This window comes from Ranitomeya imitator, chromosome 1 (genome assembly GCF_032444005.1).
Source record: "Ranitomeya imitator isolate aRanImi1 chromosome 1, aRanImi1.pri, whole genome shotgun sequence".
Taxonomy (NCBI): domain Eukaryota; kingdom Metazoa; phylum Chordata; class Amphibia; order Anura; family Dendrobatidae; genus Ranitomeya; species Ranitomeya imitator.
Window position 1 is genome coordinate 1,160,438,482 of NC_091282.1, and position 144,179 is coordinate 1,160,582,660.

Consider the following 144,179-nt stretch of genomic DNA (forward strand, 5'->3'; position numbering starts at 1 on the left):
AAGATTTTTTATTTTTACGGCTCTGCGTTATAAACTGTAGTGAAACACTTGGGGGTTCAAAGTTCTCACAACACATCTAGATGAGTTCCTTAGGGGGTCTAGTTTCCAAAATGGTGTCACTTGTGGGGGGTTTCTACTGTTTAGGTACATTAGGGGCTCTGCAAACGCAATGTGACACCTGCAGACCATTCCATCTAAGTCTGCATTCAAATGGCACTCCTTCCCTTCCGAGCCCTCCCATGCGCCCAAACAGTGGTTTCCCCCCACATATGGGGTATAAGCGCACTCAGGACAAGTTGGACAACAAATTTTGGGGTCCAATTTCTCCTGTTACCCTCGGGAAAATACAAAACTGGGGGCTAAAAAATAATTTTTGTGGGAAAAAATTTTTGTTTTATTTTTACGGCTCTCCATTATAAACTTCTGTGAAGCCCTTGGTGGGTCAAAGCGCTCACCACACATCTAGATAAGTTCCTTAGGGGGTCTACTTTCCAAAATGGTGTCACTTGTGGGGGGTTTCTATTGTTTAGGTACATTAGGGGCTCTGCAAACGCAATGTGACACCTGCAGACCATTCCATCTAAGTCTGCATTCAAATGGCACTCCTTCCCTTCCGAGCACTCCCATGCGCCCAAACAGTGGTTTCCCCCCACATATGGGGTATCAGCGCACTCAGGACAAATTGGACAACAAATTTTGGGGTCCAATTTCTCCTGTTACCCTCGGGAAAATACAAAACTGGGAACTAAAAAATAATTTTTGTGGGAAAACATTTTTGTTTTATTTTTACGGCTCTCCATTATAAACTTCTGTGAAGCCCTTGGTGGGTCAAAGCGCTCACCACACATCTAGATAAGTTCCTTAGGGGGTCTACTTTCCAAAATGGTGTCACTTGTGAGGGGTTTCTACTATTTAGGTACATTAGGGGCTCTGCAAACGCAACATGGCGTCTCATCTCAATTCCTGTCAATTTTGCATTGAAAAGTCAAACGGCACTCCTTCCTTTCCGAGCTCTCCCATCCGTCCAAACAGTGGTTTACCCCCACATATGGGGTATCAGCGTACTCAGGACAAGTTGTACAACAACTTTTGGGGTCCAATTTCTTCTCTTACCCTTGGAAAAATAAAAAATTGGGGGCGAAAAGATAATTTTTGTGAAAAAATATGATTTTTTATTTTTATGGTTCTACATTATAAACTTCTGTGAAGCACTTGGTGGGTCAAAGAGTTCACCACACCTCTAGATAAGTTCCTTTGGGGGTCTACTTTCCAAAATGGTGTCACATGTGGGGGGTTTCAATGTTTAGGCACATCAGGGGCTCTCCAAACGAAACATGGCGTCCCATCTCAATTCCAGTCAATTTTGCATTGAAAAGTCAAATGGCGCTCCTTTGCTTCCGAGCTGTGCCATGCGCCCAAACAGTGGTTTACCCCCACATGTTGGGTATTGACGTACTCAGGACAAATTGTACAACAATGTTTGGGGTCCATTTTCTCCTGTTACCCTTGGTAAAATAAAACAAATTGGAGCTGAATTAAATTTTTTGTGAAAAAAAGTTAAATGTTCATTTTTATTTAAACATTCAAAAAATTCTTGTGAAGCACCAGAAGGGTTAATAAACTTCTTGAATGTGGTTTTGAGCACCTTGAGGGGTGTAGTTTTTAGAATGGTGTCACACTTGGGTATTTTCTATCACATAGACCCCTCAAAATAACTTCAAATGAGATGTGGTCCCTAAAAAAAAATGGTGTTGTAGAAATGAGAAATTGCTTGTCAAATTTTCACCCTTATAACTCCCTAACAAAAAAAAATTTTGGTTCCAAAATTGTGCTGATATAAAGTACACATGTGGGTAATGTTACTTATTAAGTATTTTGTGTGACATATCTCTGTGATTTAATTGCATAAAAATTCAAAGTTGGAAAATTGCGAAATTTTCATAATTTTTGCCAAATTTCCATTTTTTTCACAAATAAACGCAGGTACTATCAAAGAATTTTTACGATTGTCATGAAGTACAATATGTCACGAGAAAACAATGTCAGAATCACTGGGATCCGTTGAAGCATTCCAGAGTTATAACCTCATAAAGGGACAGTGGTCAGAATTGTAAAAATTGGCCCGGTCATTAACGTGCAAACCACCCTTGGGGGTAAAGGGGTTAATAATGGTATCAATCTCAATAGTTGATAAGAATTGTCCTAAAATATTAGTTTTTGATGAATATGGCAGAACAACCAATTAATTGCGCTCTACCGAAATGTTTAGTAAAGGGACATAGAACACTTTGTACCCAACCAAATGATACTTACTGTGTGTAAGTAATCAGTCTCTCAACTTAATCAATAATACGGGCTATAAAATGTAATGTAGTGTTTGTAAACTTTTTTCTATTAATTCACACTGGGAAAAATGTGCAGGAACAATACAGGCTGATCTGATCATTAGTCATGCTGTAGATACACCAGGTGTCCTTTGTTTCTTACAACTTTCTCAACTTTTTCTCAACTCTGCAGACTGCTCTTAACTCTTTACAACTACCTAAATCAAACTCTCAGACACAGTCACTTTATTACAGCCTTGTTGTCTATTGAAAGCATCCTCATCAATGCTTAATGAGGTATCAGTCCTCTGTTTTCATTTGTCTATTTCTACTTTGGCCTCTCACTTGGCTTCTAAATTCTCTGTGTCACAGACAGTTTTTATCCTGCAACTCTGACTGTAAAGTTGCACATTTAACATTCACCAGCATGCCAACCAGTCAATGGAGGAGCATGCCAACAAATAAAATCCTCCGTCTGTCATTGCTTCTTTTAATTCCTATACCACCTGTGATGCAGTGACCAATGCTGCAGCTAGGGGGCGCTGTGTGAGCTCTTCAGGATACACATGGAGGCGTAACAGGGTTTGTGAAACAGGGTCCAGCATGATTGTAAATGGCCGGTATGTGTCTCACAGGGAGTCTGCGCTGTAAGCCAGTATTGTTGTTCTTGAACTTATAGTTCCATAAGAGTTGTGTTTGTGTAGTTTTAAAGAGAGGCTTACAGGGTTAGTCGGAGAGCTGGGTGGACTGACTAACCACACACACCTTCCACTTATGGGAGTGGTCACAAGTATATAATGTGACCATAGTGTGGTCACACCGAGGTCTTGGAAGGTCTATGTCTTTGCTAGATGTTGAGTTCCCGCCGCTGCACAGGGGTAATCTTGAACCATGTCTGCTGCGGTCTCCCATTCTCCTCCAGCTGAAGTGGAACCTGCTCAGCAGAGACGTCAATCCCAGCATCTGGCTCAAGCTGCTGCTCTGGCTGCTGCAGCTCTGGCTCAGATACTGTGCAGTTACTGCTGCCTTTCCAGGCTCAGCCTTTGTAGACAGCACTGATCAGTGGCAAGCAAACGTTCCAGGGACTATGTCCTACTCTTCCCCTACTGAGCATGCCCATGGGTCGACCTCTCATTGGAGGTCGGGGGTAACATGCTCAGGTCCTGTAGGGCTCCTATTAGATCACTAGGAAGGTACTGGAGAGCTACAGCTATAAAAGGTTTGGATGGCCACAAGGCCATGCGCTAGTATAAATCAGTTATTGTGTGTGTGGATGTATGCCTGTTCTGGTGAACGTTCCGAATCATACACATCTCTAGTGTTGATGAATGCTCGCGATTGTTGGTGCTGTCTAGCGCCAGTTAGTGCCATCCAGCACCAGGCACAATCCATAGCGTCTATCAGCAGCGTTAGCCAGTGAGGCACCATGTGCAACCAGTGCGCTTACCTGTCCCTAGTTAGGGCAGTTAGTGGTGTCAGGCAGAGAGGTGCTGCGCACACCCAGTGCGCTAATTCTATTTTAAGTTTAGTTTACTCCTGACACCACTGTAGCGGTGTCGAGCGAAAGAGGTCTCGAGGGACTCTGACCCTGAGTCTTGGGGCAGAGTTCTATGGCTCCTTGCTGTGTGGTATCACAGCCCTGTGATGCAACAGGGTTCGCTTCCTTCATACGGGTGAAGCTAATGTGAGTCTTCTCTTAATACCACCATATAGTCCACCATTACCTAGCAGCAGGTGTTTTCTCTGCACAGTGGACCCTGGACTGCGAACGCATCTTATATTGCCTCTTATTTATATTTGGTGTGTTTCTCCAGTCATAACATTATAATAGCACCAGGGTCTGACTAGTAATGGCGGATGAACAGCGACTACAGCGATACACCCAGCAGCAGGAGGGCAGGTTGATAGCTCTCGAGCGCACAACCTCAGCTGTAGATGTTACCCCAGTTGTAGTTCAGGCTGCTAGCATGGCTGCAGCTAGTTTGTCCACTGCCACCCTCCGACATTATCCCATCTTCCATTGCTGGACATGTTTGCTGGTGACAGTAAGCTGTGTAGGGAATAGGTGAGCCAGTGTGCTATACATCTTGAGCTCCTGGCTGCACATTTTCCCATGGAGCAGGCTAAGGTGGGATTTATTATATCTCTCCTGTCGGACAGGGCATTGGAATGAGCTAGGCCACTGTGGGAGCGCGACGATCATGTGGTGCAGAGTGCTCCGCTGTTCTTGAGCACTCTGAAGCAGGTCTTTTTGGGACCTTGTGTCATCCATGATATGGCGCTCCAACTGCTGGCATTGACACAGGGTTCGTCCATGGTCAGCCATTTTGCTGTCCACTTCCGGACATTGGCATCTGAGCTGGAGTGGCCAGATAAAGTCTTCATCCCTGTATTCTGGAGGGGACTAGCTGACCATGTTAAGGACACCTTGGCCACTAGGGAGATTACTGCCACACTGGAGGAGCTAATAGCAATATCTACCCGCATTAACCTTCATTTTAACGAGCGAAGGTTGGAGCGAGCCCAGTGTAGGCAGGCTCCCACCTTCACCAAAGCAGGCATCTGAGCCACATGAGACCATGGAGGTGACACGAGCGGGGTCTATGTCCCGGACCGCTCGTGCACTCAAGATCTGTCCTCACTGCCAGCAGTCGGGACATTTTGCCAGAAAATGTCCCCAGCGGTTGGGAAAACGTCAGCGTCTAGTGGTTGTAGGAGGAGGTACACTAGGCACGGGTACATTTTCCTCCAAATTGTCCTTCAAGGGGACAATTACGATAGGCCAATTCACTCTTATGGTACAGCTTTGTGTGGATTCTGGGGCGGAGGGCAACTTCATGTTTTCTGCCTTTCCTCAACGGCATGCAATACCCCTGGTAATTCTCGCCAAGCCAGTGACCGTATGAGTGGTGAATGGGTCGTCACTGCCCTCACAGATAACACACCAGACCATCCCATTTACTCTTTCTATGTCGCCATCCCATCAGGAGATTATCTCTTTACTTGTTATTCCCGAGGGAATTGATGAGGTCCTGTTTAGGGATACCTTGGCTGTGATACCATTCCCCTCATATTGAGTGGTCCACAGGGAGAATTTTGGGATGGAATGAATCTTATGAGGGTAGATGTCAGCGGGAGTGCGTTCAGGTTGCTACTACTCAGGTACCCGCAGATCTTTCCTCTCTCCCCAAGCACTATTGGCCCTATGCGAAGGTTCTCCCAGAGGGCTGCGGAGACTTCCGCCTCACCGCCCCATGATTGTCCTATTGACCTCTTGCCTGGTGCTGAGCCTCCCCAGGGTCGAGTCTATCCATTATCTCTCACGGAGACGGAGGCAATGTCTCAGTACATCCAGGAGAATCTGGCAAGAGGATTCATTAGGAAGTCAGTGTCACCAGCAGGGGCTGGGTTCTTCTTCGTGCAGAAGAAGAATGGAGAATTGCTTCCCTGCATAGACTGCAGGGGTCTTAACACCATAACCATTAAGAATAAGTACCCTCTGCCACTTATATCTGAGGTTGCGGGGCGAGGGTATTTTCTAAGCTTGATCTGTGGGGTTCTTACAACCTGATTCACATCTGTGAGGGGGACGAATAAAAGACAGCATTTAACACCAGGGAAGGGACCTATGTATACCTGGTGGTGCCCTTCAGGCTTTGTAATGCTCCTGACATTTTCCAAGACTTTGTGTAGTCTATCTGAATGATATTCTCATCTACTCTCCAGATATAGACTCCCACCAGAGAGATGTTTGCAAAGTCTTCGACCTCTTACGGGCAAAATCCCTCTATGCCAAGTTCCAGGGCTATATCATCTCCGCCCGGGGGTTGGCCATGGATTCTGCCATGCTACAGGCTGTGATGGACTGGCAGGAACCCCATTCTCTCAAAGCTGTGCAGCGCTTTATGAGTTTCATCAGCTATTATCGCCAGTTCATTCCCCACTTCTCAACCTTGTAGCTCCCCTGGTTGCCCTCACCAAGAAGGGAGCCAATCCCAAATTGTGGTCGGAGGAGGTCTCCAAGGCCTTCCTCTCTATCAAGTCACACTTCGCTAGCGCTCCCATTTTACATCGCCCCGATGTTGATAAACCATTGATCATGGAGGTGGATGCCTCTTCTGTCGGTGCTGGAGCAGTCCTCTTCAGAAGGATGCTCAAGGTCGGAAGCATCCTTGCTTCTTCTTCTTCAAGACCTTCTCACCGGCAGAGAGGAATTATTCCATCGGGGAAAGGGAGTTGCTAGCCATGAAGTTCGTCTTTTCGCAGTGGAGACACCTCCTGGAGGGGGCTCGCTATCCCTTCGAAGTATTCACCGACCACAAAAATTTGGTATATTTACAAACCGCCCAGCGGCTAAACTCTCGCCAGGCCAAATGGTCCCTGTTCTTCTCCCAGCTGCACTTTACCATCCATTTTCTCTCAGGGGAGAAGAACACTCATGCTGATGCTCTCTCCCACTCCTTAGTGTCATCAGAGCAGGAGGAGGAGCCTCAGCTTATTGTCCCTTTTGAGAGCCTAAGAACTGTAGCCCCGGTTTCGCTAGAGTCTGTGCCTCTTGGCAAGACTTTTGTTCCACCTAATTTGCGACCGGAGGTTCTCTCTTGGGCCCATTTCTCCAGGGTGGGTGGACATTTTGGGACTAAGAGGACATCTGAGCTCCTGGCGAGGACATACTGGTGGCCGCATATGGCCCGTGACGTCGGAGACTATATTCTGGCGTGTGTCTCCTGCCCCAAGAATAAGTCTCCTCGACAATGGCCTGGTGGGTTATTTTAACCCCTGCCGGTGGTGGACAGGCCCTGGGAAATGGTCATGATGGACTCCGTGGTGGGCTTACCCAAGTCCCGTAGCTGCAGCATTATTTGGGTAGTTGCCGACCATTTTTTCAAAATGGTGCACTTGGTGCCTCTTCCACGGCTTCCTTCTGCATGGGCCTTGGCGGCATTGTTTATTAAACTCGTTTTCCACCTACACGGTATGCCAGACAAAATTGTCAGTGACCGGGGTCCCCAGTTTGCGTCTCGATTCTGGAGAGAGCTTTGTCGTTTACTCAGCATTGAGCTGAATCTCTCTTCACTATACCATCCTGTGACAAACGGTTTGGTAGAGAGGGCCAAACAGACCCTGGTCACATGCCTTTGACATTTTGTTTCAGCCAGGCAGGATGACTGGGCATCCTTGCAACCATGGGAGGAGTTCACGCTGAACAATGCCATAGCCGATTTCACTAGGCAGAGCCCATTCCTCCTTAACTACGCCCAGCATCCACAGATTCAGGTGCCCATTGCCCGTGTCTTCCGCCAACTCCAGGGTGGCAGACTGTGCTGTGGAGCACGTGACATTTGGGACCGCACACAGGAGGCCATCCTGGCCTCCAAGGAGAGAATGAGGGTTTCCGCAGATGCACATCGGCGCCTCACTCCGACCTTTGCTCCTGGCGACTTAGTGTGGCTCTCTGCCCGTAATATCAGGCTGCGAGTTGAGTCCACTAAGTTTGCGCCTCGCTACTTAGGCCCCTTCAAGGTTCTGGAACAGGTTAACCCTGTGGTCTATTGTCTGGCCCTTGCTCCATGCCTGGGTATCACCGACACCTTTCATGTCTCCCTCCTAAAGCCCGTTCCCATGTCCCGGTTTTCTGGGTCATCTGCCGGGACATTGGGTTCGTCCATGGACGATTACGAGGTGAACGCTATCAATGGGTGTAAGGTGGTACGTGGCAAAAAAAATCTATTTGGTGGGTTGGAAGAGTCATGGCCCAGAGGACAGGTCCTGGGAGCCGGTTGAGCACATTCGGGCTCCGCAGCTCATTGCTGCCTTCGAGCGTAGTGAGGCCCAAAGAGGGGGTAATGTTAGGTGTTGCGTTCCCAACGCTGCACAGGGGGAATCTCGAACCATGTCTGCTGCAGTCTCCCATTCTCCTCCAGCTGCAGTGGAGCCTGCTTAGCAGACACATCGATGCCAGTGTCTGGTTCAAGCTGATTCTGCACGCTTTGTTACCGCTTCCTTTGCAGGCTCAGCCCGTGTAGTCAGCACTGATCAGTGGCGAGTAGACGTTCCAGAGACTATGTCCTGCTTTTCCCCTACTAAGCATGCCCACAGATCGACCTCTCATTGGAGGTCAGGGGTAACATGCTCAGGTCCTGCAGCGGCTCCTATTAGATAACTAGGAAGGTCCTGGAGAGCTACAGCTATAAAAGGTCTGCATGTCCGCACGACCATGTGCTAGTATAAATCAGTTATTGTGTGTGTGTGGATGTATGCCTGTTCTGGTGAAAGCTCCGAATCATACCCATCCCTAATGGTGATGAATGCTCGTGAATGTTGGAGCTGCCTAGCGCCTGTTAGTGCCATCCAGCACCAGACACACACAATCTATAGCGTCTATCAGCAGCATCTGCCAGAGCAGCGCTGTGCGCTCTTAGTGTGCTGAAAATATATTAAAAGTTTGGTTTACTCCTGACACCACTGTAGCGATGTTGAGTGCAAGAGGTCTCGAGGGACTCTGACCCTGAGTCTTGGAGCAGAGTTCTGTGACTCCTTGCTTGCACTCTCTATGTGGTATCGTGGTCCTGTGATGCAACAGGGTTCGCTTCCTTCTTACCGGGTGAATCTAACCCATGTTTGTCTTCTCTTAATACCACCATACAGGTCCTTCTCAAAAAATTAGCATATAGTGTTAAATTTCATTATTTACCATAATGTAATGATTACAATTAAACTTTCATATATTATAGATTCATTATCCACCAACTGAAATTTGTCAGGTCTTTTATTGTTTTAATACTGATGATTTTGGCATACAACTCCTGATAACCCAAAAAACCTGTCTCAATAAATTAGCATATTTCACCCATCCAATCAAATAAAAGTGTTTTTTAATAACAAACAAAAAAACCATCAAATAATAATGTTCAGTTATGCACTCAATACTTGGTCGGGAATCCTTTGGCAGAAATGACTGCTTCAATGCGGCGTGGCATGGAGGCAATCAGCCTGTGACACTGCTGAGATGTTATGGAGGCCCAGGATGCTTCAATAGCGGCCTTAAGCTCATCCAGAGTGTTGGGTCTTGCGTCTCTCAACTTTCTCTTCACAATATCCCACAGATTCTCTATGGGGTTCAGGTCAGGAGAGTTGGCAGGCCAATTGAGCACAGTAATACCATGGTCAGTAAACCATTTACCAGTGGTTTTGGCACTGTGAGCAGGTGCCAGGTCGTGCTGAAAAATGAAATCTTCATCTCCATAAAGCATTTCAGCTGATGGAAGCATGAAGTGCTCCAAAATCTCCTGATAGCTAGCTGCATTGACCCTGCCCTTGATGAAACACAGTGGACCAACACCAGCAGCTGACATGGCACCCCACACCATCACTGACTGTGGGTACTTGACACTGGACTTCAGGCATTTTGGCATTTCCTTCTCCCCAGTCTTCCTCCAGACTCTGGCACCTTGATTTCCGAATGACATGCAAAATTTGCTTTCATCAGAAAAAAGTACTTGGGACCACTTAGCAACAGTCCAGTGTTGCTTCTCTGTAGCCCAGGTCAGGCGCCTCTGCCGCTGTTTATGGTTCAAAAGTGGCTTTACCTGGGGAATGCGGCACCTGTAGCCCATTTCCTGCACACCAGACTCAGTCCACTGCTTCCTCAGGTTCCCCAAGGTCTGGAATCGGTCCTTCTCCACAATCTTCCTCAGGGTCCGGTCTCCTCTTCTCGTTGTACAGCGTTTTCTGCCACATTGTTTCCTTCCAACAGACTTACCATTGAGGTGCCTTGATACAGCACTCTGGGAACAGCCTATTTGTTGAGAAATTTCTTTCTGGGTCTTACCCTCTTGCTTGAGGGTGTCAATGATGGCCTTCTTGACATCTGTCAGGTCGCTAGTCTTACCCATGATGGGGGTTTTGAGTAATGAACCAGGCAGGGAGTTTATAAAAGCCTCAGGTATCTTTTGCATGTGTTTAGAGTTAATTAGTTGATTCAGAAGATTAGGGTAATAGGTCGTTTAGAGAACCTTTTCTTGATATGCTAATTTATTGAGACAGGTTTTTTGGGTTATCAGGAGTTGTATGCCAAAATCATCAGTATTAAAACAATAAAAGACCTGACAAATTTCAGTTGGTGGATAATGAATCTATAATATATGAAAGTTTAATTGTAATCATTACATTATGGTAAATAATGAAATTTAACACTATATGCTAATTTTTTGAGAAGGACCTGTATAGTCTGCCATTGCCGAGCAGCAAGTGTCTTTTCTGCCCGGTGGACCCCGGACTGCGAACGTATCTTATGTCACCTCATATTTTTATTTGGTGCATTCTGCCAGTCCTATCAGTGTTGAAAGGTCCCAGGTGGGGACATACTTCCTGAAAACCACATGTTGAGGCCTTGGACATGGAGGCCTATGTGTTGGAAGATCCTGGGCGTAGGACTTCCTGAATAGTGCATGGAGAGGCCACATATGTGCAGAGTCTGTGATGGCACTGCATTGGGGGAGCACCCATCCATCTCAGGATCTGGACTGTCAGGTGGCCTGGTGAGCAAGGCATTGTCCGGGACTGTGATCCCAGTTCGGCAGCTTCCCTGGGAGAGAGAGTACTGACAGGAGTCAGCATGTGGAGCAGGAGCTCCTGGAAGGTAACCCAGAGTATGGGGAACTGTGTGTACTGTAAGACTCATGCTGGTGTGGTAGTTGGAGGCAGATATATCTCGCGCAGGTGTTTGTCCTATGTGAATTAGGCCACTCAGTATCTTCAGGGTGCTAATGGGTTAATGATTGCAGGAATAAAAGATGACCAGCTGGGTGTTTCCAGTGTCTGCCTGGGGCACACAGATTGCCTGCCTGTGTGAGACAAACGTGAGTGAAGAGCTCTGCTCAAGAATTGTGTGATGTTAGCTGGGTGGGAGAAGCCCCCCCAGTTGTTGAGATAGCAACGTAATTGTTTAGTTAGTGCCGGACAGGCTAGGATTTATTTTTATGTTTTGTTTTTTGTGTTGCTTTCACGTTAATAAATCTGACCTGAGGTCAGCCTTCTCAGAAACCTACTGTACGCCTCAGATTCAATGCACAAACCACGTGTCCTTTGACCCCAGCAAAGGCGATCCCAGAGTGTTTTGTCACATTGTGGTGGAGAACGCGGGCATAACGTGGCACAGGCGACAGCATGGAAGACGTGGTGAAAGCCTTAGTACAGTCCACTGCCGTACAGCAGCAGGCCACTGCCGCACAGCACGAAGCTAATCGCTTGATGGTCGCACAGCTGAAGGAGTTACTGGACATGACGGTTGCAGACCGCCAACTTCTCCAACAGGTGGCGCAGCGCCTGGTGAGCATGCCTGATGCTGACCCGGAAGCAGAGTCCAGAAGGATCCATGTGAGTCGACACTGGCAAAAGCTGACTGCAGAAGATGACGTCGAGGCATACCTGACAACGTTTGAGCGGACGGCATTGAGAGAGAAGTGGCCGAAGGCACGATGGGCCGATTTGATTGCCCCGTTTCTCTCCGGCGAGGCCCGAAAAGCTTACCATGATTTGGACCCGGAGGTCGCTCAGGACTTTGAGAAGCTGAAAGCTGAGATCCTGGCCCGGCTGGGTGTGACGACGGCTGTCCGTGCACAGAGGGTACATCAGTGGACATACCAGCAAGATAAACCGGCGCGGTCTCAGATGTTCGACCTGATCTACTTGACAAAGAAATGGCTGCAACCCGAGGTACTGACAATACCCGAAATAATCCAGCGGGTTGTCCTGGACAAGTACCTGAGAGTACTACCCCCAGCGCTGAAAAGGTGGGTAAGCCAAGGAAATCCCACGACAGCGGATCAACTTGTGGAGTTGGTCAAGCGTTATTCCGTGGCAGAAGGACTTCCCGACGACACCGCCAACCCCCGGTCTGTGCCTCCTCCTCGTGGAACCGGTAAGACTGTTCCAGGGACCACGGGTGAAGGAAAATCGCTTAAAACTGTGGGGGAGGAGTCCGGGACTGCTCGCACTCCGAGACCAAGAGTATTGGACGGTGGTCTCAGTAGGGGACCTGTTAGGTGTTTCCGCTGCCATGAGAAGGGTCATGTTTCTGCGAACTGTCCTGTTACCGCTGAACCCATGCAGTGCGACGTTATAGACTCTAGAAAACGCATGTCTTTAGTTACACAGCTAGTGAGTGTGAATGCGGGTCAAAATGATACAGTGAAACACCTGTGTGAATTATCTGTTGATGGGAAAAATGTTGTGGCATTACTAGACTCTGGAAGTGTGGTGACTCTGGTGAAAGCTAGTCTGGTGGCACTTCCGTCTGGTCCGTCTGACAAGTTTTCTGTGACCTGTGTGCATGGTGACACCCGCTCGTACTTAACAGCGGTCATATGGATTTCTACTCCCTATGGGTCAGTGCAGCACAAAGTGGGACTCGTCCCCGCATTGTTACAGGATGTAATCCTGGGCAGGGATTTTCCCTATTTCTGGCAGTTGTGGGAGAATCAGTTGCTCCTTCACGGTAGCTGTACCCGTGAATCTTCTCCCATGCCATCTGGAGGTCCCGAGTCTCTAGAGGAGACCCCACAGGAAGATGTTGCTGGGGAGGTTGGTGAATCTCACCTTCAGTACCCCTTCTCCGTCATGGCGGGGGAAACAGAGGAAACTGAGGAACCTCAGCGAGAGGCGGAGGCAGACAGCCATCCGGCACCCTGCCTGCCAGATTTGGGAGTCCAGGTGGATGACTTCCACAGCGAGCAAATGAAAGATCCTACCCTAACACCGGCTAGGAAAAATGTAAAAATGATAGATGGGGTACCCGTAGAACCTGACACTAGGCTAGCGTACCCGTATATGGTTCTTGAAAATTATTTGCTCTACCAGGTAGAAAAAAAAGGGGAAGACACAGTGCAACGGTTAGTGGTACCCAAACCTTATCGGCGGAAGGTACTGGATTTGGCCCACGGAAATATAATGGGGGGACATCTGGGGGTACAGAAAACCACAGAAAGGATATTGCATTGTTTTGTGTGGCCTGGAATACATTGTGATGTGCGTAACTATTGTGAGTCCTGTCCAGAGTGCCAAATCGCGGCCCCTAAATCTCAGTTCCGTAGCCCTTTGGTACCCCTTCCTATCATCGGGGTCCCTTTTGAGAGAATTGGGATGGATTTGGTTGGGCCCCTTCCCCGATCCGCACGTGGGCACCAACATATCCTCGTCATCATGGACTATGCCACTCGGTACCCGGAAGCCGTCCCTTTGCGTAACACAGCTACCAAGACGATCGCCAAGGAATTGGTACAAGTGTTTAGTCGGGTGGGAATTCCAAAACAGATACTCACCGACCAGGGGACTCCCTTTATGTCGAGGGTAATGAAGGAGCTCTGCAGGCTCTTACAAATAGACCCGTTGCGTACGTCTGTCTATCACCCTCAAACAGATGGCCTGGTTGAGCGCTTCAACAAAACCTTAAAACAGATGCTCCGGAAGGCGATAGACAAAGATGGGAAGAACTGGGATTACTTGTTACCCTATTTGCTGTTTGTCACTAGGGAAGTTCCCCAGTCTTCCACAGGGTTTTCGCCTTTCGAACTGTTGTACGCCCGTCGTCCCCGGGGACTGCTGGACGTCGCAAAAGAAACCTGGGAAGGTCAAGTCACTCCCTTTAAAACGGTGATCGACCATGTAACACAAATGCAGGATCGTATTGCCGCTGTCATGCCCATTGTTAGGGACCATATGTTACAGGCCCAGGGAGCCCAGAGGCAAAGTTATGATAGAGGCGCTAAGGTCCGTACATTTGCACCCGGCGATAGGGTGTTGGTCCTAATCCCTACGGTGGATAGTAAATTCCTGGCGAAATGGCAGGGCCCATTTGAGGTCCGAGAAAGAGTTGGTGAAGTGAACTATAAAGTGTACCAGCCGGGTAAGAGAAAACCGGAACAGATTTATCATGTGAATCTGATAAAATCCTGGAAAGACCGCTCTGCCCTAACGGCGGATCTGCCCCGTCCGGTTTGTTCACCTACTGTACCAGAGGTGCAGGTTGCTGAGACTCTCTCAGAACGACAAAAATCTGAGGTTAAGCAATTTTTGTTACAGAACCGACAGTTTTTCTCCGAAAAACCTGGCCGGACTAAGTTGGTGAAACATGAGATTGTCACAGAGCCTGGCGTCACTGTTCATGTGAAGCCCTACCGGATTCCAGAAGCCCGCCGTGAAGCCGTCTCCCGGGAAGTGATGGCAATGTTGGACTTAGGAGTCATTGAGGAGTCACACAGCACCTGGTCCAGTCCAATTGTGTTGATACCTAAACCGGATGGCTCCATCCGGTTTTGTAATAACTTTAGGAAACTGAATGCAGTTTCTAAATTTGATGTGTACCCTATGCCCCGGGTCTATGAGTTGATCGACCGGCTTGGTAAAGCCCGATACATTACGACCCTGGATTTAACAAAGGGGTACTGGCAGATTCCTCTGGCCGAGGCGGCCAGAGAGAAGACGGCATTTGCTACAGCGGAAGGTCTGTTCCAGTATGTCTATATGCCGTTTGGACTTCACGGAGCTCCCGCAACGTTCCAGAGATTGATGGATCGAGTCTTGAGGCCTCACAGACAGTACGCTTCTGCCTACCTGGATGACATCGTAATTTACAGCATGGACTGGGAAACTCATCTCCAGAAGGTACAAGCGGTGATTGATGACCTGCGAGATGCAGGTTTAACGGCAAACCCCAAGAAATGCCACATCGGGCTTGAAGAAGCCCGATACTTGGGCTACGTGATTGGCCGAGGAGTGGTTAAACCCCAGATCGACAAAATACAGGCAATTCAGGGCTGGCCACAACCAGTGAACAAGAAACAAGTGCAGGATTTCCTGGGGATTGCCGGCTATTATCGCCGGTTCATACCCAATTTTGCAGCCATGGCTACTCCCTTGACGGATCTTACCAAGGGGAAGGGCTCCGTCATGGTAAAATGGACCTCAGCTGCTGAAGAGGCGTTCCACAGCCTGAAACGGGCTTTGTGCTCTCAGCCCGTACTAGTGACTCCTGATTTCAGCAGCGAGTTTGTGGTACAAACTGATGCCTCTGATACTGGTGTCGGAGCTGTACTTTGCCAGGTGAGGGACGAAGTCGAACACCCGGTCCTCTATCTCAGTCGGAAACTGAATGTACATGAGCAGAGGTATGCGGTGGTTGAAAAAGAGTGCCTAGCCATTAAATGTGCTCTCGACTCCCTCAAGTATTACCTGGCTGGTAGGAAGTTTAGGCTGGTCACAGACCATGCGCCTCTCAAGTGGATGCACCTCCACAAGGACCGTAATAGTCGGGTAACCCGGTGGTTCCTTGCCCTGCAGGCTTACTCTTTTACGGTGGAGCACCGACCTGGGGTGCAGATGGGGAACGCCGATACCCTATCCCGAGTGCACTGTTTCAAAAGTGTTCTTGCTCGACCGGAGTGGTCTGAGCAAGGGGGGGGATATGTAAGACTCATGCTGGTGTGGTAGTTGGAGGCAGATATATCTCGCCCAGGTGTTTGTCCTATGTGAATTAGGCCACTCAGTATCTTCAGGGTGCTAATGGGTTAATGATTGCAGGAATAAAAGATGACCAGCTGGGTGTTTCCAGTGTCTGCCTGGGGCACACAGATTGCCTGCCTGTGTGAGACAAACGTCAGTGAAGAGCTCTGCTCGAGAATTGTGTGATGTTAGCTGGGTGGGAGAAGCCCCCCCAGTTGTTGAGATAGCAACGTAATTGTTTAGTTAGTGCCGGACAGGCTAGGATTTATTTTTATGTTTTGTTTTTTGTGTTGCTTTCACGTTAATAAATCTGACCTGAGGTCAGCCTGCTCAGAAACCTGCTGTACGCCTCAGATTCAATGCACAAACCACGTGTCCTTTGACCCCAGCAAAGGCGATCCCAGAGTGTTTTGTCACAGTACTGACAGGGGGTCAGTTAATGAACTATGCAGTCACCCATGGTAACTGGACAGAAAGAGGTCTATCATGTTTAGAGACTGCAACCTAATGCTGTGTGCTGATGCCATCTGTGTTCCATGGACATTAATGAACTGTTCAGCGTGCGGTCACCCATGGTAACTGGACAAAGAGGTCCGGCGTGTTAAGGGACTGCGAGTTAAAGCCATTTACTATGGAGTGCTGTAGAGCAGGGGTGTCAAACTGCATTCCTTGAGGGCCTCAAACCATGCGTGTTTTCAGGATTTCCTTAGCATTGCACAAGGTGCTGGAATCATTCTGTGCAGGTGATTAAATTATCACCTGTGCAACAAAAGGAAATCCAGAAAATATGACCTGTTTGCATCCCTCGAGGAATGCAGTTTGACACCTCTGCTGTAGAGTATGTGTTAAGCTTGTGATATATAACATGGCCTGAAGAGTTTTATGACCCAAATAGACTGTGTTATGTGAAAAACCGTGCCTGTTTACGTTTATCCTGTTGCCAAGTGAGTAATCCCCAACCCGTTAGTGATCGTGGCATCACACACCTTAGACATATCCATTCATCCCTGTGAATTGGTACTTATTGACCTGGAATGCATGAGGACATCCGGGCAATTCTGCACTCACAGATGCTGTGCGTGCACAATTGCACAATTTCTGTCAGGTGTCAGCTCTCTGAATCAGCTAGCTGACACCCGACACTCATTGCCAAGAGTGGTCTCGCACCGCTTCCGGCACTTTAACCATCTAAATGCTGCAATCAAACTCTTTCACAGCATTTTAGAAGCAGGTAGAGAGAGGAAAGCTCCTCTGCGCTTGAATCGAAGAATCCACATCTCATCACTGGATCCCAATTGTTGCAGGGTGACCTAATAGTTTCATGATAACATCTAGGTCACCAGACCTAGCAAAGTTGCTTGATTATACTCAGAGCTACAACGTACTGGTCACTACAAAGGCAGTTTTCAATTTTAACTTGGTAACATTCATTGCTGCTTGTTTCTGGAAAACACCCATGGAGTCAAAATCGGTACACCTGTAGATAAATTCCCAAAGGGGTATAATTTCAAAAATTGGGTCACTTGAGGGAGGATTCTGCCCTTCTACCACTTATGGGCTCTGAATATGAAGTCTGCAAAGTATTCTAGAAAAATCTGTCATCGAGGAGGCAAATAGCGCTTCGTAGGGTATTCGTATAGGGTATTGCCACATTCAGTAGAAAATGTGGGACAAATTATAGTGCTATTTTTACCCACTTTTTGTGTGAAAATGTAAAATCTAGGCCTAAAACAAAATTTTGGTAGTAACAAAAATAAAATATAATCTGTTCACTGCCCAATGGTAAAAGATTCTTTGGCACACCTGTGGTGTCAATATGATCACTACACCCCTAGATGAATTTGATGAGCAGTTTAGTTTGTAAAATGGGGTCACTTATGGGTGGTTCTGTTGTTCTGGCAACTCAGGAGCTCTCCAAGTGGACCATCCTGGCATCCGCAAACCATAACAGGAAAATCTGCACAATCGTGTGCTACTTCCTTTCTGAGCTTTGCATTTTGCCTGAAAAATATTTCGCGTTTACATGTAGGGTATTCGTGCACTCAGAAAAAAAATGGTGCTCAGTTGTAATTTATTCTTTCTTTACTGCTCAATGGTTTAAAACTCTGTGAGGCACATGTGGTGTCAATATCGTCAATGCATCCCTAGATGAACTCTTTGGGGGGTGCAGTTATAAAATGAATTCACATATGTGGGGGTTCTATTGTTCTGGCACCTCAGGGGTTCTGATAATGTGACATGACCCCCTTCTGAGCTCTGCACTGTGCCTCAAAAGTAGTATTCTACTGCATATGGGCTATTGGCATACTTAGGAGAAATTGCACAACAAATTGTATGGAGCAATTTCTCCTGTTACCCTTGTGAAAATAAAAAAATTGAAGCCAAAATAACTTTTTTGTGGCGAAAAATGTGATTTTATTATTTTTACTGCTCAACGTTATAAACTTCTGGGAAGCACTTGGGAATTCAAGGTGTTCACCACAAATCTAAATACATTCCTTCAGGGGTCTAGTTTTTCAAAATGGTGTCATTTGTGGAGGGGTTTTCCAGTGCTTAGGCACATCAGGGGCTCTGCAAATGCAACATAGCATCCATTAATTGTTCCAGCAAATTTTGCATTAAAAAAGTCAAATGGCGCTCATTCCCTTCTGAGCTCTGCCATGTGCCCAAACAGTTGTTTTGGTCCATGTTTTTCTGTTACCCTTGTGAAAATAAAAAAAATTTGGATCTAAAAAAATTTTTTTGTGAAAAAGTTAAATGTTCATTTTTCTTTCCACATGCCAAAAATTTCTGTGAAGCACCTGAAGGTTTTATACTTTTCATGAATGTGGTTTTGAGAACCTTGAGGGGTGTAGTTTTTTGGATTGAGTCACTTTTGGGTATTTTCTATCATAAAAACCCTCAAAGCCATTTCAAATGTAAGTATCACTGCTTGAGGACCCTATAGACTCAAAATAACTTTACAGTTGATTAAACATAGTAACTGACTGATGTGGAATAACGTATCTGTCTATCATACCTCCTGATGATCCCTGGTGGTGGAACGCGTTGAGGTAAAGCAAAATCCACCTGAATAAGACTGTCAATAAGACTGCCAGACTGTCAATATGCAGTGCTTAGGCTGTATAATCAATATAACAGGCTGTATATCTAATATTTTTTGTGAATTTTGTGAGCAATATCTCTAATGGCTTTGTTCTCTATTAGAGGAGGCTTTTTTGACTTAGGTTGAGCAGTGTTTTATCTATATAAGAAACGCTGGTATAAATTGTTAGCAGAGTGTGGCGGCTTGAGTTTAGCCACAGTATCTAATACGGGATTTTCCATTGTCGATACATTGCACGTGACCTATCTCGCTTATGTTAGAGAGCCCTGTGCAATAGGACTAGTCAAGGCATTTTATTAGGGTGTGTGTCCATGGTCTGGATTGCCGGGAAAACCCGCTCTGCCCAAAGCGCCGCCCTCTTCTGTACGCACAGTGATTCCGGATGTGTTAATTGAACACATCCGTAATCGCCGCACCCTATACATAGAACCCTGTAATTTACCTTGCAGCGACGGAGCATCGCCACAAGGTAAACAGACATGCTGCATTCTAAAAAGACGCTCTGCATGTCCGTAAACGCAGGGCTTGTTTGCACGCATAGTGGAGATGGGATTTCATAAAATCCCTTCCACTATGCTGTAACATCTGGACGCTGCGGGATGAACGCAAAGGGCAAAGTGGAATTTTTCCTCTATCCCTATGCATTTTGCACTCTTAGGGTATGTGCACACGCTGCTGATTTTGCTGCGGATCTGCAGCGGTTTCCCATGACTTTACAGTATAATGTAAACCTATGGGAAACGAAATCCGCAGTGCACATGCTGCGGAAAAAAAAATGCTCAGAAATGCAGCGGTTTATATTCCGCAGCATGTCAATTCTTTGTGCGGATTCCGCTGCGGTTTTACACCTGCTCCAATAGAAAACTGCAGGTGTAAAGCCGCAGCTCAATCCACAGTAAAAACCGCGATAAATCCGCAGGAATAACCGCAGCGGTTTTGCACTGCGGTTTTTCCAAATCCGCTGCGGAAAAATCCGCAGTCCTCCAGAATACGTGTGCACATACGCTTATAGAATATATTGGTACATCCTCTTCCCTCTGCTGTAGCTATATTGAAGGTGGTTTAATTGTGCATCATCAATACCTCCTCAATAGGACTTGTCACTGGATATTCTCACTTAGTATCCTAGGTATCACAGTGACTATTTTTATATTAGTGTCCACTGTAATACCCCGTCTTTATAAACATCTGGGTATAGTGGATAGACTGCACACAAGCACGGTGGATTTGATAATACATTTTTAACAAGTAATTATTTAAAGTTTTTTCATTGTGTTATTCCACCTCAGTCAGTGATTTCACTTTAAATGTGAGGTGGTCCCTAAAAAAAATGGTTTTGAAAATTTTGTTGGAAAAATGAGAAATCAACTTTTAACCCTTATAACTTCTTAACAAAGTAAAATTTTGTTTCCAGAATGTTGCTGATGTAAATTAGACATGTGGGAAATGTTATTTATTAACTATATTGTGTGACATATCGCTGTGATTTAAGGGCATAAGAATTCAAAGTTTGTAAATCACAAAATTTCCCAATCTTTCTCCAAATTTCCATTTTCTTTCACAAATTAATCCAAGTCATATCGAAGAAATTTTACCACTATCATGAAGTACAATATGTCACAAAAAAAATCTCAGAATCACCAGGATCCGTTGAAGCGTTCCAGAGTTATAACCTAATAAAGGGACAGTGGTCGGAATTGTAAAAATTGGCCCGGTCAGTAACGTGCAAACCACCTTGGGGGGGGGGAAAGGGGGCTAAAAAGTCTATCACCAGGTTTTTACCGGCCTATCTGCCAGAAGTATAATGTAGGGACATAGACTATGAAAGCAGTAATGCATCACTTGCTGTGCTGTTTGCTGTCATTTAAAAATGATCCATGTTTACTCTACTAAAGATCAACCAGTGCTCTGAATAGTGATCTCTTTATAACCGTGCTTCATCTCTAATTGTATACTTTCTGCCTATGCACATTGTACACAGAAAGTTACAAATTAGTGGTGGGCGCAAGCTTAGGCTACTTTCACACTAGCATCGGTACGGGGCCGTCGCGCTGCGTCGGCCCGACGTACCGACGCATACTGTGCAAGCGCTGCACAACAGGGGCAGCGGATGCATTTTTCCAGCGCATCCACTGCCCCATTGTGAGTTGCTGGGAGGTGGGAGCGGAGTTCCGGCGCGCATGCGCGGTCAGAAATGTCGTACACAACGCAGCAAAAAACGTTACATGTAACGTTTTTTGCTGCCGACGGTCCGCCACAACACGATGCAACCATCGCACGACGGTTGCGACGTGTGGCAAAGCGTCGCAATGCATCGCTAATGTTAGTCAATGGAGAAAAAACACATCCTGCAAGCAATTTTACAGGATGTGTTTTTTCTCCTAAACGACGCATTGCGACGTGCAGTGCACGATGCTAGTGTGAAAGTAGCCCTATACAGAGCATATGGATAATCTTGACTACCCGTCAGAATGTTTACTAGTCCTCAAGTGATAATCTCCTGGTGATAAAACAGTTATTTTATCAAAGCTACAGGATGCAGCCTAGTAAGTGACACATCACTGTGTCTACTTTACGCTAATTTCAGATTATTTAGAAAAAAAATTGGTGAAAGATTCCCTTTAATTATGCCCCCAAAATATTTATCTATATTTTTTAGACATGTCCTACTCTATGCTTTAGCAGTAATACAAAAATCTATATTTTTTATAGTAAGGTACTATACTATGATTACATGTACCACTGAGATATATGGAGAAGAATATGCTTGGGATAAATGTTGTTATGGCAGGCTAAGCTGGGCTAAGCTAGCACTTAAAACAAAAATGTTAACATCTAGGATAAAAATTGTGGGGAAGTATGGTCATGGTCAAGTCCTCACTCCCAAATAGAAGGGAGATGATGGATACATGTTTTATCGCCTGCAAAATTTCTGGCTAATTTACTACCAGCTGGAATGTTTAATGATTATGAAGAAATGTGCACATAAGAATTCATGTGTCAGACTCACTCACCACAAAAGAAAAAAAATCTAGAAAATGAATAGTCACTTAGGGACGGCACTTAGTTTCACTGACTGAGCGGGCATACCTGTGGGATGCGTGGTCCCTCGCATGCAGTTATACCGAATTCCCAAATGAAGAGTTTTAAACACATTGCTCTACAGGAATCTAAAATATTATGTTTTTGGGTCAAATAAATTCCTTTGTCTATGTGGCTGCTCTGTCGCTCATGTCTCCAGTGGCTATGTTGCTAAGTTGCGTATATGGCAGACACAAGACTGCTGTATCTATATTTGTAAAAAAAAAAGAAAAAAAAATGTATGAGAAGACTCATACAAGTTTTAGAATCCTGGAAGGTGAAAAAGTTAATGATGGAAAATGTTATTGCGGTTTTCAGACAGAATAACCGAGTCAGAAAGCTCTAGCAGAATACCAATGGATCTAAGTATACCAAGTAATGAGATGGATTCATGTTCCCAGGGAAGGAATCGTTATGAGGGATTATTTTCAAGAAATGATATAATAGTTATATGTAAAAATGTGTAAACAGTGAAAGTCAAATATCAGTAGTTCATGGGGTCCGTATATAATACGCATCTTTGATTTGAATACAAATGAGTTGTCTTCATATTTTTCACAAAATGCTCCGGTTAGATTGTTAATTTCATAGAAGACAACCACAAGGCTCTAAGAACTTCTGTACAATAAGAGAGATGAATAAAAGCTTATTAAATCATGTTGCATAACTAGTGAATGACTACTTATGAAGGTCACTTAAAATTTACAATCTGACGCTAATAGAAAAACTCCACTTTCGAAAAAGCAAATTTGAAGCCTAGAACTACTGTAGAAAGTTAGAGATCATGCCCATGAGTATATTAAGAGTGTACAACTTCTCTGAGATATAGGGCTCTCATTTGACTTTCTTATACTTTGTGGACATATCTTATAACTATATTTTTCCAACTAAAAGTAATTGAGTCATTAAGTGGTAATTAAATGTTATTTTACTCTTTCACATTACACAGCCCCTATTGGACAAACCATTAGCAGATTTGGTTCATCAGTGATTATCTGTTGGCTGTCTTAAACCTAATGCCCTCCCTTTATCTATTATTATTCTTTTTTTTTAGAACACCATTGACTTCATGGTGCTCTGTATGAGAAGGGGTTTCAAACAGGATATAAATGCAAGCTAGTAATGACAGATTGGTACAGAAAGTAGTTGTTACGGGCTGAAAAACTGAATCTGTCAAAAACCGTACTCCTTGTGTTTCCCCCTCCACTAATCTACTGAAAGTCAATCTTGCTATTTCCGTGTGTGGTTCTACTATTACTCTGAAGCAACAAGCCAGCTGTCTTGGGGTTATATTTGAGACAAATCTTTCACTCACTCCCTATATGTGATCACTCGCTCATGTCACCTACACCTGAAAATCATCTCTAGAATTCAATCTTTTCTTACCTTTGACCCTGCAAAAACTCTTACTGACGCTGTTACTCAAACTCTCCTGGTTATTATGACGCTCTACTAATTGGTCTCCTTCTTTCTAAACTCTTCTCTCTCCAATCCTTTCTTAATGCATCAGCCAGGAACGAATTCATGTCCAACCGCTACACCGATGCCTCCACCCTGCGCCAGTCATTGCACTGGTTGCTCATGTGCTAAAGAGTTCAATATAAACTCATCACTTTCACGCACAAAGCGCTCCATGGTCCTGCACCACACTATATCTCTTCCTTAATCTCAGTACCTCCATTCTCATGCCCTCTGTTCCTCTAATTACCTAAGACTAACATAATGAATAATCTGAACCTCCCACTCTTGACTCTAATACATCTCTTAGGCTGTGCAAGTTCTCTGGAATGCACTACCCCGGACAATTAGATTAATTCCCAGCATCCACAGTTTCAAGTGTACCGTAAAATTGCATTTCTTTAAACTAGCCTATCATCTCACCTCACTATCATAACTATTCTCTTTTTTTTCCCTTCCTAAATTTTCCTCAGAATCTTAAGGTACCGTCACACTAGCCGATATCGCTAGCGATCCGTGACATTGCAGCATCCTCGCTAGCGATATCGTCCGGTGTGACAGGCAGCAGCGATCAGGCCCCTGCTGTGCTGTCGCTGGTCGGGGAAGAAAGTCCAGAACTTTATTTGGTCGCTGGACTCCCCGCAGACATCGCTGAATCGGCGTGTGTGACACCGATTCAGCGATGTCTTCAATGGTAACCAGGGTAAACATCGGGTAACTAAGCGCAGGGCCGCGCTTAGTAACCCGATGTTTACCCTGGTTACCATCCTAAAAGTAAAAAAAAAACAAACACTACATACTTACCTACAGCCGTCTGTTCTCCAGCGCTGTGCTTCTCTGTACTGGCTGTGAGCGTCGGTCAGCCGGAAAGCAGAGCGGTGACGTCACCGCTCTGCTTTCCGGCCGCTGTGCTCACAGCCAGTACAGGAGGAGTGCAGAGCACAGCGCTGGAGAACAGACGGCTGTAGGTAAGTATGCAGTGTTTGTTTTTTTTTACTTTTAGGATGGTAACCAGGGTAAACATTGGGTTTCTAAGCGCGGCCCAGCGCTTAGTTACCCGATGTTTACCCTGGTTACCAGCATCGTTGGTCACTGGAGAGCGGTCTGTGTGACAGCTCTCCAGCGACCAAACAGCGACGCTGCAGCGATCCGGATCGTTGTCGGTATCGCTGCAGCGTCGCTAAGTGTGACGGTACCTTTAGTCCACCTTATCATCTGTTTATATACCCTCCATGAGCGTAACAACACTCTGTTTCTGTGCTTGTATAGATATTTACTTGTTTGTTTGTTCATGTCCCTTCTGAATTATAAAGTGCTGTGGAATATGTTGGTGATATAAAAATATATAAAAAATTATAATTATTATTTTCAAATTTTAATTGAAACAATTTTAAAAAATATTCTATTTTTTTTTATATTTTTCCCTCTCAGAAAGTTGACCTTATGTAACCAGTACTAGGAAGGAGAAGCCATTTATATTGTTCTCATTCTTATTGACAGACTTTATAGCAGAAATCACTCTGCTGTCTGATAAGGAATCTAATGAACATGAAGGGGTGTCATAACAAATATGCAACAACAATACATAGATACACTAAAATGTATATTACTTATGTGAAAATACCCTGAAACATACTTAAAATGTTAAATATCTTGAATATACACAGTAATTTAACTTGTAAGGTGGATTTAAAACAATACTTCTCATTTGAATTTTCTTTATGCTGCCGCAGTTTTAACTATGTGTGAGATTGGGGAGCAGGATCTTCTCATCTCTGTGTGCACTGTTTATGGGAGACATTATAGCAGAATGTCTCCACCTACTTTGAAGATCAGCCATAACTGTTAGATAAGGGTTCTTTTATTTTATAGGTATAGTTTGTGCATTAGTGTTGAGTGATACCTTCCGATATCCAGAAGTATCGGTATCGGATTGGATCGGCCGATATCCCAAAAATATCGGATATCGCCGATACCAATACCCGATACCAATGCAAGTCAATGGGACACAAATATCGGAATGTAAATAAGTCCTTTCTGTCCTTCTACATCCTGTTCCGGAGGGGGGAAGAGTGTGGGCGGTGCTTGGGCGGACAATGTTCGTGTCTGTGTGTGCAGGCGGAATCTGTGCGGGCCTGCCGGGGATCTGTACGGGGCTCTTGGGTGTCTGTGCGCGCCTGCCGGGGGTCTGTGCGTGCCTGCCAGGGGTCTGGGCGTGCCTGCTGGGGGTCTGTGTGGGCCTGCCAGGGCTCTGTGCAGCATGCCGGGGCTCTGTGCAGCATGCCGGGGCTCTGTGCGTGTGTGCCGGGGCTCAGTGCGGTGTGCCGGGGCTCTGTGCGGCATGCGGGGCTCTGTGCGTGTGTGCCGGGGCTCTGAGCGGTGTGCGGGGTTCTGAGTGGCGTGCGGGGCTCTGTGCGGCGTGATGGGGCTCTGTGTGGCGTGTGGGGCTCTGTGCGGCGTGCCGGGTCTCTGTGCGGTGGGTCGGGGCTCTGTGCGGCATGCGGGGCTCTGTTCGGCTAATGTGTTGAATGAACAAAAAAAAACATACATACTAAATACATACTACATACATACTACATACATACTGCATACAATGCATTCATACATTAGATACAGTGCATACATACAGACATACAGTACATTAAACATAGCGTTCATACTCACCATTACTTTTCACTTGGATCCCCGAAGCCAGTGTCATCTGTAAAAAAAATATGAAAATAACAAACAACCAGAGCCGGGGCTCTGTGTGGCGTGCCGGGGCTCTGTGCGGCGTGCGGGGCTCTGTGCGGCGTGCCGGGGCTCTGTGCAGTGTGCCGGAGCTCTGTGCGGCGTGCGGGGCTCTGTGCGGCATGCGGGGCTCTGTGCGGGCTGCCGGGGCTCTGCGCCTGTGTGCAGGCATTGTCCAATGGGACTACAAGTCCCATCGGACGATGCCAACTATAGTGACAGTGATTGACACATTAGCCAATGATGGGACAGTAGTAGTCCCATCATCCGGCTAATGTGTTGAATGAAAAAAAAAAAAACATGCATACTACATACATCTATATATATAATTGTCTAAGGGTTTTTCCGTCTGTCTGTCTTTCTGTCTGTCTGTCTGTCTTTCTGTCTGTCTGTCTGACCTGGAAATCCCGCGTCTCTGATTGGTCGAGGCCACCAGGCCTCGACCAATCAGCAACGGGCACAGCGACGATGATGTCATAAAGGACGTAGGCATCCCGCGTCGACCAATCAGCAACGGCACAGCGACGATGCTGATTGGTCGAGCCCACCAGGCCTCGACCAATCAGCAACGGGCACAGCGATGATGATGTCATAAAGGACGTAGACATCTCACGTTTCTGATTCAGCGACGGGCACAGTATCAATGTAGATGTCATAATGGTTGCCATGGCGACGATGATGTCATAAAGGTTGCGTCGACCAATCAGCGATGGGCACAGTCTGCCGCGAATTCTGGAATCATTATTGTCCATATACTACGGGGACATGCATATTCTAGAATACCCGATGCTTTAGAATCGGGCCACAATCTAGTACTACATAAATGCCTACATACACATGCTACATACATGCTACATACATCTGTAAAAAAATATGAAAATAACAAACAACCAATATACTCCCTGTCCGCAGAAATCCAAGAGTGTCCCATGACGATCTCCCGTGGAGAACGGCAGCATGATGCGACCGCTTTCTAGGGGCTCCAGGAACATAATGACGGGAGGAAGGTACCCTTTTGCACTGTATTCCTCCGCCGCTGTAAAAAAAAATAGTCCCTAGTCTCACTTTTGGCATTGCTGTATGAGAAATTTTCCTACGCAGCAATTTCCATAAAGTGAGACTTTGTCCTAAGGTAACCTCTCAGTGATGCACTGTAGGAGCCCATGTCTCCTGTCAGTGTGTCACTGAAGGTCCTATAGAGCAGTGACATCACCCGATGTCACTGTTCTATAGGGGAGATTGTCGTGGGACACTCGTTATTAATTGGACTACGGCGTACAGGTAGTATACGGTTTATTATTTTACATTTTTTCCAGGCGCTGAAGTATGGTAAGTATGGTTAAATGAAGAATATTAAAATACTTTTTTCCTAATGTGTGTGTGTTTTATTAACCATTTATTACTATTGGCTTAATAATGGATAGGCGTCTTATTGACGCCTCTCCGTTATTAACCCGGCTTAATGTCACCTTACTATAGCAAGGTGATATTAACCCCTTATTACTCCATATCCCACAGCTACACGGGAGTGGGAAGAGAGGGGCTAAGTGCCGGAATTGGTGAATCTTACAGATGCGCCATTTCTGGGGTGGCTGCGGACTGGTATTTGTAGCCAGGGGGGCCAATATCCATGGCCCCTCTCTAGGCTATGAATATCAGCCCGCAGCTGTCTGCATAGCCTTTCTTGCTATAAAATATAAGGGGACCCCACGTCATTTTTTGGGGGTCCCCCTATTTTAATAGCGAGTAAAGGCTATGCAGACAGCTTCGGGCTGATATTCATAGCAGGCTACAGATATTTGTCCCCGGTTGTCGGCTTTCCCCCTCTGGCGCAGAAAATTGCGCGGGAACCCATGCCGTTTTTTTCCATTGTTTTTTTTTTTTTAATTCAGCTCTCATTAAGGCCTCCTTCACACTTGCGTCGGTACGGGTCCGTCGCTATGCGTCGGGCCAACATACCGACGCACGTTGTGAAATTTGTGCAGGACATGGACAGCGGATGCAGTTTTTCAGCCCATTCTGAAGTCCGGGGAGGAGGGGGCCGAGTTTCGGCCAAGCATGCGTGGTAGAAAATGGCAGACGCGATGGACAAAAAAACCTTCACTTGAACGTTTCTTCGTGCCGAATATCCGCCAAAACACGACGGATCCGTTGCACGACGGACACGACGTGTGGCCATCCATCGCTAATACAAGTCTATTGGTAAAAAACACATCCTGCTAGCACATTTGCAGGATCGTTTTGTCCCAAAACGACGGATTGCTAAAAACGCAAGTGTGAAAGTAGCCTTAGAAACATCGGCCTTTCTATTATACAGTCATGGCCAAAAGTATTGACACCCCTGCAATTCTGTCAGATAATACTCATTTTCTTTCTGAAAATGAATGCAAGCGCAAATTATCTGGTATTATTATCTTCATTTAATTTGTCTTAAATGAAAAAACACAAAGAGAATTGTCCTAAAGCCAAATTGGATATAATTCCACACCAAACATAAAAATGGGGTGGACAAAAGTATTGGCACCATTCAAAAAATCATGTGATGCTTCTCTAATTTGTGTAATTAACAGCACCTGTAACTTACCTGTGGCACCTAACAGGTGTTGGCAATAACTAAATCATACTGGCAGCCAGTTGACATGGAGTAAAGTTGACTCAACCTCTGTCCTGTGTCCTTGTGTGTACCACATTGAGCATGGAGAAAAGAAAGAAGACCAAAGAACTATCTGAGGACTTGAGAAACCAAATTGTGAGGAAGTATGAGCAATCTCAAGGCTACATGTCCATCTCCAAAGACCTGAATGTTCCTGTGTCTACCATGCACAGAGTAATCAAGAAGTTTAAAGCCCATGGCATGGTGGCTAACTTCCCTAGATGTGGACGGAAAAGAAAAATTGACAAGAGATTTCAACGCAAGATTGTGCGGATGTTGGATAAAGAACCTCGACTAACATCCAAACAAGTTCAAGCTGCCCTGCAGTCCGAGGTACAACAGTGTCAACCCGTACTATCCGTCGGCATCTGAATGAAAAGGGACTGTGTGGTAGGAGACCCAGGAAGACCCCACTTCTTACCCCGAGACATAAAAAAGCCAGGCTGGATTTTGCCAAAACTTACCTGAAAAAGCCTAAAACATTTTGGAAGAATGTTCTCTGGTCAGATGAGACAAAAGTAGAGCTTTTTGGGCAAAGGCATCAACATAGAGTTTACAGGAGAGAAAAAAGAGGCGTTCAAAGAAAAGAACACGGTCCCTACAGTCAAACATGGTGGAGGTTCCCTGATGTTTTTGGGTTGCTTTGCTGCCTCTGGCACTGGACTGCTTGACCGTGTGCATGGCATTATGAAGTCTGAAGACTACCAACAAATTTTTCAGCATAATGTAGGGCCCAGTGTGAGAAAGCTGGGTTTCCCTCAGAGGTCATGAGTCTTCCAGCAGGACAATGACCCAAAACACACTTCAAAAAGCACTAGAAAATGGTTTGAGAGAAAGCACTGGAGACTTCTAAGGTGGCCAGCAATGAGACCAGACCTGAATCCCATAAAACACCTGTGGAGAGATCTAAAAATGGCAGTTTGGAGAAGGCACCCTTCAAATATCAGGGACCTGGAGCAGTTTGCCAAAGAATAAAGGTCTAAAATTCCAGCAGAGCATTGTATGAAACTCATTGATGGTTACCGGAATTGGTTGGTCGCAGTTATTTTGGCTAAAGGTTGTGCAACCAAGTATTAGGCTGAGGGTGCCAATACTTTTGTCTGGCCCATTTTGGGAGTTTTGTGTGAAATGATCAATGTTTTGCTTTTTGCTTCATTCTCTTTTGTATTTTTTCATTTAAGACAAATTAAATGAAGATAATAATACCAAATAATTTGTGTTTGCAATCATTTTCAGGAAGAAAATGAGTATTATCTGACAGAATTGCAGGGGTGTCAATACTTTTGGCCATGAATGTATATCTATCTATAGATGTATTTATAGTTAGATATATCTATAGATACATAGATGTATCTAGCCATATATCTGGCTGCTTTCACATATCAGGTTTTTGCCATCAGGCACAATCCGGCGAGTTTTGAAAAAACGGATCCGGAAGAAAAAAACGGATTTGGCGGAAAAAACAGATCCGGGGAAAAAAAACAGAGCCGGTGGAAAAAAACGGAACCGGCGGAAAAAAACTGATCCAGAAGAAAAAAATGATCCAGCGGAAAAAAATGGATCCGGAAGAAAAAAACGGATCTGGCGGAAAAAACGGATCTGGAAGAAAAAAACAGATCCGGCAGAAAAAAACGGATCAGGCGGAAAAGAACTGATCCGGAAGAAAAAACTGAACCGGCGGAAAAAAAGGATCCGGCGGAAAAAGACGGATCCAGAAGAAAAAACGAATCCGGCGGAAAAAAATGGTTTCGGCGGAAAAAAACAGATCCGGAAGAAAAAACTGATCCGGCGGAAAAAAAACTGATCAAGAAGAAAAAAATGATCCGGCGAAAAAAACGGACCCGGCAGAAAAAAACAGATCCGGAAGAAAAAACGGATCCGGCGGAAAATAACGGATCCTGTGGAAAAACCGGATCAGTGGAAAAAATGGATCCGGCTGAAAAAAAAAACGGATCTGGCGGAAAAAGTGGATCAGGCAGAAAAAAATGGATCCGTCGGAAAAAAACAGATACCTTTTTTTTAAATCTCGCCGGATTGTGCCTGACGGCAAAAACCTGATGTGTGAAAGTAGCCAGATATATGGATAGATAGATCTATGTATCTATAGATATATCTATCTATAAATATATCTATAGATATATCCATAGATGTATCATAGAAAGGCCGATGTTTCTAAGGCTACTTTCACACTTGCGTTTTTAGCAATCCATCGCAATCTGTCATTTTGGGTGTTTTTTACCCATAGACTTGTATTAGCGACGGATGGCAACACGTCGCGTCCGTCGTGCAACGGATCCGTCATGTTTTGGCGAACCGTTGGCACGAAAAAATATTCAAGTGAAGGTTTTTTTGTCCGTCGCGTCCGCCATTTTCTACTGCGCATGCGCGACCAAAACTCCACCCCCTCCTCCCCGAACTTCAGAATGGGCAGCAGATGCGTTGAAAAACTGCATCCGCTGCCCACGTCGTGCACAAATTTCACAACGTGCGTTGGTACGTTGGCCCGATGCATAGCGACGGACACGTACCGACGCAAGTGTGAAAGAGGCCTTAATGAGCGTTGAATTTTAAAAAAATGAAAAAAAACAGCGTGGGCTCCCGCGCAATTTTCTGTGCCAGAGGGGGAAAGCTGACGGCCAGGGGCCAATATTTGTGGTCTGCTATGAATATCAGCCCGCATGTGTCTGCGTAGCCTTTACAGGCTATTAAAATAGGGGGACCCCCCAAAAAATGACGTGGGGTCCCACTATATTTTATAGCCAGAAAGGCTACGCAGACAGCTGCGGGCTGATATTCATAGCCTAGAGAGGGCCCCCCCGGCTATAAATACCAGTTCGCAGCCGCCCCATGGCGGTAATAAGGGATTAATGTCACCTTGCTATTGTAAGGTGACATTAAGCCGGGTTAATAACGGAGAGGCGTCAATAAGACACCTATCCATTATTAATCCAATAGTAATAAAGGGTTAATCAAACACACACACATTAGGAAAAAAGTATTTTAATATTCTTCATTTAACCATACTTACCATACTTCGGCACCTGCAAAAAACGAAAAATAATAAACCGTACACTACCTGGCCGCTGTAGTCCAATTAATAACGAGTGTCCCACGACGATCTTCCCTATAGAACAGTGGCATTGGGTGATGTCACTGCTCTATAGGAGCTACAGTGACACACTGACAGGAGACAATGGCTCCAGCAGTGCATCACTGAGGTTACCTTAGGACAAAGTCTCACTTTATGGCAATTGCTGCGTGGGAAAATTTCTCATAGAGCAATGCCAAAACTGAGACTAGGGACTATTTTTTTACAGCGGCGGAGGAATACAGTGCAGAAGCATACCTTCCTCCCGTCATTGTTTTCCTGAAGCCCCTAGAAAGCGGTCGCATCAGCTGATGCTGCCGTTCTCTACGGGAGATCATCGTGGGACACTTGTGGATTTCTGCGGACAGGGAGTATATTGGTTGTTTGTTATTTTCATATTTTTTTACAGATGACACTGGCTTCGGGGACCAAAGCGACAAGTAGTGAGTATGTACTCTATGTTTAATGTACTGTATGTCTGTATGTATGTATTGTATATAATGTATGAATGTACTGTATGTAGTACAGTATATATGTAGTATGTATGTAGCATGTATGCAGCATGTATATAGCATGTATGTAGCATGTGTGCAGTATGTATGTATTATGTATGTAGCATGTATGCAGTATGTATGTAGTATGTATGTAGTATGTATGTAGCATCTATGTAGTATGTATGTATGTAGCATGTATGTAGCACGTATTTAGCATGTAACATGTATGTTGCATGTATGTAGTAAGTATGTAGAATGTATGTAGTATGTATGTAGTATGTATATAGTATGTTGTATGTATGTAGCATGTATGTAGCATGTATGTAGTATGAATGTAGTATGTATGTTTTTTTTATTTTCATTCAACACATTAGCTGGATAATGGGACTACTACTGTCCCATCATTGGCTAATGTGTCAATCACTGTCACTGTTGTTGGCATCATCCGATGGGACTTCTAGTCCCATCGGATGATGCCTGCACACAGGCACAGAGCCCTGGCAGCCCGCACAGAACCTGGCACACCACAACGAGCCCCGGACCCATGCCCAGAACCCCGCACGCTGCACCGCACAGAGCCCCGGCATACACGCACAGAGCCCTGCATGACGCACAGAGCCCCGCACGCCGCACAGAGCCCCGGCACACCGCACAAAGCCCCGACACGCTGCACAGAGCCCTGGCACGCCGCACAGAGCCCTGGCACACACGCACAGAGCCATGCACGCCGCACAGAGCCCCAGAACACACGCACAGGGCCCCTGCACACACGCACAGAGCCCCGGCGCACACACACAGAGCCCCGCACACAGCACAGAACCCCAACACGCCGCACAGAGTACTGACACACACGCACAGAGCCATGCATGCCGCACAGAGCCCCGGCACGCCGCACAGAGCCCCGGCACACACGCACAGAGCCCCGCACGCCGCACAGAGCCCCGGCACACCACACATAGCCCTGGCACACACGCACAGAGCCCTGGCACTCCGCACAGAACCCCGGCACACACACACAGAGCCCCGGCACGCCGCACAGAGCCCTGGCACACACGCACAGAGCCCCGGCAGGCCCGCACAGAGCCCCGGCAGGCCCGCACAGAGCCCCGGCACACAAGCACAGAGCCCCGGCACACACGCACAGAGCCCCGGCAGGCACGCACAGACCCCCCACGGTAAACGCACAGACCCCGCCCGCACACACACGTGCAGTTACCGCCCACGCACTGCCCACACTCCATTTTAGTGCATCATTGCACTATAGGAACTTCAGATTCTGGTATCCGATATGGCAATAGTATCGGAACTCGGTATCGGAATTTCGATACAGCGAATATCAGCCGATACCCGGTATTTGCAGTATCGGAATGCTCAACACTAGTGTGTGTATATATATCTATATATATAATTGTCTAAGGGTTTTTCCGTCTGTCTGTCTGTCTGTCTGTCTATCTGTCTTTCTGTCTGTCTGTCTGTCCTGGAAATCCCGCGTCTCTGATTAGTCGAGGCCGCCAGGCCTCGACCAATCAGAGACGGGCACAGTATCGACGTAGAAATCCCGCGCCTCTGATTGGTCGAGGCCGCCAGGCCTCGACCAATCAGCGACGGGCACAACAACGATGATGTCATAAAGGACGTAGATTTCCCGCGTCTCTGATTGGTCGAGGCCGCCTGGCGGCCTCGACCAATCAGCAACGGGCACAGCGACGATGATGTCATAATGGTTGCCATGGCGATAATAATGTCATAAAGGTTGCCTCGACCAATCAGCGACGGGCACAGCGACGATGATGTCATAATGGTTGCCATGGCGACGATGATGTCATAAAGGTTGCCTCGACCAATCAGCAACGGGCACAGCGACGATGATGTCATAATGGTTGCCATGGCGATAATAATGTCATAAAGGTTGCCTCGACCAATCAGCGACGGGCACAGCGACGATGTCATAATGGTTGCCATGGCGACGATGATGTCATAAAGGTTGCCTCGACCAATCAGCAACGGGCACAGCGACGATGATGTCATAATGGTTGCCATGGCGATAATAATGTCATAAAGGTTGCCTCGACCAATCAGCGACGGGCACAGCGACGATGATGTCATAATGGTTGCCATGGCGACGATGATGTCATAAAGGTTGCCGCGACCAATCAGCAACGGGCACAGCGACGATGATGTCATAATGGTTGCCATGGCGACGATGATGTCATAAAGGTTGCCTCAACCAATCAGCGACGGGCACAGTCTGCCACGAATTCTGGAATCCTCATTGTCCATATACTACAGGGACATGCATATTCTAGAATACCCGATGCGTTACAATCGGGCCACAATCTAGTATATATATATATATGTACTGTATATATATACACAAGCGCCCCAGAGATCCAGAGATAGAGGAACTGGATATGAGGGGAGAGCTGCAAGCAGACACATATAGGTGCTTCTCACAGAATTAAAATATCAAAAAGGTAATTTATTTCAGTTCTTCAATAATACAAAAAGTCAAACTCATATATTATATAGTCAATACAAACAGAGTGATCCATTTCAACTATTTATTTCTGTTAGGCTATGTGCACACGTTCAGGATTTCTCGCTTTTTTTCACATTTTTTCGCTATAAAAACGCTAAAAAAATGCTTACAATAAGCATCCTATGTATTAGAATGCAATCCACAATTTCTGTGCACATGTTGCATTTTTTTCCGCAAAAAAAGGGCATCACGGAAAAAAACGCAGCATGTTCATTAATTTTGATAAAAATCTCCGTATTTGCCTCTATATAATATAGTGGTGAAAAGCTCTGGAAAAATTTGCAGAAAAAAACGCGAGCGGATTTAATGCAGAAAATGTCTGAATTTGCTCAGGAAAATTCTGCAAAGAATCCTGTTGTGTGCACATAGCCTTAATGTTGATGATTATGGCTTCCAGCCAATGAAAACCCAAAAGTCATTTTCTCAGTAAATTAGAATACTTTATAACATAAGCTTGAAAAAAATGATTTTAAAATCTGGAATGTTGGCTTACTGAAATGTATGTTCAGTAAATGCACTCAATACTTGGTCGGGGCTCCTTTTGCATCAACAACTGCATCAATGTGTCGCGCATGGAGGTGATCAGCCTGTGGCACTGCTGAGGTGTTATGAAAGCCTAGGTTGCTTTGATAGCAGCCTTCAGCTCGTCTGCATTGTTAGGTCTGATGTCTCTCATCTTCCTACTGACAATACCTCATAGATTTTATCTATGGGATTAAGGTCAGGCGAATTTGCTGGCCAATCAAGCACAGTGATACTGTTGTTTTTCAACCAGGTATTGATACTTTTGGCAGTGTGGACAGGGGCCAAGTCCTGCTGGAGAATGAAATTTCCAACTCCAAAAAGCTTGTCTGCAGAGGGAAGCATGAAGTGCTCTAACATTTCCTGGTATACGGCTGCGCTGACTTTGGTCTTGATAAAAGACAGTGGTCCTACACCAGCAGATGACATGGCTTCCCAAACCATCACTGATTGTGGAAACTTCACACTAGACCTAGAGCAGCTTAGATTGTGGCCTCTCCACTCTTCCTCCAGACTCTGAAAATTTACTTTCACCTGAAAACAACACCTTGGACAACTGAACGACAGTCCAGTTCTATTTCTCCTTGGCCCAGGTAAGACGCTTCTGGCGTTGTCTATTGGTCATGAGTGGCTTGACAAAAGGAATACGACACTTATAGCCCATGTCCTGGATACGTCTGTGTGTGGTGGGTCTCCCCAAATTTTTTAATGGCCTTTTCTTAACAATCCTTTCAAGGCTGCAGTTATTCCAGTTGCTTTTGCACTTTTTTCTACCACACTTTTTCCTTCAACTCAACTTTCCATTAATATGCTTTGATACAGCACTCTGTGAACAGCCAGCTTCTTTAGCAATTACTTGTTGTGGCTTACCCTCCCTGAGGAGTGTGTCAATGACTGTCTTCTGGACATCTGTCAAGCCAGCAGTCTTCCCCATGATTGTGAAGCCTACTGCAGCAGACTAAGGAACCTTTTTAAATGCTTAAGGAGCCTTTGCAGGTGTTTTTTGTTAATTATTCTAATTTACTGAGAAAATGACTTTTGAGTTTTAATTTGCTGTAAGCCATAACCATCAATATTAACAGAAATGAACATTTAAAATACATCACTCTGTTTGCAATGACTCTGTATAATATATGAGTTTCACTTTTTGTATTGAAGAACTGAAATAAATCAACTTTTTGATGATATTCTAGTTTTTTGAGAAGCATCTGTAGATCTGTTTGGAATTCTGTGAATATGGACAAAAAATAAAATATAAAATTATCTGTTACACTAATTCCTTCTATGTAGTGCAACCAGGTTTAGGTGCAACCTGAGAACAAAAATGTGTAACCATAAAAACCAAATAATAAAATAGCTAATAAATAACTCTCAAAACATTTACCGGTATGCATAAAACTGATGTCCATCCAGAATGTAGTTAAACTGTCTAGTAGATGTCTGCTTTGTGCATGATAACAGAATTCAAATTATAACCATTTAGAAAGTGATCTTAGATGTCTTCATTGGTGGTGCAGTGTTACAAAGTTTAGAAACAGCCGTACTGTGCCTATAGGTTGGCATTGTAAGTGGGTAGAACGTGGAAGTTGGTTGCTGGGAATAGAGTGGTGTCCTTAGAGACAATGAAGCACATCAACAAGGACGACAAATAGGAACTGAGCATTCCCCGGAATGCATTGGTTATCCTTTTTGACTCCTTCAGGACACCGTACTCTGTGACATCACACGCCTTTCCAGTGCCACTGTCCGTCTTGGATACAGGTATCCAGGAATGCGACCAGCCGGAGCACCACTGGCGCTACACACGTGGCTTTTTCCTTCAATCTGCCGCTTTCTCTCCAGCCCACTGATGCGCTTCATTGTCTCTAAGGACGCAGCTCTATTCCCAGCAACCATCTTCGACATTCAACTCACTTGAATATTGGCCATCCCTGGCCTAAAAATAACAGCCCGCAGCCAACCTAGAAAAGGCGCATTACAGCCATTCATTCTAAAGTACCCAGCAAAGGGCACATTTATAAGATTATCTCAGCACAGGAACATTTTTTTTTATCACATCCAATTGGGGAAATTATTATTATTCCAGGATCTATTGATTAAAATGAACTTTATTTGTGTAAAACCCCTTTATAAGTATGTTTTCATGTGTCCCTCCTTTAAACAATGATAACATTTACTGCTTGAGGTAATAACTGGAGACGAACAAATAGGTTTGAGGCAGATTAAATTATTTTTGAAATTTTCCAAGAATTTGGATTGTCTTAGAAACACATTATTTGTGTTATTTCGCTGCATGTGAAGTCAGAAAAATGAGGAAAAACTGGTTGCCGTTTTACTAATTTTTAGAGGGCTGAGAAAGGTGAAAAAAAAATAATAAATGGCAGGAACCTCACGGATAAACTGTTTTGCCGCTGCAGCACCCGTTCTGATCATTTGCACGGTTCCCAGCACCCTTCACTTCTATACTGGACAAGAAATTATCATCCTCCTTCATCACTCTGCATTGTGGCCTTTGACATCATGATGAATGTTGTGACATCAGCATGGTGGCTCAGTGGTTAGCATTGTTGGTTTGCAGTGCTGAAGACCTGGGTTCAAATCCCACCAATGACAGCAACTACAAGGAGTTTGTATGTTCTCCCTGTGTTTCCTCTGGGTGCTCGTGCTTCCTCCCACATTCCAAATACATACAAATAGGGAATTTAGATTGTCTGCTCCAATGGGGACAGCAATGATGTCTATAAAGTGCTATGGAATATGATGGTGCTGTCTAAGAAAAAGCATAATAATGGGCATTGCCTGAAGCACTCACAAGAGGCCCCAGGACGCAGTGAAGATTTAGAAGACAATGTTTTCAAAGGTCTCCTTGGCTCTGGAATTCTTGGCACAGAGTAAAGATACCGTCACATTAAGCAACTTACCAATGAGAATGACAACGATTCGTGACGTTGCAGCGTCCTGGATAGCGATCTCGTTGTGTTTGACACGCAGCAGCGATCAGGATCCCGCTGTGACATCGCTGGTCATCGCTGAAAGTCCGGAACTTTATTTGGTCGTCAGGTCAGCGTGATTCGTCATGTTTGACAGCAAAAGCAACGATGCCAGCAATGTTTTTCCATAGAGCGAACAACCAGCGAGAACGAAAAGTACGTCACTGGATCGCTCCTGCATCGTTCTGCTGTTACAGTGTTTGACGTCTCCTAGCGACCTAAACAGCGACGCTGCAGCGATCGGCATCGTTGTCTATATCACTGCAGCGTCGCTTAATGTGACGGTACCTTAAGGTTGGAGAAAAGGCTGTCGTGTGCAGCGGAGAAGTAAACAAGAAAGTGGCATGGTGAGTATTCTTTTCCCTTCCCCCATGACGGCACACCTGAGAGAGGGGATCCGCCCAACCAGGACAGGAAACCCTACTGAAATAAAAGGGCGGTACCGCTCGGTCGCTTCAGTTGGGTTTCCTGTCCTGACAGGGACCCTCTTACTGAACACGGCGGTTCCACTTACCGAGGCCCCGTCCCGGCGTGGAAGAATCAGGCAGCGCCTGTGCGTCGGGCTCGGGAGTCTGGAAGCGCCGTCCACAGGTCCTCCGGGTCTCTGCGTCTGACTGGGCATTGTTGCAGCACGGTCGGAGGTTCCAGCTCCTTCCGTGGCTGCCGCGCCGCCCTCCTCCCTCTGCCGGCGTCCAGGTGCGGCGGCCGCTTCCGGGTCGCCCGTCTGACGTCACGCGCAGGGCACGATGGGAATGGGCGTGCCCGTGTGACGTCGGGGCGGGCGCCGGATCCAAGATGGCGGCGCCCATGAAGAAACGCCGGCCGGTGGAATAAGACTCCGGCGACGCGGCAGAGGAGGGGAGGGATCACTATTGGGCACCGGAGGAGGCGGGGAGTGCAGTGGTCCCCCATAAAAGGGTGTCTGACCACAGAAGACGCGCTCATGTCCACAAGCTTCAACATGGAAGTGGGACATCAGGAGCAGCAGCAGCAGCAGCCGCCGCCATTACAGCAGCAGCAGCATCAAGAGCTCTCATCAGATGCCTTGCCGAGCCACCAGCACAGGAGCAGCCGCTCAAGTGGTAGGAGTGGCGGCCGTCCCATCCGGCAAGACTCTTCAGCGTCCAGGAAGGACACTACACGAGCATCTGTCCAGCCTCCAAAATCGGTACCCTTAACGGTCGGCGGTGGTGAGTGATCTACGTGAATGTCACCCTTATGGTAACAGGGTCCATTTTTTCTGTTTGATCACTAGGGGTCGAGGAAATCTAGCGGCAAAACAAAGAACCGTGAATGTGCCCTTTGTAAAGCCCCGCTTGCATTTCAGTGGCAGAAGGATCTCTGCGCTGACTGTATTAATAGAACCATTCAGGAAGAGACCCCTAATTTTGCCACAAGCCTTAAAGCCATAATTCAGGCAGAGATAAAAGACTCCTTAAAATTGGCCCTCAAAAAAGCTGGGAGGAAAAGCCGTAAAGTGTCTACGGATTCGGAGGCCTCTCAGAAACTAGGGAGTCAAAAATCATCCCGGTCTCCCTCTACCTCTTCCGCCTCTGTCCAGTCCTCAGATTCCTCCTCAGATAGTGATACAGGGGGGCGTCCATGTTTCCCCACTGAGGATGCAGAAAAATTAGTTAAAGCGGTCAGAACTGCTATGGGCCTTAAAGAGGAAAAAACGCCTAGATCACTTGAGGATGTCATGTTTGGCGGTTTAGATGAAAAAAGGAAGCGTACATTTCCGGTCAATGCGAAAATCAAAGCATTGATCGAAAAAGAATGGAAAAAACCTGAAAAAATGGGTACACTACCTTCTTCATCAAAAAGGAGATATCCTTTTGAAGAAAAAGACTCGGAATCTTGGGAGAAAATCCCTAAGATTGACGGTGCGGTAGCCAAATCCTTGAAGAGATCTTCCCTTCCGTTAGAAGATTCAGGGGTCCTAAAAGATCCACTAGACAAAAAAGCAGACGAATTCTTGAAACACATCTGGGAAGCTGCGGCAGGAGGCCTGAAACCAGCTATAGCTGGAACCTGTACAGCTCGAGCCCTTATGGTCTGGTTACAACAAATTGAAGACCAGCTAAGAAATAAAGTTCCTAGGAATGACGTCCTTGCAAACATATCCTTAGTTCAAGGGGCAGCAGCCTTCATGGCAGATTCCTCCATAGACTCTGCAAAGTTAACGGCTAGAGCAGCGGGCCTCTCCAACGCGGCCAGAAGAGCCTTATGGCTCAAAGGGTGTACGGGAGACCTGCCATCAAAACATAAGCTTTGCTCCATCCCATGCGACAGTCAACTCCTCTTTGGGAAAATGTTAGAAGAAATATTGGAACAGGCAGGAGACAAAAATAAAGCCTTTCCAACCTTCCCTAAGGATCCTAAAAAGCCCTTTTTTCGGAGGAGATATAATAGAGGCAGACCTCCAGGAGATAGGAGAAATTGGGATTTCAAAGATAAAAGGAGATCGAGCTATATGTTCAAAGGGCCCTCTACCTCTGCAAAAAAATCCCCCCAATGACATTACATCACAGGTTGGAGGAAGAATCTCCCTCTTCCATCCAGCCTGGATAAACATCTCCCCGAGCACCTGGGTTCTAAATATTATAAAAAAAATAAAATTTATCCATCCACCCAGGAACAATTTTGTAATAACTCCTCGGAGGAAAGTCCAGCAGGAACAATTGGCTCTAGAAACAGAAGTCCTTGGGCTGATTCAAAAGAACGTTCTGCAAGAAGTCCCGATTCAGGAAATAGGAAGGGGGTTTTACTCCCCCTTCTTTCTGATACAGAAACCCGATGGTTCATTGAGAACCATAATCAACCTAAGAAAACTCAACCATTCAATAGACAATCACTCCTTCAAGATGGAGTCCATCAATACAACCACAAAGCTTCTGTTTCCTCACTGCTTCATGGCAGTAATAGACTTGAAGGAGGCATATTACCATATTCCAATACATCGCGGATACTGGAGATACTTGAGAGTGGCACTCTACGTAAAAAACCAAGTGAAACATTACCAATATACAGCCCTCCCATTCGGCCTATCTACAGCTCCCAGGGTCTTCACCAAGGTGATGGCAGAGGTAATGTCATATCTCCGTTCCCGGAATGTCGTGATTGTCCCATATTTGGACAATTTTCTTGTGATAGGGAAGACAGAGGCCGATTGCTCCAATCAGATAACGGTAGTGACATCAACTCTAATAGAGCTGGGTTGGATGATAAATGTTTCCAAATCAAAATTATTTCCAGTAAAGGTACAGTCCTTCCTAGGATTAATTCTAGATTCAGAACGTCAGCTCTGCCTCCTCCCGGAAAACAAAGTGGCCAAAATAATCAACTTGACCACTGCAGCAATACACCAACCCGAGATGACCCTAAGAAAAGCGATGTCCCTACTAGGCTCGTTCACATCTTGCATTCCGGCCGTAGGGTGGGCACAATTCCACCTGAGACAACTACAGTGGGAAGTTTTGTCAGCCCAAAGACTGTTAAAAGGGCGTTTGGAAGGAAATCTATGTCTTCCTCGGGATGTAAGAGATTCCTTAGTCTGGTGGACCATAGAGGAACATCTCACTATGGGAGTCCAGTGGCAGAATCCGGTCGACGACATCATTACGACCGACGCAAGCGGTTCAGGTTGGGGAGCTCACTTAAGATCCCATTCAGTTCAAGGAACTTGGTCCTCCCAAGAAAAGAGCTATGGCTCGAACGTAAAAGAACTATGGGCAGTAGAAAAGTCCTTGAAACTTTTTCTTCCCCTGCTCCAGGGCCGCCATGCTCGAATTATGACAGACAATCGAGCAGTAGTGGCCTACATCAATCACCAAGGGGGACGAGGTCTTGGAACCTCATGGAAGTGTCAAACTTGCTATTTCATTGGGCAGAACAACACCTATCTTCCCTAACACAAAAACACTGAACTTTAGGAAGGCAAAGTTTGACCAGCTTAGAGATGCCCTTAATCTGGTAGACTGGGACAATATCCTCAGAAATAAGAATACAGATAATAAATGGGAAATGTTTAAGAACATCCTAAATAGACAGTGTAAGCGGTTTATACCTTGTGGGAATAAAAGGACTAGAAATAGGAAAAACCCAATGTGGCTAAACAATGAAGTAAGACAGGCAATTAACAGTAAAAAGAAAGCATTTGCACTACTAAAGCAGGATGGCACCATTGAAGCTCTAAAAAACTATAGGGAGAAAAATACTTTATCTAAAAAACTAATTAAAGCTGCCAAAAAGGAAACAGAGAAGCACATTGCTAAGGAGAGTAAAACTAATCCCAAACTGTTCTTCAACTATATCAATAGTAAAAGAATAATAACTGAAAATGTAGGCCCCTTAAAAAATAGTGAGGAAAGAATGGTTGTAGATGACGAGGAAAAAGCTAACATATTAAACACCTTCTTCTCCACGGTATTCACGATGGAAAATGAAATGCTAGGTGAAATCCCAAGAAACAATGAAAACCCTATATTAAGGGTCACCAATCTAACCCAAGAATAGGTGCGAAACCGGCTAAATAAGATTAAAATAGATAAATCTCCGGGTCCGGATGGCATACACCCACGAGTACTAAGAGAACTAAGTAGTGTAATAGATAAACCATTATTTCTTATTTTTAGGGACTCTATAGCGACAGGGTCTGTTCCGCAGGACTGGCGCATAGCAAATGTGGTGCCAATATTCAAAAAGGGCTCTAAAAGTGAACCTGGAAATTATAGGCCAGTAAGTCTAACCTCTATTGTTGGTAAAATATTTGAAGGGTTTCTGAGGGATGTTATTCTGGATTATCTCAATGAGAATAACTGTTTAACTCCATATCAGCATGGGTTTATGAGAAATCGCTCCTGTCAAACCAATCTAATCAGTTTTTATGAAGAGGTAAGATATAGGCTGGACCACGGTGAGTTATTGGACGTGGTATATCTCGATTTTTCCAAAGCGTTTGATACCGTGCCGCACAAGAGGTTGGTACACAAAATGAGAATGCTTGGTCTGGGGGAAAATGTGTGTAAATGGGTTAGTAACTGGCTTAGTGATAGAAAGCAGAGGGTGGTTATAAATGGTAAAGTCTCTAACTGGGTCGCTGTGACCAGTGGGGTACCGCAGGGGTCAGTATTGGGACCTGTTCTCTTCAACATATTCATTAATGATCTGGTAGAAGGTTTACACAGTAAAATATCGATATTTGCAGATGATACAAAACTATGTAAAGCAGTTAATACAAGAGAAGATAGTATTCTGCTACAGATGGATCTGGATAAGTTGGAAACTTGGGCTGAAAGGTGGCAGATGAGGTTTAACAATGATAAATGTAAGGTTATACACATGGGAAGAAGGAATCAATATCACCATTACACACTGAATGGGAAACCACTGGGTAAATCTGACAGGGAGAAGGACTTGGGGATCCTAGTTAATGATAAACTTACCTGGAGCAGCCAGTGCCAGGCAGCAGCTGCCAAGGCAAACAGGATCATGGGGTGCATTAAAAGAGGTCTGGATACACATGATGAGAGCATTATACTGCCTCTGTACAAATCCCTAGTTAGACCGCACATGGAGTACTGTGTCCAGTTTTGGGCACCGGTGCTCAGGAAGGATATAATGGAACTAGAGAGAGTACAAAGGAGGGCAACAAAATTAATAAAGGGGATGGGAGAACTACAATACCCAGATAGATTAGCGAAATTAGGATTATTTAGTCTAGAAAAAAGACGACTGAGGGGCGATCTAATAACCATGTATAAGTATATAAGGGAACAATACAAATATCTCGCTGAGGATCTGTTTATACCAAGGAAGGTGACGGGCACAAAGGGGCATTCTTTGCGTCTGGAGGAGAGAAGGTTTTTCCACCAACATAGAAGAGGATTCTTTACTGTTAGGGCAGTGAGAATCTGGAATTGCTTGCCTGAGGAGGTGGTGATGGCGAACTCAGTCGAGGGGTTCAAGAGAGGCCTGGATGTCTTCCTGGAGCAGAACAATATTGTATCATACAATTATTAGGTTCTGTAGAAGGACGTAGATCTGGGGATTTATTATGATGGAATATAGGCTGAACTGGATGGACAAATGTCTTTTTTCGGCCTTACTAACTATGTTACTATGTTACTATGTTACTATGTAACAGCACTACACATAAGGGGTGTAAAGAACTCACGAGCAGATTTTCTGAGTCGCAGAATTCTGAGACAAGGGGAGTGGTCCCTGAATCCTGGAATATTTCAACAAATAGTACGGGCCTGGGGTACACCAGAGATAGACTTATTTGCCACCTCACACAACAAAAAAGTGAAAAAGTTCTGCTCACTGAACCCAAAGGAACATCCTTACGCGGTAGATGCCCTACTAATACCGTGGAAATTCTCTCTGGCTTACGCGTTTCCCCCAATAGTGATGATTCCAGCAGTAGTCCGGAAAATCAGAGAGGACCGAGCGAAAATAATACTCATCGCTCCATTCTGGCCAAGAAGACCATGGTTCTCTCTTCTAAGGCATATGTCGTTAACAGACCCATGGATCCTGCCAGATGTGCCGGACCTATTAACCCAGGGACCAGTAACCCACTCTCAGGTGAAGGGCTTCCATCTGGCAGCCTGGAATTTGAGAGGGCGTTACTGAGTCGCCAAGGATTCTGCCCAGGGTTAATCTCCACTCTGTTAAAAAGCAGGAAGCCTATAACATCCAGAATCTACGGTAGGACCTGGAAGAAATTTTTAGACTTCTTGGGTGAACCGTTAGGGGATGTAGATCCAGTGGGTCCCATCCTAGAATTTCTACAAGCGGGTCTGCAACTAGGATTAGCAACTAGCACCCTTAAGGTTCAAGTTTCAGCCTTAGGGGCGCTGTATAATTGCAACCTAGCATCTAATAGGTGGGTTTCACGGTTTATAAAATCCTGTGACAGATCTAGACCGGTTATTATCCCCAAAATTCCTCCTTGGGATCTAAATCTGGTCTTAGAAGCCTTAACCAAAGATCCTTTTGAGCCTTTGCAGGACATATCACCTAAATTACTCACCCTGAAAACAGTCCTACTTGTAGCCCTAACATCGGCCCGTAGGGTAGGTGATTTACAAGCTCTATCAATATGCCCTCCTTACACTCAGATTCTTGATGACAGGATAATCCTAAGACCAGATCCAGCGTATCTCCCCAAAGTAGTCCAAAAATTTCATAGGAGTCAGGAGATTACGTTACCATCATTTTGTAATAATCCTAAAAATCTGGGGGAACAAAATTTCCATATGTTAGATGTGAGGAGATCCATGTTACAATACATGACCATGACTAGTCAGTGGAGGAAAGATCAAACCCTATTTGTAGCCTTTCAGGGTAGTAAAAAAGGGTGTGGGGTAGCTAAAAGTACCATTGCTAGATGGATCAGGGAGGCCATTAGTCTGTCCTATTCTGCAAGTGGCGCTCTGGTTCCTGACGGCATCAAGGCTCACTCCACCAGAGCTATGGCTACCTCCTGGGCAGAGAAGGCTTAGATATCAATTGACCAAATTTGCAAGGCCGCTACCTGGTCCTCACCCTTGACTTTTTTCAAACACTACCGGCTAGACCTTTCCTCCTCTGCTGACCTAACCTTTGGTAGAAGGGTACTCCAAGCGGTGGTCCCTCCCTAAGGGTTTTTCTTTCTACAAAAGTCTCTCAGGTGTGCCGTCATGGGGGAAGGGAAAACACCAAGGTTGCTTACTGGTAGCCGGTTTTTCCGGAACCCATGACGGCACCCATATATTCCCCCCCTTTATCACCCTTTCGGTGTGCACTATTGTTTTGGGTGCTTTTAGTTAATATGATGTGGTGTTGGATTGCCATGTGTACTAACCAGGGGGGCCTCTCATGCTCTGAAAACCAACTGAAGCGACCGAGAGGTACCGCCCTTTTATTTCAGTAGGGTTTCCTGTCCTGGCTGGGCGGATCCCCTCTCTCAGGTGTGCCGTCATGGATTCCGTAAAAACCGGCTACCAGTAAGTAATCTTGGTGTTTCTTTGTCATGCTTTTTATATGTTTTTTATTGTGCTTTGGAGAGGCACATTCAATTTGCATCTAATAAATACAATGTAAATACATTTTCTGGTCAAATTTTTGCAAAATGCTAAATCTGAATGTCTGCAGATTTTTACAAATTTCCTCATAACTGGTGGTAATTATTAAATAAAGCTCTTGAGTATATTTCTGAAAAGATTTAAGCCTATGAGAGGTTAAACTTCCCATTGATATAACAGATCCTGAAATATTTCCGAGAGTTCAGCCACAGAAGCAAAGAGAATTGTCTCCATTATTCTAAGATAACAGTGATTTTGAATTTGAATAATTATGTTGGTCTAAATTACATACAAATTAATAGTTTTGTATAATTGGTGCCAGGAGGCAGTAATCAGAGTTCTTACATTCAGTGCTGCATTTACTAGCCATGTGCCAAGCTTTGGTTGCTTTCTTTTCAGAGCTTGCCAAACCTAATTAGTTTTTGCCTTTCCAAGTTTCGACAAATTCTCTCACTCTCACTTCATAGTTTGCAATGCAGACAGATGCAATACATTATACTTTTGCATAATTCAGTTTGAAGAACTCTTGAGCGCATCAATTTTGCTAATGCATACAAAACAAAATAAAAAGTAATTTTGAGGAGGCAGGGGTTTCTAATTGGAAAACAAGAAGAACAGTGAAAATCTAGAAACGCCAAAACAATTTAGAGGTTTGTCCTTACTGTAGTTTAGTTTTGCCTAATTTCACCCATCAGGAGCCTGTTTTGATATTAACATGAAATTGATGTGCAATTATCAAGATGTTACTTGTGAGCTACATTTTTAATAATTGCTTTTTTATCGTTAAGCATAGATAATTGAAATTCAGCAGACTAGTTGATGGTACGAGCTGTAAAATATCTATAGAGATTGAGCTTGAGCTGCACCATAAATTCACACAATCCCTCCATTTGTATGGAAATTCAAATGGAAATGAAATGTCCAAGGTCCCAGGCCTAAGGCAGCACTTATAAAAGATTCCAATTATAAGCATGGATATAAGGCCTTTGTTGGATGAGGACTTAAAGATTTCACAATGCAATCTGCATATATAATTAAATAGATCTTTAGTCTGATTAGGCTACTGTACATACAGTACTTTAGAAATCCATGTCAGATTAACTGAATAATCTTGTCATTATAATGAGCAATTTATCAGTACAGCTAAAGAGTAAGAGAGTCCTTGTGTCCAAGGGTATTCAGAATCTGTCCATATAGCCGCAGTTTGTGCTTAGCAGGGTGAGATCTCAGTAGCAGCAGGGAGGAGGGATACTGAGGAGATGTCAATTACTTTAAGTGGGCAGCGATTTAGTGTAATAGGAAAACAGAAAGAATTATGCAGCTATCGTCTCCTAGTTTCATAAGCTTTCAACTTTAAAGGGAACCTGTCACCTGAATTTGGCGTGACCGGTTTTCGGTCACATGGGCGGGGTTTTCAGGTGTTTGATTCACCCTTTCGTTACCCGCTGGCTGCATGCTGGCCGCAATATTGGATTGAAGTTCATTCTCTGTCCTCTGTAGTACACGCCTGCGCAAGGCAATCTTGCCTTGCGCATGCGCTTTATGCTTTGCCCAACTGCAGGCAAAGCTGAAAAGTATTAGTGCACATGCGCTGGCGCACTATGACCCAGAACACAGCGAAATACTTTCGGGACATACTGCGCCAGGCAATGCGCACTAATGCATTTCAGCTTTGCCCACAGTTGGGCAAAGCATACTGCGCACGTGCAAGGCAAGATTGCCTTGCGCAGGCATGTACTACGGAGGACAGAGAATGAACTTCAATCCAATATTGCGGCCAGCATGCAGCCAGCGGGTAACGAAAGGGTAAATCAAACACCCAAAAACCCCGCCCATATGACCGAAAACCGGTCCCGCCAAATTCAGGTGACAGGTTCCCTTTAAGAGCTCTACTTAGTGCATTTGTTTGCATTTGTGATGTGAAATCTGGTGACAGATACACTATACAGTTTGTGCAACCTCACATTTAAAGGTGTGAGGTTTAGCAAAATGTGTGTAACCATAGGAAAGGATTGAAGCTCATTTATTTGCATGACTCAATACAATCAGCCAAAAATTACGCGTAGCAGGCTTTGATCACAGTTTATGCAAAAAAGGCACCAACAATCTAGTAAATGCAAGTTAATGGAGATTTCTTCGAAAAAGGATGCTATCGATCTCAGACTGGTTCACTGCTGGTTCAATGCAATATCCATTAATGAAGCTTGAAACTCAATTAAAGCAAAAATTCTAATCTCTATTTAATTGGGAGATATATTGATAATGCCTGCTTTAATAGGAATCTGTCCAGAAATGCTATTTTCCTGCAGTTATGGAGGTAATCTACAGGGAAATAGTGTTTAAATGGAATCTGCAACCAGGTTTGACCAATTTGAGATATGGCCGCAACCTTTCAGGTCTAATATACAATGTTCTATAATGCTGCATATATGCTTTCAACCTGACCTGCAACACAAGAAAAAGACCTATGTTAGGCTGGTTTCACACTTGCGTTTCAAAACGCATGCGTTTTTAAAAAAAAAAGGCATGGTGAAAAAACGCATGTAAACGCGTGCAAACGCTGCGTTTTTTTGATGCATGCGTTTTTGCATGTGGTGAAAAAAACGCGGCGTTTTGACGCATTTACATGCGTTTTTTCATGCGTTTGAGTTTTTTAAACGCATGCAGATACATTTGTGAGAGCTGCCAATCATCAAAATAAAGTAAAAAACCCACTATAAACAGAAAGAGCTAGGGTTAGGGTTAGGGTTAGGGTTAGGAGTAGGGTTAGGGGTAGGGTTAGGGTTAGGGTTAGGGTTAGGGTTAGGGGTAGGATCCCTTTATCAATTTTATGGTTTGGGGTGGTTTACCAGTGTGTTTTTATGTTTTTTTTTTTTAAAAACGCATGTGTTTTTAACGCATGCAAACGCATGCACAAAAAAACGCGTGCGTTCCCATTGACTCCAATGTGTTTTTTGACCCAAAAAAAAGCATGAAAATGCATGCGTTTTTTGTGTCCAAAAAATGCCTCTCAAAAATACTACAACTTGCATTTTTGAAAATGAACGCATGCAGTAAAAAAACACATGCGATTGAAAACGCGACCAAACGCGTACACAAAAAAAGCATGCGTTTTCAATGTTAAATATAGGGAAAAAAACGCATGCTTTTTTTGTGGAAAAAAACGCATGCTTTTTTTGTGCAAAAAATGCTGCAGACAAAAACGCAAGTGTGAAACCACCCTTATACTCACCTGCAGGGGCGGTCTGGTCTGAGGGGTGGCCCCGTACTTGGTCCGGCACCTCCCTTCTTATTGCAATGCCATCCTTCTTCTTGCTTTGTGTGGTTGACACATACCTCCGTCATGCACAATCTACCCAACATCACAGTCCTGACTAGGGCAGAGCAAAGATCCAACAGGCGCCGGGAAAGGTCAAAGAAGGCTCCAGCGCATGCACACTGCAGTAATTTACTCTGCCTTAGTAAGGGCAGAGAAGTGTGCATGCACAGGAGTGCGATGCTGCAAAAACTGTGGATGATGTAGGGATACGTCATCCACATGAAGCAAGAAGGAGGATGGCATGCCAAAAAGAAGGGAGGCATCGGATAAAGACCAGCGACACCCCTTGGACCGGACCGCCCCGCAGGTGAGTATAATAAAAGGTCTTTTTCTTCTCTTGCAGGTCGTGGTGTAGGCATATATTTAGCATTACAGAATGCTGTATATCAGGCCTAAAAAGTAGTGTTCTTATCTCATATCAGTCAAACCTGGTGACAGGTTCGTTTTAAACCCTGTCTTACCCAGCTGTTTGCCACTCTGTCATCTGCATGACATCACAGCAAAAATTCTCGCGGTGGTCGCGGTGATCTCATTGAGGTCACTGCAGTTCATCATCCCAGCTAACAGTAAAGTGCAGGTGGGAATGCACCTTCAGTGACTGGCAGTTACCTCGATGACGTCACCGTTTGTCACTGAAGGTGCACTCACAGCAACTCATTGTGCCTTGGTTCTCAGACTGGATGGTTACATCACTGCACTGTTCAGGTTGTTAACCACTTATCGCAGATATGACTAGAGCGTGGAAGAGTATTGCTAATCTTCACTTAGGACAGGTGAAATTTTGCTTGTTCTTCCAGACCTTATCTTGAGCTACACTGTTCCTGTTAACTGCCATTTTTAATTACATTTCAAATTGAGGAAAGAGTAACTTGAAAATGGTTTGCAATCATCTTATAGCCTTCTCCTGCATTGTGGGCCTCCACCATTTTTATTTTCAGAGTGCTAGGCAGCTGCTTATAAGATCCCATGGCTGTATGTTTTTTTGGCGCAAGGTTAGAGGAGGTTGGGTTTTCATAAAGCTGGTAAATATGAATCACCTAACCTTTCCTAACGATGATAGTGAACAAGCCATGACCCTAACAGTCTTAGGCTAGGTTCCCATTGCGTTAATGGGAACGCGCTAACGGACAGCGTTGCACGGCGAAATTAACGCCGTGCAACGCGTCCATTAGCGCGCCCATTCACGGCAATGGGAACGCGCAGCACTAGCGCATGCCATGTTCGGCACGCGCTAGCGACGCGCCGGTGTTTTGTGGCGCGCCGCGGACGCTGCTTGCAGTGTCCGAGGCGCGCCCGCGGTCCGTTCCCCACTCTCGCAGATCGGGGATCTGCGAGAGCGGGGACGTTACCGCGACCCCGGAACGCGGCCCCGGTAAAAACATTGCATTAGCGCAATCTGCTAGCGCTAGCGCTAAACGGATTGCACTAACGGAATGTGACCCTAGCCTAATAAAGGTCAAAGTTATCTGAGCACACAAATTTCCAAGGGTGCCCAAACTTTTGCATTGTCCCATCATCTTTTTTGTAATTTTTAACATGTAAAAAAATGACTTTTTTTGTTTAAAATACAAAGTGAGTGTGTCATCTTTAATTTTAGCCCTTTTGGAGATATTTTCATTTTTAACTTGATTCTTTGTAACAGTGACTTTGAATTGGGCTGCCCAAACCTTTACATGCCACTGCATCGTGAGTGATGACTCTAACCACTCCCACCACCTCGATGACTGAAAGCTAGTGACTGCAGAGAAAATTATGCCACTAGGATAGGTTTGAAAATGTAGATTAACTGAAATACCAATAGGGCTGTGTCAGTCCTCCATTTTTAAGGCCTTTTTATATCTGAAAAAAATAAACATATATAAATATAATTACACATATATTCACATATATATTCATGTACATATATGTACGTATTTATATATATATATACAGTACAGACCAAAAGTTTGGACACACCTTCTCATTTAAAGATTTTTCTGTATTTTCATGACTATGAAAATTGTAAATTCACACTGAAGGCATCAAAACTATGAATTAACACATGTGGAATTATATACTTAACAAAAAATGTGAAGCAACTGAAAATATGTCTTATATTCTAGGTTCTTCAAAATATCCACCTTTTGCTTTGATGACTGCTTTGCACACTCTTGGCATTCTCTTGATGAGCTTCAAGAGGTAGTCATGGGAAAATGTGTGCTACAGGAAAGGATACAGCCTTGCCTAGTTCAGTGTATGCAGGCACTGTGTGTAGTCGTACAGGGGATATGACAATTGATCTGGTGCTTGCAGAGCGATATTTTGACATTTTATGACAAGTCGATAACAAATTGCGCTCACGCTGTGACAATAAAGAAGCTACAGGAACAACAATAAATAATCATTTGTCAGTAAACAGGTTAAAGATTGACAGCATCATTTAAAAATATCACATTATATACGTGGATGTATGAAGTCAACAACACTTTATACAGTAACTGTGAAGGCAAATGGGACTGGTTATATTTTGAAATTCATTATATGAAGACCTACTTTGTGATTTATGAAAGAAGATAGTTTTTTCTTCTTATATTTGTGCCAAAGTTAATATTAATTTAAAAAAAATATACCAGTATCCCGATTGTAGTCTACATGCTAAAATAAGCAAAAACATATGCATTAAATTCTACACAAATTTAACTTGTTGTAAAGGGGATTTTTGGCATTGCACAACAAATTACAAATTCTGTAAAATTCAATTAATTATGATTTTCAAGAACCGTTTTACTGTCGGCAAGTACATAGTAATTTGAAATAAATCTTAGAGAAATATCAATAATTGGAAATGTTAATTAGAAAAATAAGTTATTGAGAATTTCTCTTAAAGCGGTTGTCTGGTGAAAACAAGTTATCATGTATCTATAAAAGGTGTGACAGAGACTATCATGTTCTTGCCCCTGAAGACAACAATCGTGTAGTGTGCACTGTGTTTTGCGTTTTTACTGCATATTATGGTGACATGTGAAATGTAAAATGTATAGAATGTAATGTAACTAATGTAAAGTGTGATAATTACTGATTCTGCTGTGTGGATGCAGCGAAGGCAGCGCCTAAGGAACTCTGGTACACTCAGCTCAAGGATACTGAAATTATAGGACATAGTTTAGTGCTTAGGGGATAGACAGATAGATAGATAGATACTCTAGGTACAGTAGGGTAAGATATAGTTAAAATCTTGGGAATAATCCAGTTTTGGAGGCGCTAGGTCAAGTAGAAAAGGGAACTTCTTCCTGGTTTAGGCAGTTAGTAAGAATTAGGCTGGTGTCCCACGTGCAACTGCAATGCGAGAAACTCGCGCGAGTCTCTTGCCTCAATACCAGGCACTGCCGCCAGCGGTTCGGACCGGAGCATTCAGCTGCATTGAAATACATGCAGATGCACTCTCCAGTCCCGATTGCTGGCGGCAGTGCTGGGTATTGAGGCGAGAGACTCGAATTGTAGTTGCAAGTAGGACACCGGCCTTAGTGAACGTGTTCGTGAGAGACAAGGTAGAGTTCCTACTGGCAGTTTGTCCAGAGTCTTGTGAAGTGCATATTGTTCTTGAGGTATGAGGTTGTACGGAATTTCTGGTGGGTATTCGTGCAACGTCAGGGACCTACGACCCCAAATAGGCACTGAGGAGCTTGCCTTAATCCCTTCTATACAAAGGATGGGGAACCACATGAGGGAAACAAAGCATATCTCGGTAATACTGCTGTGTTGGACGAGGAGTCCCTAACGCTAACAGGACCTGTTAAAGTAGGAATAGTCTGAGCTGAACATAACCAAATACTTGAAATGTGCTGTGTTGATGGAACAAGAAGCACAGTGTGCTGTGTCAGCCCTAAATCACTAAAAATGGAGACGCTACAGGTCTCTGAAAATGGCGCCATTGTTTTTCCACCAAAGTTTTTTTTTTTTTCACCACTTAAATAAAAAAGAACCTAGACATGTTTGGTGTCTATGAACTCGTAATGACCTGGAGAATCATAATAGCAGGTTAGTTTTAGCATTTAGTGAACATGGTAAAAAAGCAAAAAGAAAACAACTGTGGAAATGCACTTTTTTTGCAATTTGTTCGCACTTTGAAATTTTTCCCATTTTCCAGTACATTATATGTTAAAACCAATGATGTCATTCAAAAGTACAACTTGTCCTGCAAAAAACAAGCCCTCACATGGCCATTTTGACCAAACATTATTAAAAGTTATCACTCTGGGAAATAGGGGAGCAAAAAACGAAAAATGCAAAAATGGAAACTGGCCCGGGGATTAAGGGTTTAAGTATATTTATATTAGAAGTCTTATAGGAGCTTCAGCAATTCTAGATGTGCACATCATCTATAAACTCTTCTGTTCATTTAGAATAGTAATTAAAATGCAATGCATTGAGCATATTATTCTTCTCAAAAATATCTTCTGATTAAACCATTGTAAAATCTCACTGATGCAATTTTTACATTTGGAATAGAGACCTAACATTGGTCTAGCATTTTCCTTTTTATTCTCTGATTTTGTGGACATAATCTGTACAAGATACATATCTGAAACAAAGGTCATCAAATTAAAGCATATTTTACCCTGAACACTTCATTAGAATAGTCTTCAATGAGCCACTATGAAACATTTTTAATTTAATATTTTCATGGTGCATTAGTGGACAAAGCATGCGGCTTTATGTCTGTACAATACTTTTAATTAGCTTCATACTGTGTTAGTTCTAGTGAATACTTGAGGAAAGGACTTTCAGATTTAATTCCTTCATTTCGGTCGACGTGACGTACTAGTTTTGTATATCTGACACTTAGTAAATCCCCTTTAATCCTTTCTGCTCTCCAGGCCTCTATTCAATATCATTTAAAAGGTTAGTGTTTGGACTGTTTATGAGGCAGGATACATGTTTAATTAAAGACATTAATTGTTGACGGTGCACAGTATCGTCTCTAGTAAGTAGAATTAGTATTGATATTAAAAAGGCATGGGGAAAGGTAATAAAAGTAAGTTAGATATTGAGGAAGTGCACAGTAGCTGTCAAAAGTTTGGACACACCTGTTCAGGAAATGGTTTTCCTTTTTCGTATTGGAATGTGTACATCCTAGATTCAGACTGAGGGCAGCTATACCATTAAAGAACACATTTGGAAACAAAGATTGGGGTAACATGTGTAAAACAAACCAGGATATACTGTATAATAGAATATATAATAGACATTGTGATTATGTCCTGATGAAGAAGTTGGATAACTTCGAAATGCTTTGACTTCGTAACTACTAGTGATGAGAGAGTATGCTCGCTACTAGTTTCTCCGAGCATGCTTGGGTGGTTTGGACGTACTCAGAGAATTAGTTTATGTCGACGCAGCTGCAGGATTTGCGGCTGCTAGACAGCTTGAATACATGTGTGGATTGTCTGTTTGTTAGGCAATCCCCACATGTGTTCGAGCTGTCTAGCACCCACAATCACGCATAATCTCCGAGCATGCCAAAATACTCAGAAACCACCCAGCATGCTCGGATAAACTCGAGTAACGAGTATACTCGCTTATCTCTAGTAACTACTACCCTATAAGTATTGTTTCTTGAACTCCTTCATCTCCCGTGTTCATCTGTAGTATCCTGCCAGCAAGGCAAGGCACAGTATTTTGTATCCGTACAGCATTTCTCTGGTTTGATGACACGTGGCTTGTAGCAGCTGGCATACGCCTAAAGGTTGCTGCAATTGTAACACTACCAGGTGACAAAGCATTAACTGTCTTAATTCATCCCTTAATAAGATAAAACATAGTAAGCCAAAGTATATCCAGCACTCTGCTTTCTTTGGTAAAAATTTATTTGAATAATATATATTTAGAATTGACTTAGATTAATAACTCAAAACACCTATGTGTCCCGTCTTAATCCAATTCTATGGCACTTCAGATCCTTAATAACCAAACAAAGCTAGGGAAGAAGCTAGGGCGAAACGCGCGTCGGGGCGCACCAGGAAGGCACATCTAGCTGGCACCTCGCACTTTATCCGGTTTCCTTGTTTGCAGCTGTTTTCAGGTATTTGCTACTCTATATACCCTTATAGTATGGTTTACTAGCTGGCACCTTGCACTTTATCCGGTCTCCTTGTTTATAGCTTATTTCAGGTATTTGCTACTCTATATACCCTTATAGTATGGGTTACTTTCCAGGCTCAATATATATTTAGTTTAGGACATCACAGTGATATAAATCGGTTACCCTAAATGATGTGTTTTTACATAAGTAGCCTTTGTATATGAGTACCAAATATAAAAAATTAACAATTATAAAATAAACATTGTATGCTGGATTATATAGAGTACATATACGGATATGGTTATTTAACCTTTATTAATAGATGTAAACGGCATAGGACATTTATTCCATTGTAAGTGAAAATATATTTGCGACTGCTGCCATATGTATGTAAGGAATGCCATTTTATGTGTCCTTCTACTCTGTTTTTGTGATGTTTTTCTGCTTTGTGGATTTTGAATTTTGAAAATAAAGAAATGTGGTTTTATATATGGTTCTCTTCTTGCGGCTAATGATATATAAGTCCGTGTTTTGTTTGGTTATTAGATTAATAACTGCATAGATCAAAAATGCATTGCCTAAAAGTGTGTTCTTGTCACCGTTTCTAGATTTATATTTTTCTATGCTGTTTGTAACATCTCCCCAAGCCCTGGACCTCCCTCCACCAGCATACATTACTCTCCTCCAGCTACATATAGAAACCCTGCTAATCTTATTAACATTCAGTGCATGCCTTCTCCTACTGCTTTCCACTGTGCTCTCTGGAATGCACGGTCTGTGTGTAACAAACTAACTTACATTCACGATCTTTTTCTCTCTAATTCCCTTAACCTTCTAGCTATTACAGAAACCTGGATCCAGCACTCAGACACCACCGCCGCTGCCGCTCTCTCGTTTGGTGGGCTGAAATTTTCACATACCACCAGACCTGAGAACAGACAGGGTGGAAGTGTTGGTTTACTCCTTTCATCACAATGTGCTTTCCAGGCCATCCCCCCGGTTCCCTCACTTACATTTCCTTCCTTTGAAGTCCACGCCGTCAGACTCTATAAGCCCTTCCACTTGCGGGTGGCGGTTGTTTATCGCCCTCCAGGCTCCTCCCGCCTGTTTCTAGACCACTTTGCCACTTGGCTTACTCACTTTCTATCCTGTGACATTCCCACATCTCTCTTTAACTTCTTCATTCAACCTCTCACAGTTTACTAATTCTCCTACGCATGAGGATGGGAATACTCTGGACCTGGTTTTCTCCCGTCCCGGATCGCTGCATGACTTTACTAACTCCACTCTCCCGCTCTCGGACCACAACCTTTTTTCCTTCTCTGTCAACAATTGTCTCCTCACCCGGGACACCCCCACTTACAACACTTATCGGAATACACGTACCATTAATACCCAGCAGCTTATGGACAACCTCCACACATTTTTAGCCCCCATCTCCTCACTCTCCTGTCCAGACTCAGCATTGTCACACTTCAATGTTACACTTAAGAATGCCCTGGATGAAGCAGCACCTTCTACACGCAGAAAGACCGACACAGAGAACGGCAGCCCTGGCACACTATGCAAACACGCTTTCTTCAGCGTTGCTCAAGGTGTGTAGAGCGGCAGTGGAGAAAATCTCTCTTAGCAGAAGACTTCATCCACTATAAGTTCATGCTCAAAACCTATAACTCTGCCCTTTCTCTGGCCAAACAATCCTACTTCACCACCCTCATCACCTCACTCTCCAACAACCCAAAACAACTTTTTGAAACCTTAAACTCCCTCCTGAAACCTAAAGTACAGGCCCCCATCTCCAATCTCAGTGGTGAGGATCTGGCCACTTATTTCCTAGAAAAAATCAACCACATCCATCAGGATATCTCAGCCCAATCTCCTCAGTGCCTGGATCCCCTTCCCTGCCACACCTCAAGCTCATTAGACATCTTTGAGCCTGTTTCAGAAGAAGAAGTTTCCAAGGTCCTCGCTTCTGCCCTGCCTACAACCTGCAATAGTGACCCCATTCCTTCACCTCTCCTACAGTCTCTGTCACCAGTGGTCACCACTCACCTGACTAAAATATTTAACCTCTCTCTTTCCTCAGGCATCTTTCCCTCCTCATTTAAACATGCCATCATTACCCCTTTACTTAAAAAACCATCCCTGGACCAGAACTGCACGGATAACTACAGACCTGTCTCTAACCTTTCCTTCATCTCTAAACTCCTGGAGCACTTGGTCCACTCCTGTCTAATCCGCTATCTCTCGGATAACTCTCTTCTTGACCCCTTACAATCTGGTTTCCGCTCTTTACACTCCACTGAAACTGCCCTCACTAAAGTCTCTATTGACCTAATAACAGCTAAATCCAAAGGTCATTGCTCTCTGCTGATTCTCCTGGATCTATCTGCCGCATTTGATACTGTGGATAACCAGCTCCTTCTCACCATGCTCTGCTCCATAGGCCTCAAGGACACAGCCCTCTCCTGGTTCTCCTCCTACCTCTCAGACCGCTCCTTCACTGTATCTTTTGCCGGCTCCTCTTCCTCTCCTCATCCCCTTACTATCGGGGTTCCACAGGGCTCAGTCCTGGGCCCCCTCCTCTTCTCTCTATACACTGCCCCTATTGGACAAACAATCAGCAGATTTGGGTTCCAGTACCATCTCTATGCTGACGACACCCAATTATACACTTCTTCCCCCGACATCACCCCTACCCTAATTCAAAATACCAAGGATTGTCTGTCTGCTGTCTCTAACATCATGTCCTCCCTCTATCTGAAACTAAATCTCTCCAAAACTGAACTACTTGTGTTTCTCCCTTCTACTAAACTCGCTCTACCCAACATCGAAATTACCCTGGAGGGTTCAACCATAACTCCCAAACAGCATGCCCGCTGTCTTGGGGTCATATTCGACACCGAACTTTCCTTTACTCCCTATATCGGATCACTCACTCGCTCCTGTCACCTGCATCTTAAAAACATCTCCAGAATCCAACCTTTTCTCACCTTTGAAACTGCTAAGACTCTTACTTCGCTCTTATTCATTCTCGTCTGGATTACTGCAACTCTCTTCTAATCGGTCTCCCTCTTTCCAAACTTTCTCCTCCCCAATCCATCTTGAATGCGGCAGCCAGGGTCATATTTCTGTCCAACCACTTCACCGATGACTCCATCTTGTGCCAGTCATTACACTGGCTACCCATTCGCTACAGGGTCCAGTATAAACTCATCTCTCTCACCCACAAAGCTCTCCGCAGTTCTGCACCGCCTTATATCTCCTCTCTCATCTCTGTCTATTGCCCTACACTTGCCCTCCGTTCTACAAATGACCTAAGACTAACATCCCCCGTAATCCGAACCTCGCACCTCCGTCTCAAAGACTTCTCTCGTGCTGCGTCAGCTCTCTGGAATGCACTTCCCTAGACGATCAGACTGATACCTAGCCCCGACCTATTCAAGCGGGCTTTAAAAACCCATCTCTTCAAACAAGCCTACCAAATCAACTACTCAGTAAACTAACTTTGTCCTGTTCCCTCCTTCCAAATATTATCTGCATGTGAATCTGCACCCTACTATTCATCTGTCTCCACACCCTCCATGCACATAACTGCACTTGATACTTGACTATTGCACTTAAACACACGGGCTGATGACCGGATCATGCAGCTTCATATGAAAATCCCTATTTATTATAATTGCCAGACCTGAAATAACAAGCACTTTTCACCCATTGTGTCCCCCCATTTCCTTGTAGATTGTAAGCTTGCGAGCAGGGACCTCACCCCTAATGTCACTCTTTAAATTGTCTTAACTTATACTGAATTTATTGTCTGTACATGTCCCCGCTTAATTGTAAAGTGCTGCGGAATATGTTGGCGCTATATAAATAAAAATTATTATTATTATTAATGATGGCCCCACTAAGTACAAACCAGATAGTATGGCACTTTGTTACAGAATTCTGTGGTATCCATGCTGGGTAATTATCAAAAATTTGGAGTAAATCGCCAACAGCATCACTGGCAAAGCACACGCCCCACGACCATCACACCGCCATCTCCATATTTCATGGTGGTATCCATGTAAAAAAATGACATCCCATAAACGTATAGTAGATGTTGATCCCACCAATAAGACATGCATCTATCTCGAGATTGGAGTCCTCATGTGCTGCTGCAGGTGGTCAAAATTCTCATTCATTTAGAAGTTCGACCACCTCTCCACTGACAGTAGTGCATAATGAGGATCCTTTATTAAAATCGATACTATTCCCATTGTTTGAACTTTTATTTACACATTTATTACATGTCCGGTGGTCACATCATAAATATACTATATGGGAATATTACTTTAAAGGGTTTGAAAGTGCAAAATGGCATGATTTTATATGCAGTATGTCTTCAATATTTGCATTTAATCTCAAAATGCATCAAAATGAATATGTCACACTATTTTAATAAATTTATATTTTTCATAATTGTATGTTTTATAGACAAGTGTGAGCAAGCAAGTGAATCGAGAGATGCGAGGGAGAAAGAACTGATCTGTGTCCTTCATCTATCCCCATTGGTATGATCCTGGGTAATCGGCCTCCTGAATTATGATACTTTTCTTACCTTTCTTGTAATTCTACTTAAAAAATTACCCCAGTTTATTTTCAATTTTGGTTCCTGAGAAAAGTAGTACAATAAAATTAGCACAAACGTTATCGGTTATGCTTCCAAATCAGAGATTGGGTTCTGAAAGGCCCATGAACCATATAATCACGTCTGTCCAAACTGACTCCTCTATCTTCAGAGCATCTTAAAAAGCACTACCTAAGGCTATGTGCACACGTTCAGAAATTCATGCAGAAAATTCCTGTGAAAATCCGAACATTTCTGGCAGATTTCCGCATGAAATCCGCATGCGTTTTTTTGCGCGTTTTTTGCGCGTTTTTTTCCGGACATTTCCCAATGTATTAGACAGTGGGAAAACCGCGAAAAAAATCCAAAATTAATGAGCAGGGTCATTATTTTTCCGCAATGCGTTTTTCATGCGGAAAAACGCACATCATGTGCACAGAAATTGTGGATTTCATTAAAAATGATAGGATGCTTAATGTATGCAGATTATTTGCGGTTTTATAGCGTTTTTATAGCGCAAAAATGCTAGAAAACCGCAAATAATCTGCAACATGTGCACATAGCCTTAGAGTACTATTTACAATTTCCCATAGACAACCAAGTCTAGATTATGGCATATGTGGCTAGCTTTTGTTACATCGGTACTTATAAGAATTATAAACTTATATGGATGTTGTCTTTTACTCATTATTTTCTTAATAGCTTTAATAACTTAGGTTGACAGAAAATGTATCCAGATATTAGCATTTAACCCATTGTGTTAAATACTTTACAGGAGCGAAGCCAATCTCGATATTTCACCTGGAGCTCTTGAGATTTCAATCGAAAGTATTGTGACTATTTTTATACCATGCCATGCTTCTAGGCTCTTTATCTAAACTTTTCTTTCTGTAAAGGTCAAGTTAGAAAATACCTTAGAGGATTACATTTTTGCAGCTTAGAGTAATCGTTTTAACCAGCAGTCAGCTGATTACAAATCTTACATTTGAACATTAAAAGATATTTTGTTGCACTGCATAAATGCTGAATTTGTATTTGTTTCATTATTTTCAATAACTAAAACAACATATTTATCTGCAGAGCTTAGTTAACTTACTTTGCCTTTATCTTAATTAGGACTAACAGTAATGGAAAGCTAAATAACAGCATCCACTGTACATAAACTGTTTGCTTTCTATTAAAAAAAGTATTTTGTGCATAAAATATAATTTAACTGTGTCCACTTATGTCCTTGAACCACAAAATGAAATCCAAGCTAATAACAAAAACATCATCATTATTAAAAACATTTTAGCAACAAGTAGCATTAATGCTTATTTGTTTGCCAGGACTCTTTTCATCTGATTGCATCAAGTGTCCGATCCCCTGTGAGAATGTTGGCCTTTGGCAAAAATGAAAAATATGTAATAGGTTAGAGATTTCTGAAATAGTAAAAATACTCAAAATGAAAAATAACTACCGTATTTTTCGGACTATAAGACGCACCAAACCTTAAGACGTACCCCAAATTTTGGGGTGGAAAATAGCAGAAATTTTTTTTTTTATAAAATTGGGGTAAGTCTTATTGTCTTAATTTAAGGTATCCCCTGGCGGTGGTAGAACAGGGTCACAGGAGGCATGGTCTCTTCCTCATGAAACCATCAGCAGCAGAAGTGTGGCAATGTGTAACGAATGGAAACGGAGGCACAGGTGGTGAAGTTCACATTCGTTTTTATTGTAATTAAACGTGGAACCTCTGGACCACAGTCTACGTTAGCCACAGACACCCGCGGTAAGACCCCTTGAACCTGGGATACCTGGGTGCTACCTCCAGTTAGACCTCGGACTCGTGGTAGCTGACTCAGCGGAACAGACAGACAAGCAAGGTTAGCGGATGTCTTAGAGCTAACCGGTGCGTACCGGGAGTACGGGTAGAAGCTGGTTCCGGGGGTACTGACGTTGTCCTGAGGTTCAGGTGACTGAATGGTGGGACGAGACAGAGCAGGAGTAAGCAGATTGGAGATCGTCCAAGAAAGCCAGGTAACAGTTAGCAGGAACCGGAAGTTAGCAATTGAGGATACTTGTGGCTCCGGCACCCTCTGTATGGTGGAGGGGCTAGAAATAGTAATCATTAACATGCCATTGGTCAGAAGAACCTTTTGGAAAATGCGTGCTGTCTCTTTAAGAGACCCGGAGCGAGCACGCGCGACCTAAGCACACAGCCCGAGGACCTGCTGGCTGCGTGCCAGAAAGCAGAGGAGGGAGGAGACGCAGAGGCCCCGTCCAGACAGCATGGAGCTGGCACAGAGCGGGAGTCCTGATGGGGACCCCGCAAAGGTACAGGAACCAGACTGGGTGTAACACAATGCTGCCGTCCTGGGGTACGATGCTGCGAGTCCGGTGTTGGCAGTGAGGCAGAGCATGGAGGGTCCATTCCTCAGAATGCCAGCGGCAAAAATGTGGCGACGCCGTGGCCCGGTGTCCATGGTATTTCTCAGCGGGCATCTTCCTGATGCTGCACGTTTGCAGACAGAGATCTCGGTAACCCTCGGCTTCAACAAAATGGCCACCGAGATCTCAATCTGTGCACTCGTGGCCTCTGGCAGCCCTTTTCCTGAAGCCGAGGGCTTCAGGAAGATGGCTGCCGGGAAACCAACGATGCACTCAGCACCGCCCACCGCCGACACTGAGCCACGGCATCCCCACACCTCTGACGCCGCCGTTTCTGCTGCTACACCAGTAATGCAACCCCCGGTAAGCCTGTGTTCAGACTATAACACTCACCCTCCATTTTCCTCTCAAATTTTTTTGGGAAAAAGTGCATCTTATAGTCTGACAAATATGGTAATTAAAATAAAGTTTAGTTTTTATTCTATATAATCACCTCCTATACACTGTACAGTTGAAAAAGGATTTGCGTGACCCTGATCTTCCAATCTTGTTGGCAGTTCGTGGCAGTCATTATATAATGTCATTATTCGACAGTGCAATACTTGCAGGACATTAAGAAAGGTCTACTAATTAGGAGAGGAACTGGGGATTCCAATTTGCAGTAGCGCGTTTCACAACCATGTTCTATCGATGTCACCCATGGACCATGGTATTGCAAATCTTTTTTTACTAAACTCTTAACACATTTTTATATTTGTTCATGGCATCATACCATCCTCTTCACACAGTCGAGAATTGCTGGGATTTTTTTGTTTGTTACAGACACAAGCTTCAAATAAAGGTATAAGCACATTAGACTAATGATGTTGACGGTACAGCCGACACACTAATGTGTAGTGGGGTGCTAGCCAACTGATCATTGGGAGAGATGTTGATCAAGCATGTTCAATTTTGGACTAATGGCCACTGTGTTTCTCGCAGAGACAACCTGTCGGTCAATATATCTGTCAGTGGTTTTCTTATAGCATAATTCAACCACCACGCACTGTGCAGTGATCTTCTTCACAGTCTAAGAGATGGAGCTGTGCCATAATTCCTTGTGCCATAGATGTCTGAGCGTATCAGACAGGAGAAAAGTTCTCAGTCACTTCAATCTACCGACCAACTGGACACCTAGAGATCAGACATTTGCTGATGAAAATGTTATGACTTTTTTTAGGGATACAGTATGGTATAGTGTAATCATATGGGAATCATTTTTTCAACTTTGAGATTACTGCTGGATTTTGTAGGATTGGAATCTCCAGCCTAAAATTATTATCCAGTTTTTATTCCATTTGTTCAAAAAGTTAAGAAGAAGGAAGAACATCACTATTTAGGACAACAAATGGTGGATGACTGAAAGAGTAACCGTTGATTTAGCTTTTATTTCATAAATCGATAGTGCACATGAAAATTTAAAAAAATACTTTGTGATATATCTTATCAAAGAAATCTGCTTCTTTTCTCCTCCTAGGCTGATCATTCATTCTCAAAATTCTCAGTTCACAAGTAAAATCTGTAGTCAGTGAAGACAGATTTTCCCATCACTGAGATAGGAGGTGATAGTTGGTGCTCATAAGATTCTCTGTAAAGTGGAGGAGGGGAGAAGGTGAAGCTAGAGGTAAAGCTTCTCCCCTATATATAGAATCTTTTCAGCAGCAATTCTCATCTCCTATCTCAGTAATGGCAATAATCTTTCTTCAGTGAATACAGATTTTTCCCATAAAATGATGTTCAATAAAAAACTATAATTGTGCTACAGTGTTAATCAGAAAAAATCAATATAAATACTCTTATACCAAAAAAATATTCACACCAATGAGTTGAGAATTTTGAGAATGATCAATCCAGGGAGACAAAGAAGCCGATTTCTCTGAAAATTGATATATTATAAAGATTCTTATTTTCATGTGTACTATTGATTAGTGATTTATGAAATAAAAATTAAATGACTACTCTTTAAAGAGAACCTGTCAGCACGATTTTGTAATCTAAATTAAAGACATGTCCATAATTGAGTATTAATACTGATTATATTTATACCTTTAGTGAAGAAATCTGCCTTTTTGTTATTCTTTAATCACCATTTAAAGTTTTCTGCTAATTAGAAATAGGGGCCGGACTGTGCACTGGGTTTACTCCTCCCTGTCTGTGATTCCCTAGCCCCCCTTCTTGCCTCTGGCCCATGAATGACCTACCGCTTGTGTTTGTTTTGTACTCTCAGCAGTGACCTGTCATTCAAAGAACGGAGACAGGAAGAGTGACGGGGAATCACAGACAAGCAGGAGATGACCCCGAGCCCCGTCCAGCCCTTGTGCTCCGAAATCTAATTAGCAGGAAACTTCAAATGGGAATTAAAGAGGGCAACAAAGTGGATTTCTTCACCAAAAGTATAAATTTAATCAGGGTTACAGCACCATAAGGGTACCGTCACACAGTGCAATTTTGATCGCTACGACGGCATGATTCGTGACGTTCGAGCGATATAGTTACGATATCGCAGTGTCTGACACGCTCCTGCGATCAGGGACCCCGCTAAGAATCGTACGTCGTAGCAGATCGTTTGAAACTTTCTTTCGTCGTCTAGTGTCCCGCTGTGGCGGCATGATCGCATGGTGTAACATATATCGTATACGATGTGCGCATAGTAACCAACGGCTTCTACATCGCACATACGTCATGAAATTATCGCTCCAGCGTCGTACATTGCAAAGTGTGACAGCAGTCTACGACGCTGGAGCGATATTGTTACGATGCTGGAACGTCACGGATCGTACCGTCGTAGCGATCAAAATGCCACTGTGTGACGGTACCCTTACAGCCATGTATTTACATTACAAATTGTTCTGACAGGTTCTCTTTAAGCTCTTTAGAGCAGGGATAGACAATATTTTCCGGTCTAGGTGCCACACTGAATGGTCAAGGGGGCTACAATCAAAATTAAATGGATACTGTCATCTGAGACATGCAAAGCAAATTGAAAGTGTCTGCGATGAATGCTTAATCTGTGCATTTACAATTTCCAAGACTTTCCCCTTTTATTAATACAGTTGGGGCTTCCTTCAACCCCATTCACACTCAGAACATGTAAGCAACTATGCAGCACTCTAATCTACTTCATTCAAGCTGATGAAAAACCTTGGTGTTTCACTATTCCCATAGCCACGTTCATGCACTGTCCCCTTATCACCATATGTTCTATTTCCCGGGGTACATCACAGGGGTCAATATGTGGTGATCCCAAGAATAGCCTTGCATTACACCATTACTACTTGCTAGTGACGAGCAAGCACAAAAATGCTCTGGTGCTCATTGCTCGGGTCGAGCAAATTGGAATGCTCGGGTGCTTGACCTGAGCAACAAGCCCAATGTAAGTCTATGGGAAACTCAAGCATTTTTGCCGCAACCCCCCCCACCCCGAAGGTCTTTTGAGTGTCTAAAAACTGGGAAGACCCCAGGAAGCCTTTCTGACTCCCAGGTCACTGCTGTGAACAATGTTACATTTTGAAATTTAGCAGAGAATATGTGTGTCTGTCTGCAGCTGTCTGTGTGTGTATGCGGCTGTCTGCGTGTATATGCAGCTGTGTCTGTGGGTGTGTGCGGGTGTCTGCAGGTGTGTGCGGGTGTCTGCGGGTGTGTGCAGGTGTCTGCGGGTGTGTGGGGGTGTCTGTGTGTGTGGTAACACTACCACCAGCACTGTCGGTCACAGCGCTGTGGGATCATGCTGGCAGATATCAGCGTGATGCCGCAGCTGATTGTGACCTGCAGCCATGAGGCTGGCTTGGCCCGATGAGACTACTGCTCCCATCCAGCTATGTCTAACAGTGACAGCAAGTGCCGCTGATGGGAGAGTAGTATCATCTGCCAGCGCCTGGGCCGATGAGACTACTGCTCCCATCGGGCTCTCTCTGGTGTCACTGATAACAGTAACAACAGGTATCGCTGATGGGAGAGTGGTATCATCTGCCAGCACCTGTGCTCACTGTTAAAAAATAAATAAAATTACATATATATTCATTATTCACATAATACACACATATTCACATAGAAATAAAAACCACATTATACTCACCACAGACCAAATCCCCGATGCCCTCGTCTCCTAGAAATAATTTAAAATAATAAACCAACATATACTCCCTGTCCACTGTAGTCCAAGGTAATCCAGATTGTCCCATGGTGATCTCACATGTAGAACAGTCACATCGGGAGCTGTAACCACTCAACCCGACTGGTGATACACTGACAGGAGCTAATCGCCCCCAGCTGATCTGCTCCGATGCTGTCACTTAGGGCACCGCTGCATGGGAAAGTTTTCACACAGCAGTACTGCCATAAAGTGAGAGCACCAGAGTGATGAACTTTGGTGAACTCTCACTGCTGCTCCATGATACACTGCAGGAGATATTAGCTCCTGTCAGTGTATCACTGGAGTCTGATGTAACTATTCTATATGTGAGATCGTCATGGGACAGTCGGTAAATGGACTACAGTGGACAAGGAGTATTATATGTTGGTTTATTATTTTGTTTTTGTTGTAGGAGATCGAGGGAATCGGGGATTAGGTGATGCAGTAAGTATGGTTAATTAAGATTAATAAAGTCCTTTATTCTGGCTGTGTCTTTATTGACCTTATAACTATTGGATTAGTAATGGATAGGTGTCTTATAGACGCTTCTCCATTACTAAGCTGTGGGCTTGATGTCACCAGAAAATACAAAGGGACATCAACTCCTATATATTTCTCCTAGCATTCTCATGGTATGTTTATCCAGCCAGCTCCCTTGCTCTGTCTGTCTATGAAGTGCACATAATTACATCACCCAGCTTTCCACACAGACTTTCCTCTGCTCCTAGCATTCTCATGGTATGTTTATCCAGCCAGCTCTCCTGCTTTGTCTGTCTATGAAGTGCACATAATTACATCACCCAGCTTTCCACACAGACTTTCCTCTGCTCCTAGCATTCTCATGGTATGCTTTTCAGCTAACCCCAGCTCTACCCTAGTGTTATTTATGACCTTGCTTACTCAGGCCTGATTGTATGCATCTGGTTCACTCTTAATTCTCTGACCAAGATGAGCAGAGACCACTCCTCTCTGCTTCACACTTGAACGCACTTAGTTGTACATATATTGCATAGTATAAGTCTGCATGGACTTCAGTCTGCAGTGTGATCCCTTAGAAGTGTGTCCTTAAAAGTGTGGATTACAGTAGAATTAAAACCTGAATTGAACCTGAAGGGAACTGAAGGTAACTGGCCAGTCTTTGTAAACAATGTTTCTGTTTGTTTTCACTCTCACCCCTATAATCCTTCACTTTCTGCTACCTCCCCTGATCCCTACACCAAGTAAGGAACTGTTCATCTCCTCTTCAATCCTCCCCATCCACCTCACCTCCTCCTCAGAACTGTTCCTTAACATACAATCCTCTGTCTCCAAGCACAGACAGCCCCCTCACACCCTCTCCTGCTCCCACCTGCTAACACTCTCTCTGCTCCTTCTTACTGCTGGTGATATCTCTCCAAATCCTGGTCCTCCTCACCATATTCCCACAATCATTTCTACCTCCCATCCACGTTCTATCACAAACTTCCGTAACCTCTGTAACCTAATACCCATTCACCCAGCCCCCGCTTCCCCAGTCCCACTAACAGGAGCTCTGTGGAACGCTCGCTCTGTCTGCAACAAGCTTTCCTACATCCATGATCTCTTTGTTACTACCAAACTTTCCTTCCTCGCCATCACTGAAACCTGGCTCACCCCTTCTGACACAGTCTCCCCTGCTGCACTCTCTTACGGTGGCTTCCACCTTTCCCACACACCCCGCCCCAGCAGCAAACATGGCGGAGGAGTTTGCTTTCTCCTGTCAGATAATTGCTCCTTCACCCCAATCCCACTGCCACCCTCTGTTACCCTCCCTTCCTTTGAGGTGCACTCTCTGCGCATCTATTCCCCCACCAATCTCCAACTGGCTGTCATTTACCGCCCCCCAGGGCCAGCCACCACCTTCTTTGACCACTTCACCACCTGGCTACTTCATTTCCTTTCTGCGGACGTCCCCACTATCATCATGGGCGACTTCAACATACCCATTGACACTTCCCTCTCAGCTGCCACTAAACTTCTAACTCTCACTTCCTCCTTCGGCCTCACTCACTGGTCTTCTGCAGCCACTCACAAAGACGGTCACACACTGGACCTCATCTTCACCCGCCTCTGCTCTCTATCTAACCTCTCTAACTCACCTCTTCCACTCTCTGACCACAACTTTCTCACATTCTCATCTCTCTCCACTCCATGTCTACAATCCCCACCCCACAAACTTTCACACCCTCGCAGAAATATTAAACATCTTGACCTACATTCATTCTCTGAATCCCTCCTCCCCCTCACAGGCATAAATTCCATACACAATGCCGATGACGCTGCTGCTCTATATAACACCACAATAGCTGTAGCTTTGGAATCTGCTGCCCCACTTACACATACCAAAGCTCGCAAAATCAACAGACAGCCCTGGCACACCAGTCTGACCAAAGAACTGAGGCGAGCTTCCAGGGCTGCTGAGCGCAGATGGAAAAGATCCCACTCTAACGAGCACTTCATCGCATTCAAACAGTCCCTCACTACTTTCAAGACCACACTCGCCACAGCTAAACAAACCTACTTCTCATCTCTCATATCCTCTCTCTCTCACAACCCTAAACAGTTATTCAACACCTTCAATTCTCTCCTCCATCCCCCAGCACCTCCTCCCTCCCCACTTATCTCCGCTGAAGACTTTGCCTCATTTTTCAAGCAGAAGATTGATAGCATTAGAGACAGTTTTGGTCAACAACCCCCAGAGCCCTTCCTCCCAACTTCCCATCCCTCCACCTCCAAAACCAACTTCTCCACCATTACAGAAGATCAACTCTCCACTCTACTCTCAAGATCACATCTCACCACCTGTGCACTTGACCCACTCCCATCCCACCTCATCCCAAACCTCACCACAATCTTCATCCCAACCCTAACCCATCTCTTCAACCTATCACTAACAACTGGTGTTTTCCCCTCAAGCTTTAAACATGCCTTCATCACACCTATCCTCAAAAAGCCCTCTCTTGACCCATCCTCTGTATCTAGCTATCGCCCTATATCACTTCCAAACTACTGGAACAACACGTTTACCTTGAACTGTGCTCCCATCTCTCTTCTTGCTCCCTCTTTGACCGCCTACAATCTGGCTTCCAGTCACACCATTCCACCGAAACTGCCCTAACTAAAGTCACCAATGATCTCTTAACCGCCAAGAGCAAGCGACACTACTCTGTCCTCCTCCTCCTCGACCTGTCGGCTGCCTTTGACACAGCGGACCATTCCCTATTATTACAAACCCTCTCATCCCTTGGCATCGCAGACTTGGCCCTATCCTGGATCTCATCATACCTAACAGACCGGACATTCAGCGTCTCCCACTCACACACCACCTCCTCACCTCGCCCCTTATCTGTCGGAGTCCCACAAGGTTCAGTTCTTGGGCCCTTGCTCTTCTCCATTTACACCTTTGGCCTGGGACAGCTCATAGAATCTCATGGCTTTCAGTATCACCTCTATGCTGACGACACACAGATCTACATCTCTGGACCAGATATCACCTCCATTCTAACCAGAATCCCTCAATGTCTGTCCACTATTTCATCCTTCTTCTCCACTAGATTTCTGAAACTTAACATGGACAAAACAGAATTCATCATCTTTCCCCCATCTCACGCGACCCCCCCCAACGAACCTATCCATTACAGTAAATGGCTGCCCACTCTCCCCAGTCCCACAAGCTCGCTGCCTCGGGGTAATCCTTGACGCTGATCTCTCCTTCAAACCACATATCCAAGCCCTTTCCACTTCCTGCCGACTTCAACTCAAAAATATTTCACAAATCCGTTCATTCCTCAACCATGAATCTGCAAAAACCCTAGTCCATGCCCTCATCATCTCTCGCCTTGACTACTGCAACCTCCTGCTCTGTGGCCTCCCCTCTAACACTCTCGCACCCCTCCAATCTATTCTAAACTCTGCTGCCCGACTAATCCACCTGTCCCCCCGCTATTCCCCGGCCTCTCCCCTCTGTCAATCCCTTCACTGGCTCCCCATTGCCCAGAGACTCCACTACAAAACCCTAACCATGACGTACAAATCCATCCACATCCTGTCTCCTCCATACATCTGTGACCTCGTCTCCCGGTACTTACCTACCCGCAACCTCCGATCCTCACAAGATCTCCTACTCTACTCCCCTCTTATCTCCTCTTCCCACAATCGTATACAAGATTTCTCTCGCATATCACCCCTACTCTGGAACCCTCTACCACAACACATCAGACTCTCGCCTACCATCGAAACCTTCAAAAAGAACCTGAAGAACCACCTCTTCAGACAAGCCTACAACCTGCAGCTACCACCGATCGACCAAACCGCTGCATGACCATCTCTACCCTAACCTACTGTTTTCTCACCCATCCCTTGTAGATTGTGAGCCTTCGCGGGCAGGGTCCTCTCTCCTCCTGTACCAGTTATGATTTGTATTGTTTAAGATTATTGTACTTGTTTTCATTATGTATACCCCTCCTCACATGTAAAGCGCCATGGAATAAATGGCGCTATAACAATAAATAATAATAATAATAATAATAATAATAACCCCTCACCAAAAAAAGCAACAAAAAATGCACCAAAAACATATGCACACACACAGACATCCACACAAACACAGTCACCCACACACAGCCGCACACACACACAGACACGTGCACATAGCCAAACACACACCTGAAATAGAAGGGCGGGTTCCCGAGCTCCAGCCGGGCAACCCCCTTAATACTCAGCGAGCTCTGAGCATCGCGAGCACTGAGATGCTTGGGCGAGCACCGAATAGTGGTGAGCATGCTCGCTCATCACTACTACTTACCCATCCATTCTCCACCACTACCTGCCACTCCTCCTTTTGCTTGACACTCCAGTAAACAAACATGTCTGTGAGTAAATGATTAGAGCTACATATGCCACATGTTACCCGAGATGCAGGATGTGCACCCCTACATTAAAGGCAAGTCATACAAATCACAAGCCTGCGACAGACATTTTTAGAGCACATAAGAATAATTGGAAACCAAAGTTGAGCTATAAAAAAGGCTTATAGAGACACTAGAACACACAAACACTACCTCCCAATTAATACCCTCATCTGTTGGTATCAAGGCAGGTGGGTGCCAACCCTGTCACAAAATAACAGAAGTAGATACTGATAATAACTGAACCGCGCTTAAGGGAACAAGACAAAAAATGAGTATGTGCACCTGGAGTTTAATAGATCCACCTACTGGCATGGTATGAAACAAAGAAGAGGAAACCCTATATATGGCAGCTAAACCATTAAATGTCGCCTGTCAGTGCCATAGAGCTCTAGGTTTAGGCAATGAAATACTTAGAGTGTTTAAGATTTACACCATAGAAAGCCAGGAGGCCATCAAATACCGTATATACTCGACTATAAGCCGACCGGAGTATAAGCCGACCCCCCTAATTTTGCCACAAAAAACTGGGAAAACTTATTGACTCAAGTATAAGCCTAGGGTAGGAAATGCAGCAGCTACCGCTGAATTTCAAAAATAAAAATAGATGCTCCATACCGTTCATTATTGCTCCATAGATGCTCCAAATAAAGCTGTGCCATATATAATTCTCCATATCGTTCATTGTTGCCCCATAGATGCTCCATAGAAAGCTGTGCCATATAGAATGCTCTGCACTGTTCATTATTGCCCCATAGATGCTCCACATAAAGCTGTGCCATATATAGTGCTCTGCACCGTTCATTATTGCCTCATAGATGCTCCATATGAAGCTGTGCCATATATAATGCTCTGCACCGTTCATTATGGCCCCATGGATGCTCCTTATAAAGCTGTGCCATATATAATGCTGCTGCTGCTGCAATAAAAAAAAAAATCACATACTGACCACTCTTCACTCAGGACGCCGGCGCTTTCAATATTTACCTGCTCCTCATGCGGCTCCGTCTCCAGCACTGATGCTCAGCAGAGGGCGCGCACTGACTACGTCACTGCGCCCTCTAACCTGAGCGTCACTGCCAGAGGACGCTAGAGATGGAGAAGCACCGGAGCGAGAAGCAGGTAAATATCGCGCAGCGCAGCGCTCCCTGTATACTTACCTGCTCCTGGCGCGGTCCCTGCAGTCCCTGGCTTCCCCGGCATTGCATCTTCTTGCTGTATTGAGCGGTCACAGTTACCGCTCATTTACAGCAATGAATATGCGGCTCCACCTCTATGGGAGGTGGAGCCGCATATTCATTTCTGTAATGAGCGGTACCATGTGACCACTCAGTACAGGAAGAATCTGCAGCTCCGGGCAAGCCAGGGACTACAGGGACCGCGCCAGGAGCAGGTAAGTATAATTACACAGCCCCCGCTCCCCCTCCCCTGCTTACCTCCCGGTATATGACTCGAGTATAAGCCGAGAGGGGGACTTTCAGTCCCAAAAAATGGGCTGCAAATCTCGGCTAATACTCGAGTATATACGGTAGTTAATATCACCAGGCTAGGTTAGCACAGGGTGTCAATGCCCAAAAAAATGCAACTACAAATTGTAGAAAATATATATATATATATATATATATATATATATATATATATATACTGTATATATAAATATATAGGCTGGGTTTGTGAAACCCACTGATAAGTCACCGGTGCTCCTGGTGTGCTGTGCACTGGAGGCATGGTAAGACTGCTCCTGATGCGTCGGGCTGTTAGCTTTTGATAGTTTGGTTGCAATGAGAATGTATCCTGGCAATGGCAGCTGAAGTATGCCCGGACTAACCGTGATGTAGCAGGAGAGCAGTGAGGCTGAGTAGAGCCAGGGGAAGCCCCGGTCGGTGGGGTCCCTGGATACCAGCAAGGAAAAAATATGGTCGTCACAATTGCTCAGCATGTGACGTCACAGAGGCTACTGAGCGGCGCTGGGACCACAAGAGAAACCAACGCGTTTCAAAGGACTGTGTCCTTGTTCATCAGGGTATTAACTACTTGATGGCCTCCTGGCTTCCTGTGGTGTAAATCTTAAACACTCTAAGTATTTCATTGCCTAAAGCTAGGGCTCTATGGCACTGACAGGCGGCATTTAATGGTTTAGCTGCCATATATAGGGTTTCCTCTTCTTTGTTTCATGCCATGCCAGTAGGTGGATCTTTTATACTCTAGGTGCACATACTCATTTTTTGTCTTGTACCCTTAAGTTATTATCAGTATCTATCAAAAAGGCTGTTGAGAATATGAAAAATATGAAAATGTCTTGGCAGTTACATTTTACAGTGGATTTGCATTTTATTTTTTTATATTTTTTTTTACAATTATCTTTTAATCTTTATTTACTATAGTCGTAACATATGCAAATTGTCAAAGTCAGTTATTCCATTGATCAAAATCAGAAAAAGTGCAAGTTCTGGAAACCTATCCGCAGGCCGCAATTCCTCTGTTAGAATTGAGTTAGAGGATCATGGTTCATCTGTTTTGATCCCTATCTACAGCTCCTCCGTGACCTAAAGGTGGCATAAGATTTTGACAAGTACGACCAAAAAAATAGATTACTATCATTGCCAGGCAATGAGATGAAGCATTAGGTACAAGCTTCCGAGGAACTGACAGATAGTAACCACTTGCTTTGATACATCTAATAGTCTCAAAAGTCACTATGACATTGTCCTGACCAATGTTATTGTAGACTTAAAAGCAAATTTGCACAGTTTTTTTTTTTATAATCTGCAATATGCTGGGAATAAACACAAATTTACAGATTGCACACACTTAGAATTCTCCATAGATGATTATGTAGAATACGAGCGCGGTTTTATATGGATGTTGTCCCAAATGATTGCAAATCAAGAAAAAAAATATGATATTAATAATAAACAATACATGTTCATGCAAACACTAGCGATGCGCTATAAAACTGCACATTCTGTATTCATTAAAGTTTAATGCGCTTGTCGAGAGCTTCCCCACCGTATAGCGCGCAGGAATAATGCTGTCTATCAACCGCAGTACTCACCACTTAGAAAACCAGCAGGACTGCAAAGTGTTTTCCTTGGCGAGACAGCAGCCATATTTGATATGTTAATAAGTCAGCTCTGAGTTTATTAGTATTGTAAAGCTTTGCGGAATAACAAAAGGAGAGAAACAAATGTCACTCTCGGTTACCAGCGATGAAACGTTGAACTGTCTGTGACACAACAGAATTAATTTGCAATTGGGTAAATAGTAATGAGCATTGACATTTACAGATAAGTAGAATCAATTTATGATTCTCCATTACTGAATGCCAAATTGTGCACAATAACAATTTTAAAAGAGAACAAAGTTGCATGCCGACGCATAAAATATCCACTTATCGGAGTTTTTTCGCTCCAAATCAAAATAACTTCACGGCTGTCCTCAGTCTCTTAAAGCCAGATCAATAATTAATCAATTTCAACATCCTCATACTTTTACTGAAATTATTTAAATGGCTCGGCAGGATTGGATGAACTTTTTTTTTGTTTTATTCTTTCCCTGGTTCGCGTTCAATTATTTTTTTTTTTTACGCACAGGGATTTTTTGCTGTCCCTGCATTTTGTGTCAAGGCAGAAGTAGTGTATATCGTTAAGACAATTGGAAAATGTTTCAACCAAGCAAACATTTGTACTCAGGAGCTGCAAAAAAAAAATCTTTTCTGTCTGTCAGGCTTGATTTTGAAACACTTCTTTGAACTACAGGTAAGAATCTAAAAGCATTCAGGATGTAATTGAACGCTGCAATGCTGAAACATTAATATTTATACACAAGCTCTTTCCCAGCCTCGTGAAAACCATAGGAATAAGCAGAACAGCAAGTTTAAAATTGGAAAAAGGATAGGAGTTAATTAAGCAATATTCACCAGGTGTTGGGCAATTGCCTGAGGATAATTATATCCTCATTTTATTCTCCAGCATAGATGAGTTTCTTAGAGAAAACTACATGCATTAAAATATATCCATTGCCTTTATCATAATTTATTCGCATTACACCTTTCCGGAGGTTTTCTATTAGCAGGTAGAATCCTCAGGCAAGACATAATATTAATTGAATGCCCATTTGTCCCCTCGCCATAGAAGGGCACAACGCGGCATAAAGTCATCAGTCTGACCCTCGGGTCTCATCTTTGTCTCATCTTTTCTTATCTTCAAGGTGTCTCTTCTTGAGCTTATGAACAAAAATTGAAATATATTCCCTTTTTTGAAATTATTTGCACTATTTGCATTAGCCTTCATCCTTTTGTTGTCAAAGGGGCTTTATGATATTGGTAAATGGAACCCAATAATTAAAATAGGGGTTTCATAGAGTTTTCTAAGGCATCTCAGAGATGGGGTTCACATAGCTGTTATGTCTTACCTGGGAGATGAATTCTCAAAGTTCTCACTCCATATGAGCAGTTGTTTTACAGCGCAGACCAATGATGCTAGTGCAGTGATGTGGACAATTGCAGTCAATGGAAGTTGTAATGGCTGGACAACAACTACCGTATAGGAGTTGAGTAGAAGACCAAAAGGAACGTGGAGTCTCAGCGTAGGGAGATGCAGAGTTTCTCTCATGTTATATCACGCTGAATGCATTAGAGCACACGAATCAAGATACACTGCTGGCAGCTCATTATGCAATCGTTGACCAATGATGTGCCAGATGTGCTCTATGGAAGGCAAGTCTGAAGAAGCTGCAGCCATGGTAGCACATTTACACCACAGAAATTGCTCACAGTATTATTATTTATTATTATTATTTATTTATATAGCACCATTGGTTCCATGGTGCTGTACATGAGAAGGGGGTTACATACATATAGTTACAGATATCACATACAGTAAACAAACTAACAATGATGGACTGATACAGAGGGGCGAGGACCCTGCCCTTGCGGGCTTACATTCTACAGGATTATGGGGAAGGAGACAGTAGGTTGAGGGTTGCAGGAGCTCCGGTGTTGGTGAGGCGGTAGCTCCGGTGTTGGTGAGGCGGTAGCTCCGGTGTTGGTGAGGCGGTAGCTTCGATAGTGATGAGGCGGCAGCGGTGTCAGTGCAGGCTGTAGGCTTTCCTGAAGAGATGAGTTTTCAGGTTCCATCTGAAGGATCCGACTGTGGTTGATAGTCGGACGTGTTGGGGCAGAGAGTTCCAGAGGATGGGGGATATTCGGGAGAAGTCTTGGAGGCGATTGGATGAGGAGCGAATAAGTGTGGAGGAGAGAAGGAGGTCTTGGGAGGACCGGAGATTGCGTGAGGGAAGATATCAAGAGATTAGTTCAGAGATATATGGAGGAGACAGGTTATGGATGGCTTTGTAGGTCAGTATTAGTAATTTGAACTGGATACGCTGAGGGAATGGGAGCCAGTGAAGAGATTTGCAGAGGGGGGAAGCGGAGGAGTAGCGAGGAGAGAGATGGATTAGTCGGGCAGCAGAGTTAAGGATGGACTGGAGAGGTGCAAGGTTGTTAACAGGGAGGCCACAGAAAAGGATGTTGCAGTAGTCAAGGTGGGAGATGATGAGGGCGTGCACAAGCATTTTAGTAGATTGGGGGATGAGGAAAGGACAGATCCTGGATATAGCACAAACACCATTCAATCTAGGTTTGTCAGGTTGAAAACATCTCCTGTGATTCTTTTGGAGAAATGCTGGATCACTGGTTCCTTGATTGTTCCATTTTGTACTACAGATTAAATTGAATGTCACAAGCCAAGCCTAAAGCTTCAAGCAATGTCTGCACAAATCGAGTCCTCCACGAGTAAATATCTCACCAGTACTGTCCCTGAGATTATGGTGTGGGGATAACGTAATGTGTGGTACTAGGACCCTCTAGTCTTCATTCTTGGTACACTAACAGATCAGTGCTAAATTGATTTGGTTGCGGAGTGAGTGGTGTGACTATTTCTCCAAAGTGTGCTAGGGGATATTTTACAACACAACAACACCATGACATATGTTTCTTATGCTATTTTAAGCAGTCTGCATGGCCTAAACATACTAGTAAGTGTCTCCAGACTTGACTACCATTGAGCATAACTTGGGCGTCATTAGTTGGTGAATTGCAAATGGAGCTGCCAGAAGAAGATCTTGATGATTTGCGTGCACAAGTGCATTCAATGTGGTAGAACATTCCTGCCAAGGCATGAAAGTGCATGCATTCCTGCTCGTGGTACTGCATCAATACTGGAAAAAAATGGAGAACCTTTTAAAAATTTTGTTTCAATTTTCCCATCATTTGCATGTCATTCACATATCTATTTGTCCTATGATTTCCATAGTTATACAGCTTTTTCTTTTTTTGTTTTGCAATTTCAATGTTCAGGAGTGTATTGTGGGAGAAAATCCTCACAAAGATAGAAGGAACATGCAGAGCCCCAGTACTGCAGGGCAACACAGCTATCCACTGAGCTACCAATACTGCTAATAGTGGTGTACATTTCATATATGTTAGAAAATCTATTTATATTGCATGATACAGTGTTTCCTTTAAAAGGGGTTGTTTTGCCTTAGGATACAAGTCTGCAGCCACCAATATGACTGCTGACTAGTGATGGGCGAATATACTCGTTACTCGAGATTTCTTGAGCATGCTCGGGGGTCCTCCGAGTAGTTTTAAGTGCTCGGAGATTTTGTTTTTCTTGCCGCTGCTGAATGATTTACATCTGTTAGCCAGCATGTGGGGGTTGCCTGGTTGCTAGGGAATCCCCACATGTACTTATGCTGGCCAACAGATGTAAATCATTCAGCTGCTGCAAGAAGAACAAAATCTCTGTGCACTAAATAATTCTCGGAGGACCCCTGAGCATGCTCGAGAAATCTCGAGTAATGAGTATATTCGCTCATAACTACTGCTGACTTCTGAATCCTCACATCGCACCCACTGCTCCCTGTGAGGATTCTTCAGTATGGTGAGTGGCAGTCATGTGTCTGCAAGTATGTGATTTACATACCTGCAAACACATGCCGGCTAGATGGGAGCAGCTATGATCAATTCAAGTGTACTGAGCAAGCCCGAATATAGTCTAGTCGGAATGTGGCTAGAAGTATGCAAATCGTATACTTGTGGTTACATGACTGCCCCATCCCGACACCGGAGAATTGTCACAGAACACAGTGTGCACGCTGTAAGGATTTACAAGTCTGCAGCTATAGAGTGTGACTGCAGACTTGTAGCCCAAGGCCAGAGAACCCCTTTAATTATTCCATTAAAATCACGCAAATCTTTTTCTTTTTTGTAAATTCTTTATTTAGGAATGTTGAAATGAATGACAACATAATAGTAATAATAATAATAATAATTTTTATTTATATAACGCCAACATATTCTGCAGCGCTTTACAAATTATAGAGGGGACTTGTACAGACAATAGACATTACAGCATAACAGAAATCACAGTTCAAAACAGATACCAGGAGGAATGAGGGCCCTGCTCGCAAGCTTACAGACTATGAGGAAAAGGGGAGACACGAGAGGTGGATGGTAACAATTGCTTTAGTTATTCGGACCGGCCATAGTGTAAGGCTCAGGTGTTCATGTAAAGCTGCATGAACCAGTTATCTGCCTAAGTATGTAGCAGTACAGACACAGAGGGCTATTAACTGCATAAAGTGAATGAGAACATGATGCGAGGAACCTGATAGTTTTTTTTTTTTTTTTATAAATAGGCCATACAGGGATAGTTAGGTTAATGCATTGAGGCGGTAGGCCAGTCTGAACAAATGAGTTTTTAGGGTACGCTTAAAACTGTGGGGATTGGGGATTAATCGTATTAACCTAGGTAGTGCATTCCAAAGAATCGGCGCAGCACGTGTAAAGTCTTGGAGACGGGAGTGGGAGGTTCTGATTATTGAGGATGCTAACCTGAGGTCATTAGCGGAGCGGAGGGTACGGGTAGGGTGGTAGACTGATACCAGGGAGGAGATGTAGGGTGGTGCTGAGCCATGGAGTGCTTTGTGGATGAGGGTAGTAGTTTTGTACTGGATTCTGGAGTGGATGGGTAGCCAGTGTAATGACTGGCACAAGGTAGAGGCATCGGTGTAACGGTTGGTGAGGAATATGATCCTGGCAGCAGCATTCAGGACAGATTGGAGTGGGGAAAGTTTGGTAAGAGGGAGGCCGATTAGTAGAGAGTTACAATAGTCCAGACGAGAATGAATAAGTGAAACAGTAAGAGTTTTTGCAGAGTCGAAAGTAAGAAAAGGGCGAATTCTAGAAATGTTTTTGAGATGCAGGTAAGAAGAGCGAGCCAGTGATCGGATGTGGGGGGTGAATGAAAGGTCAGAATCAAGGATGACCCCAAGGCAGCGGGCATGTTGCTTTGGAGTAATGGTGGAACCGCACACGGAGATGGCAATGTCAGGCAAAGGTAGGTTAGTAGAGGGAGAGAACACGAGGAGTACAGTTTTTGACAGGTTAAGTTTCAGATAGAGGGAGGACATGATGTTAGAGACAGCGGTAAGACAATCACTGGTGTTTTCTAAAAAGGTCGGTGTGATATCAGGAGAAGAAGTGTATAATTGGGTGTCGTCAGCATAGAGATGGTACTGGAAACCAAATCTACTGATTGTTTGTCCAATAGGGGCAGTATACAACGAGAAGAGGAGGGGGCCTAGGACTGATCCTTGAGGAACCCCAACAGTAAGGGGAAGGTGAGAGGAGGAGGAACCAGCAAAACATACAGTGAAGGATCGGTCAGAGAGATAGGAGGAGAACCAGGAGAGAACGGTGTCCTTGAGGCCGATGGAGCGGAGCATAGTGAGGAGGAGCTGATGATCCACAGTATCGAAAGCTGCGGAGAGATCCAAGAGAATTAGCATGGAGTAGTGACCATTAGATTTAGCTGTTAGTAGGTCATTAGAGACTTTAGTGAGGGCAGTTTCAGTAGAGTGTAAAGAGCGGAAGCCAGATTGAAGAGGGTCGAGAAGAGAGTTATCTGAGAGATAGCGAGTAAGACGGGAGTGGAATAGTACACAATAAAGAGAAAAAACTGTACATTTGAGTATAACAACATTCATTTTATGTATGGGGTACGAACTTAAGGAAAACTGGGAGAGAAAGAAGGGGAGACAGAAAGAGCAAACATGGAAAGGCAAGGTGGGGGGTGGGGAAATGGGAAGGAAGTCCTGTTGAGAGCTAACAAGTATTTTCATATATATATGTATATATATATATATATATACTAGATGTTGGCCCGATTCTAACGCATCGGGTATTTTAGAATATGTATGCGTAGTGTATAGCACAGCCCACGCAGTACACGTTGTATATTGACCAGCCCGCGCAGTATATTGCGCAGCCCACATTGTATATTGCGCAGCCCACGTAGTATATTGCACAGCCCACGTAGTATATTGCGCAGCCCACGTTGTATATTGCGCAGCCCACGTAGTATATTGCCCAGCCCACGTTGTATATTGCGCAGCCCACGTTGTATATTGCCCAGCCCACGTTGTATATTGCGCAGCCCACATAGTATATTGCGCAGCCCACGTAGTATATTGTCCAGCCACATAGTATATTGCCCAGTCACGTAGTATATTACCCAGCCACGTAGTATATTGCCCAGTCACGTAGTATACAGCACACAGCCACGTAGTATACAGCACAGAGCCACGTAGTATACTGCCCAGTCATGTAGTATATTGGCCAGTCACCTAGTATGCACCATATCCGTGTTAAAAAAAAGAATTAAAATAAAAAATAGTTACATACTCACCTTCTGGAGCCTCCGGATAGACGTGTCCAGTTACCGATGCTCCTCGCGCGCTCCAGTCTGAAGATTGCATTGCGGTCTCGCGAGATGATGACGTAGCGGTCTCATGAGACCGCACATCATCATCTTACAAGACCGCGCTGCATGCAGCGGTCACCGGGGCGTCACGAGGAGCATCGGTAACCGGCCGCTTCGATCCGGAGGCTCCAGAAGGTGAGTATGTAACTATTTTTTATTTTTTTTACTATTTTTTACATTAGATATTTTTACTATTCATGCTGCATAGGCAGCATGAATAGTAAAAAGTTGGTCACACAGGGTTAATAGCAGTGTTAACCGAGTGCATTACACCACGGTCAACACTGCCATTAACCCTGTGTGAGCACTGACCAGAGGGTAGTACGGAGCGGGCGCTGTGACCGGAGGAGAGTACGGAGCAGGCGCTGTGACCGGAGGGGAGTACGGAGCGGGTGCTGTGACCCGAGGGGAGTATGGAGCGAGCGCTGTGACCAAAGGGGACTACGGAGCAGGCGCTGTGACCGGAGGGGAGTACGGAGCGGGCGCTGTGACCAGAGGGGAGTACGGAGCGGGCGCTATGGCAGGAGGGGAGTATGGAGCGGGCGCTGACTGCGGGGAGGAAGGAGCGGCCATTTTCTTCCGGACTGTGCCCATCACCAATTGGTCGTAGCTGTTTTGCTACGACCAATCAGCGAATTGGATTTCCATAACTGACAGAGGCCGCGACCAATGAATTTCCGTGACAGACAGAAGGACAGAAGGAAGTGACCCATAGACAATTATATAGTAGATATATATATATATATATATACAGTGGGGCAAAAAAGTATTTAGTCAGTCAGCAATAGTGCAAGTTCCACTACTTAAAAAGATGAGAGGCGTCTGTAATTTACATCATAGGTAGACCTCAACTATGGGAGACAAACTGAGAAAAAAAAATCCAGAAAATCACATTGTCTGTTTTTTTATCATTTTTTTTGCATATTATGGTGGAAAATAAGTATTTGGTCAGAAACAAACAATCAAGATTTCTGGCTCTCACAGACCTGTAACTTCTTCTTTAAGAGTCTCCTTTTTCCTCCACTCATTACCTGTAGTAATGGCACCTGTTTAAACTTGTTATCAGTATAAAAAGACACCTGTGCACACCCTCAAACAGTCTGACTCCAAACTCCACTATGGTGAAGACCAAAGAGCTGTCAAAGGACACCAGAAACAAAATTGTAGCCCTGCACCAGGCTGGGAAGACTGAATCTGCAATAGCCAACCAGCTTGGAGTGAAGAAATCAACAGTGGGAGCAATAATTAGAAAATGGAAGACATACAAGACCACTGATAATCTCCCTCGATCTGGGGCTCCACGCAAAATCCCACCCCGTGGGGTCAGAATGATCACAAGAACGGTAAGCAAAAATCCCAGAACCACGCGGGGGGACCTAGTGAATGAACTGCAGAGAGCTGGGACCAATGTAACAAGGCCTACCATAAGTAACACACTACGCCACCATGGACTCAGATCCTGCAGTGCCAGACGTGTCCCACTGCTTAAGCCAGTACATGTCCGGGCCCATCTGAAGTTTGCTAGAGAGCATTTGGATGATCCAGAGGAGTTTTGGGAGAATGTCCTATGGTCTGATGAAACCAAACTGGAACTGTTCGGTAGAAACACAACTTGTCGTGTTTGGAGGAAAAAGAATACTGAGTTGCATCCATCAAACACCATACCTACTGTAAAGCATGGTGGTGGAAACATCATGCTTTGGCGCTGTTTCTCTGCAAAGGGGCCAGGACGACTGATCCGGGTACATGAAAGAATGAATGGGGCCATGTATCGTGAGATTTTGAGTGCAAACCTCCTTCCATCAGCAAGGGCATTGAAGATGAAACGTGGCTGGGTCTTTCAACATGACAATGATCCAAAGCACACCGCCAGGGCAACGAAGGAGTGGCTTCGTAAGAAGCATTTCAAGATCCTGGAGTGGCCTAGCCAGTCTCCAGATCTCAACCCTATAGAAAACCTTTGGAGGGAGTTGAAAGTCCGTGTTGCCAAGCGAAAAGCCAAAAACATCACTGCTCTAGAGGAGATCTGCATTGAGGAATGGGCCAACATACCAACAACAGTGTGTGGCAACCTTGTGAAGACTTACAGAAAACGTTTGACCTCTGTCATTGCCAACAAAGGATATATTACAAAGTATTGAGATGAAATTTTGTTTCTGACCAAATACTTATTTTCCACCATAATATGCAAATAAAATGTTAAAAAAAACAGACAATGTGATTTTCTGGATTTTTTTTTCTCAGTTTGTCTCCCATAGTTGAGGTCTACCTATGATGTAAATTACAGACGCCTCTCATCTTTTTAAGTGGTGGAACTTGCACTATTGCTGACTGACTAAATACTTTTTTGCCCCACTGTATATATATATATATCTATACAGTGCTCAAAAAATAAAGGAAAACACTTCAACAAAAGAATATAACTCCAAGTAAATCAAACTTCTGTGAAATCAAACTATCCACTTAGGAAGCAACACTGATTGACAATCAATTTCACATTCTTAAACATTCTTTTGGGTAAATGGCATAGACAACACATGGAAATTATTAGCAATTTTCAAGACACACTCAATAAAGGAGTGGTTCTGCAGGTGGGGACCACAGACCACATCTCAGTACCAATGCTTTCTGGCTGATGTTTTGAATGTTGGTTGTGCATTCACACTCGTGGTAGCATGAGACGGACCACCCACACAAGTGGCTCAGGTAGTGCAGCTCACCCAGGATAGCACATCAATGCGAGCTGTGGCAAGAAGGTTTGCTGTGTCTGTCAGCGTAGTGTCCAGAGGCTGGAGGCGCTACCAGGAGACAGACGAGTACACCAGGAGATGTGGAGGGGGCCATAGAAGGGCAACAACCCAGCAGTAGGACTGCTTCCTCAGCCTTTGTGCAAGGAGATACAGGAGGAGCATTGCCAGAGCCCTGCAAAATGACCTCTAGCAGGCCACAAATCAGAATGTGTCTGCACAAACGGTTAGAAAACAACTCCATGAGGGTGGTCTGAGTGCCTGACATTCACAGATGGGTGTTGGGCTCACAGCCCAACACCTTGTAGGATGCTTGGCATTTGCGACAGAACAACAGGATTGGCAAATTCGCCACTGGCACCCTGTGCTCTTCACAGATGACAGCAGGTTCACACTTGAGCACATGTGACAGACGTGACAGAGTCTGGAGATGCCATGGAGAGCAATCTGCTGCCTGCAACATCATTCAGCATGACCGGTTTGGCAGTGGGTCAGTATTGGTGTGGGATGGCATTTCTTTGGAGGGCCGCATAGCCTTCCATGTGCTCACCAGAGGTAGCCTGACTGCCATTAGGTACCGAGATGAGATCCTCAGACCCCTTGTGAGACCATATGCTGGTGCAGTTGGCCCTGGGTTCCTCCTAATGCAGGACAATGACAGACCTCATGTGGCTGGAGTGTGTCAGCAGTTCCTGCAAGATGAATGCATTGAAGCTATGGACTGGCCCACCCGTTCCCCAGACACCTGAATCCAATTGAGCACATCTGGGACATCATGTCTCGCTCCATCCACCAACATCACGTTGTACCACAGACTGTTCAGGAATTGGCGGATGCATTAGTACAGGTCTGGGAGGAGATCCCTCAGAAGACCATCCGCAGCCTCATCAGGAGCATGCCCATGCTTTGTACAATAGGGAGGTCATGCAGGCACGTGGAGGCCACACATAATACTGAGAATCTTTTCCTTATCATGAGGCACTTCCACTGAAGTTGGTTCAGCCTTTAATTTGATTTTCCACTTTGATTTTGAGTATCATTCCAAATCCAGACCTCCATGGGATATTCATTTTGATTTACCTTGATAACTGTTGTGTTTTATTGTTCTGAACACATTCCACTATGCAATAAATAGAAATTTGCAACTGGAATATTTCATTCAGAGATACCTAGGATGTCGTATTTTGGTGCTCCCTTTATTTTTTTGAGCAGTGTATATACCATCAGTCTTAATGAGTCAACCTCTTCATATTTTGCTATACTTCTGTGATTACTCCTGCAAGTGTATATCAGTATATTGACATATATTGACATCTGAATTTTACCGTTCTCCTTATCAAAGGGGGAATGTTCCTATGCACTCTATCATTGCTTGCTCAGCGCTGCCAATTTAAAGGGACATGCACTACCGATAACAGGAAAGATAACTCAGTATATGGAATACATTGACAACCCATTAAGATAACATAGTAGGTGTAAGAAAAGATGCCCCAGCATTGTTCCATTACAAGGATTGCATCTATTTACAAAAACAAATATGTAAGGAGAGCTGACAGGTCCATTTCAAGGCACATTTATTAAATCTAAGGACAATAGAAACTGGAAAAAAACAATCATTGTCTGCTTTCCTTTCCTTTTTATAAGAATTGATTTAGAAAGGAAAGAGAATATTTTAGATTTAAAAACATCTCATAAACGTGAAGGAACAATAACAGTAATAAAAACTAAAAACACTTAACAATAATTTTCAGTATTTCAATCATCTGCCCATGGAGAGAAATTGTTCTCTACAGGGAATTTGTTTTGCAGCACGTTTTACACAGAGCTGGCTTGTTAAGTAACCGTAGAGTCCTAGCGTGAAGCATTATTACAGCATATAGTAGCAAATAGTCCGTCTTTTGTTTCCAGGTTACATACATTGTTATGTTTAACACTCCCTTGTACAGTTGTGGGTGAGATGTCAAATCATTTGTACATCATTATACATATAACCCTCCGGTGATGTCAATAATGTTCAATACCATCTGGTTTTGTGATGTGACCTTTTCTTCAAGTTCTCGCTTTATTTGCACAAGACGACCAGTTTAGCTATGTTTTGTTATACCATAAAGCTTTAAGAAAGTTCCTACAGTTCCATGTGTTAAATCAATAAGTTTATATAGTGTGGAAAGAAGCTGTGATTACTGGATGTGCCGGGGTTAGTTAATGTGCAGCTGTATTTATATGTAGGTTTTATTGTTCATTTCATCTACTAATCCTTATGTGCTGAAAAGCCTAGAGCTGAATTTTAAGATAATTTTTCTTTTTATGTAATATAGAAATGATATAGAAATTAAATGGATGGATACTATACTAGATAGATAGATAGGTAGATAATGGAATAATGCCACACATTGCAAGATCTACATTGCTGCTGTATACAATACCGTATTTTCCGTTTTGTAAAACGCACTTTATTTCCCCCAAATTTGGGGGGGAAATGTGGGTGCGTCTAACAAAGCGGATATACCGCTTACCATTACAGGCTGGGATGAGGGGGTGTCCGCCGCCGCTACCGCCCGCCGCCGCTGTCGTCCACCACCGCTGCTGGGGTTGTCCGCTGCTGCCCCGGGTGATGCTGGAGGCTCCGGTGCTGCGGGGGGCTCTGGCGACATTTTGTGAAAGACCAGAGCACCCCGGCAGTTCGTCCATGCGTTCCACTATGACTAATTCCGGGAAAATGGCCGCCGGAATCTCGGGAGATGAGATTTCAGCGCTGAGATCTCATCTCTCGAGATTCCAGCGGCCATTTTCCCGGAGTCAGTTCCAGTATGACTGACTCCGGGAAAATGGCCGCCGGAATCTCGGGAGATGAGATTTCAGCGCTGAGATCTCATCTCTCAAGATTCCGGCGGCCATTTTCCCGGAGTCAGTCATACAGGAACGCATGGACGAACTGCCGGGGGCTCTGGCCTTTCACAAAATGTCGCCAGAGCCCCCCGCAGCACCAGAGACAGCCCTGCGGCATCAGAGACAGCTCTGCAGCACAGGAGCCCCCTGCAGACCCCTCATACCAGCCTGCAGCACAGGAGCCCCCCTGCAGCACAGGAGCCCCCTGCAGACCCCTCATCCCAGCCTGCAGCAATGCTCCACTCCTGCCTCCAGCAACGACCCTGGGACCCTGATCCACCACAGCCACAACCCCTGGTAAGTAATAAGACGCATGGATTATAAGACACCCCACCAATTTATAAAAAAAAGGTTTTTCCTATTTTTCTCCTCAAAATTTGGGGTGCGTCTTATAATCCGGAGCGTCTTACAAAGCGAAAAATACGGTAATTATAAAAATGAATTAGAGCAAACATTCATTGCCAATTCATGAGAGCCCACCAGCCACAACGAAGGGATTTTTTTTTTTGTGACCCTAAACTTAATATTTGTTACACAAGCCTCTCTTGGCCTAAAAGTCTAACAATTTAACCCTAAAATGCGTATCGGGGGCCTTTTAGGCCCCGGTGCTTACTTTTTTGCAATTATCTGCAAAATTACTTTAGTTAGAATTTTTAAACTCTAGGTATTCCTCAAGTATGTCGTTGTTGGTAATATCAAGATGTTCATATCATTTTTTGTTAGGCATTTTGGTGTAGCAATGCTTTTTTGGGGAAATCCACATCTGTACGGAATCGGGGCATTTTAGGCCCCTGCTATTTTTATCATGTACTCAGCAGTGTTTGTGTCTCAAGTTACTTTATTTGTAGTCAGGATTGCTGGTGGAGGGGCCAGGAGATGGATCATGCTTTCTGATTCACACTATAAAGCAACAATGACAGATATGAGGAAATTAGAAGAAACATTCGATTTGATGATAAGCAAACTCGTGCAGCGAAGTTCCAAACAGACAAATTAGCCCCTATCAATTATTTCTCGAACATATTTATCAAAAACTAGCTGAAGAGCCCGGCGTTGCCTGGGCATAGTAAATATCTGTGGTTAGTTATAGCACCTCACTTCTCTTATTTTCCCATCACACCTCTCATTTTCCCCCTCACATCTTTCATTTTCCTCCTCACATCTCTCATTTTCCCCCTCACTCCTCTCATTTTCCTCCTCACTCCTCTCATTCCCCCCTCACTCCTCTCATTCCCCCCTAACACTCGTCATTTTGACCTCACATCAGTCATTTTCCGATCACTCCACTATTTTCCCTCACTCCTCTCATTTTGCACTCACACCTTTTCATTTTCACCTCACACCTCTGATTTTCACCTCACACCTCTCATTTTCTCCTCAGGATATACATTTTTGTCATCTCCCTTATATATAGTATACACCTGTATGTCATCTCCTGTGTATAGTACATACCTGTATATCATCTCACCTGTATATAGTATATACCTGTATGTCATCTCTCCTGTAAATAGTATATACCTGCTGTATGTCATCTCCTCCTGTATATTGTATATACCTATGTATCATCTGCTCCTGTATATAGTATATACCTGTATGTCATCTCCTGTATATAGCATATACCTGTATATCATCTCCCCTGTATATAGTATATACCTGCTGTATGTCATTTACTCCTCTATATACCTATATGTCATCTCCTCTTTTATATAGTATGTATCTGTATGTCATCTTTTCTGTATATAGTATATACCTGTATGTCATCTCCTCCTATAAATAGTATATACCTGTATGTCATCTCCTGTATATAGCATATACCTGTATGTCATCTCCCCTGTATATAGTATATACCTGCTGTATGTCATCTCCTCCTCTATATACCTATATGTCATCTCCTCTTTTATATAGTATATACTATATGTCATCTCCTCCTATATATAGTATATACCTGTATGTCATCTCCTCCTGTATATAGTATATACCTGTAAGTCATCTCCTCCTGTATATAGTATGTACCTCTATGTCATCTCCCCTGTATATAGTATATACCAGTGTGTCATCTCCTCCTGTATATAGTAGATATCTGTGTGTCATCTCCCCTGTATATAGTATATATCTGTATGTCATCTCCTCCTGTATTAGACCGCGTTCACACGTTAGGCTAGTTTCACATTTGCGTTTAAAAATGCAGTGTTTCAAACGCATCTGCAGGTAGTGAAAAAAACGCATGTAAACGCGTACAAACGCTGCGTTTTTTAGACGCATGCGTTTTCGCATGTGGTAAAAAAATGCCGCGTTTTTACGCGTTTACATGCGTTTTTCCTGCGTTTGCGTTTTGGATACGCATGATGAGAAATTTCACAAGAGAAAAATCAAGATCCAGACACCGCCAATGGGACTACAGAGGGCGTGTGACTTGACTCTGTGGACCAAAATATGGAAAAATTGTAGCTCTCAAAATGTGGTAACGCAAAAAATATTTTTTGGAATAAAAAGCATCTTTAGTGTGTGACAGCTGCCAATCATAAAAATCAACTAGAAAACCCACTATAAATATAAATGGCTAGGGTTAGCGTTAGGGTTTGGAGCCCTAGGGTTAGGGTTAGGGTTTGGATCCCTAGGGTTAGGGTTAGGGGAAGGGTTAGGGCTAGGGTTAGGGTTAGGGGTAGGGTTAGGGCTAGGGTTAGAGTTAGGGTTATGGTTAGGGTTTGGATCCCTAGGGTTAGGGTTAGGGTTAGGGGTAGGGTTAGGGCTAGGGTTAGGTTTAGGGTTTGGATCCAATTATCACCTTGATGGTTGGGGGTGGCTTATCAGTGTGTAGACTTGTTTTTCTCTATTGAAACGCATGCGTTTAAAAACGCAACCAAACGCATGTGCTTAAAAACGCATGCGTTTACATAGACAGCAATACATTTTTTTGCTGCAAAAAAACGCATGCAACTACATGTTGCATTTCTGCAACAAAACGCAAGCATAGAAACAACGCATGCGTCATCAAACGCGGCAAAACGCATACAAAAAAAAAGCATGCGTTTTTAATGTTAAATATAGGGGAAAAAAACACATGCGTTTATATGCGTTAAAATGCAGCGGCAAAAAACACAAATGTGAAACCAGCCTTATTTGGTCAGTATTTTTACCTCAGTATTTGTAAGCTAAATGAAATTGGCAGCCTGATAAATCCCCAGCCAACAGGAAGCCCTCCCCCCTGGCAGTATATATTAGCTCACACATACACATAATAGACAGGTCATGTGACTGACAGCTGCCGTATTTCCTATATGGTACATTTGTTGCTCTTGTAGTTTGTCTGCTTATTATTCAGATTTTTATTTTTGAAGGATAATACCAGACTTGTGTGTGTTTTAGGGCGAGTTTCATGTGTCAGTTGTGTGTTGAGTTGCGTGTGGCGACATGCATGTAGCGACTTTTGTGAGATGAGTTTTGTGTGGCGACATGCGTCGATGCACCAGTACAGAAAGATCTAGGATCTGAGATTGTGAAAACACTTGCTGTACCAATATACAATTCAGGTAGAAGCATTACCATGGACAATTATTTTACCAATGTTGCACTGGGCAATTTTCTACTAGAAAAAGCTGTTACACTTGTTGGTACTATGAAGCCAAACCAATTCCTCAAGCAATGAAACACAATCCACAGCGATCACTTTAAGAGAGTGTGTTTGGTTTCAGCAACAAAGCGACACTGGTATCTTACAAAGCAAAGAAGGAGAAATCCGTTATATTACTCAGTACAATGCATTATGATTGCTGTATTGACAGCAATGACAGGAAATTGTAACCAGAAATCATCCTGTATTACAATAAAACTAAAGGAGGTGCAGACAAAATAAATGAAATGGTGGGAGAATATTCATGCAAGAGGCAAACAAGACGTTGGCCTGTAGTAATTTTTTCAAATATGCTTGATGTAACAGCACTGAATTCATTCGTTATTTATACAGAAACTCATCCAGAATTCTATGCAAGGAGGCAGGACAGGAGACGCCTTTTCTTGAAGAACCTTTGCCATGAACTTGTAATGCCTCACATGATGGAGCGAAGCAACATGAAATGCTTGCCAAAGCAAACTAAAGAAGCAATGAAACGGTGTGGCATACAGTTTCAGGATATTCCAGGGCCTGGAGATAGAAAACAAAAGCGTTGTTTCATTTGTCCAAGAGGAAAACTGAGCTATATTGTACCAATTGTGGGGAAAACGTCTGCAAAGAACATTTTTCAGAAAAGATAACACGTGAAAGTTGGTTGAAAGGCCAATAAAATTGAAAAGAAAAGGGTAGAAAAGAAATGTAGCTGCAGCTAGTTTACTCTAGATTTATATACCTTTGTGTGTTTTTCATGTCTTTGTTTGAAATTCGGAAAAAAATGTTTTTTGGTGCTTTCTACAAAAAATTATAATTAAAATGTTGTGCATTATTCACATCTTATTTTGCAATTTTGAAATAAACTTGTAAAAGGTATTTATGTGAGTTTCTCCATATGATTTGCACGGGGGCCAAAAAGGCCCCCATTGTGTAAGAGTGTAGATTTGTGACGTCACACATTCTAGGGTTAAGTGGGAAATAGTAGTAATTAAAAACATCCTTAGGGCTCATTCAGAGGTCAACAGATTTTCCACTTATGAGAAAAATAAACCTATCATTCTGATCAGAGTGTCATCAGTTTTTAACATACGTGGAGAGAAAAAAAATGCTTTTCCACCTTCTCCTCTGTGACAGTCTGTGGAAATCGAACCGCACTCGGATGTCATCTGGGTGCCATCCGATTTTTTCATGGACCTGTAGACTTACATTGCTGATTTTGATCCGACAGGTTTGTGATATTTTCCATGGACCACTTGACCCTAAGAAAAAAGCAGACGTCTGCACAGACCCATAGCATATCATAGGTACAAGTGATAGCCGTTAAAACTATGGATAGAACTCGCATAAGAACCTTGGCTGTATCACTAAAGGGTGATGGAAAAAGTGCTTAGCCAATTATGGAGGAAGTCACCATCTCCAACAGTATACTACAAAAAAAGACTGACAATTACTTCCAAACAGAATAAAGCAAGTGTGAACAGATGCAAGCTGCTGTTACTGCATAATATACATCCTTACACTTACAGAAGCTGCTGTATTCTTTAGTTTGTATATTATGCAGTCATGGCTAGGGTTGAGCGAAACGGGTCGAAAATGTTCAAAAGTCGCCGACTTTTGGCAAGGTCGGGTTTCATGAAACCCGACCCCCGTGTGGGGTCGGCCATGAAGTCGGCGATCTTTTGAATCTAGAATCGGAATTCCGATACCGATTCCCGATATGTTTAAGATATCGGGAATTGGTATCGGAATTCAGATTTAAGTGTAAAATAAAGAGTTAAAATAAAAAATATCGCAATACTTACCCTCTGACGCGCCCTGGTACTAACCGGGAACCTTCCTTCCTTAGAATCAGCTTTCCAGGACCTTGTGGTGACGTCGCGGTGACGTCGCGGCTTGTGATTGGCCGCGCGGCCGCCCATGTGACCGCTCGCGCGACCAATCACAAGCCGCGACGTCACCGCGACGTCACCGAAGGTCCTGGAAGAGCTGATTCTTAGGAAGGAAGGCTGCCGGAAAGAAGCAGGGCGAGTCCGAGGGTGAGTATATACCTAATAGCAAGGTCCTGGAAGGCTGATTCCTGTTCACACTTGCTAAATTCTGTTCCGAAGTGTTTGTCAGATTTTTGTTTAGTATAGAAAGAGAGGCGATTACCTTGTGGCTTTCTAAGAGGGTGTTGTTGTTAGTGTTGAGCATTCCGATACCGCAAGTATCGGGTATCGGCCGATACTTGCGGTATCGGAATTCCGATACCGAGATCCGATATTTTTGTGATATCGGGTATCGGTATCGGAAGTGTAAAATAAAGAATTAAAATAAAAAAAATTGTTATATTCACCTCTCCGGCGGCCCCTGGACATCAGCGGGAGGATCCGGCGTCCGGCACGGCTTCTTTCTTCAAAATGCGCGCCTTCAGGACCTGTGGAATGACGTCCCGGCTTCTGATTGGTCGCGTGCTGCCCATGTGACCGCCACGCGACCAATCAGAAGCCGCGACGTCATTCCTCAGCTAAAGTCCTAGAATGAGCGCCTTCTAGGACCTGAGGAATGACGTCGCGGCTTCTGATTGGTCGCGTGGCGGTCACATGGGCGGCACGCGACCAATCAGAAGCCGGGACGTCATTCCACAGGTCCTGAAGGCGCGCATTTTGAAGAAAGAAGCCGTGCCGGACGCCGGATCCTCCCGCTGATGTCCAGGGGCCGCCGGAGAGGTGAATATAACAATATTTTTTATTTTAATTCTTTATTTTACACTTTAATATGGATCCCAGGGCCTGAAGGAGAGTTTCCTCTCCTTCAGACCCTGGGATCCATGAGGATACATTCCGATACTTGATGTCCCATTGACTTGTATTGGTATCGGATATCGGTATCGGCGATATCCGATATTTTTCGGGTATCGGCCGATACTATCCGATACCGATACTTTCAAGTATCGGACGGTATCGCTCAACACTAGTTGTTGTAAAGGGAGTCTGTCACCCCAAAAACTCAAATCAAAGGACACATAACCCCTATATAAATCTTGCCTGTGATTCCGATTCTACGGCCCGATTCATCAAAGCTTTCATGGCAGAATATTGGAGTAAAAGTTTTGAAAATTCACAAAGTGTAGGTAGAACTCAGAGTTGCACCAATATTTTATGACTTTTGGCATTTTTACACCAGCTTCAACAAAATGGGCAGAGCTGCAGCAGGACGTGGACGCGGGGAGGTGGGACGCCACAGCGTGTCTACTTCAAGGGGGCCCTAAGTATTTTGTTTTATGTAAAAACAGCTTTATTGGATATGTAATTGTCTAGCTCCTGCAATGTCAGTTCATTATAGGCAGCGCTCCTTGGAGTGGTGTCAATCACCACAACGAGAGTAGCAGAGGATGATAATTAAGATGTTGGAATGATGCACCAAGCACTTGGCCTCGGGAAACGTGCACCAAGGCCCTCCTCCATTACCTAATGTCAATTACTTGCAGCAGTGCTAAGAAGATTCAGAAGGTCTATAAAGTATGATTTCAATGAAATGCTGGAGCATTTCAAAATATATACCTGTCTGCATTAGAGCAGTCAGACTATGGTTCTTGCAGCTTATGGTTTTGGAGCATAAATCAGAGGGCAAGTTTCCTTTCAGCGCTTTGGCATTGTGATGAATCTTTGGTGTTGCCAGGATTTTTTATGTTTTTTTTTGTATCATATACAGTGAATGAAATAATTATTTAGATGGATTTTTTTTTATATTTTTTGGTGTCATATACAGTGAATGAAATAATTATTTGACCCCTTGCTGATTTTGCAAGTTTGCCCACTGACAAAGGAATGAACAATCTATAATTTTAAATGTAGCTTAATTTTAACATTGAGAGATAGAATATCAAAAATAAAATCCAGAAAATCACATTGCATAAATTATCTAAATTTATTTGCATTTTGCAGTGAGAAATATGTATTTGATCCCCTACCGACCATTAAGAGTTCTGGCTCCTACAGACCAGTTAGACGCTCCTAATCAACCTGTTCCCTGCATTAAAGACACCTGTCTTACATAGTCGCCTTTATAAAAGACTCCTGTCCACAGACTCAATTAATCAGTCAGACTTTAACCTCTACAGCATGGGCAAGCCCAAAGAGCTTTCTAAGGGTATGTGTCCACGTTCAGGATTGCCTCAGGATTTGGTCAGGATTTTTCATCAGTATTTGTAAGCCAAAACCAGGAGCGGGTGATAAATACAGAAGTGGTGCATATGTTTCTATTATACTTTTCCTCTAATTGTTCCACTCCTGGTTTTGACTTACAAATACTGATGAAAAATCCTGACCAAATCCTGATGCAATCCTGAACATGGACACATACCCATAGGATGTTAGGGACAAGATCATAGAACTGCACAAAGCAAGAATGGGCTACAAAACCATAAATAAGACGCTGGGTAACAAGGAGACAACTGTTGCTGCAATAGTAAGAAAATGGAAGAAATACAAAATGACTGGTAATTGACATCGATCTGGGGCACCATGCAAAATCTCACCTCATTGGGTATCCTTGATCATAAGGAAGGCGAGAGATCAGCCTAAAACTACACAGGGGGAACTTGTTAATGGTTTCAAGGCAGCTGGGACCACAGTCACCAAGAAAACCATTGGTAACACATTACGCTGTAAAGGTTTAAAATCCTGCAGTGCCCGCAAGGTCCCCCTGCTCAAGAAGGCACATGTGCAGACCCATCTGAAGTTCATCAATGAACCCCTGGATGGTTCTGTGAGCGATTGGGGTAAGGTGCTGTGGTCAGATGAGAAAAAAATTGAGGGTTTTGGCATTAACTCAACTCGCCGTGTTTGGAGGAAGAGAAATGCTGACTATGACCCCAAAACACCGTCCCCACTGTCAAGCATGGAGGTGGAAAAATTATGTTTTGGGGGTGCTTCTCTGCTAAGGTCACAGGACTACTTCACTGCATCAATGGGAGAATGGATGGAGCCATGTACCATAAAATCCTGAGTGACAACCTCCTTCCCTCTGCCAGGACATTAAAAATGGGTTGTGACTGGGTCTTCCAGCAAGACAATGACCATGGAGTGGCCTAACCAGTCTCCAGACCTTAATCCCATAGAAAACTTATGGAGGTAGTTGAAGCTCCGAGTTGCCAAGCAACAGCCTCAAAATCTTAATGATTTAGAGATGATCTGAAAAGAGGAGTGGACCAAAAATCATCCTAACGTGCGCAAACCTCATCATCAACTACAAAAAACATCTGACCACTTTGCTTTCCAAAAAGTGCTTTGCCACCAAGTATTAAGTCTTGTTTGCCAGAGGGATAAAATACTTATTTCTCACTGCAGGTTGGGGACCCCGGCTCTAGAACATTCTCAAACAACTCATTTAAGTAACAGTGGTTACCGAGAACCTTTTATCAGAGCATATATACAGTACCATGATGATTACTGTTTATCCTGTAACCCGAAGATACTGAAATCTCCCTATACAAAATATGTGGTTGTGATATTTCGCTGCTGATTTCTTTTTTATTTCTATATTATATTGTCCCTCTTATCTATGGACTATATCTGATTTTGTTGAACCCAATTCCCTACATTTTGTTAGGATCATTACAGTTATCACTTCTGTGCACATACTCTAATTCTGTCCTATTTATGTAAGTTGCAGCATAGCCTGTGGATGTATTTTATGTTATTTATTTATATTTGCCAGGAATGAAACCCAAGGATTAAATGCATTTCTACTCTTCAACACCAATAACATAGGGTGTGTCACCGTATCCTGAGCACAGCAGGACAACTTGATGGTGATGTATCCTGAGCATGGAACCTGTCCTTGTAATATGACTGCATGTGCAACTTTTGCTTCTTTACACTATTGCTATCATAGTCAACTGTTCTTCAATTACAGGATCTTCTATAAATATTTTACATAAAAATGCTATATGATCCTAATACAGAGTGATCTTGCAGCGGTAAGTAATGCTTTTGCTGATGAGTAAAACAATCTATTAATTTCCTATGCTGCTCTAGTTCAGCTCTTAGAGGATCAATGGTAATGAATACGATATTGTGTGTTAATTACTGTATGCTTTATTAATATACTCTGGAGAAGTGTTGTAAAGCCTACCTCTATTAACCACAGGATGAAGCGTATTTACTAATACAACCTAACACCATTCACTACTCCAGCTAATACTTAGTGTCCATATTACATGAACCTACAGGCGGCACGATACAACCGTTGATTGGTAAACTTTTACCAAAGGGCAGAATACCTGTTTACACCCATCAGACCAAAGTAAATATTCTGCACTGAGCGATCTGTACTAGGCTGCTTATGTTCTTGGTAACCTTAGTCCTGTTTCCTTAGGACAAATCACCTCCGAGAATGATGATCTTTTCTGCTGCATATACGATCAATTCACCCGAGGAACATGATACTTCATCCGGTGATCGGCAGCCTGTTTACCTGGCAAAATAATCATGAAACGAGCATTTTTACCAACGCTGATTAAAAATTACCTTACAGTGTAAATGTACTTTTACCTTCACTTAGTTACCAAATCATGAAAAAATCTCATTCCTTTATAATGCAAATTAGTATATTTCGGTTAAAATGGTATATCCTGATTTACAAATTATTAGTTATCCACTAACAAGGTGGAAACTCTTAGATTAGTGTGAAACTGACCACTGAGACCAATCACAAGAAAGGGGATCTTGTGTCCATGTCTGTTTCCTCATTGCAAAACCACAGCCATATGGAAGTGAATGGATCACTGGCTGGGCGTGTGTCTTGCCAATCCATTCAGCGTTTAACTGGTGATGATAACCCAAAAGTGATTAGTGCACGTCCAAGCGATTGGATTCACACAGATATAACAGTGGGCAGATTATAATTTGTTTTAATCAAAATACCCCTTTAATTATGAATACTTTCTAGTAATATTATAATGGAGGACAGAGATGAGCATGGATGTGCTGCAGTACCAGCTTCTTCCGGTGTTGTATGTGTGACATCTGAAGAAATATGCTCTAATCTTTTTACATGCCCAATTTACACTGGATTCAAAAGAATCATCTCCCATGTGCCTATAAAAGAGAATTGGAACTATAAATAAAGGCACAATATAGGCCCCATGAACCACTATGGAAATGCTACTCTAGCTCTGTACAGCACAGTGCCATTATATAGCTGTTTGCATGAAGTGAAGAGGTCCAGGAAAGGCTATATATTAACGGAAACCTGACTCTTATTTTCAACATTAAAACGCAACCATTAGGTTACTTCTCTCTCTCACCACACTTTTGTGACATCTGTGTCAGTGCCTGGCCTTCCGGTTTCTGCTTTTGTCACCAGGTGGCACTACACTTTTTTAGTTTCATGTTCTCAGGTACTTGTCCTTCTGTCCATACTAGGAGATCAGTCATTAATTTTTCAGTGTTTGCTTCCTCCTATGTGGCCTGGGGGTTCTTTAAGCTCCTGAAAGCCTGCAGTTCACTAGCAGTTATAATTTGATTTGATTCCAGAGAGCCACTCAGCATCATGCTTTGACTCCCTGTAGACAGTCTTGATTTTGACAATGACTCTGTTTTTGACTGCTCTCCTGTTTTGTGATTTTGTCTCTGTACTGACCTCCTGCTCCTGGTTGCAAGCTCGCAACACCGTAGGTCAGTTAACTTCATGGCCCCAGTCTATGGATCCTTGTTAAGTCCAGATCCCTGTATAGGGGTTAAAGGGTGATGGCCAGGGCAAAGCCCTGGGTTCTGTAAAACGCAGAAGATAGTGACAAGCGAGTTTGTGGTAGCCCTCTTTAAAGTGCTCACGTACAGTACTCTTGTTACAGTTTTGGCACAATATTGTATAAACTTTATAAAAATTAAAATCTATTCCAACTCGTGCAATATGGTCATCAACGTGAGATATTTCTACGAATAGTCATACAGTCCAGACTATAATTTTGCCTGTTGTGACTTCACTGATGTCTTCCACTGTTGATATGGTGTGGTGAGTTGCACTTGCTATGCATGCGCTGCGAAGTAACGTGCCATTTTCCTTATCTTACACAATGCACGTGTGCCAGATGCACGTAGACTGTGAAATACACTGCTCACAAAAATAAAGGGAACACTAAAATACCACAATTCTAGGTATCTCTGAATGAAATATTCCAGTTGCAAATTTGTATTCATTGCATAGTGGAATGTGTTCAGAACAATAAAACATAACAATTATCAATGTAAATCAAAATGAATATCCCATGGAGGCCTGGATTTGGAATGAAACTCAAAATCAAAGTGGAAAATCAAATTACAGGCTGATCCAACTTCAGTGGAAATGCCACATGACAAGGAAAAGATGCTCGGTATTGTGTGTGGCCTCCATGTGCCTGTATGACCCCTCTACTGTACAATGCCTGGGCATGCTCCTGATGAGGCGGCGGATGGTCTCCTGAGGGATCTCCTCCCAGACCTGTACTAAAGCATCCCCCAACTCCTGGACAGTCTGTGGTGCAACTTGACGTTGGTGGATGGAGCGAGACATGATGTCCCAGATGTGTTCAATCTGATTCAGGTCTGGGGAAAGGGCGGGCCAGTCCATAGCTTCAATGCCTTCATCTTGCAGGAATTGCTGACACACTGCAGCCACATTAGGTCTGGCATTGTCCTGCATTAGGAGGAACCCAGGGCCAACCGCACCAGCATATGGTCTCACAAAGGGTCTGAGGATCTCATCTCGGTACCTAATGCAGGCAAGCTACCTCTGGCGAGCACATGGAGGGCTGTGCGGTCCTCCAAAGAAATGCCACCCCCTCACCATTACAGACCAACTGCCAAGCCAGTCATGCTGAAGGATGTTTCTGGCAGCAGATCGCTCTCCATGGCATCTCCATACTCTATCACGTCTGTCACATGTGCTCAGTGTGAACCTGCTTTCATCTGTGAAGAGTACAGAGCGCCAGTGGCGAATTTGCCTATCCTGGTATTCTGTGGCAAGTGCAAAGCATCCTGCACAGTGTTGGGCTGTGAGCACAATCCCCATTTGTGGATGTCGGGCACTCAGACCATCCTCATGGAGTCAGTTTCTAACCATTTGTGCAGACACATGCACATTTGTGGCCTGCTGGAGGTCATTTTGCAGGGCTCTGGCAGTGCTCCTCCTGTTCCTCCTTGCACAAAGGTGGAGGAAGCGGCCCTGCTGCTGGGTTGTTGCCCTCCTACAGCCCCCTCCATGTCTCCTGGTGTACTGGCCTGTCTCCTGGTAGCACCTCCAGCCTCTGGACACTACGCTGACAGACACAGCAAACCTTCTTGCCACAGCTCGCATTGATGTGCCATCCTGGATGAGCTGCACTACCTGAGCCACTTGTGTGAGTTGTAGAGTCCGTCTCATGCTGCCACGAGTGTGAAAGCACAACCAACATTCAAAAGTGACCAAAACATCAGCCAGAAAGCATTGGTACTGAGATGTGGTCTGTGGTCCCCACCTGCAGAACCACTCCTTTATTGATGGTGTCTTGATAATTGCCAATAATTTCCATCTGTTGTCTTTTCCATTTGCACAAAAGCATGTGAAATTGATTGTTAATCAGTGTTGCTTCCTAAGTGGACAGTCTGATTTCACAGAAGTTTGATATACTTGAAGTTATATTCTATTGTTTAATTGTTCCCTGTATTTTCTTGAGCAGTGTAGATTCTAATAGTCCGCTGAGAAGTCATACAAATGACTATTGATTGCATGACTTTTCACAATAATGGCATTGCCCAGATGACTCCTTGGGTATAATTAGCATGTGTTGAACCATAATTTTATTTTCAAGACATTTTTTCAGAAAGTAATAAGTAAGAGCACACATTGTACATGCAAACGAGATGAATAACATGGTGTGGTGGTTTAGTGAAGGAAATCCAAGAGACAGGACTTCTTTAAGAAATACAATCATCCAAAGAATCAATAAAATCTACCTTGTTTCTGCTTGAGCAGGTTTAAGAAAGCTGAGTACAGTTGCTATCGCTCATCTACGCCGTATTCCAAACTGTTGTGAATTCCTCAACAGTTGGGAAAACTGATGGTAGCCTACTTCTAACATAAAATAATCCAAGTATTGCAAAGCCATATGGTTTATTTGGGCCAAAACAATGCTATATCATGGGAATTATGCAAATGTCTCATTAAAAATTCTACAACCTGCTTCTTTGTGATTGACTATAACATTTAACATGGTGCCTGCTTGATTCCGACCCCCTTATCATTTAGCAAAAATCATGCATCTGTTAAGTCCACAGAGATGATTACACTGAAAACAGGTTTCTTCTAAAAAAAAATACATTTAGCTTTTAATTGAGAACCTTAGGCTTTGGTCTATTAGGACATATTGTTTTATTTGATTTGAGAGTCCCTAAATAGTTATTACTATCTCTCGATCGGGAATTTGAAGCAGATTGCTGTTTTTTTTTTTTAAAAGTACTTTAAACGATATTGATCCAAACATAAAATAAATTGTGACTGAATGCATACAGTACCGATCTTCTGCAATTTGTCTTTATGTATGTTTTAAATCAATTCAAAGTTTAGAGTATAATAAATGATTTCTTCAACAATGGCTATGTGCGGTAAAACGTTTCATTGTTGTAATGTTAAATATACAAATTGTAAAGAAAAATCAATGGATCAAAGTTATTTCATCAATACTTCTAAAATAATTTTTCCACTCAGATAAAAAATTATGTCAACTGGAAATAATGAAAATAATGGTACACTTTCATTTCTCCTTCCTTAGTTCAGTTTCAATTAATCTTTATGCTTAAACACTAAATACTTCTTTGCGCAGATTTTTTTTATTGTTCCTGTACATCCTAAATATAAAGCTAAACAACTTTCTGCATAGATATTATGTTTTACTCACACTGTGGTTAAATGTGCAGGACAGGATATATCCAAATAATTCTATTCAGTATATGAGGGAGAAAAATTAATTGATCAATGTTTAAGTTGGTATTAAACACGATAAATATCAGCACTTAAAATCCACAGTGTTAGCGATAGAGTGGTATTTTACCTGTGGGAATATGAGGAGGTCCGTGCTTGCAAGAGATTACTCTGATGTCTCAATAATAGTTGATTGCAGATGTACTGTATTTTTCGGACTATAAGACGCACCGGACCATAAGGCGCACCCCAAATTTGGGGTGAAAATTGCAGAAAAAAAGATTTTTTATAAGATGGGGGTCCATCTTATTGTCCGAATTTACAGTATCTTACCTGAGGGCTGGCGGTGGCAGAGCAGGGTCACAGGAGGCATGGTGTCGGCAGAGGTGGGGTGGTGCTGGGATGAGGAGGTGCTGGGATGAGGAGGTGCTGGGATGAGGAGGCGCAGTGAGAGGTATGGCGTGAGAGGGTTCCCTTTCCCCAGTATGGTGATGCAGCAGCCCGGTAAGCAGCAGAGCTGGTTGAATCCTGCGGTGGCAGTGGTGTGGCGGCAGAGGAGGCGCAGTAAGCGGGGTCCCTTTCTCCGGTGAGGTGATGCAGCAGCCCGGTAAGCAGCAGAGCCGGGTGAATCCTGTTGTTATCGGTGGGGGCGGCCATCTTCCTGAGGTCGCGCGTGTGCAGATGAAGCGCTCTGCTTCCTGGGGCTTCAGGAAAATGGCTGCGGGAGGCCGCACGTGCGCAGATGGAGATCGCGGCGGCCATTTTTCTGAAGCCCCGGGAAGCAGAGCGCTCCATCTGCGCATGCGCGGCCTCAGGAAAATAGCTGCCACCACCGATAACAGGATTCACCCGGCTCTGCTGCTTACCGGGCTGCTGCATCACCTCACCGGAGAAAGGGACCCCGCTTACTGCGCCTCCTCTGCCGCCACACCTCTGCCGCCGCACCTCTACCGCTGCACCTCTGCCACCGCACCTCTGCCGCCACGGTAAGCCTGCATTGCGACTATTAGACGCACCCCCCATTTTCCCCCCTTTTTTGGGGGGGGAAAAAGTGCGTCTTGTAGTCCGAAAAATACGGTAAATACCTTGGTAGGTATAAGTATATATCCTGTCCTTCACATTTAACCACAGCGCGAGTAAAACATAATATCTATTTGAATTTTTTTACATATACCTATGTGGTTTAGGGTCTTACTTGCAGCTGGTTTCCTGTGCTGATACTAACGCCGCTCTACCCCTATCTCCACCTTTTAACTTTCCACTAAGTTTTCATTTTCTATCACATTGCTGCTTCAGAATGTCTGTTAGTTTAACATCTGTCTGAGTGATCTGTAAAAATGTTACAAATCCATCAGTTTTCATTATCTTGATAGCACTCTTTTCTACCCCTCCCTTTTGTCTGTAATAGGACAGGTGCAGATGGACGTAGATGCTCTCATTCGATAGAATTGAGGACGATTATGCAAATGACACTGATCAAACTCTGATCAGAGTGTCATCATGGTGTTCTCCGATTCCCTTAGATGAGGAGAAGATGAAAAAAAGAATTTCTCCATCTTCTCCATTGTGTCAATCTGTGGAAATCAGATGGCGCTCAGATGTCATCTGAGCGTAATTCCATAGTTTTCACTGAGTCCTTGACTTGCATGGTTGAGTGCAATACGAATATCAGATCAAAATTGGGCATGCAGTGATTTTTTTCTACGGACGTGCTCGGTCCGAGGAAAGAATCGGACATGTCTGGGGCCCCATAGCATAACATTCGTCCAAGTGTGCTCAGATGTTTTATTTGATGCACTTTGATTATCGATAATACAGTCGTCTGCACCTACTATTAGAGACAGAAGTAATGATGGACAACAGAGTTTCACACAAATCTTTGTGGAGAGATCGAGAACCATTTACAGTTTCAATGAGGCAAAAGTATCAAAGGAAATTAAGAGATAATTAGCAGAGGAAATAAGTTGTTCTCATATTTAGTGGTGCTTGAAAGTGGTGAGCATTTGTAAACCCTTCAGAATTTTCCAAATTTCTACATACATTTGGCCTAAAACTACATCAAATTTTCACACAAGTTCATTAAGTATTACAAGAGAGTCAAATTAAACAAATGAGTCAAAAATATTAGACTTTGTACATTTTTTATTGAAAAAAATTTATTCAATATAATATGACTCAGTGGCAAAAGAATGTGAAACTTTGTTTTCAGCATTTGGTATGATCCACTTGTGCTGCATCAATCTGTTGATTAGTCAGGCAAAGCTTTCTTAGATTGGTGGGTTTTCTCACATGAATTGTTTGCTTTAGGTCCTTCCATAACATTTCTTGTCCATTCCAAAGCTTGAACTGTTTTCTTCTTTAACCATTGTTTTGTAGAATTACTTGAGTGCTTTGAGTCGTTGTCTCATGACATGCATGTAAGTTCTCAAGAGATTTGGCTCATGAATAGGGATGAGCGAACCCGTGGGTGTTCCGGTAAAATGGGTTCATTCGAACTAGAGTTAATATGTTGTTTTGGCATTCAAATGTGACTGCATCCGTCAACTCCTGGACAGGTTGTGGTGCAACGTGACATTGGTGAATGGTGAGAGACATGATGTCCCAGATGTATTCAATCGGATTCTGGGGTCTGGGGAACAGGCTGGCCAGTCCATAGCTTCAATGCCTTCATCTTGCCGGAACTGCTACATAGTTACATAGTTACATAGTTATTAAGGTTGAAGGAAGACTATATGTCCATCTAGTTCAACCCATAGCCTAACCTAACATGTTGATCCAGAGGAAGGCAAAAAAACCCCATGTGCAAAGAGTAAGCTCCACATTGGGGAAAAAAATTCCTTCCCGACTCCACATACGGCAATCAGACTAGTTCCCTGGATCAACGCCCTATCAAGGAATCTAGTGTATATACCCTGTAACATTATACTTTTCCAGAAAGGTATCCAGTCCCCTCTTAAATTTAAGTAATGAATCACTCATTACAACATCATACGGCAGAGAGTTCCATAGTCTCACTGCTCTTACAGTAAAGAATCCGCGTCTGTTATTATGCTTAAACCTTTTTTCCTCCAACCGCAGAGGATGCCCCCTTGTCCCTGTTTCAGGTCTATGATTAAAAAGATCATCAGAAAGGTCTTTGTACTGTCCCCTCATATATTTATACATTAAAATAAGATCACCCCTTAGTCTTCGTTTTTCCAAACTAAATAGCCCCAAGTGTAATAACCTATCTTGGTATTGCAGACCCCCCAGTCCTCTAATAACCTTGGTCGCTCTTCTCTGCACCCGCTCCAGTTCAGCTATGTCTTTCTTAAACACCGGAGACCAGAACTGTGCACAGTATTCTAAGTGTGGTCGAACTAGTGACTTGTATAGAGGTAAAATTATGTTCTCCTCATGAGCATCTATGCCTCTTTTAATGCATCCCATTATTTTATTTGCCTTTGTAGCAGCTGCCTGACACTGGCCACTGAATTTAAGTTTGTCATCCACCCATACACCCAGGTCTTTTTCATTGACGGTTTTGCCCAGAGTTTTAGAATTAAGCACATAATTATACATCTTATTACTTCTACCCAAGTGCATGACCTTACATTTATCCCCATTAAAGCTCATTTGCCATTTATCAGCCCAAGCTTCTAGTTTACATAAATCATCCTGTAATATAAAATTGTCCTCCTCTGTATTGATTACCCTGCAGAGTTTAGTGTCATCTGCAAATATTGAAATTCTACTCTGAATGCCCCCTATAAGGTCATTAATAAATATGTTAAAAAGAAGAGGGCCCAATACTGACCCCTGTGGTACCCCACTGCTAACCGCTACCCAGTCCGAGTGTGTTCCATTAATAACCACCCTTTGTTTCCTATCCCTGAGCCAGCTCTCAACCCACTTGCACATATTTTCCCCTATCCCCATTATTCTCATTTTATGTATCAACCTTTTGTGTGGCACCGTATCAAAATCTTTTGAAAAGTCCATATACACTACATCCACTGGGTTCCCTTGGTCCAATCTGGAACTTACCTCTTCATAGAAACTGATCAAATTAGTCTGACATGAACGGTCCCTAGTAAACCCGTGCTGATACTGGGTCATGAGGTTATTCCTCTTCAGATACTCCAGTATAGCATCCCTTCGAATGTCCTCCAGTATTTTACCCACAGTAGAGGTTAAGCTTACTGGCCTATAATTTCCGAGTTCAGTTTTTGTCCCCTTTTTGAATATTGGCACCACATTTGCTATACGCCAGTCCTGTGGCACAGACCCTGTTATTATGGAGTCTTTAAAGATTAAAAATAATGGTCTATCAATGACTGTACTTAATTCCTGCAGTACTCGAGGGTGTATCCCATCCGGGCCCGGAGATTTGTCAATTTTAGTGATTTTTAGACGCCGCCGCACTTCCTGCTGGGTTAAGCAGGTGACATTTAATTGGGAATTTTTATCACTAGACATTTTGTCTGCCATGGGATTTTCTTGTGTAAATACTGATGAAAAAAAGTCATTTAGCATATTGGCTTTTTCCTCATCCTCATCCACCATCTCACCCAGACTATTTTTAAGGGGGCCAACACTATCATTTTTTAGTTTCTTACTATTTATGTAGTAAATAGTAGTGCTGACACACTCCAGCTACATGAGGTCTGGCATTGTACTGCATTAGGAGGAACCCAGGGCCAACCAAACCAGCATATGGTCTCAAAAGGGGTCTGAGGATCTCATCTCGGTACCTATTGGCAGTCAGGCTACATTTGGCGAGCACATGGAGGGCTATGTGGCCCTCCAAAGCAATGCCACCCTGCACTATTACTGACCCACTACCAAACCGGTCATGCTGAAGTATGTTCAGGGCATCAGATTGCTCTCCACAGTAACACTGGACTCTGTCACATCTGTCACATGTGCTCAGTGTGAACCTGCTTTCATTTGTGAAGAGCACAGGGCACCAGTGGTGAATTTGCCAATCCTGGTGCTCTGTGGCAAATGCTAAGAGTCCTGCAGGGTGTTGGGCTGTGAGCACAACCCCATTTGTGGACGTTGGGCACTCAGACCATCCTCATGGAGTCAGTTTCTAACAGTTTGTGCAGACACATGCACATTTGTGGCCTGCTGGAGGTCATTTTGCTCGGCTCTGGCAGTGCTCCTCTTGTTCCTCCTTGCACAAAGGCGAGATAGTCGTCCTGTTGCTAGGTTGTTGCCCTCCTACGGCCCCTTCCACGTCTCCTGGTGTACTGGCCTGTCTCCTGGTAGTGTCTCCAGCCTGTGGACACTACGTTGACAGACACAGCAGACCTTCTTGCCACAGCTCACATTGATGTGCCATCCTGGATGAGTTGCACTACCTGAGCCACTTGTGTGGGTTGTAGAGTCCGTCTCATGCTGCCACGAGTGTGAAAGCACAACCAACATTCAAAAGTGACCAAATCATCAGCCAGAAAGCATTGGTACTGAGATGTGGTCTGTGGTCCCCACCTGCAGAACCACTCCTCTATTTAGTGTGCCTTGATAAATGCCAATAATTTCCAACTGTTGTGTATTCCATTTGCACAACATCATGTGAAATTGATTGTCAAACAGTGTTGCTTCCTCAGTGGACAGTTTGATTTCACAGAAGTTTGATTTACTTGGAGTTATGTTCTGTTGTTTAAGTGTCCCCTTTATTTTTTTGAGCAGTGTAGTTATATGTAACCTTTAAGAAAGTAACCTCCCATAAAGAGAAGAGAAGTTTTATAATACCTCTTACAGTTCACTTCAAAAATTTGTATGTCCTTAACCCATTTGTTTTGTTTTCCCAGTCCGGGAGTACAGGATTTAACAGGGGGGGATGTGACATCCCAGGAGTCCAGTTGTCTCAATGGTATTGCTTTCCTCACGGAGAGGGTGATGCCATGCTTGTAAGCGACAAGGATCCCTTTAACAGGTAACAAATACATACAACACTGTTCTGACTCAAGGCCAGAATGGGAAGCTCGAGACCCGGATTCAGGGGAATTTCCCTACATATATTATGGCTGGAGGAGGAGTTAGTCTGTCTGTCAGTGAGAGTCTGTCAGAGGAATGAGGAGTGGAGAAAAGGAGTCTTGAGGAGAGCTGGGGCCATGCAATCACAAGGTTCTAAAGCTCCTGGAAAAAGAAGGGAGAGACAGAGCAGTCTGTAAGAGACTGTGAGGGGGAGGAGCAAAGGAGAGTTGAAGAGCTGGAGGGGTGATGCGACTGAGCTCCCTCCAAGCTGAAGTGCAGATACCGGAGGCCGGAATACCAAGGTTGTAGGGGTAACTGTATGCCCCAAAGCAGAAACCGGTGGGCAGGAGATTTCAAGTTGCCTGTCCACCTTTACATCCGAAGGCACAGTAGCATAGAGAGCCCAGAGTCGCCGCAACCAGGGACACCTGTAAAAAGGCTCGAGTTGCCTGTCATACGGATATTGTCCTATTATTAGGACAAAGAGAAAGTGAGGACCTTGTGTGAAGCCTTAGGCAGCAAGCGATTGCAACATAGCGCAGTAAGGAAGGCTTCCAACCCCTCCTGGCTAGGGAGATTCAGAATCGCTTCCAGGCTGGCCGGACCTCACCATTACGTGTGATCCATACTCTGGACTGTGGCTGCATAATACAAGTTAAAGGTAAAGAGACTGCAACCTTGTGTCCGCCAATTTTTTGCAGCACTGCACCATCTGTCATCTTTGCTTACTATACCAGAAGCCATGGGGACTAAGCTTCACCTGTGGGAAGCCATACCATCCCTGCTGCAATAACATCATCCACAGTGGACCCCTTTAAGCAGCGTCGGACATCCCTGACCGAATACCACAGGTGGCGTCACAAACAGTCTTTATTCAAAACAACCCCTTTAAAGGCCTTCCCTTTAACTTGGACACAACCCCTTTAAAGGCCTTCCCTTTAACTTGGACACACAGGGCAATGGCCCGGGTCACTGCCACCGTGACTACCCCTTTAATGACCACTGGACCCGACCCAAGTACCCCAAGGTCCTATCGGACGCGCCACCTGTAACGTGGAAGGCCATTATTTTTCTGTTAACAGATGACAGGCCTTAGTGAGGGTATGCTTTTTTGTGGATTGAGTTGAAGCTTTTGTTTTACATAATGTTTGTGATCACATTTATCCGTCACTCTACTCTGACCACTTACTTTGGGGTTTCCATTTAAATTTCTGAATGACGTGATTCATAAGAAACCCCCAAGGGATTCATTCACTATAGTAAGGCAGCAGAGTTACTCTGGACTCTTTCTGGCCTCTGTTCAGCTGTGTCCTTCTTTTCAGAAGTGCGCAAACTGTGGCCAATTGAACTTTAATGCAATTCTAAAATGATGGACACCGCCGGACCAGGTGGCATCTACAGTGCCTAAATCTGCCTTATTATAGGGAATCTTCCATCCGAGGTTCCATCTGAATCTCATATTTCAGAGATTTACAGCGAAACTCCAGTGCATGCGCTCAGCGCAGAGCGCAGTATAAATGTGAAAGGGCCTGACTGCGTTCTTCTGGAGGCAGAATGAAAACAATCAACAGCAGGTGAAGAATTGGTTTTATTTATTTTTTACACTGTTTCTCGTGGGGTATAAGTGATTAGGCAATTTGTTCTTCCGGTCAGTGCGATTACAGCAATACCAGATTGGCATCAGGTTTTTATGTTTGGCTGCTGTCTCACACTAAAAGCAGCATCAGAAACTCAGCCCTGCACAGTGAGGAAGAAGTGTTTGGTTGTTTTTAGAACAAACTGCAGTCTGAGATGCAGACTTTCTGAAAGGGGACAATCATTTTAAGAAGACTTGAGAATTCTAAAATGGACTGGTTGCTAAGGATCCCAAGAAACCACATAATAAAAAGTGCAGTTGTTAGATGTAGGCCTGGAAACCATACAGTACATTGGCTGTTTTTAGATGGATTCTGCTCCTCCACCTACAGACAATCTGCATCCATTTTATGTGAATGGGTTTACACAGCTACATATAAATGTATTGGAAGTTTTCTGCACTGATTTTATTTCTTTGTGCTAAAAATCTGCAACGAGAAGAAGAAGCTTGCTAATTATTTTGTGTGAATTCCTCCTGGAAAATGCAAGGATTAATTCCAATGATAATAAGGGCCGATGCTCATGTGAACCCCCACAGTGAAAAGTACAAATAAGTGTCAGGACAGAATACCAAGATGTCTGCTGCGGAGAATACACATCGGATTTCATTCCTAATTGTGACCATATTATTAATGTGTATGTATACAAACAGAAAAATAAATATTTGCCACATATAGCCCCTTTCACTGTTCACCGGAATGCCCAGGTGCATTGCACAGACCCCCGAGATATGAAATGTGTTCATCACACAAATCAAAGAAAAACAACGTGTACAGATATAACATACAGATGCGTTTTTAATAAATGACTTGATCATGCCCCCTCTGTATCATAGTGTGGACTCATTAGCAGTTTGGTAGCATATAAGCTCCACTCAATGTCTAAATGCAGTTAATTATTGGAGCTAAGTGTCATCAAAACTAGAGCGTGGTGTGTATAATAATTAGGATATTACATGTAGTGAATGCTGTAAGAAATACAGCTGCGATTGTATCATGCGCTGAGTGCCAGAGTCAACTACCGGCATGTGGTTAAAGAAGCGCTCCCATCAAAATTATCCTCTCAATTGCAATCATCATATTATATTATATAGCAATGTGCACTTACAATTGATCATGTTGCCCTTCTACTCAGTTAATACTTCTCTTTAAATTAGATCTATGACGTGATTAAAAACAGACTGGCTGAATCCTTCTAAGTTCCATGTAGAACCAAAATGACTCTTTTCCCTAAATGAGTCATCATTAGAACTACAATTCTACCTCACTGCAAAGTCCCTGACAGAGGGAAGAGCGAAGCAGCTGGGTCAGAAGTTCAAGGAGGGATAACTCATGTAGGAAAAATAGACTTCCTGTTTCTACATAGAGCGGAGAAAGACAATTAACTGGGTAGAATGAGAAATTGTAAGTATACAGTGATATATAATAAGATGATTGCCTTATGTAAAGAGGATAAAAACTTTGATGGGAGTGCTTATTTAATTTACATTTAGGACTTGTGTGATAATCAGATATAGTTTTAGGTAAAATTAGGCAGAAATAAAGTTTCAGCCACCGATGTAGGAGCTGCTGAGCTGATATCCCCTTGAGAAAGCGGCACTTTTGAGCCGCGAAACGCGCGTCGGGGCGCTTTCTTTCTTCCGGGGGGACCCTTCCTCTGCATCCCTGGTAGGTGAGCCTCTCCACCATGTTTATGTGTCTTTTTGTTTTGGCGTAATATGCGCAATAGTGGTATTATTGGCTGCTATATATGTTCATTGATGGACTTCATCACAGTGCCTGTCACTTGGCTGTGCACTGTATACTATTCTTAGCCTAGTACCACTATTTATAACCTAGTTGTTTAAGGCATAGGTGTGGTTAGGCCCTTCAGTATCTATCTACTATTTTGGGCTTTTCTCTCTGCCCCTTATTTTTTCATTGTCATACGCTATATGGGATGTGCAGGGGTTGGCTCCTCCCCCCCTGTGCTTGACTGGATTGCACCTTATACAGAATCATGTTTGTATTTTATCTTTTTGTATACTAATAAAGACGTGTCTATTTCATTATATTTAGACTGTATGCTCCTTTTTTTCTCCTGTTTAATACACCATGTAGACTCACAGACATGAAAAAAATGCCGGGCGCATGTGCTGTGCGCCCACCGGGATCTGTCAGTTGGCACCCGGCAAGAATTTTTCCTACTGATTCATTTTGATCACTGTGATAAACACTGATCAAAAGCCAATAATTAGTATGTGCTTTTTGCCTTCCACATTTCATTAATTCATGTGAAGCATCTGAAGGGTTAATAAACTTCTTGAATGTGATTTTGATGACTTTGAAAGGAGCAGTTTTAGAATGGTGTAACTTTTGGGTATTTTCTGCCATATAAGCCCCTCAAAGTCACTTCAAATTATTATTATTTATTGTTATATTATAGCGCCATTTATTCCATGGCCCTTTACATGTGAGGAGGGGTATACATAATAAAAACAGGTACAATAATCTTGAACAATACAAGTCACAACTGGTACAGGAGGAGAGAGGACCCTGCCCGCGAGGGCTCACAATCTACAAGGGATGGGTGAGGATACAGGAGTTAAGGATAGAGCTGGTCGTGCAGTCGTTTGGTCGATCGGTGAGATGTTCTCCCTAAAAAAATGATTTTGCAATTTTGTTGTAAAATTGAGAATTTGCTGATTACATTTGAATCATTCTAACTTTCTAACAAAAAAAGGAAATATTATGTAAATATTGTCCTGATATAAAGTAGACATGTGGGAAATGCTATTTACTAATTATCTTTTTAAGTATAACTATCCGATTTAAGGGCATAAAAATGTAAAGTTTAAAAATTGCAAAATATGCATAAGTCATATCGAGCAAACTTTAACACTATTGTGAATAACAATATGTCACGAAAAAACAGTGTCAGAATCAGTGTGATCCATTGAAGTGTTACGAAGTTCTTACCACATAAAGTGACACTGGTCAGAAAAGCGTGTTTTGCTTTATTTCTAGTAAAGGACTTTATTCTGGCTGTGTCTTTATTTACCACATAACTATAGGATTAGCAATGGATAGGAGTCTTATAGACGCCTCTGTACTATTAATCCGTGGCTTGATGTCACCTGACAATACAAAGGTACATCAACCCCACAAATATGACCCTTACTTGCCACCACTGCAGGGCAAGTGGAAAGAGCCAGGGAAAGCACCAGAATCGGCGTATCTAATAGATGCACCTTTTCTGGGTGGCTGCGCACTGGTATTGTTAGGTTGGGGGGTCAATATCTATGGCCCCTTATCACCCTGAGAATACCAGCCCCCAGCTGTCTGCTTTAACAAGGCTGGTTGTCAAAAATGGAGGTGACCACATGCCGTTGTTTTTAAATTATTTATTTAAATAATTATAAAATATAGCGTGTGGACCACTCTATTCTTGATAACATGTCTTGCTAACATGGATAGGTGAGGATTCCAGCCCCCAGCTGTGATTTGTGCCCGGCTGGTTTTTCATTCTTTCATTTATTTAATTATTTATAGCGCAGGAGCCGGCTGATGAATACTGCCATCAGTCGCTCCTGCTCTCACTGTTATTAGCGACAGTAGGTGTAGGCCAGAAGTAGGGAACCTCTGACCTGTGGGCCGCATGCGGCCCGCGGTGACTTTCGTGCGGCCCGTGGGCATGTCCCCGGAGACAGTAATCATCGGGCTGCGGCCCTATTCTGTAAGCTGCCAGCTCATTAACTCCTAAGTGCAGGGTATGCAGCGTTCATTACAGAACACTGCCTGCCTGCACATGAATGGTGATATCATCTGGGTGGGCAGGGTTAGTACCCAATGCGCTCCCGTCCTCCTGTCCTGGAAGAGGAGCTCCTGCCAGAGAGTTCAGAGCAATCTCTGTGCATGCTGGCAGCTCTGTGCTTGTCTGCTGGTGATTTCTGTGCCTCTCAGCTACAGTATGTGCCTACCCTCCAGCTTTGTGCCCTAATATGATCTCTGTGCCTCCCACTGTGATCTCTATGCCCCCCAACTATATGCCCCCCTGTGATCATTGTGCCTCCCAGCTATGTGCCCCATGTGATCTCTGTGCGCCTTGTGATCTCTGTGGCCCCCAGCTATGTGCCCCCTGCGATTTCTGTGCACTGCAGCTATGGCCCCCTGTGATCTCTGTACCCTCCAGCTATGTGCCTCCCAGCTATGCCCCCCTGTGATCTTTCTGCTCTCCCTGTGATCTTTGTGCCCTGGGTGATCTTTGTGCACCCTTGGTGATCTCTGTGCACCCCTTGGTGATCTCTGTGCCTCCCTGGTAATGCCTGCCCCCCCAGAGCTGTATATCCCCCAGGGCTGTATGTGCCCCAAGGGATATGTATATTCCCCAGTGATACACTTGTCCCAGAAGTGTTGTACATCCCACTGAGCACTGTATATTGCCCCCAGTGCTGTATATCCCCAAACATTTGATGTATATAGCAAAAGAGGGGAGAAGCCAGCGCTGCTTATGGTCAGAACGCAATACGTAAAGTGCAAATGCACATATTGATTTCTAACTGTATTTCAAAATTAGACATTTAGCAAACAATTGATCAATTCTTTGAGCCACGGCATTCTCATAATGGGGCAGTCCTACTTTACGTTTTTTATATTCGCTGTGCCATAAAGGCCTCCTAAATGTGTTGAAAGCAAGACCACATTAAATACAAGCTGTACCTGAAGCGTTTCTGAATCACTCCCATGGCACCAGAAGGTCAAGCGCAGATAAAGGTTGACCAGGTCCAGACATAGACATTTCAGGTCCAACCTCCACACTGCCCAGCCAGCACCACAGATAAAGAGTGAGACAGGCTGAGACACAGGTGCACAATTAAACAGAGGCTAGGGCAGGGCTGCTGTATGTGTGTACAGCAGCCTATTAATCACAGTGAACACAGAAAGAATGGCGTACATTACCAAGCGCACACGGCAACAGTGGTGATCAGTAGTGTTGAGCATTCCGATACCGCAAGTATCGGGTATCGGCCGATACTTGCGGTATCGGAATTCCGATACCGAGATCCGATATTTTTGTGATATCGGGTATCGGTATCGGAAGTGTAAAATAAAGAATTAAAATAAAAAATATTGTTATATTCACCTCTCCGGCGGCCCCTGGACATCAGCGGGAGGATCCGGCGTCCGGCACGGCTTCTTTCTTCAAAATGCGCGCCTTCAGGACCTGTGGAATGACGTCCCGGCTTCTGATTGGTCGCGTGCCGCCCATGTGACCGCCACGCGACCAATCAGAAGCCGCGACGTCATTCCTCAGCTAAAGTCCTAGAATGAGCGCCTTCTAGGACCTGAGGAATGACGTCGCGGCTTCTGATTGGTCGCGTGGCGGTCACATGGGCGGCACGCGACCAATCAGAAGCCGGGACGTCATTCCACAGGTCCTGAAGGCGCGCATTTTGAAGAAAGAAGCCGTGCCGGACGCCGGATCCTCCCGCTGATGTCCAGGGGCCGCCGGAGAGGTGAATATAACAATATTTTTTATTTTAATTCTTTATTTTACACTTTAATATGGATCCCAGGGCCTGAAGGAGAGTTTCCTCTCCTTCAGACCCTGGGATCCATGAGGATACATTCCGATACTTGATGTCCCATTGACTTGTATTGGTATCGGATATCGGTATCGGCGATATCCGATATTTTTCGGGTATCGGCCGATACTATCCGATACCGATACTTTCAAGTATCGGACGGTATCGCTCAACACTAGTGATCAGCCACATACCAATATCAAAGCAAAAGAGGGGAGAAGCCAGCGCTGGGCAGTGTGGACGTTGGACCTGAAATGTCTATGTCTGGACCTGGTCAACCTTTATCTGCGCTTGCCCTTACTGGCGCCATGGGAGTGATTCAGAAATGCTTCAAGTACAGCTTTCATTTAATGTGATCTTGCTTTTAATACATTTAGGAGGCCTTTATGGCACAGCGAATATAAAAAACGTAGAGTAGGACTGCCCAATTATGAGAATGCCGTGACGTGGCGGGGTGGCTCAAAGAAATGATCAATTGTTTGCTAAATGTCTCATTTTGAAATACAGTTAGAAATCAATATGTGCATGTGCACTTCTCCCCTTTTTTGCTTTGATGTGATGTATATAGCCCCCAGTGCTGTATATAGCCCCCAGTGATGTATATTCCCCCAGGGACATATATACCCCAGTGCTGTCTATGCTTACTAGTGATGTATATAGCCCCTCAGTGATGTCTATTACCCCAGCCTACCTGGTGATGAATATGTCTCAGCATCTCGTGTGATGTCTATGCCCCCCAGCGCCTCCTGTAATTTATATGGCCCCAGAGTTTCCTGTGATGCATATACAGCAGTCTCAATGTTTCCTACGTTATGTATGTACAGCAGTCCCATCGTCTCCTATGTGGTATATATACAGCTGTCTCCTCGTCTCCTATGTGATGTTGTGATGTATATACAGCAGTACCAGCATCTCCTATGTGATGTATAGACAGCAGTCACAGTGTCTCCTATGTGATGCTTATATAGTAGTCCCATTGTCTCCTATGTGGTCTATACACAGCTGTGTCAGTGTCTCCTTTGTGGTGTGCATACAGTAGTCCCAGCATCTCCCATGTGATGTAAATGATTTACAAAACTTATGACAAGAAAGTTGACTGCTCTCCTGGCTGACACAAACCTGGAAAAGCAGCTGTGAGAAGCAACATGATCAGTATTACCTATTATCACAGCTGCACCAAAGGCAAGCAGCTCCAGCAGTCACATTAAGGGTGAGTTACCATAATTAATCGTTTGACTAAATATACCAGGGTCATTTTCAGGGTAATCATTGTTGTGTGGCCCCTGAATGATGGTAGAAATTTCCAAATAGACCTCAGCTAGAAAAAGGTTCCCCACCCCTGGTGTAGGCTTATGGGTGTAATAGTCCCATCAGCCACTGCCTGCTGTCATTGTTCTTACTTGAATAAAACTCTCATCATTCTCCCCTGTGCTGATTGTCAGCAGAGCAGGGGAGAATACTGAGGGTCATCCTCATTACCAGACGCTGGGGAACAGCGCTTACTGTACCGCTGCTTCCCTGGCACTCGCTGTGTGATACTGATGCGGCACAAGGGTGGCACATGGTTGCCACATGTGTGCCACACGTATTGCACACACGAACACTAACATCTCCAGTACCGAATTGACCTTAGCACGAGTGCTGTGGGAACATTTCTAAAGGAGTTTGCGCTGACATCAGATAGGTGAAATGAGTTTATTGGCTTTGAACTCCCAGGACTTTTCTGATATCACCGGGAGCATGAGAACTCTCTCATGCTTGCTGTGACATCAGACAGGTCCTACGAGTTCACCGTGAGACACTGGGCAGCGATAGCAGACGCTGCTCAGCGTCTCTGCTTGACTACAGGCTGAATTACAGGCTGTAGGAGAACAAGACCCGTCGTGGCACAAATGGATTATCATTTTCTCTGCGGAAAGGCGAGGAATATTGTTCTTTTTTATTTTAACTCTTTTGCAGAAGACAATGGTGTCGGTGGTATGGGCGATGTAGTAAGTATGATTTAATTAAGATTTTTTAAATGAGTCTGTGTCATTCTTTCAATTAAAGTACTTTTTCTTCGTGTCTGTGTTTTTATACAATGACCATGCTGTTACTAATGGGGCATTTATTGACGCATCTCCATTACTAACCTCTGGGCTTGATGTCACCTGACAATACAAAGGTGACATCAACCCCCCAACTATCACCCACTGGCCACCGGTACAGGGCAAGTGGGAGACCGAGGCTAAGTGCAGGAACTGGCACATTTTAGAGATGCGCCTTTTATGGGGCGGCTGAGAGCTGATGTTTTTAGCCAGGGAGGCAGTATCCATGGTCCCTTACTAAGCTATTAATATCAGCCCCAGATATCTGCATAGCTTTTTCCTTGTTTTGCTTGGGGACCCTACGTCAATTTTTTTGAGGGTCCCCCATTTTAATAGCCAGTAAAGGCTAAGTATACAGCTGTCAGCTGATATTAATAGCCTGGGAAGCTCCATGGGTATAACGCCCTTATATATGTGTGTATCACTGACATCTATATATCTATTTATTCTATGCATATATATCTATTCTAAATATTCTTTTCTAACCTGTCACACTGTGATTTTACTGTACATGGCAGATGAATAGCCGGCTCTTCATCTACAGTATATCTATCTATTCCATTCAATTCAGCATTTTTCTCATGCCCCCTGACATGTTTGTTGAGTCCAGCAAAAAAAAAAATTTGGCTTTCTCATTGACTTGCATTGGATCCATTAATCGGTATGAATACACGGATATTAGAAAGTTTTTGTCCTGATTTTCCCGAATCCAAATATTTCACTATTCGCTCATCACTAATTACCAGTTTTGCAGCATATTATCTCCACTCTAAGTGCAGTTAATTTGTGGAGCTAAGTGTCATCAAAACTAGAGTGTGGTGTGTATAATAATTAGGATATTTCATGAAGTGAAAGCTGTAATGGAATACAGGTGCAATTGTAACATGTTCTGAATGCCGGAGTCTACTAAGTATTGGCATGTGGTTAAAGAAGCGCTCCCATCAAAGTTGCTATCCTTTTAATATATTGCAATCATCATATCATATCATAGAGAACTGTGTACTTACAATAGCTAATTTTGCCCTTTTTCTGAGTTAATTCTTCTCTTTTTTCATTAGATCTATGACATGACATAATTAATAACTGACTAGTAAATCTTCCTAAGCTCCATGTAGACACATGAAGTCTCTTTTCCCTGCATGAGTCATCATTACATCTACAATTCTATTCACTGCAAAGTCCCTAGCATATGGGAGGAGGGGAGCAGCAAGGTCATAAATGAAAGAAAAGATCTCTGCATAGAGCTTAGAAGGATTCAGCTAGTCAGTTTTTAATCACGTGTCTTAGATCTAACGGAAAACAGAATAATTATCTGGGTAGAAAGACATAGTGAGCAATTGTAAGTACACAGTGGTATGTAATATGATTACTGCAAAATATTAAAAGGATAAACACTTTGATGGGAGTGTTTCTTTAATACTGCACATCAAGTTAAGGCACAGAAAACATTCCAATAGCAGCACTTGCCCTCCTAAGCATTTTAAGTGCAATTTATAAATAAAACCTCCTGTATGAATGAAAGCGGGAACCTAGGGGGGGTTGAGGATAGGTTCTAAATACTTGCTAGATCGGTGGTGGTTCAGACCCTGAGAACCAATATCCACAATATAATTGATTGGTTGCACATTCAAATGTCAGCGCTTTTCAAAGTCCTTAAAACTGATTAAGTTAGCTTGGTACAGCAAGTGTTAGCATGATGTGTTTAGATTATAAGCCATTTAGTTAATGTGTTTATCAGGACAATATGTTCGTCCTTTTTCTGCCCCACCCTGAAATGGCACTGCTAACTCCTGATACAAAGGGCCCATTATTATGTCTTTCCCTACTACCATAAGTCTTTTTATGTAAATAATCACCACTAGTGTTGAGCGATACCGTCCGATACTTGAAAGTATCGGTATCGGATAGTATCGGCCGATACCCGAAAAATATCGGATATCGCCGATACCGATATCCGATACCAATACAAGTCAATGGGACATCAAGTATCGGAAGGTATTCTCATGGTTCCCAGGGTCTGAAGGAGAGGAAACTCTCCTTCAGGCCCTGGGATCCATAGGGATGTGTAAAATAAAGAATTAAAATAAAAAATATTGATATGCTCACCTCTCCGGCGGCCCCTGGACTTCACACTGCTAACCGGGAGGCTTCTTTGTTTAAAAAGCGCGCCTTTCGGACCTGTGAATGACGTCCCGGCTTCTGATTGGTCGCGTGCCGCCCATGTGACCGGCACGCGACCAATCAGAGGCCGCGACGTCATTCGCAGGTCCTCAATTCCTATAATTAGCAGTTTTGTGAATGAGAATGACGTCGCGGCTTCTGATTGGCCGCGTGCCGGTCACATGGGCGGCACGCGGCCAATCAGAAGCAGCGACGTCATTCTCATTCACAAAACTGCTAATTATAGGAATTGAGGACCTGCGAATGACGTGGCGGCCTCTGATTGGTCGCGTGCCGGTCACATGGGCGGCACGCGACCAATCAGAAGCCGGGACGTCATTCACCGGTCCGAAAGGCGCGCTTTTTAAACAAAGAAGCCTCCCGGATAGCAGCGTGAAGTCCAGGGGCCGCCGGAGAGGTGAGCATATCAATATTTTTTATTTTAATTCTTTATTTTCCACATCCCTATTGATTCGATACCGATACCCGATATCACAAAAATATCGGATCTCGGTATCGGAATTCCGATACCGCAAATATCGGCCGATACCCGATACTTGCGGTATCGGAATGCTCAACACTAATCACCACCCTCAATTGTTTCTGCATCCTTCTGGGACAGAGGGACCCTTGCACTTATCTCATTCTACCAACACCCCAGGAAAGCAGGTCCTACTAAAGAGTTCACCAAGATTCAACACCTTTAACCGGTCATGCGATTTCCTAATAGTCAATGTGGCAGTTCTTCCAGAGGTACCATGTACAGCTGTAAGGTGGAGCAACCACAGCTTAAAAACGATGGGCCCAAAAAGTCTATAGAATGGAAATGTCAAGTGCTGAAGCTTGTAAAAAACAGGAATTTACAAACCCTTCAGCATTCTCAATAACCTCCAGAAGTAACAGCATAACTATTAAATGGAGTCTGTCATCACAAAATCACTGTTAAAGCCAAGCACAGACGTTCAGCCACCCATAAAGTGGTCAAACAGTTCAGAGTAACTTCCCACCTATTTGTCCTACTATTTTAGACCTTCTCTTCCTTGTTTGACAACTCTGAATTTGTAGGAGCCAGAGGAAGGCAGAGATAGATGCAAACAAGTAGGTAGAAAGATGCAGTGAACTGATCGGCCAAACCAGGGTGCACCGAATGCCTGTGTTTGGTTTCAACAGTCATTTTGTGCTGATAGATTCCTTTTCACTTATGGCCTTATGCATTGAGTTTCAAGCTACAAGCCTGAGGTCACCAAGCACAAAGCCAATTGTCGGCAAGAGTATGGTAGATCAGAAAAATATTGGACTTATTCTGAGAGGTAAGTAGCTATTTAACATTTTTCTGACAATCAGAGTTTGACAGCTGTCGGCAGAAGAGTATCTTAGTGTACAAAAATTGAACAATCATTAAATATACAAGGTATGTAATGTTTCAAAGTGATTTTCAGTTTAAGAAAACTGCTATCCTTATGCCCATTGAAGCATCCCACTATTAACCCTCGAGATCTACTGACAAGACCATTTCTGGCTCTTGAGTATTTAGCTTGTTTTTGTATTAGATGCATAGCTAGTGGGGTGAGCAGTGAAACTCATCTCCTATTAAAATGAATGGAAGCTGAGCTGCAGAGAACGGTGCAGCAAATTAAGCTATGCTATTCATCACATTCACTGTTCAATGTCTACTGTCATGGAAATAAGCTAATCAATGGGTACGATTAGGGTTGAGCGACCTTGACTTTTTTAGGGTCGAGCCGGGTTTTGCGAAACCCGACTATCTCAAAAGTCGAGTCGAGTGAAATCGGCCGATTATGGCGAAAAGTCGAGGATCGACCGAAACACGAAACCCAATGCAAAGTCAATGGGAATTTTCTCTCTCTCTCTCTCTCTCTCTCTCTCCCTGAACTGAAAAGCTGGTGTTACACAGTGCAAATCGCTACAGCGCACAAGCGACAACATGACGATAGGCGTCCACGCCCCTAAGACCTCTGTCATCACTCTGCCCACGCTCCTTCATTGGCTGAAAAAAATGGCGCCGAGCGCGTCATACGAAACGCGACTTTGGCGCGAAAGTCGCGTACCGCATGGCCGACCCCACACAGGGATCGGGTCGGGTTTCATGAAACCCGACTTTGCCAAAAGTCGGCGACTTTTGAAAATGAACGATCCGTTTCGCTCAACCCTAGGTACGATGAGTGCAGAACCCCCAAAAATCTGATATTGATGGCTAAGGGCTCATCCAAACATACTCTATTTTTCATGTATGAGTTCTATTCATGTTTATCATGGACAGATCTCATATCTGGTATAATCTATGGGGATATTAACAAGTCCAATTTTGGGGGCAAACTGAGTAGTCCATGAAAAATCGCAATGTCCAAAACTAATCCAAGTGTCAGATCAAAATTGGCAATGCAAGTTCATGGGTTCATGAAAAAATTAGACAACGCTCAGTTGCCATCCAATTGCTATCTGCTTTCATGAACTGCTAGATTGGTGAAGGTGGTGAAGATTTTTGATTCTCATCTGTGAGAAACTGATGAAACTCGGAGCAAACTCTGATGAAGCTTGGATTACACTCTGATGAAACTTGGAACAAACTATGATGAAACTCAGAGCAAATTCTGATGAAACTCGGAGCAAACTCTCATGAAACTTGGATCAAACTATGCTGAAACTCAGAGCAAACTCTCATGAAACTCGGATTATACTCTGATGAAACTTGGAGCAAACTCTGATGAAACTCGAAGCAAACTCTGATGAAAGTCAGAGCAAACACTGATTAAACTCAGAGCAAACTCTGATGAAACTCGGAACAAACTCTGATGAAACTCGGAGCAAACTCTGATGGAACTCAGAGCAAGCTCTGATGAAACTCAAGGCAACCTCAAATGAGACTCGGAGCAAGCTCTGATGAAACTTGGAACAAATGAGACTCGGAGCAAACTCTGATGAAACTCGGAGCAAACTCTGATGGAACTCAGAGCAAACTCTGATCAAACTCGGAGTAAACTCTGATGAAACTCGGAACAAATTCTGATGAAACTCGGAGCAAACTCTGATGGAACTCGGAGCAAACTCTGATGAAACTTGGAGCAAACTCTGATGAAACTCGGAGCAAATTCTGATGAAACTCAGAGAAAATTCTGATGAAACTCGGAGCAAACTCTGATGAAACTCAAGGCAACCTCAAATGAGACTCGAAGCAAACTCTGATGAAATTCGAAACAAATTCTGATGAGACTCGGAACAAACTCTGATGAAACTCGGAACAAAATTACTGTTAAAAATAAAATAATTTTTTGCGCACATGAAGAAAATGGATGAATGACCCCTTCACCTAAGGATACATCATCAATCTAGTAAATCTGAAAAATCCTTTCAAGATTAGTGAGATTTACTTTAACAGCTCTAGGCAGTCTAGTCAACAAAATCTGCGGTATTGTTTTTGCCTCTGCATATTTGGCTTTGTATTTTCTGTTGTTGAACATATGCAGTAGAAAATTCCCATTGGAACATGCTCTTAATATTTTATTCTATTGGAACGTCTCGTCATCATTTTCCAGCAGATTATTTTCTGTTTAATTCCCAGAAAAATTATATATACATAAGCGGATGATCTAATAAGAGATGCACTTAAGACTAGAGTTGAGATCAATGAATCTTATTGTACTACAGGATGCATTTATATTTCAGCCAGTGATATATTTGTGCATATCTCCGACTCGGCTTCCATTATGCGAAAAGACTGCAGAGAGCAATTCCTATGATAGTGAGGATAAAACCCGTATGCTGTTTATATTGTTATAATTATTGGTTTAAAAATCATTCTTTTTTTTGCTCTCAGTCTCGGTGCACAGAGCAGCGTGTTCCCACTGCATGCATATCTTAATACAGAAAACCGGTCAGGGTTAAATTGAAAGGGCAATTTGTTTTAAGATTGAGAGAGCACTTATAATCACTGAATAGTTTGTTCTTTAGTATTTTGTGCATTGCTGACACCTGCTGTCCATAAAACAGAAATGTTCCAGTTTTCTAGTTTTATCTTCCCTTTTAGTTCAATAATTCTTCAAAGTACTATTTTACAATTTAATAATAAATTAGATCACTATACACCACATACCAAATTATTTAGCAAATTGGATTTAAGTGTCATAAAGATGTTTTTTGTTTGTTTTTTTCAAAATAAACTCATCGATGGTATTTTGTCTCAAGGCATTTTGGATCACTGAAATCAATCTCAAACACCTGTGATAATTAGATTGCCAAAGAAAACTTCTTATGAAGGACATACCACATTATTAAAGGGAACCTGTCACCTGAATTTGGCGGGAGCGGTTTTTGGTCATATGGGCGGAGTTTTCAGGTGTTTGATTCACCCTTTCCTTACCCACTGGCTGCATGCTGGCCGCAATATTGTATTGAAGTTCATTCTCTGTCCTCCGTAGTACACGCCTGCGCAAGGCAAGATTTAAAGCATCATGGGAAAGAAAAAAGATCTCTCTGCTGCTGAAAAGCATCAAATAGTGCAATGTCTTGGACAAATTATGAAAACATTAGCTATTTTATGAAAAACGTAAGCATGATCATCGTATTGTGAAGAGAGTTGTGGCTGATACAGAGTACAGATGGGTTTGTGCAGATAAAGGCATAATGAGGAAGGTTTCTGCCATACAAATTTATCAGAATAAGAGAGTAGCTGCTAAAATACCATTACAAAGCAGCAAACAGGTTTTTAAAGCTGCTGGTACCTGTGGAGTCCCGCCATCCTCAAGTTGTAGGATCCTCCAAAGGTTTTTACTGGTGCATTACCCTACTATTACAGCTAAACAGTTCTTACAAGCAGAAATGGTTGCATTGGACCCAGACATACAGTACAGACCAAAAGTTTGGACACACCTTCTCATTTAAAGATTTTGCTGTATATTCATGACTATGAAAATTGTTCATTCACACTGAAGGCATCAAAACTATGAATTAACACGTGGAATTATATACTTGACAAAAAAGTGTGAAACAACTGAAATTATGTCATATTCTAGGTTCTTCAAAGTAGCCACCTTGTGCTTTGATGACTGCTTTGGCATTCTCTTGATGAGCTTCAAGAGGTAGTCACCGGAAATGGTTTTCACTTCACAGGTCTGCCCTGTCAGGTTTAATAAGTGTGATTTCTTGCCTTATAAATAGGGTTGGGACCATCAGTTGTGTTGAGCAGAAGTCTGGTGGATACACAGCTGATAGTCCTACTGAATAGACTGTTAGAATTTGTATTATGGCAAGAAAAAAGCAGCTAAGTAAAGAAAAACAAGTAGCCATCATTACTTTAAGAAATGAAGGTCAGTCAGTCCGAAAAATTGGGCAAACTTTGAAAGTGTCCCCAAGTGCAGTGGCAAAAACCATAAAGTGCTACAAAGAAACTGGCTCACATGAGGACCGCCCCAGGAAAGGAAGACCAAGAGTCACCTCTGCTTCTGAGTATAAGTTTATTTGAGTCACCAGCCTCAGAAATCACAGGTTAACAGCAGCTCAGATTAGAGACCAGGTCAATGCCACACAGAGTTCTAGCAGCAGACACATTTCTAATAATAATAATAATAATCTTTATTTTTATACAGCGCTAACATATTCCGCAGCGCTTTACATTTTGCACACATTATCATCACTGTCCCCGATGGGGCTCACAATCTAAATTCCCTTTGGAATGTGGGAGGAAACCGGAGTGCCCAGAGGAAACCCATGCAAACACGGAGAGAACATACAAACCCTTTGCAGGTGTTGTCCTTGGTTTGAACCCAGGACTCCAGCACTGCAAGGCTGCAGTGCTAACCACTGTGCCACCGTGCCGACCACAACAACTGTTAAGTGGAGACTTTGTGCAGCAGGCCTTCAAGGTAAAATAGCTGCTAGGAAACCACTGCTAAGGACAGGCAACAAGCAGAAGAGACTTGTTTGGGCTAAAGAACACAAGGAATGGACATTAGACAAGTGGAAATCTGTGCTTTGGTCTGATGAGTCCAAATTTGAGATCCTTGTTTCCAACCACCGTGTCTTTGTGTGACGCAGAAAAGGTGAAAGGATGGACTTTACATGCCTGGTTCCCACCGTGAAGCATGGAGGAGGAGGTGTGATGGTGTGGGGGGTGCATTGCTGGTGACACTCTTGGGGATTTATTCAAAATTGAAGGCATACTGAACCAGCGTGGCTAACACAGCATCTTGCAGCGGCATGCTATTCCATCCGGTTTGCGTTTAGTTGGACCATCATTTATTTTTCAACAGGACAATGACCCCTGTTGTGAATTCTGTGGCAGAGCTCCCTCCTGTGGTCACAAGTGGTACTTCGGCTGATTCTGTCTATGAGCTTCCGTTGGTGGAGGTGAGTGGTACTGCGGCTTCTGAGTTTCCTTCCTCAGGTGATGTGGTGAAGTCGTTAGGTGCTGCTCTATTTAACTCCACCTAGTGCTTTGCTCCTGGCCTCCAGTCAATGTTCTAGTATTGGTCTTGCTTCCTCCTGGATCGTTCCTGTGGCCTGTCTGCTCTGCATAAGCTAAGTTTTGCTTGTGTTATTTTTGTTTGCTATTTTTTCTGTCCAGCTTGCTTAATTGGATTTTCTGGCTTGCTGGAAGCTCTGGGACTCAGAGGGAGCACCTCCGTACCGTTAGTCAGTGCGGAGGGTCTTTTTGCCCCCTCTGCGTGGTTGTTTGTAGGGTTTTGTGTTGACCGCAAAGTTATCTTTCCTATCTTCGGTCTGTTCAGTAAGTTGGGCCTCACTTTGCTAAATCTATTTCATCTCTGCGTTTGTATTTTCATCTCTACTCACAGTCATTATATGTGGGCGGCTGCCTTTTCCTTTGGGGTATTTCTCTGAGGCAAGGTAGGCTTATTTTTCTATCTTAGGCCTAGCTAGTTTCTCAGGCTGTGCCGAGTTGCATAGGGAGCGTTAGGCGCAATCCACGGCTGCCTCTAGTGTGGTTGGATAGGATTAGGGATTGCGGTCATCAGAGTTCCCACGTCTCAGAGCTCGTCCTATGTCTTTTGGTTATTGTCAGGTCACTTTGTGTGCTCTGAACTTCAAGGTCCATTGTGGTTCTGAATTACCTAATCATAACAGACCCCAAACTCACCTCCAGGCTGTGTAAGGGCTATTTGACCAAGAAGGAGAGTGATGGGGTGCTACGCCAGATGACTTGGCCTCCTACAGTCACCAGACCTGAACCCAATCGAGATGGTTCGGGGTGAGCTGGACTGCAGAGTGAAGGCAAAAGGGCCAACAAGTGCTAAGCATCTCTGGGAACTCCTTCAAGATTGTTGGAAGACCATTCCGGGTCACTACCTCTTGAAGTTCATCAAGAGAATGCCAAGTGTGTGCAATGCAGTCATCAAAGCAAAAGGTGGATACTTTGAAGAACCTAGAATATAAGACATATTTTCAGTTGTTTCACACTTTTTTGTCAAGTAGATAATTCCACATGTGTTAATTCATAGTTTTGATGCCTTCAGTGTGAATGTACAATTTTCATAGTCATGAAAATACAGAAAAATCTTTAAATGAGAAGGTGTGTCCAAACTTTTAGTCTGTACTGTGTATGAGGATAAATTTTAAGTCATTCTTGTGTATTGATGAGTGCTGTGAAATCCTGGATGATATAGATGGATGGAGTAGTAGATGGTTGGTGAATGGCACTATGTCCCAACAAGGCTGCGACATAAGCAAGGAAGTAGCACATTCATACTTTAGACTGGAGTCATGTTGAGAGAGAGCTAGTAGGCCCCATTAGTGCCCCTTAAGGTGGGAAAATGACCTTGGCAAAGTAAATAGAGTTTTTGACTGACAAATTTCTTCCATGTTACAAAAAGAATAACCTTGCCATCAGTAGCAAAATCATCTCTATGCATGACAATGCACCATCTCATGCTGCAAGAAATGCCTGAGTCATTTATTGCTATGGACATAAAAGTAGAGAAACTCATGGAGTGGCCACCATCCTCCCTTTACCTTAACCCGATTGAGACCCTTTGGAGTATCCGCAAGCAAAAGATCTATAAGGGTCGGAGGCAGTTCACATCGAAACAGCAACTCTAGGGGGCTATTCTGACATTTTGCAAAGAAAAAAAAAAGCCCAGCACCTTTGGTCTTGTAACAGTGTCCTATACAGGCATTTATTGTGCAAATGTATACTAAGCAGTCGCCCCCTCCATGAATGGGTAGGTGGTGAGTTGCTGTCTATTTAGTATTTTGCACCTGTGTTGCCAACATCTTGCTATATGGGCTGGCTGCATCCTGTAGTGCATTTGTTAAAAGACCTGGGCAGGTAAGCGGTGCTGCCTTTTTCTGTTGTTTTTTTTTTTCATTTTGCAAAGAAATTTAAGCAGAAACTATCCAGAAACTCACAAGTTCAATGGATGCAATATTAGCGAAGGTGATATGAAAGAAGACGTTCTATGTTTTTGATTTCAGCAAATGTGACCTCTTAATGCTGAAAATGCTAAAAATGACCATTTTGGTTCTGTAAAACCTTTAAAATGTTTGGAAACTCTGTTGTGTATAATAAATATTTTGTGGACTATAGGACACACCAGACCAGAAGAAGGGGAGGAAAATAGGAATAAATGTTTTTCAATAAAATGGTGGAGTGCCTTACAGTCCGCTTTTACGGTAGCCTAACATGGTTGGGGTTGTAGTGGAGTCGGGGCCTCAGGATGGACCTTTCTGCAGCAGCGACCCTGCGTCCTGGTAACCAGCTCCACTGCAGCCACCCCCCAGTAAGCTACATTCAGCCTAAAGATGCATTTTATAATCCACAAAATAAGGTCATTTGGAACTAACCATTTTGAGGTTTTTTTAGTTTTGAAAAAAAAATGTGATTTATCTTCTAATGGTTGGTAATTTGAACATTATGCTGACTTATTTGCACAGACCATTTGGGGAAATAAAAGAAAAAAAACCATTTGTATAATAATCTGGAAAACAGGGTAAGTATATACTATTAATGACATGTAGCTAATTATTATGTACTAGATGGTGGCCCGATTCTAACGCATCGGGTATTCTAGAATATGTATGTATATATGTATATTGCAGCCACATTGTATATAGCACAGGTCACGTACCAAAAAGTATATAACACAGCACATGCAGTATATAACACTGCCCACGTAGTATATAGCACAGCCCACACAGTATATAACACTGCCCAAGCAGTATATAACACAGCCAATGCAGTATATAACACTGCCCATGCAGTATATAACACTGCCCGCACAGTATATAACACAGCCCACGCAGTATATAACACTGCCCACGCAGTATTTAACACTGCCCGCGCAGTATATAACACTGCCCATGTAGTATATAGCACAGGCAACGTAGTATATAGCTCAGCCCACGCAGTATATAACACTGGCATAGGCAGCATCAATAGTAAAAGTTGGTCACACAGAGTTAATAGCAATGTTAACAGAGTGCATTATCCGCAGCATAACGCGATCCGTTAACGCTGTCATTAACCCTGTGTGACTGCGGAGTGAAGGGGAGAATGGAGCAAGTGCCGGGCACTGACTGGACAGGAGTAGGGAGGGACTAATTCTTGGCCGGACTGTGCCCAGACAGGCAGCTGGCGAGACCAATCAGCGACACGGGATTTCCGGGACAAACAGACAGACAGACGGAAGTACCCCTTAGACAATTATATAGCAGATAATAAATAAATGAGAATTAACAAACTGTTTTACCTGCATACGTAGGCAGAATCCATGACTGAATCATTACAAAATCCACATACAACCTCCGGTACAGCAAGTTAGAGGGTTATTTAAAGGAAACCTGTCATTTGATTCATGTTGTCCAAAATGTGATTAGCATGAATCAGATTCTTGACGTCTCGATTGTTGGCAGGTATATTTTTCTCTGCAATGCTCTGGCCCAGGACCGAAGATCCACACGGGGCTTGGACCATAGTCCAGAGCTGCTAGAGGTGATTAACAGGTTTCTCCCTATGTACAGCAAAAATTAAAAGAAAACTACAAAAGTTTCAGTTTGTCTGATTTTTCTCTTTATAGGTATATTTTTGAGTAAAATGTAAATTGTTCCCGTGCAAACTGCAGAGCAGCATCCGCTGCTTGCAACAGACATAGTTGTGCCTGAGGATACAGTGCTTGTCATGGTTCCGTCACTCCATTTCTGTGCGGCAAGTCACAAAGCAACCATGTCTTCATCCTACTCCACCTCCTCTGCTGAGCTACTCAGCTGTGTGCCTTTGGGTTCACACCAAGTGGGATCTATAACCTCAATGTCATTCTTTCTGCTCTCCTCCTCACCCTCCTCCTCACCCTCCTTCTCTTCCTGCCCTGACAGCACAGTCCAGTCCGCTTGTGCCTCAGGTATCTGAGTATCATCAGGATCACCTCCAGCCCCAGCGGTTAACATCTGGTGATGAGGATATGGATTCTGCCCGGACCGTACTTTGCCCAGCCTCGGTTCCAACTAGAAAATATTTTGGGCATTGGGGCAGATGTTTTCTTCCTCTTAAGTCTGTGAATCTTTGGAGAAGACCTCTGATGCCTTTGGAATAAAATGTGTGAACAGTTTTGCAGACTCGCTCATCTGTGGTTCCTCACAGTCAGGTAATTGGGATACATCCTCTGAGGACTTCACTGTGTGTGTTGTTAAGGTGTAGGAAGAGAGGGAGAGGCCAATCGCCATCCACTGAAGCACATGCTCTTTCTGGCCCTCATCTACATCTATGATGCTTACCGTTTTGCGGCTGCTAAAGAAAGGGAGTCAAGTAACCCGTTGAGTAACAGATGCTGTCAGTTGTCATTGGATAGGGCGAGATGGTGGTTGTTCAGTAGTGCTTTCAGTAACATTACCACCTAACCCATGTACACCTTCAACACCAAGCCCATTCCCCCTTCCACCATGACCTTACTTTTTCCCACTCATGTTGGATGTACCCTTCCCCTCTTATAATAAGCTTTTTCAGAACCGTGGGCCCAGACCCATCAGTCACCTGTTACTAAATCAACAGTCAGTAATTATTTGCTGAGATAGTGTGTCTGGACCACACTATTAGCAAAATGGATTCCGATTCAGAAATGTGTCTGATGTCTGGTCCACACTATTAGCAGAAAGGATTTCTATTCAGAAATGTGGCCTTGTGTCTGAATCACACTATTAGCAGAAAAAAAATGATATCAAGGTACGTGTTCTGGTTTCTGGGTCACAATATTAGCACAAACAATTTAGATTCTGAAATATGGCCTGGTGTATGGCCCACACTATTAGCACAAATGATTTATATGCTGGAAGGTCAATTTCACACAGGTTCCTTTCTATCTGAACTATCTGACTACTTGCAGCAGCATCAGAAGCAGCCTCTCCGCGCTGCTACACTGACAAAATAGTGCAAAAACAACATGTCTGCTTTTTATATGGAGAGGGACATGACTGCCAATGACATAAGTTCTTGTGTCTGAACATTGTGGATGGTTTCTGTGTCCTGATTAGCTGCCGGAATCCCCACACATTAAGTAAATTAAAAAAAAATAATAGTCCTCCGGTGCTCTGACCTCTCTCCACCCCTACCTTCCATCAACCACATTCCCCCGCTCATCATACAGCACCACTATCCTAGTGAAAGTCCTAACAAAAGCATTAGTGGAAACCCGATCATTTACCGAACTTTGGCCGAATTTTGCCGATTTTGAGGAAAATACATGAGAATCTGAACACGAATCTGAAAGTGCAATGTCCGTGCTGAATTTGAGATTGGCAAACATTTTCTGAACAAGTTCACTCATCTCTACTAATAAACACAACTGATCATTTGCTAAATGTTAATGTTAAGGAAAAAATTCAGAGTCTACAGTTTAGAATTGGAACAGTTGTTTTTTTTTTTATAAATTATCTACAGGAGAAGAGAAAATTGCGCTTGTTTTCTCAAAGCATTCAGATTATTCATTTGAGACTAGAAAACAAGGATTTTAATACAGATGAGTGTGAATGATTGTTTTCTCATGTGCATATATCAGAGTCATATGTCGTGAAGGGTGTTGTGAGGGACCCTCGGTAGCCAGGTTTGCTTCGCTGTCTCTAAATACCCTGTTGCGGTAACTGGCGTGTGATTTGGGGTCTTGCAGCTTAACCCTTCATAGTCTACAAGTACTGTAGGTTGATGGCATGGGGACCTTTATATTATGGAACGAGTGATGCAGGCTGACAACCATTTTAACAAGATTAAAACATCTTTACTTGAACTCTAGAAGCACGTCTTCAACAAAGAGCATACTTTTTTTTTGCAATTCTTCTGCAAAAGTCAGATGCTCATACTCAGATTTTGTTATAAATGGCGCAATGATATTCGGTTATAATTTGTCTTTCTCACAGCCTCCTGGCTCAACCTTCCACTGACTGTATCCTCCGCTAAAATGCAGCACTCCTTCCTAGTCAAAATAGTATTTTCCTTAAAGTTCCAAGACCGGTTTGACACATTGACCTGTAGCCGACTCCTTACTAGCTGCCTAGGGAAATTATGCCTCCCTCACCTGTTTTAGTGCTACAGTAAGTACTGACTGATGATGAAAGAATCTGTCTTGTGTTTCTTTTCTGTCTCTGTACCTCAGACACCTAGATTGTAACTGGTTCCTTTTATTACAAGTCAAACTTCTCTTAACCCTTCAGTCCTTCAGTTTTGGCCTGTGCAGCAGGCAAAGCTTCCTATGTCTTCAGTACCTTAAAGTTTATAGATCATAGAATGTTAGAGTTGGAAGGGACATCAAGGGTCATCGTGTCCAACCCCCTGTTCAATGCAGGATTAACTAAACCATTTCAGACAGATATCTGGCCAGCCTCTGTTTGAAGACTTCCATTGAAGGAGAACTCACCACCTACAGTGGGGCAAAAAAGTATTTAGTCAGTCAGCAATAGTGCAAGTTCCACCACTTAAAAAGATGAGAGGCGTCTGTAATTTACATCATAGGTAGACCTCAACTATGGGAGACAAACTGAGAAAAAAAAATCTAGAAAATCACATTGTCTGTTTTTTTATCATTTTATTTGCATATTATGGTGGAAAATAAGTATTTGGTCAGAAACAAAATTTCATCTCAATACTTTGTAATATATCCTTTGTTGGCAATGACAAAGGTCAAACGTTTTCTGTAAGTCTTCACAAGGTTGCCACACACTGTTGTTGGTATGTTGGCCCATTCCTCCATGCAGATCTCTTCTAGAGCAGTGATGTTTTTGGCTTTTCGCTTGGCAACACGGACTTTCAACTCCCTCCAAAGGTTTTCTATAGGGTTGAGATCTGGAGACTGGCTAGGCCACTCCAGGACCTTGAAATGCTTCTTACGAAGCCACTCCTTCGTTGCCCTGGCGGTGTGCTTTGGATCATTGTCATGTTGAAAGACCCAGCCACGTTTCATCTTTAATGCCCTTGCTGATGGAAGGAGGTTTGCACTCAAAATCTCACGATACATGGCCCCATTCATTCTTTCATGTACCCGGATCAGTCGTCCTGGCCCCTTTGCAGAGAAACAGCCCCAAAGCATGATGTTTCCACCACCATGCTTTACAGTAGGTATGGTGTTTGATGGATGCAACTCAGTATTCTTTTTCCTCCAAACACGACAAGTTGTGTTTCTACCAAACAGTTTCAGTTTGGTTTCATCAGACCATAGGACATTCTCCCAAAACTCCTCTGGATCATCCAAATGCTCTCTAGCAAACTTCAGACGGGCCCGGACATGTACTGGCTTAAGCAGTGGGACACGTCTGGCACTGCAGGATCTGAGTCCATGGTGGCGTAGTGTGTTACTTATGGTAGGCCTTGTTACATTGGTCCCAGCTCTCTGCAGTTCATTCACTAGGTCCCCCCGCGTGGTTCTGGGATTTTTGCTAACCGTTCTTGTGATCATTCTGACCCCACGGGGTGGGATTTTGCGTGGAGCCCCAGATCGAGGGAGATTATCAGTGGTCTTGTATGTCTTCCATTTTCTAATTATTGCTCCTACTGTTGATTTCTTCACTCCAAGCTGGTTGGCTATTGCAGATTCAGTCTTCCCAGCCTGGTGCAGGGCTACAATTTTGTTTCTGGTGTCCTTTGACAGCTCTTTGGTCTTCACCATAGTGGAGTTTGGAGTCAGACTGTTTGAGGGTGTGCACAGGTGTCTTTTTATACTGATAACAAGTTTAAACAGGTGCCATTACTACAGGTAATGAGTGGAGGAAAGAGGAGACTCTTAAAGAAGAAGTTACAGGTCTGTGAGAGCCAGAAATCTTGATTGTTTGTTTCTGACCAAATACTTATTTTCCACCATAATATGCAAATAAAATGATAAAAAAACAGACAATGTGATTTTCTGGATTTTTTTTTCTCAGTTTGTCTCCCATAGTTGAGGTCTACCTATGATGTAAATTACAGACGCCTCTCATCTTTTTAAGTGGTGGAACTTGCACTATTGCTGACTGACTAAATACTTTTTTGCCCCACTGTATCATGTCAGCCAGTACCACTTATTGATTAACCCTCACTGTCAACTAGTTTGTTCTATTATATAATCTGTATCTTCTCCCTTCCTAACCTTACTATCAACCAGGAACTAGTTTCTTGAGTGCCCATGTAACTCCTCTCCACCAGGGCAGGTTTAATCTGTTAACCCTATCTACATCCCAAATAAAACTGCTGCTGCATATAGTTCACAAAATCATATTCAAAACATATTAATACAGTGCACAGTACATTAGCATTAGAACAATAAATCTTCAGAGAGGGTGTCATGACAAGTTTTCCACCTTCTCATGTGCACAGCAGATACACGATATAAGATATTGCATGTATGGTTCATTGTAACAGTAAGCAGTTTTCCAGCTTCTTTAAAGAGCGAAGCTTGAGTCGATTGACAGTATTCAATCAGTTCTATTTGTTCCAGAGGTTAATGTGGTCTATTGCTTTATAAATGTAAGTATGAGTGAAGTGGGAGACTATAAAGAGCGATCTGAGAGGAATAGACACTTCTTAATCCATCATGCATCAAACAATATCTTATAAATTTGCCCCGCTACTATTAGAATAATTATCTACAGCTCAAAAGCAACATTCTTAATGCAGAGCATCATTCACACCAGGAAAGGGTGAGAACACTTGAGATAAGGCGCTCTGTTGTAATCTTTATGTCTAATACAGCAATCAAGGATTTATCAACAGGAAATATGTTTACATGATATTAGGGCTTACGTAGGAAAAATACAACTTTTCTGATCTTTGTACATACTGTAGATGTATATCTGTGATGCATAATACACGTGAGCCGCCCCTCAGTACACATTGAGGTGGAGTTAGTAATAATTAAAATTTAGTTAGCGTAAAACTATGTAAAGGGACAGTGTATACCCTGCCAGCCTTATACCTGCTTCTGTGTCCCTGAAAGGGCTGGTACTCCTCATATGCTTGGTAAATATTATATGTTCTGTTAAGTGTGTCTGATATATATCTACATATTGTGAAGTCATATAATGCCTTTAATGCTGCTATAATGTAATATATATATATATATATATATATGTTCCTGTGATTGTAGGGAAAGTATAGGATTCAGTGAGTTGAAGGATCTAGATTAGCCGACTAGAGGGAGGTATAGTAGAAACTAGCTAGTTAGGAGGAGCTATCTGCATAAAGTATAGAGAGCTTCCTGCTTTTGGTCAGAAGGGCCTCAGAGCCCATGCAGGGCAGTTGAGCCACATAATGTTCTTCAAGTAAAGGAGCCCAGCTCGTCCAGGGCCTAGGAGTAACGGTTGTCAAGAAGCAGAGGAATACAGGGCAGCTTTGTCATTATGGTGGTCAGCTACTTAGGTAGATGCCTGCATGTCTGGGGCGAAACAGACCCGGAACTCCTGAAGTGAGTCAGACTGGTCTGACCAAGTGCTGCAGTAGTGGGAACAACAGGGCAACCCCGTGGTATTCCTAAAGAAGAAAGGGACAGCAGAGGGACAGAAAATGTCATGTCTCGTGATGTATCATATGCTGTACCTAAATGTGAACTGCACGAGCTGAGAAAGGAACTAAGTAAAATCATTTGTTTAAAGTTGGAACTTGAGTCTGTCTCTCTTTGTATGGAATCAGAAGAAAGAACCCCTCAGTGAATCAGAGAGGACCCAGATGGACAGGAAAGCAGACAAAATGGTACGCTACCGCTGGGACATTGCATTCATATGACGAGGGCCAGGGTGCACTGAAGCAGCCACCATTGATCGCCACCACTACAGCTCTGGCCTCTCTCACAACTATGCGGGACACGTATGAGCTGGAGCATGCGGTGTGATCAGTTTTGAAATTCTTGCTAGATTTTTTAGGTACTTTTCTACTCCTATCATCGTTGTTAGTTATCTTCCTTTATACCATTGTTTTTAAATAAGTACCGGTACCGTAAATTTACTTGCCAACTTTATTCAGGTCAGGATGATTATTGTGATACCAAACAAGTATAGATTTTATATTATTTTAGGGGTAAAAAACATTTTGAACACTGTAAAAAATGATTTGATTTGTGTCAAAATTATGGCATTTTTATTTTCTCTTCTTTATGACATTTACTTTACAGGTTAAACAATTTTATATTTTGATAGACTTGATTTATATGAACACAGCAATGTCAAATATGTATTTTGTTTACTCTTTATACTTTTTTTTATTTTTAGCTGTAAAAAAAGGAGGGAAGGGTGGTTTAGAATTTCTTGAGGCCCATGTCTGAAATAACAGCTCATCGGCTTCCTGAGATCACTTTACACGGGGATGAATGTGTTCCTAAACAAGCAGTGAGGTCAGATTATAGTGCTTGATAGGAGCATTTTATCAGTTAATAGCAGTCATCAGCACTAGTGCCAATCAGTGATGCTAGAGGTACAGTAGATATAACACGTCTAGCATCTACCCTATGGGGAGTGAGTTCAGTTACTGAACTCACTCTACATATACTGACTCGCTCCATGATATACATATTGGTCAAGGATCAGTGGAAACTTTTTTGCAGACTTAACTTTTCTTATTTTTTTTTTTTTACTAATATGGCTATGTGAGGCCTTGTGCTACGAGGGAGAAATTATATCATTTTCTGGAATACATACAACATACTATGCATTTTTTGGTTATGCAATTGTATAAAAAGCTATTTTTGGGGGGCGGTTTGTTTATTTCTTTAAGGTCCACAATTCCCACTAAATGATTTATTTCAATTATTTTTATTTTTCTTGAAGCAGGCTTTTACATTTTTCAGTTTTATTTTTATGTTATATTTTTCAAATAGTTTGTATTCCAATAGAATTCTTTAAGAAGTCATCCTTTTTTTGATCATGCAACCATAGGATAGTTATGGAAGAAAACAACAAGAAACTGATCTATGTCTGCTAGAACAGAGCAGTTCTGCAACTCTGGACAGACGCTTTGAAATAATGTGAATGTTTCTATTTAATTCATGTCTTTCAAAAAAGAATACAAAAGGAGCGGTAATAACCAACTTTTATCTTCTCCTCAGGGTAATTTACTCTGTTTGATACCTGAGGACCCAGCTACTCCTACATTGCAAAGAAGTATCTGAAACTCATAACATCTGGAGAACAACATTCCTGTCAGTTTTTGGCGAAAATTGATCACAAAATGTGGCAAATTTTAGTTAGGCACGACAGAGTTCTGTTGCGTGGTCACTCAAAATATTGACAGAGTGGGCTGCAAAAAACATGCACTGTTCTGGTCCATAATTGCTGCTCCGTGAAACTTTCAGGTTCAAAGACAAGGTTATGGAACATCCCACATTCTCGTGCTCATGAGAGCACAGTAGGGGGAAATGGTGGCTAGGTATCTTTCAGTAAGGCTAAGCACCAGTTCCATAACCCATTTCCATCCTTAGATGCATAGTTAAGTCTAAGGCCGGCGCCACACTTGGCGTAAGATAATACGGTCCGTATATTACGGCCGTAATACGCTGTAAAGTCCCCAAAAAAGTGGTCCGTAGCTCCTCCGTAGGCAGGGTGTGTCAGCGTATTTTGCGCATGGGATCCTCCGTATGTAATCCGTATGGCATCCGTACTGCGTGTTTTTCTCGCAGGCTTGCAAAACCAACACACGGCTATGCAAGGGATCCATGTGTTAAAAAAAAATATATATATATATATATATACTGTCTATATATATATATGTGTCATTAGACACATATATGTATATATATTATTACTTCATACAGCGCTAGATAGCTTTAAAGCCGGTAATTCAATTACCGGCTTTTGGGCTTTTGCTATCTCCTTCCTAAACCCGACATGATATGACACATGGTTTACATACAGTAAACCATCTCATATCACCATTTTTTTTGCATATTCCACACTACTAATGTTAGTAGTGTGTATATGCAAAATTTGGCCGTTCTATCTACTAAATTAAAGGGTTAAATGGCGGAAAAAATTGGCATGGGCTCCCGCACAATTTTCTCTGCCAGAGTAGTAAAGCCAGTGACTGAGGGCAGATATTAATAGCCTGGAGAGGGTCCACGGTTATTGCCCCCTCCCCCCCTAGCTAAAAACACCTGCCCCCAGCCACCCCAGAAAAGGCACATCTGGAAGATGCGCCTATTCTGGCACTTGGCCACTCTCTTCCCATTCCCGTGTAGCGGTGGGATATGGGGTAATGAAGGGTTAATGCCACCTTGCTATTGTGAGGTGACATTAAGCCAAATTAATAATGGAGAGGCATCAATTATGACACCTATCCATTATTAATCCAATACTAGTTAAGGGTTAAAAAAATACACAAACACATTATTAAAAATTATTTTAATGAAAAAATCACAAAGGTGTTTGTAATAATTTATTCTACGCTCAATCCACTCACTGAAGACCCTCGATCTGTAACAAAGTCAAAATAACAAACCAACAAAATCCTTACCTTCCGAAGATCTTTAATGTCCAACGATGTAAAATCCATCTGAAGGGGTTAAAATATTTTGCAGCCACAAGCTTTGCTAATGCAACGTTGTTCGTGGCTGCAAAACCCCGGGGAATGAAGGTAAAGTAGGTCAATGACCTATATTTACCTGCATTTGCGGTGAGGCGCCCTCTGCTGGTTGTTCCTAGAGCGTGGGAACTTTCCTAGAAAGCTCCCAGGCTCGAGTTCATATGAGGACAACCAGCAGAGGGTGCCTCTTATGAACTCGAGCCTGGGAGCTTTCTAGGAAAGTTCCCACGATCTAGGGACAACCAGCAGAGGGCGCCTCACCGCAAATGCAGGTAAATATAGGTCATTGACCTACTTTACCTTCATTCCCGGGGTTTTGCAGCCACGAACAACGTTGCATTAGCAAAGCTCGTGGCTGCAAAATATTTTAACCCCTTCAGATGGATTTACATCGTTGGACATTAAAGATCTTCGGTAGGTAAGGATATTGTTGGTTTATTATTTTGACTTTGTTACAGATCGAGGGTCTTCAGTGAGTGGATTGAGTGTAGAATAAATTATTACAACAACCTTTGTGATTTTTTCATTAAAATAATTTTTAATAATGTGTGTGGTTTTTTTAACCCTTTACTACTATTGGATTAATAATGGATAGGTGTCATAATTGACGCCTCTCCATTATTAATTTGGCTTAATGTCACCTTACAATAGCAAGGAGGCATTAACCCTTCATTACCCCATATCCCACTGCTACACGGGAATGGGAAGAGAGTGGCCAAGTGCCAGAATAGGCGCATCTTCCAGATGTGCCTTTTCTGGGGTGGCTGGGGGCAGGTGTTTTTAGCCAGGGGGGGGGGCAATAACCGTGGACCCTCTCCAGGCTATTAATATCTGCCCTCAGTCACTGGCTTTACTACTCTGGCAGAGAAAATTGTGCGGGAGCCTCCGCCAATTTTTTCCGCCATTTAACCCTTTAAAGGGAAGGTGCCACCAGTTTTCTTGTATTTTGTTTTTTTGTGAAATTAAGCTTAAAATAGTAATTAAAATATATTAATGCAATGTTTGCACTGTTTGCAAACATTTCTATATGAAAAATATTATATATTTTTCTACAAATATACATATTTACCACTAGGGGGAGCATTTTCCGTTTTAGACCTCAAGCAGCTATGGTAAGATTCACCAGCAGCAAAATTGGGGCAGTAACTGCTGACATCACCATTTCCCTCCCCTTTTGGGTGGTCTAATATCCCTGGGGCAGAATGAAGAGCAGCATCACAGGGCAGAGCCATTTTGTGTGTGACTGCCCTGTGACCTGCTATCACCAGCAGTTACTGCATCATAGTCACAGCTTGGTTACAGAGGAGCAGAATACAGTGGGCTCAGCAGCATCTGGACCCAAGAAGAGTGAAGACATGTGGTGTGCATGGAGCAGCATTAGGAGCTGTCTGACTCATCCCTCAAGAAGATAAGAAGGAGCTCCAGGTCTGCAGTGAATGGCCAGGCATTATGGAGGGAGGGGAGAGATACATTGTATGGCTAAGAGAGACTGATGGGAGAGAAACAGGCGTGAAGTATGATGAGTGAGACACATATGGAGTGTGATGGGGAGATACACATTGAGGCTGTGTGCACACGTTCAGGATTTTTCGCTTTTTTTGCGTTTGTTTGCTATAAAAATGCAATAAAAACAATTTAAAAATGCATACATACGCCGCACAGAGACCCCCCCACGCCGCACAGATACCCCCCCGCGCCGCACAGAGACCCGCCCGCGCCGCACAGAGACCCCCCCGCGCCGCACAGAGACCCCCCCGCGCCGCACAGAGACCCCCCCGCGCCGCACACAGACCCCCCCACGCCACAGAGACCCCCCCACGCCGCACAGACCCCCCCACGCCGCACAGAGACCCCCCACGCCGCACAGAGACCCCCCACGCCGCACAGAGACCCCCCACGTCGCACAGAGACCCCCCACGCTGCACAGAGACCCCCCATGCCGCACAGAGACCCCCCCACGCCGCACAGAGACCCCCCACGCCGCACAGAGACCCCCCATGCCGCACAGAGACCCCCCCACGCCGCACAGAGACCCCCCACGCCGCACAGAGACCCCCCACGCCGCACAGAGACCCCCCACACCGCACAGAGACCCCCCCACGCCGCACAGAGACCCCCCACGCCGCACAGAGACCCCCCCACGCCGCACAGAAACCCCCCCACGCCGCACAGAGACCCCCCCACGCCGCACAGAGACCCCCCACGCCGCACAGAGACCCCCCACGCCGCACAGAGACCCCCCACGTCGCACAGAGACCCCCCACGCTGCACAGAGACCCCCCATGCCGCACAGAGACCCCCCCACGCCGCACAGAGACCCCCCACGCCGCACAGAGACCCCCCACGCCGCACAGAGACCCCCCCACGCCGCACAGAGACCCCCCACGCCGCACAGAGACCCCCCCACGCCGCACAGAAACCCCCCCACGCCGCACAGAGACCCCCCCACGCCGCACAGAGACCCCCCCACACCGCACAGAGAGGGAGAGCGACACAGGGGGAGAGTACAGTTTACCGGAGATCACTGGGACTGTGCGGAGGCGGAGACAGAGCAGGGGGAAGCACACACGGCAGAGTGTTAGAGCAGAGGATGTCTGCCCAGAACCTGCAGTACAGAGGAGCAGTCAGTGCTTCTGTCCTGCGATAGAGAGCAAGTGGAGCTGAACAGATAGCACTGGACTATAATAAAATGGCAGCTAGTCACACCTACAACAGTGAGTTCTGCAGCCCACAGAGGCGTGCCCAGCTCACTGCTAATGCTGCTGCAATGTTACAGATAGGGTCCGAGCCGGTCTATTGTCTCCTATGTCCATGGGGTGCCGTAACCTGACACTGATAGTGACGTGCTACTGCTGCAAAACCAAGATGTCAGCCCCCAGTTCCTTCTTTCTACTCATATATCACACGAAATCTGTTTTACATGCATTCAAATCTGGGTTATTACAGCATGTTATGCTACATTACATTGATTAATTAATGATCTACAAACGCGGTACCTTCCCTTTAATTTAGTAGATAGAACGGTCAAATTTTGCATATATAGACTACTAACATTAGTAGTGTGGAATATGCAAAAAAAAAGGTGATATGAGATGGTTTACTGTATGTAAACCATGTCTCATATCATGTCGGGTTTAGGAAGGAGATAGCAAAAGCCGGTAATTGAATTACCGGCTTTAAAGCTATCTAGCGCTGTATGAAATAATAATATATATACATATATCTGTCTCACTGACATATATATATATACATATATATATATATATAAATACCTATTCTATGTGTACACATTTATTCTACCTATTCTACTGTAAGCTGTCAGTGTGATTTTACTGTACACCGCACTGAATTACCGGCTTTTCTCTGTAACACCGCTGCGTATTTCTCGCAAGTCACACTGCTGGTCCGTGTGTAATCCGTATTTTTGGGGCTTCCATAGACTTTCATTGTCGTTTTTTTGCGCAATACAGTGACAAACGCAGCATGCTGCGATTTTCTACGGCCGTAGCAAGCCGTATAATACTGATCAGTAAAATACGGCAGATAGGAGCAGGGGCATAGAGAATAATTGTGCCGTTTGTTTTGCGAGTTTTATGGACATATTTTCTGCGCTCTTACGTCCGTAAAACTCGCAAGTGTGACGGCGGCCTAAGGATGACTTCTCCTGTTTGCTGCGGGCTCCGACAAAGAGCCTGCAACTTTTTTGCCACATGTAAGCTGACTTCATTAGCTGATATGAGGCTCTAACAACCATGGGTGGAATTGCAATTCATCTCTGGCTGCTAACATGTTAAAAGCCGCTATCAATCTCTGACAGCAGCATCTAACATGCTTGTGCTGGAAGTGAGTCACTAATACCGCCCATGGGAGCCCAATGGGTTGGCATGACAACCCGAGGTCTACAGGCAAACCCTGTGGTTGTCATTGCTGGATAGCTATGAGCGCCACCCAGCGGTAGGAAGCTCATAGCAAGTAAGCCCTGCACTGTGTAGCACAATAGATCGGATGATCACAGCTTCTAGCTGCTCATGGAGACTTTAGAAGCAAGTGTAAAGTAAAAAAAAAAAAGTTTCTAAAAATATAAAAAAATTTAAAAAATATAAGAGTTTAATTCACCTCCCATTTGCCCTTTCAAAATAAAACAATAAATAAAAAAATACACATATTTGGCATCACAGCATTAAGAATCGCCTGATATATCAATATATAAAAAGAATTAATCCGATCGGTATACAGTGTAAAGAGAAAAATATCAAAATGACAGAATTACGGAATTAAAATGGAATAACAGGTGATCAAAAGATTGTATCTGCACCAAAATGATATCAATAAAAACGTCAGCTCAGCATGCAAAAAATAAGCCCTCACCCAACCCCAGATCACAAAAAATGGAGACGCTATGGGTCTCAGAAAATGGAGAGGCACACAATCCAAGCTGCTTGAGGTCTAGTGTGAAGTTTCCACAATCAGTGATGGTTTGGGGAGCCATGTCATCTGCTGGTGCAGGTCCACTATGTTTTATCAAGACCAAAGTCAGCACAGTGGTCCACCAGGACATTTTAGAGCACTTCATGCTTCCCTCTGCCAACAAGCTATTGTGGAGATGGAAATTTAATTTTTCAGCAGGACTTGGCTCCTGTCCACACTGCTTAAAGTGCAAATACGTGGTTTAGAAACAACAGTATCACTGTTCTTGATTGGCCAGCAAATTCGCCTGACCATTACACCATAGAGAATGTATGGGGTATTGTCGAGAGGAAGATGAGCGATACCAGACCCAACAATGTGGATGAGCTGAAGGCTGCTTTCAATGCAACCTGGGCTTCCATAACACCTCAGCAGTGCCACAGGCTGATCGCCTCCCTGTCACACCACATTGATAGGTCTGTAATTGAGGCAGATGGAGCCCCGATCAAGTATTCAGTACATTTACTAAACATATATTTAAGTAGGCCAACATTTTGAATTTTAAAATCATTTTTCAAGCTGGTATTATAAAGTATCCTAACTTACTGAGATAATGACTTTTGGGTTATTATTTGCTGTAAGCCATAATCATCAACATTAATAGAAATAAACACTTGAAATAGATCACTCTGTAATGACTCTATATAATATATGAGTTTCACTTTTTGTATTGATGAACTGAAATAAATTAACTTTTTGATGATATTCTAATTTTGTGAGAAGCACTTGTATATGGCAAAACCAATGGTGTTATGGTGTTATTCAAAACTAGAACTTGTCCCATAAAAGCATATGGCCGTATTGATGAAAAATAAAATAAAAAAGTTATAGCTCTGGGAAAAAAAGGAGCAAAAAAACAGAAACTCAAAAATGGAAAATCCCGAAGTGATGAAGGGGTTAAAATAAATGGAATCCATTAAGATATATGGCAGTGACTAGAGTTGACTTGGAACACAAGCATAAATTGTTCCTTTCTCGCCACTAGGGTTGAGCGACTTTTGTTTTTTTAGGGTCGGGTTTCACGAAACCCGACTTTCTCAAGAGCCGGGTCGAGTGAAATCGGCCGATCCTATTAAAAAGTCGGGGTCGAGGTCGGCCGAAACACGAAACCCAATGCAGCGCAATGGGATACTAATGGTTCCCAGGGTCTGAAGGAGAGGAAACTCTCCTTCAGGCCCTGGGATCCATATTTATGTGTAAAATAAAGAATAAAAATAAAAAATAGGGATATACTCACCCTCGGACGCGCCCTGGTACTAATCGGCAGCCTTCCTTCCTAAGAATGAGCGTGAAGGACCTTCGATGACGTCGCGGCT